The 121,469-nt window shown below is 39.8% G+C and overlaps 6 protein-coding genes across 6 annotated transcripts; 5 read left to right on the top strand and 1 right to left on the bottom strand.

Moving 5' to 3' along the window:
* The first annotated feature begins 1,240 nt into the window (after nucleotides 1-1,240).
* On the top strand, nucleotides 1,241-7,641 carry LOC149283417 (TAF5-like RNA polymerase II p300/CBP-associated factor-associated factor 65 kDa subunit 5L). The gene is made up of 4 exons (XM_089497643.1): nucleotides 1,241-1,382; nucleotides 4,111-4,215; nucleotides 5,431-6,158; nucleotides 6,844-7,641. The coding sequence occupies exons 1-4, from the start codon at nucleotides 1,241-1,243 to the stop codon at nucleotides 7,639-7,641; spliced, it is 1,773 nt and encodes a 590-aa protein (XP_089353769.1).
* A 10,778-nt stretch (nucleotides 7,642-18,419) lies between these two features.
* Nucleotides 18,420-29,659, top strand: LOC149283416 (ATP-binding cassette sub-family B member 10, mitochondrial-like). The gene is made up of 13 exons (XM_089497635.1): nucleotides 18,420-18,867; nucleotides 21,203-21,403; nucleotides 22,949-23,151; nucleotides 23,254-23,388; nucleotides 24,322-24,468; nucleotides 25,131-25,266; nucleotides 25,716-25,811; nucleotides 26,338-26,547; nucleotides 27,095-27,174; nucleotides 27,391-27,571; nucleotides 28,474-28,517; nucleotides 29,220-29,254; nucleotides 29,398-29,659. Exons 1-13 carry the CDS (start codon nucleotides 18,420-18,422, stop codon nucleotides 29,657-29,659), a joined length of 2,178 nt encoding a protein of 725 aa, XP_089353761.1.
* A 5,745-nt stretch (nucleotides 29,660-35,404) lies between these two features.
* On the top strand, nucleotides 35,405-64,761 carry LOC149283415 (nuclear pore complex protein Nup133-like). Its single transcript, XM_089497634.1, has 27 exons — nucleotides 35,405-35,553; nucleotides 36,243-36,265; nucleotides 36,761-36,877; nucleotides 37,202-37,305; nucleotides 37,655-37,756; nucleotides 38,150-38,281; nucleotides 38,696-38,866; nucleotides 40,210-40,362; nucleotides 40,455-40,525; nucleotides 40,903-41,050; nucleotides 42,709-42,856; nucleotides 43,721-43,878; nucleotides 44,549-44,640; nucleotides 47,672-47,835; nucleotides 48,785-48,879; nucleotides 48,972-49,196; nucleotides 51,174-51,296; nucleotides 51,463-51,559; nucleotides 52,030-52,281; nucleotides 52,828-52,961; nucleotides 53,268-53,426; nucleotides 56,971-57,106; nucleotides 60,088-60,206; nucleotides 61,428-61,508; nucleotides 63,291-63,355; nucleotides 63,614-63,702; nucleotides 64,625-64,761. The coding sequence occupies exons 1-27, from the start codon at nucleotides 35,405-35,407 to the stop codon at nucleotides 64,759-64,761; spliced, it is 3,444 nt and encodes a 1,147-aa protein (XP_089353760.1).
* A 10,528-nt stretch (nucleotides 64,762-75,289) lies between these two features.
* LOC149283414 (actin, alpha cardiac muscle 2) lies at nucleotides 75,290-79,804 on the top strand. Its single transcript, XM_089497639.1, has 7 exons — nucleotides 75,290-75,331; nucleotides 76,696-76,836; nucleotides 77,311-77,635; nucleotides 77,940-78,101; nucleotides 78,766-78,957; nucleotides 79,049-79,230; nucleotides 79,427-79,804. Exons 2-7 carry the CDS (start codon nucleotides 76,708-76,710, stop codon nucleotides 79,568-79,570), a joined length of 1,134 nt encoding a protein of 377 aa, XP_089353765.1. The 5' UTR covers nucleotides 75,290-75,331; nucleotides 76,696-76,707; the 3' UTR covers nucleotides 79,571-79,804.
* Nucleotides 79,805-92,907: 13,103 nt separating this feature from the next.
* Nucleotides 92,908-95,299, top strand: LOC149283413 (centriole, cilia and spindle-associated protein-like). The gene is made up of 3 exons (XM_089497633.1): nucleotides 92,908-93,130; nucleotides 94,501-94,733; nucleotides 95,120-95,299. Exons 1-3 carry the CDS (start codon nucleotides 92,908-92,910, stop codon nucleotides 95,297-95,299), a joined length of 636 nt encoding a protein of 211 aa, XP_089353759.1.
* A 9,612-nt stretch (nucleotides 95,300-104,911) lies between these two features.
* On the bottom strand, nucleotides 104,912-107,610 carry LOC149283412 (ras-related protein Rab-4A-like). The gene is made up of 4 exons (XM_089497597.1): nucleotides 107,598-107,610; nucleotides 106,942-107,058; nucleotides 106,461-106,556; nucleotides 104,912-105,027 (listed from the first exon to the last, which is right to left on the bottom strand). Exons 1-4 carry the CDS (start codon nucleotides 107,608-107,610, stop codon nucleotides 104,912-104,914), a joined length of 342 nt encoding a protein of 113 aa, XP_089353723.1.
* Nucleotides 107,611-121,469: the final 13,859 nt, after the last annotated feature.

The raw sequence follows: 121,469 nt of genomic DNA, 5'->3' as shown, positions 1-121,469 counted from the left end.
AGCAATAACGTGGTTACTTTAAAACTAGTGACTCGTTACTAGATGCGAATATATAAGGACTGAACAAGCGAAACACCCCTGAGTTGTTCATAGATCTGCCATCTAAACTAACCTTGTTTTCACAGTAAATCCATACAGCGATGATCACGGTGACAGCACGTGTAACGTGTAGCTGTCTCCACGGACGGCGAAACACAGCCCTCTCTGATTGAAGCGCACACCTATGACGACATCGAAGACCAAGGTGGTGATTGGTCGGAGCGTGCAGGAAGGTGGTGCGTCACCTGCGCGCTCGGTCGCTATGCGCCAGTGTCGTCCTGTTCTGAAGCTCGGCTTTTTTTTTTTTTTTTCTTTTTCTTCTTCCTTCGTTCGTTTGCTGTGAGTCATGAAACCGCAATGGAGTGTACTGGGGGTCGGTTTGTATTACTACGCAAAGAGTAGGATCGAGAGCCGCTAGGTAAACTATTCAAGAAAACCTGATCGGCGCCAAGGCACCGACTGGTCACACCCCAAAGCACCCTGTACTTGCGGGTGGGAAATCCTTGCGATGTGCGGTGAGTCCGTGACCAGTGGATGTAATGTATGGACTGGGGGGGCCACGGTGTCTAGAGCGCCGGGCTCCTTCCTCTGTGTTCCTGTCTGCTGGGGGGACGGGGGGGGGGTAATAATGCGAAGACTCCTATGTGCTGCTGCTGCCCGCCCGCCCTGTCACATAATGGGGGTTTTGTGAAAAGGAGCTTGGCTTTAGACCTGTCATGTGTAAATATCAGCCTATTTCCTGCACTTCATTATAATTTATTATTGGCGCCCAAGCCCTATAGCCCCTTGCCTGTGGTAACACTGGGTCCATATCTATTGTAAAGAAAAATCCTACAAAAATAATTGGCGCTAACGAAAATCTAAAATACAGGATTTCTGTTTACATATTACTAATCAAAAATACTGAAAAAAGTGTAATTTAATGCCCCTGTTCTTGCTTATTACCCTTCTTATGTCTTGTCTGAAGTAATTTGGGCGGGTAAAAGGCACTTCTATGAATTAGTACTTTGTTAAGGCTGTCTATTGCAATGTAAGGCAAAACTGGGTAACAGGTTACTTTACAGAAAAGTAATGTTTTTTTTCTTCTGCAAACTGCGCCGTCCGCAGGTGGTTTTTTAGCATGTGAAAAATCTAAGGTATATATATATATATATATATATATATATGTGTCTAACAATGCACACTGTTCTCGTTAAAGACAATGAAGCGTGTACGCACAGAGCAGATTCAGTTGGCTGTAACTTGCTACCTCAGACGTCGCCACTACATCGATCTAGAAGGGTCCCTGAAGCAAGGACTGCGACTAAGCCAGACCGCAGAGGAAATGGCGGCTAATCTGACAGGTAAGATACTTTAAATTTCCATTGGACAGGAAGATTCACGCTTATTTGTTTCTAACTCTACTTACGATGGAAATAAAGTTTATTTTAGGGTAATGCAGGGAAAAAACTATTGAGTTAAAGTTTCACGGCAATTTAATGTCGTGAGAGAATATCTCTTTCTCCTTGCCTTGCTAAGGCGGTCAGAACTAATGAACTGCTGCCAAAACAGACAATAGCTTTTCAGGCTGTCTTACTGTACCGAGCAAGTGGCAGGTAAGTTGGAAAGCCTCCCAGCAGAAGTGGTAGAGTTTAATACAACGAGGGAATTTAAACTAGTATGGGGTAGACACAAAGCTATACTGAATCTAAGACCAGTCTTTACAGCAGGAATAATGAACCAAATGGGTCTTATCTGCCATCAAATTCCCTGACAGCCCCACTAAAGAAGAATACCAGTACTTCAGTATGCGTTCTTCTAAAATAATATAATCAGGTCTTATCTGAGGTAGAAGCTCCACACCTCTGAGATTTGACAATTCTTGCCACTTGATAAGCTGCCTGAAGTAGCCACTCGGTGGCAGAAAAGCGTTCCCATTGATGGAAGTGGCCATGAGGGTATGAATCCCACCCAAGCATTTCCCGAAGGGACTCAATGGAAAGGGCCCTCTCAACTGTTTTATATGCGCTAAAGTGCATATGATGGCTGGAGTGTCCCTTGAAGTCTATAAACATTTAAGAATAAATTGTAGAGTTCTGAAGTATATAAAATATATTCCCTTAGACACAGCATGGATATGTTCCCACCGATATTTACATTGGTACCTATATTTTTACGACAATATTATGCAGGAAAGCCAGTTGTAACTTAAATAGTTTTTTAGGGCTGAAACAACTAATCGATAAAATCGATAATGAAAATCATTGACAACGATTTTCATTATTGATTAGTCGAATCGATTTTTATCGATTATAAAAAGTTTTTTTTTCAGAGCAAATGCTCTGAAAAACTCCTCTCCTAATATAATCCGACCTCAAACAGAGATCAGATTATAACACTAGAATCCAGATTCCCCTCACTGTCGGCCGGTGGGTGTCCATGCGATGCGCACAGACAACTTCCGTCTCTCCTCTCCACTTCCGCTCCTACGATGCAGTGGCAGCATCACATGATGTGGAAGTAAAGGTGAGTAACGGAGGCTGTCTGTGCACATCGTGCAGACCCCCACCGGCTGACAGAGAATCAAGATCTCCTGCAGAGGATCATCCTCTCTGTCAGCTGGTGGGGGTCTGCACGATGTGCACAGACAGCCTCCGTTACTGCCCTTCACTTACGCTGAGGCTTCTATGAAGCTGCGATGAAAGTGCCTGTCGGCAACGGAGGTTCACAAAACCCCAGGGAGTCGGGAGAGAGGCAGAGCGGTGTATGGGAGGGAGGAGGAGGCAGAGTGGTGTATGGGTGAGTTATAGTGGTGTATGGGGGGTATAATGAATTTCCAGGTAGCAGAGTGGTGTATGGGGGTGTAATGAATTTCAGGGAGGTAGAATGGCATATCTAGGGGTTAGAGTGGTGTATAGGGGAGGTAGAGTGGTGTACGGGGGGTATAATGAATTTCAGAGTGGCATATCTGGGGGAAGCAGAGTGGTGAATATGGCAAGTGACATATTGGAAGTTAAGGCATATCGATATTAGGCATATCAGGGGGTATAAGGCATATCGATATTAGGCATATCGGGGGCATAAGACATATCTGGGGATAAAAGGTATATCAGGGGGCTCAGTTGCATATCACTGGCATATAAGGAGTATAAGGCATATCGGGGGCAGAGTGGAATCTCTGGCATATAGGAGGTAAAAGGCATATATGGGGTCAGATGTGCATAACTGGGGGCAGTTTGGTAAATAAAAGAAAATATAAACAAGGCATTTTTCTCATAGTTTTTATTAAATATGAAAAATAGTTAACATATGAATTAATATTTACTAATAACTTTGTATTAAAACCTAGTTTGAGAAACACTGTGTTTGGGTTCTTGTAGCTTTTTTTATTATGTCAGTAAAATAAGAAGGTGAATAGAGAAATGCCATTGCGATAAAGAGATGAAAGTTTAAATTGTACGGTTTTTATTACATTATTTTAAATTAAAAAAAAAATAGCATTTTTTTTTATCCGAAAAAATTATCGGCCAACTAATCGATTATTAAAATAATCGTTAGTTGCAGCCCTATACTTTTTTTATCATTTAGTATGCATTTAGCAAAATAGATCATCGATGAACACACTTACACATTGACGTAAGTGATGTTATGACGTAACTAGTTAATTATGTTGACTTTCTGGTGGTTTCTTCAGTGGATGCAAATAAATGAAAGCACTTAAGCTTTCTTGGAAGGAAAAGCTACTTCCCTTTTTACCAGTCTTATTACTGAGTGCATATGGAAACGGTTGGCTCTATTTTGCATAATCCCCTAGAATGCCTTCATTTTTAAACATTGATCCACAGAGACTCTGTTTCCAGCCACTTGCTGCACACTTTATGCTACTATATAAGTGTGCATGTATTCATTGCCTTACGTATGTTTGATCAGAATCTGAATGGAAATCCAGTTGACTTGCATACAGTGACTTTTGATTCCCTGTGTGGGATATTGCAGCTGAATGCAGGCACTGATAAATTAGGAAACTTGTCTTTGAGATAATGGAAACTCATTAAAGACAATAATGATTTTTGTTGTGTTTACTTCCACTAGTCCAAACAGAATCCAGCTGTGCCAATGCAGTATCTTCAGCCCCCTGCCAGGTTGAACCTCAGCAATATGAAGTGCAATTTGCCCGGCTACGGAATTTCCTTTTAGGTGAGACCTTTTACGTATATCGTGTTACGGATGGTTAATACAATACGGCATCCTTTAGGAGTAGCTAGAGCTAAAGATGTATTGTAACACAACACAATCATATTTGCATGTGCTGTTTATTTTTGTTTCTGAATGTAAAACTACTAGTGATGGCAGAATCCCACCGTAACTTGTCTGTCAGAGCAGGTCTGTCCGTATGCATGTACGTATATATGTTTTATATGGTCCCTGTAAGTTTTTCCGTATGTTTTTGAATCTTTCTTTTATTAAAGTCTGGTGTGAAATGTTTAAACTCACCAAAGTCAACCCCGTTCCTTCACTGACTTTTTTCTCAAAAGAGAGTTGAGTGAAAGTTTACAAATTCAAGTATGGCCGCTACCAGCTGCTGACGTGATATCAAAACTGCAGCTAATGACACTACGTAAATAGGTATACTGTTTGACTACCTAAGTCTACGTTAATGCCATCATGTAGTGCACTCTGGCAGACTGTTTGGACTGTACCTATAATAAATAGTGTTTGGCTTAAAGCTGTATTGCTCAAACATTGTTTAAGTTAAAAGAAAAAAAATGTAATTATAACATAATGAAACACATAATGAAACACGTCTTTTAAACAGGGCTGGGATACAAGTTTGAGATCTAGCACTTTTTTTGGGTTTTTTTTTTTTTTGTTTTTTTTTTTAAAACACCTAATCAGCTCTGGATTATTTCAGACATGAATATATTGCCTGGTGCTGGTATCTAATTACTGGGGGGAAAAGCAAGATTTCGGAATGATAAATTAACAGCAAATTTAGCATACAAGCTTACATTAGTTTTGGATGTCAAAGCTCTGATACACATGGGTGTCCATGGCTTTAATCTTCAAAACATATTTACAGCATGAAGGATACAGCTACAAGAAATCTCTAACTCATACATATTGTCTCCAGAGTAGTCTTATGTGCTTTGTCTTACTAGCTATTTCAGGTTACTGTCCGTCTCCATAAATAATTCCTAAATTACATTCACCTCTTTTACTACCTCACTGTTTTAAAGGCTATGGAATTATCAGCTTCATGAATACATTATTATTTTACTTTGTCTTTTTTCACTTGATTTGGCAACTCATCGAAGCATCTGCTTCACAGCCAAAGTAATTGTGGCAATAATAAAATAAAAGCAGAGCAGGTAATTTCTAATAAGCATTTCTTTTCCCTTCAAAATCCTGCAGAGGTAGACACAAGTGAGAGCCGTGAAGTAACAAACCTCCTCTACCCTCTGTTTGTCTACCTCCACTTGGACATGGTGCAGAACTGCCTGAAAAGTGCAGTGGACAGCTTCTACAGCCGCTTCCATGGTATGTTCTTGCAGCAGCCAGCCCAGAAGGACATCATCGAGCAGCTTCAGACCACCATGACCATGCAGGACATCCACTCCAACTTCAAATTGAGAGCTTTTCTGGATAATAAGTATGTGGTCCGCCTCCAAGAGGACAGCTACAACTACCTTCTGCGCTACCTCCAAAGCGAAAACAACACTGCCCTGTGCAAAGCCATCACCCAACACATCCAACTGGATGTGCAGCCGGCCAAAAGGACCGAGTACCAACTGTATTCAAGCGGTGGGTCATCGTCACGTGGAGAGAGCAACAGTCTTGATCCACCAGATGTCCCAGCTCCCATTCTGCAAAACGAGGTGGCGCTTGAACAGTTACAGGACTGTATAAAGCGTGTGAAAGATGGCCCACCCTCACTCACCACTATTTGCTTCTATGCCTTCTACAACACTGAGCAGCTGCTGAACACAGCGGAGATCTCTCCAGACAGCAAACTGTTGGCTGGTGGCTTTGACAACTCTTGTGTGAAGCTGTGGAGCCTGCAGTCCAAGAAACTAAAAGCTGAGCCACATAGAGTTGATGTGTCGCGTATTCGGCTGGCCTGTGATATGTTAGAGGAAGAGGTATGATGATATACGGCCTAGAAGTTCAATGTTTACATTGCATTAGAAGGATAACCCAAAAGACGACTCACACCTTAATCAGTCCTTGCTTTAGATTCATGACAGTATGTTTAAATTCCCTCACTGTATTAGCCTCTACCAATTCTGCTGGGGAACTGTTCCTCTTACCTACCACCCTCTCAGTAAAGTAAAACTTCCTGCCATTCCTTCCCAAGCCTTTGACCCTATTTAGGGTTTTAGATTATGGTTATGACTTCTTGAATTAACATTTCTCCTCATTAGAAATAAACATTCATCCTGTACTTCGTGTTTCTATCATATCTCCTCTTTCTCTTTTTTTTTTTTTCTTTCCTCCAAGCTATATTGGTTGATCTCCCTTAGTCTTTCCTGGTCATTTTTATCCTGCAAACCATTCACCGTTTTAACAGCCCTACTAAACGTTATCTAAAATGTTGATTTTTCTTATACAATATATATATATATATATATATATATATATATATATATATATATATTACATATATATATATATATATATATTACATATATATATATATATATATTACATACTGTTACTCCTTGGATGTGTCAGATATTGTTACACAAGCACTTGGCCTTTTGAACATTTAAACTTATGTTAAAGAGTTCCAGGTATGTTACTTTGGTGTGTCTTCTGTTCTTACAGGTTGAGGATGATGACCAGGCAGGAACAGAAATGAAGATACTTAGGGGACACTGTGGGCCGGTGTATAGCACACGCTTTCTCTCGGACAGCTCTGGACTTCTGTCTTGCTCTGAGGATACATCCATTCGCTACTGGGATCTCAGAACCTTCACCAATACTGTACTGTACCAGGGTCATGCATACCCAGTCTGGGACCTGGATGTCAGCCCCTGTAGCCTGTTTTTCGCCAGCGGGTCTCATGATCGAACAGCAAGGCTTTGGTCATTTGACCGGACGTTCCCCCTGAGAATATACGCTGGGCACCTAGCAGATGTGGACTGCATAAAGTTCCATCCTAATTCCAACTACCTTGCCACTGGGTCCGCTGACAAAACTGTGAGGTTGTGGAGCTCTCAGCAGGGGAATTCTGTAAGGCTGTTCACTGGGCATCGTGGCTCAGTAATGGCCCTTGCTTTTTCCCCCAATGGTAAGTACTTGGCCTCAGCTGGTGAAGATCAGCGCTTAAAATTATGGGACTTGGCTTCAGGGACACTTTATAAGGAACTAAGAGGACATACGGACAACATTAACAGCCTCACGTTTAGTCCAGACAGCAGCCTGATTGCTTCTGCGTCCATGGATAACTCTGTTCGCGTGTGGGATATCCGAAATGCCTATTGCAATGCCCCTTCAGATGGCTCATCCAGCGAGCTAGTTGGTGTGTACACGGGGCAAACAAGCAATGTTCTGAGTGTTCAATTTATGGCCTGTAATCTGCTCATGGTGACTGGTATTGCTCAGGAGAATCAGGAACATTAGCACTGACACATAGGAAGCTTAGTGTATTAAGGATTAGTTCAGAAGGGAAATGTAAGGACTACGGATAAGATTTGCGTGAATTTCCTGTGCGAGAATTTTCTTTTTTTTTTTTCTATTTTATTTCCCTTGGCCATTTCAATGATGCACTGAATGCTAAGTGTTTTTCTTTCCATTAGATATTATAATATGTGTCTGCATGCAAGCTTGTTTTTTTGTTTCATTCAGCATAAGCGTGAAGACAACCTTTTCTATGTGGTCAAAGTTTATAATTTAAGGAGGCAACAAATAGTTTGTCCTTGTATTCTAGCTTTGACTTTGTGAAGCTGTTTATACCTCCTTTATTTTGTTTGTTGGTACTTTATTCCTACAAGACGAACTGTAAAAATAACTAGATAAGAGCACATGTACATGATGAATCAAAGTGAGTGAGACAATGCCCATTTATCCTCAAAAGTTGTCCAGCGGTTCTTCTATAGTCCTTTTTCTGAATATTTAAAATCTGTAAGCTGCTGTAAGTTTGGCATCTCAGAACAGAATAAAAATGGTCAAAATATGAACACTTGTCTTTACAACGATATGCAAGTAACATACAATTGCCTCGTGATATTACTCCAGTTGCAGTTACCAAGTCATTTGTCACGACAGACTCGTTTTGTTCTACAAACAATTGATAGTCATCCTAAACCTAGTTTCAGAGTGTTCACTTTATAGCGATGTTCAAAACAATCCAATCCAATCTAGAATACAGTGTTGGCAGCTGGTCACATTATATCGCAGCTATAACCGTGGAGTTTATGTGTAGGAAATGATTCTGTTGCAAAGTGGCCCGATTACCATCGCCCAAAAAAAATGTATTCGTTTGACCGCTGGACATATTCCATTGTTTGTTGCAATTAAAAAGTGTTAAGAAAACCTTTGAATCACTGAATCGCTATTGACACATAACTGCCTTTGAGCCTAAACATTGGAAAGGGTCTATAAAGCCGTCTTTAATGGTATCTTGTTTAAGTAATGAGACTAGCATTATAAGATCTGTGCAGAAAGCCCGATTATAGAGCTAGAAGCAATTTATTACTCTGTTTTACATATTGGAGGAGATACATAGTTAAACAGACATTCCTTTTTATTATTCTCCTCCAGAATGTACTCCAGATCAGATATGCCTCTCAAAGGCACTATTTTATTAGGCTTCTATATACTTATGACACAGTCCTAAAATAAGAGGGAGAACTTTTTCTCTCTGTTATAGGCCAGGTGCTCCTTGGTCCTAAAAGTTTTTTATTTCTACAGGGAAAAATATTTATCCTGTATTTTTTGTTTTAAATATGGTTTTCTGTGTAATTATTTTCTTATCGTATAAAAGGAAGGACTTGAGCCTCCAAAGTCCAATATAATTTAATGCAAAAAGCTATAAAGAATTAATATAAGCGTTTATAAGAGGGTAAAAGAAAATACGGTTCTATAGACTGAAAGCTTTGTGTTGTATATGTGTGATATACTTCATACTTTATTTAGGTAGAGAATACTGCTCAGGTAATGAGTAAGCCTACCGTTGTATTTGGTTTTTAGGATGGATAGGAGATTAATTTTGCATTTAGAATAAAAAAAACAGCATTGTCAAGAACTAACAATGGAGAAAAAGATCCTGTTATACTTACAGCGACTGAAAATGAGACTTTCGGAATAAACTTGCCTATTATCAGCTGCCACATAGTGAGCAACAGTTACTTGTTAACAGTATGTGTCCTTTATATGTATATAGCAGCTAGAATATACCACTAAAGCTGAGAACGTGTTCAAGAACATGCCTAAAGTTTTGCATTACGTGCATAAAAATATACATTTTGATATCACTTTTTTGCCACATCCATGCAGTCTTATAGATCTTTACAAGTGCAATAAAAAAAGAAAAGAGAATCGTACATAAATCTTTAAATGTGTTGCGATTGAACGCTTTCGCTAAATTACGTAGATGTATATTTTTCTTCTTTGTGTTCCGTCAGTGGTCACTAGTTGGTTGTGGAAATATGGAAAACATTAAAGGAATGTTGTCATTTTAGTCTAGTCTAAAATTGGGGGGGGGGTTAATACATGAATGTCTGTTTTGCATAAACTCCAATGCATTTCACAGCTTGGGTGTTTATTTTTTTTATTATTATAGAACAAAATAGGATTTATGCGTTTGTTTTTTGGGTTTTTTTTCCCCCTCTTCCATTGTTGCTCCTACGTAACCAAGAAGCGTGGGCACGTACACTTCTGCCTGCACGTGCTCACTACTGCTTTGATGGGAGCTGGAGTGAGCATGCGCGAGAAGCAAATTGCCATCTGCTTCCTTCCTTCCTTCAGCAGAGGCAGCTGGGGAGCTGTTCAGTTTAATAACTGAAGAATAACTGCAGAGATTTGCATTGAGTAAAATGCACTGAAGTCCAAAATATTAGATGGACAGCTATCTACTTTAACGTGAAAATAGGGCTGGAGCGCTCATTTTTAAAGAGATCTGAAACAAACGTCATGCGTACGTCCCTATAAGTTTAATAATATAGGAGTCAGACACTTCAGTAAACTACCGGTATATATTTTTCATTGTTTTAGTATATAGTAAAGACCTGGGTCCATATATTTTTTTGTTTGTTTGTTTGGGGGGGGGGGGGGGAGTTGTGTTTTTTCATATATAAATTTGGTGCCAAGTGTAAAATCCACGCATTACCCGCTCAAGGTCTGACGGATGCAGGGCCACTACTGATCGCAATGGTGATTTTTATTGTACTCTGTATAGCGTTTGAAGCACTACTGTCTGTACCATTAACTCCCGTGAGCTCACGTATGAACAACATAAACCTACGGCCCATCCTGTGTCAAATTGGTTCTAAGTTTCCCATTCAAAACGTGCTTGATTGGTATGTACTCTGTGCAAGTTGTAAAATAAAACTGGTTGCAGAGTCCCTGGAATAATGTTTGGATGCAGCATTTCCTATATGTGTGTGTGTATATTATATGTATGTATAATATATATATAATTTCCACTAATTAGCAGTGACCATGAACATTTCTCTGCAATAGAACTTTATCGATGCTTAGATTTTGATCTATTACAGTAATGACTAATTGCTGTCACTAAAAGGATAATCATATGTCTTGTATAAATATTAAAGGGCTACAGTCTGACTTTTGAAAACCCTGGAGGCTCGATCGCTACCGTTTACTGTGAGTTTGTTTTTTTGGCACTAATCAGATTCCTGAACAAATGCCAACATTGTTGGAGCGTGTTACAAAATTGTAAGCATTTCTTCAACAGCAAGTAAGAAAATGTCATTAAATGCAGTGCTTTTTTTCCCCTTAGAAGTTTGAAAATCAAGTTATTTCCAATGCGCTTGTTAAAAACGATGTTTTCTCACCTTTTTTTTTTTTGTATTTGTGGTTTCTAACAAAACATTAAGTTTCAAAATAAAACATTGAAATTAAGATGCATTGTATTTTTATTTTTGATTCCTTAAATTGAGTGTTTTAAAGAGAAACCATATCAGCCGTAACGGTACAAAGTGCACAGTAGTATCTATATATTGAGCATGCCACTTTGCTAGCAAATGTATAGGTGAAGAGAAAGGTAGCTGGTGGATTTACTAAACATTTGGGTGTCTAACATGTTTTCTCATATTCACATAGATTACAAAAAATGGTATATTTGTAATCGTACTATGATGCACATTTGTGTTATTTCAATAATATATATACCCTTTTATTTCCCTCTGTTGAGCAGGCTATCCAGAAATATGGGATGCCCTCTACCATACAGGATTGTCTACGGCAATGTAGTCATTAAAATGCTAGCAGAACCCAAAGGCAAATATAAACTTATTCTAAATTATGTTTTGAGATTCGCAATCTGCTGCTTATTAATATTCTATTTTTTAATGTTACAGTTTTGCACCTCCGATTAAATTGAACCAGCAAGTGCTTGATGATTATGGATGCTGTTCTCGTATTTGGTAGTTTGGTTCCTCGGCCACGCCAGTGATACTTTGCTCTACTTACTCTATCTATTAAACTAAGGTATACGATCTTTATGTCTATACAGTTTGTGTACCATACTAGCTGACCAAATTAACCGGCTGCTTAAGGTCCTCACTGATCTATGTGACACCAAAAAAAGATGGGGTACATCCGTGTGATATACTCATGACTTTAAATATATATATATATATATATAATTACATTACTATAAACTATTTTATACAACTAAAAGCACATATTAAATACAACCCTTCATTTATGTATACAGTTCATTTTTACAACGTACGCAGTTTACGGGACTTTAGCTCGCCAACATCTCCAGAAAAATCACGTGTAAATATTTGTGCAACTATTTATTTTTCCCGCAACAAACATGGCAACTAAAGAATGGTTCCGCTCCTGACAACGCGATAAAATCCGCGCTCACTGCTACCTTGAGAGAAGATGTCAGAGTTCTAAACACATGATCAGCAACACAACCCACGTCAAAATCGCCTACTTCGGTCAAACCGCGGACAACAAACGTCACAAAATATTGTTCTCTTGGAGTGTGATAAATGTCTTTTTTTATAATCACGAACGCTCTTATTTTTTTTCATAATTTTTTTGTGTCCGACATGGTCTTCTCTAGTTTGTAGAATTATAGGCGCAAAGCACGCTGGGTGGTTGTAACGTCAACACTTCAGTCAATGAAAATAACTTTATTTAAACCTGCCGCGTTTAAACTGCTTACAAATACACGCTTTGCACTTTTATGTAATTAATTGCAGTTTATGAGTTTACTTATATTTGTATGTTATAAAAAATAAAATGTTTCTATAATGATTTTCAAATCTAGTGGCTCATTGTTGTTATGTTTAGCACATTTAATACAGCAGCTAACTTGGAAAACACAATTGTTATTGATAATATTTATAGTCTTTCATGCCATCCCAGCTTATCTAAAATGTGCCAAATTCTGAGCTGCCATGGTAGCAACACCTACATCGCTTTTAGCTCTGCCCAGTCAGTATGTGCGGTAGCCATTAAGCAACCTGAAATTGAGACAAGATAGCCAAATAACAGGAGAATGTCTTGGCTATCTTGAGTCTAAGACGAGACCATAAACTGATTAAGGTTTATGTCTCTTCCGCAGTCAAATGGGGCAGGCTAATGGTTCTTATCTGCCATCAAATTCTGTGTTGCCAAGACTACTGGCGATGAGCTCCTGCGTAAGCAACAAAAAGCTATTGGTACTTCCAACCGTTGCACACATGCAAATATATATTTTGCATTTTTATGTTCTGTAGGGACCAATGACGCACGGTAGTGTTCTAATGGAGGCACTTTGTCTACCAGTGGTACAAAGCAGGGACACAAAATTATGACACTTGTTATGATTACAAAATTACAGCACATAAGCTCCTGTTCTGGGATTTTGTCCTTACCCCATTATAAATCAAAAAATACTAATATAGTGATTCTGAACACAGAACGTTGCAGATAGTTGGAAAAATATGTCCATGGACTTACTACATAAATCCTGATGTATACTTTAATTTTGTTAAACTGTGTATACTTAACGATTCGCACATGACTCCAGAATAGTTTAACTATATTTTATTAGTATTTTTAGGAAGCGATAGCAGTTGGTTTGGTTTCATCCTGTTGAGCTATATTCATACCCGGAGCCTTCCCTTGCAGGACGCGGCCAGGACTGCACACTGATGTAGGTGGCCGTCGGTGGGCGGTCCCGCTGCCGTCGGGGGATGTTAAAGGGAAAAAGGGGCGGCTTGACCTAGAGGAGCAGCGCTCACCCAGCAATCTCCGGGTTGAACCCGGAAAGTTCCCATGTATGGCTATATTATTGCCTGAGAACTGTCGGGGTTTAAGTCGAGGGCCCGAGTCTCTGGGGTTTTGCCCCAATCTCCGGGTAAAAGTGCAGATCCTCAGGTCTTGAGCTGACTCCTTCCTACTCTACACTGCTATGGTCACCAATACCATTATGTTATGGTTGATATCCCTCTTTGAATGCGTGGCTCAATTAAGTTTATTTTTTAACATGTCAAGGTTTCCGTGAGGACCATTGTTAGAGCCATTTGTATATCACATTTGCCGACTTCCTACATAGAATGACACAATGGGCTGTTAAAGAGTTAATATTTAAAGAATGTCAGGGTCAGCTCATTTGAAAAGGTCCCATGTATGGCTATATGTTGTGCAAGTTAGAACAATGCTAACCTGTTCAGATCTACGAGAAACAATTCTAACTTTGTTGGATCTGAACAAAACAAACCTACTACACATCTGTCAATTTCAGTCCCTGTAGGACATATCTGTACATCCTTTAAACTCACGGCAAGAAGCCCATTAGGACGTACTGGTACACCCTGACTTTGTAGCAGCGGCAGGGAGATGTCCACAGGAGATCAGGATGTCTATTGTCAGCCTGGACTCTCCTCTCTCGGCAGAAGCCAGCATCACCCATACATATTGCAATTGGCAATGCAGGGCTATGGAGCTCTGCTTGGATCAGCACAGACAGGTCAGAAGGAGGAGAGGGAGAATAATAGTTTCTCCCCCTTCCAAAAATGAAAAGAAAAGTGATTTGGACCCTAGTAATGCCACCATGACATCACCGGCATCAAAAATGTATAAGAGATCCCCAAAAGGATAAAATAAAAAATAGCCCTTCCATTATAAGTAGTACATTTAAAAAAAAAAAATCACTACCCCAAACATCTTATGCCAATAGTATTAAACTATGCAATATAAGGTTAAATATAAAGCACTGATACATAAAAAATATGTATGCGAGGTATGTTGCTGAGAATAAATTGGGTCATTGCTCAGCTGTGGCACTTACAGTATAGAAGAAAGTTTAAGCAAGATTGCAAAACATGAGATTTTTCTTTGTTCTATTGTTATTTTATTTGTATGATTTTAAAAGAAGGCTCTACTTCAAACAACAAAAACAAATTTGTGCGGTTTAATGAAATATGGAAAAGGGGTATCAAGGTTTAACAAAAAAAAAGTTTGCTCCTTAGCTTATAAAAACCCCTGGGTGTGAAGGGGTTGGAAGTGAAAACGTTTTGCATATGACAGGGAGTTTTCCACACCCGGATATCTAAGTGGCACATAGTAAGATTGCCTCTTGACATTTAGTCAGCTATGCTGTTTTTATTATCTAGTGCAGCTGTTTAAAACAGATTAACACGAGGCATTTATACCATTATTTAGAGATGCGTTATTCCAACACTACTGAAGCTTTATGGTCATATTTGTAGCATGTGTTTTTTTACAGTTGTTGGACAGGGTATGTCAATATCATGTTATATTAAATCCAAGACGCACAGACAGCTACTTATACTTTTCATAATTTCATTTGCCATACTTCTATAGGTGTGAGTGGTGAGTACTTCCAATGCATTAATTCTGTATAATGATGACCTCTGATATATATATATATATACATATATATATATATAAGAACACACACATATACATCAGAGGTCATCATTATACAGTATTAATAGCATTTATTCATACCTATAGAACTAGTACGTTTGTCCAAGAATACCAGTCAAAAACATTAATGTGTGCAACCAGACAGCTATAGGTGACACCACACACACATACCTCCCAACTTCTACCCGAATTAAGATGCTGGGGGGGGTGGCACTTGGGAGGTAGAATGTCACTCAAACTGGCAGCACTACTGTGCATGCGCACAATTCTGTGCATTCACTGACGCCCCCACTCCTGCCAACCTATAGCTCTGTCTCGAAAAGTGGGACAGAGGGAGAGCTCTGCAAGACAGCGCTATAGGATGACAACATCAGGACTGTCCCACGCAAGGAATCCGCAGATCTCTAGTTCCAGAATTGGGAGCACTGTACGAAAACAGGACAGACAAAAATATCATGGATTATTAAGAAAAAAAGGGATAGCAGTGTAAAGTTAGAAAAGTAGACAAACGGAATGATCTGCCGGCAGGAATGTTGCCATGGTGGTAAAAACTCTTTTCAAACTGTGCACTAGAATTTATTTTTTATAATTTTCTCCCATTGCGCGCAACCTGACACCTGCATATAAAATCTAATGTTATGTAAAGCTGTATATTGCTTTCTTAGAACTTTTTGTACTGTGTTTTATATTAAAGGGCATTATCAGCATTTCCATTGAAGATAAATTCACTGATAAAGATCAAACTGGATCTTTTAAGGAGTTTTTTAAGTGGCTGAGAAAAAAAAACCATGTACTTTATCACCCTCCTCCAAAAGCAAGTCAGCTTTTTGGAAGACAGTTCATTGAACTATATGTTATCTATAGTGTATAGTTGTTTCAAGGAGGAGAGCCCTGTCTTATCTGGTCATTCAAGAAGGCCTGTTTGCTTTGTATATACACGTGGAGCCTAAACTAGGCAGAGCTGCATGTCACTGCGTGACCCTGCAACATTAAGCTAGAGGCTACCCGGTATAGATATCGGGTGTCTGGAGCTCTTTCCCAGGAAAGGACCCAACAACTGTGCTGACAACTTTGTGACTATTGCCAACTAGGTACGCTATAACTATATAATATATGACCAAAAGTATTTGGACACCTAGCCATCACACCTGTATGAGCTTGTTGGACATCCCATTCCAAAACTTTGTGGAAGCTTTTCACAAGATGTTAAGGGGATTTGAGCCTATTCAGTCAGAAGAGCATTTGTGTTGGACGAGAAGGCCAGTTCACAATCAGAGTTCCAATTCACCACAAAGGTCTTCAGTCGGTTTAACGTCAGCGCTCTGTGCAGACCACTCAATTTCCTCCACACCAAACTTGTCAAACCATGTCTTTATGGACCTTGCTTTGTGCACAGGGGCACAGTCGTGTTGGAACAGGAAAGGGCCTTCCCCAAACTGGTGCCACAAAGTTGGACGCATAAAACAATCTGCCCTACAGTAAAATTAAGGGGTCCAGCCCAAACCCTGAAAAACAGCCCCAGACCATTATCTGCCCTCTAAAGCATGATTCATCACTCCAGAGAACACATTTCCACTGCTCTAGAGTCCAGTGGTGGTGTGCTTTACACCACCCCAGCCAATCCTTGGCAATGCGCATAGTGATCTTTGGCTCCTCTTTTGGAGTATGTTGAGGGAATTTGTGCCTATTCACCTAGTAGAGGATTTGTGCACTGGGGCACAGTCATGCTGGAATAGAAAAGGGACTTCCCCAAGCAGTTCACACAAAGTTGGAAGCATGGCATTATCTACAATGTCTTGGTATGGCCCCTTCAGCATACCAAGACATTTTGGACAATGCTATGCTTCCAACTTTGTGGGACCCATCTACTGTCTGGAGTAAAAAGTGGTCTTCATGGACGACTTGCGGCCAAAAAACCCTACCTACAAAGTGGAAGCAAGGCCGAGTGACTAAACTATTCACGAAAACACAGGAACTAGGGTGCAGAAAATGGCAGCAGGGGCTCTGGACTGAGGAGTCAAAATGTAAATGTATGTTTTTATTGCAGAAGGCAGGTTGTTCACTGAAGGCCTTGAGAACAGTACAAGAATGAGTGTTTAGGGGCAACAGTGAAGCATGGTGGGTGTTCCTTGCATCTTGGGGCTGCATGTCTACAAACGAAGTTGGGGATTTTCTCAGAATGAATGGTCTCCTCAAAGCTGAGAAGTACAGGCAGATACTTATCCACCATGTAATAACACCAGGAAGACATCTGATTGCCCCCTAAATTTATTCTGCAGCATGACAGCCACCCCAAACATACGGCCAACGTCATTCAAGGAGTCCTGGAAGTCATGGTATGGCCCCCTGAGCTCAACTTCAAGTCTTTCTGGGATTACATAAGGAGGAATAAGCAAATGAGGTTGCCTAAATCCGCAGCATAAATAGTTGTAGCAATACAGTTATATAGGTGGATGTACATTATCTTTTTCCTAGAGAGCCCTGCATACTCTTCAATACACCGGAGAACTGTTTTGTATAAATAATAATTGTAATAATAATAACAACATAAATGATACTTTTAATGCAAATAATATATTAAATAATATAAGAGATTATTATGACGCAGATCCTCCATGCCTTTCAACCTGCGTTTGAATCTTTTGGGAGAGAAGGTTGGCTCCTCCCACATCATAAAGGGAAATAGGCGTGTTGGGTGATGTGGGTATGCAGGAGGAGGGGTAGGAAAGGGAAGTAGTGGCAGAATGAAAGAGTCCTGGTAAGGGAGAACCTGATCGACCTGAAACCAGACAGGAAAAAAAGTGCATGCGGCCACCTCTCGTGTCTTTTATGATAGGCATCATGACATTGCAAAACATTGCAGCGCACATCCAGCGAAGAGGGGAGGAGTACATGCTTATCAGAGGTCTTCAGCAGCACACAGAAGAGGGCAACTAGGCGGTATCAGTGGGCTATCGGGGGAGAGAGGTGTATAGCCGGTGTTAATCAGTACTAAGCCGGCACAGTCATCATTACCACGATTACTGTCAAGAAGTGACGACCACGAGGTGACCCTAATACCCCTGACCTTCAGATCTGTGAGGGCTTCCCTGGGAGCACTATTCCTAGCTTCTATATCGTATTACGTTTTGGCCCTATGGCGGCTCTTGTTGCTGTGAACGCTAAATGAACTTTTGGCTAGTTGTGTGCTTTGCATCAGGTAGTATTTACACTAAAACTAGCCCTTTCTCATTGACGGTGATTGGGGTCTACAAGACATGCTGAGCACCAGTCTGTGGCTCACACACATGCTAGGTGCCTCAGGGGGCAAACCGCTGCTCATGCATAGACTGACCGTGCACACTGCATGCTGCTCATACAGGACTATCCAAGGCTTCAGAACTCAGCAAAAGATCCCTTTCCCAGCATGGAGAACAGGGGTCTCGTGTTTCATTTCTCAGAGGACACAGTCCTCAAAATACCATTCAGTGCCCTCCAAGCCCACCGCACCTGGATCTCTTCTGCTTGGGAGGCGTTCACCAGGTGCCCCTTGGGAATTTTTTGCAAGTGCCATTCTTCACCGGGATGCTGGTGCCATTCTGCGCAACAGGAACCTCAGGTGTTACAGCACTTCATCCACATCTAAGACCGGGACCCCAGGAGAAAATAAACTCACAGAGAAGAACCTTGAAGAACCTGGTGTACCCAGTTCAAACAAGCAAAACCTGGCCTCCCAGGATATGAAAAGACTGCTTGCGCTAGCTCATTCGGAACGATGGAGACTGTCAGGTATATATTTTGGAATGAAATCCGAAACTTGTAATTAACTGGTGGAGTTCAGTTCATCTATAGTATTCTACAGAACTGAAATCAATGCCAAATACCGGTGAGATGTGTTTACAATAAAGGGACGCAGTTGTAATTATGATGGGGCAGATCAATGAGTTTGAGGTGTACAGATCCAATTACTCCGGCAATTGTGTGGTCGGTAACATGGGTTTTAATTTATGTTTCTACAACTTTTGTCATTGAAGAGACCCCCAGATCAGCCAATATAGCAATGTAACCCAGGGACTTTGTCTATAGGAAAGAAAAAAAAAAAAACAGATTACCCAATTTTAAACCGTTTAAATGGTGCACTCGTTAATCCCAAACTGGGATGTAGGGTTAAACAGTAATGTCATTCAACTTCACTCTCTAACAGACGTTCAACCCTGCATGATCAGGCTGAAAGTCAACAATGTTTTAGTCTAGCCAGCTGGTAAGGACACAGTGGTTTAGAACTGTTGCATTAGTGTTGTGAGAATTCTTGGCGCTTGCCATTATGCGGTGTATTGCAAAACTATAATATATGAACAGTGAAAAAAGATCATTAGGTTCAATTCAAATATTATCCTAATTAATGATATAGCTGCTAATATTACAAGGTGATTGTGAACAGACCCACAAATAGAAAACATTTGGAAAAACAAACCATGTTATGAATTTTTGCTTCCCAAAATCATTGAGGTTGGTTTTGAAAACTGTGTCCTGAGGTTCTTCTAATACCTCTAAATAAGCCGTATTCAGGGTATTAAGGTGGTGAGAAATGCGAGATGAGAAACCCCTCATCGTGTCCCTGTGGACACACCATGCCACCCGTACAGGTATCTCTTCTACATTCAGGTGACCACGTTGGCCAAATATTTTCCCCAGCACATATCATTTTCACATGCTGCTGAAAAGTACTTAAATAATACCTTGCAGTAGGTGAGATGTATGTTTATAAAATAAAATAATTTTAGGTACATATTTAACAAATGTGAAGAAGCTTTATCATTGAAAGCATTTAAACGTTACTGCTCGCAAAATGTTTTATTTTTTGTCCCTAGAAGATGTAATGGGAAGCAATTAACAGAAAATACATTTTTGAGTACTTGTGATGCGTACAGTAATGGAGGAAAAAACATTGCTGTCAGATGAAGCACATATCTTTTTTCTGGGAATGGTTATCCGAGGCTAGCTGATTTATGTGCCACCAGAGTATGTACTTGCATGTGGAAGAGCTGTACGCTATTGTCTGGATACATTTTTTTTGTTCTTGTAAATCATACCATTTGTAAAACATGACAAGTGAGGCGCATTACATCAAAATGCATCCTGCGTCTTTCTATTGCTTTGATTCCAAATAATTGCGTTTTACGTCTGTAGTGTCCTAGTAAAGGTCTGCCTGATGTCGTGGTGCCCCTAGACTTGGATTTAAAAATCATGTGGAAAAGTGGTGGATTAGTGGAATAAGATTTTTTATATTGCTCAGTAGGGAGGTTTATCTTGAAATGGCTGCTTTTTCACAAACAATGAAGGAAAAATAATATGCAAGGACACCAAATAGGTAAGCCTGATTTTCAGAGGGGCCATGCTAAATTGGTAGATAATTAATGTTTATGGATATGTATAATGGCTTTGAAAAGAAAAGAAAAAAACAGCCATAAAACTTATTTTCGGCTAAACATGGGCGCACTAAATGTGTGTATATAGTGACAAAATAATTCAGTCCTCTCTGTAGCAGCGCTGGTCTCCAAGCACTCTGTAGTCTGGATACCTTGGAGCTTTTGGACAAAGGCCCAGCTTAATAAAGCAGTTGAGGGTAATTGTTTCTGTCAATTTCCTGCCTGTATCCTTGGCAACATACAGGTAATATCAGCCCATCAATACACAGTCATCTTACCTTATGAGTAGACACGGCAGACACAAAGCATATCCTAGGAAGTCCACCACAAAACATGGTGGCTTGAGGAAACAATCGACAGAAACGTTGGATATGCGTGAACCTGAGCTCAGGTGGACTCAAAACAATCTTTCCTGTCAAGTTCGGGGCAGAGTCCTTTTGTAAGCTTCTGGGTTCAGCCAGCAATTGCCTTAACTTTACTAGGACTGCTGCACAGTCCACGTAAATGAGGACTTGTCAGGCCTTTAGGCGATATTACATCAAGAGCACACACAATTTATTATTTTGTATTTTCTCCAAAACTCGGTAACCAATATACCATCCTCCCGTTATATAAGCAATGTATTTGGATACGGCATCATTTATTCTTTGGATGATTTGCTCTACCATACTTAAGAGTGTCTATTTTGTTTCCAGCTGCCATAGGGTTTCTCACGGTGTCCAGCGTTATCACTATGTCTGCACCATTTTTTCTGGGTAAAGTTATTGATGTCATATACTCAAACCCAACCGAAGATATTACATCCAGCCTCACATCTATCTGTGCCTTGTTGAGTGGTGTCTTCTTGTGTGGAGCTGCTGCCAATGCTACTCGTGTATACCTCATGCAGATCTCAGGTATGAAGTAAAGGTCTAATATATTTTTTCTTTTGAAAGTGTTACTTGCAGTGGGGGCAAAAAACCAAGGTCTCACTTAAGTCCTTTCAAGACAATTTTGCAACTAAGTACATTTACTTGGTACTTTAATATGACTTTACTTTTTAAAATATAAGCAAATGTAAAAATGTGTTCCACGATTCCTCCGAATTGAATAGAGCCCCATATATCTGGCAACCTACCCCTCAGTTATGTACATCTGCCCCCAGGCTTGCCACTCTGCCCCCAGATATGCCTTGAAACCCCTATATACCACTTTGCCACCTACATATGCCTAATACCCCCTTATATGCCACTCTGTCCACAGAGATGCCTTATATGCCACTCTGCCTGCTAATGTGCCTTATTACCTTCTATATGCCACTCTGCCTCCCTGATATGCCACTCTGCCCCAAGATATGCCTTATAAACCCTATATGCAACTCTGCCCCTCAGACTTACCAGTGCATCCCAAGACTTGTCCCCTGTGCTTCAGACTCCCTGGTGTCTAGTAGGGTAACCAGTGGACGTCTGCGCGATGCACGTAGACAACCCCCCCCCCCGGATGGTCATGTGCTCCATCATAGAAGTGCCGGGCGGAAGTGGAAATTGTCTGCGCGCATAGTGCAGTCATTCACCGGCTGCCGGAGAGGACGATCCAGGTACCCTGCAGTGCTGCGGGGGATCGTCCTCGAATATAAGACGAGGGGTACTTTTCAGAGTATTTGTTCTGAAAAACATTGTCTTATATTCGAGCAAATACGGTAGATAGAGGTGGGTAAAGGGGCAAAAGCATATGGTGTATTCAGCAGAATTCCACTATGTATTTGCAACAGGGTCATTGCAGTTATTTAAAGGGACCTCTCAGCTATCATATGCCTCAATGTGTATGATGACTGGAGTGTGCCTTTAAGACAGAATGTTCTGTTGGAAAGGGAAATAGCGTAACGGGTGGGGATTTCAATTAATAGAGAATGTTTTGTAATGAATGGCTTTTGTAATTGATGCAATTTGCAAGAAAACAGACAGCACTGCAAAACCACTTCCATTTTTGCGCAAAATTGTATCTTCCTTTTTCCCCCCTTTCTTTTTCATTTTTATTATACTGTTTGGTAATGATATCAAATTTTTATGTTCAGCGCAATACCCGTGATTTAGAACTTTTAGACTTTTTTTTCCACTGTGAGATTTGTATTTATGTGAAAGCATTTTGTGAATCATTTTTTTAGATTTTTAATTTAAATAGTCTTAACAAACCTGATAACATTGTGATTTTGTATTACATGCCAGAATACATAGCTACTAACCAAGACATGAAAAGTCACAGGTCTACCTCTGCGTACAGAACAGCAGATTTGTGTGTGGATTAGTTCAAGAACAAAACTTGCTGTTGACCTTTTTTTCATTCAGCTATGCTATGCCTAAACCAAAAACAATATGAACGCTTAAAAGTCCAGAACTCATGCCATTTGCCAATACACTGGTGTCGTTTTCCAACTAAAGATTAATCGCGTTTGTCTTTCTCAGGACAGCGTATTGTACGGAAGCTTCGGTCATCCCTGTTTGCCTCGGTCCTGAAACAGGAGGTCGGATTCTTTGATAAGACACGGACGGGAGAGCTCATAAACCGTTTGTCTTCGGACAGTGCTCTTCTTGGCCGATCTGTCACGGAGAACCTATCTGATGGTCTTCGAGCTGTGGCTCAGGCCTCTGTTGGAGTGGGGATGATGGTAACTTCATGTTGAGATATAACCTGTAGCATATCACAAAGAACGCTGTTTTTTTCTAAATTGTGTTAAAATCTGTTTTGTTTTTGTGTTCTTTTCCCATAGTTTTTTGTCTCGCCTCAACTCGCAGCATTCGTTTTGAGCATTGTGCCTCCACTTGCCATTGTAGCTGTAGTGTATGGAAGATACCTTCGAAAACTTTCTAGACAGACTCAGGATTCACTTGCAGAAACAACTCAGGTGTGTGTTTTATTTGCATTGATTCTATAATTTCTTTTTAAAATCTATACAACTAATAAGAAATCTAGAAGTGGATGAGATAACCATTTTTCATACAAATAAATGTAGTTGGTGCATCATTACTCATGTTAAGGATTTTTAAAGAATATTTTTAAGATTTGTTCTTAGTAGGGTCTATCTGTAGACTGTTTCACTGACGCACAGTGGGGAAATGTGTGGAGACACAGTTGAGTGATAGATGTACCATGAAATAAGGTACAATTTAGAGTGCTATGAAATGGAACATTACTTGAAATAATAATGCTTCACTCAAATTAAATTCTTAACAAAATATAGTGTTTGATTTTTTTCCCCCATGAACAGTAAAACATTACAATCATCATTTATGGCAGTAATTGTCTATTGTGTGCGAGAGGACTGCAAACAATCTCTGCAGTTAAACAAATCTTGACTAATGCTTAATGAGCTGCAAGCCATCATCGTTTAGCAACCCTGCTGGTATTTAGACAGTTTATGCTTATATAATTTTAAGGTTTTTCGAAATACAAAGTCCAATAACCGTTTTAGTATTGATCGAGAACAGATGGTCAATGCTAAAAGGCTAGTGATGAATACACTTTTTTACTACTAAATAACTGCAGATGTTAAGTCAGTGAATATTGTACAGAGAAATGGACGGTGATCTGGACGGTGAGGGTTGGGAGAATACAACATTACATGAAAGGATGCTTTAAAGAAATGATATTAATAAATGTAATGTGTTGGTGATAAAAATAGGCCATAGGTCAATATTGTTATATGTTGGGTTGGGCTCTGCAATTCTATTGTAGCGTTGGTTTTGAAGGCCAGTTGTAATGATTCGCTGTTTCGAACACTTATACAACAGAAAAAGCTAATTAACTAAATGATTACTTCCTTGTCTTTCTCCCTTAGTTAGCTGAAGAGCGCATCGGTAACGTTAGAACGGTCCGAGCCTTTGGGAAGGAGATGCTTGAAATGACAAAATACAACAGTAAAGTGGACTACGTGCTCAGTTTGGCAAACAAAGAAGCTCTTGCTCGTGCAGGGTTCTTTGGAATTGTGAGTAGTGATTGTTAAGCACTCATTTAACACACTTGCCATCTGGTTTCTGCTAAGAGAAACATAACAAATGCAAGAATGATTTTTTTTTTTTAAATGCAGTGAATTGGGGATGTCTCAAGTGGATTCCATTCATGAGACCTTGGCCCCACGTCAGCTATACTAATTTACCTAGAACACCCAAGAATTGCAAATCCCCTGTGCTCTTTTACATAAAAACCCAATTTTCTTACCTAAAAGCTCGTTGTGCAAGAGGGCATTCCCAATTTCTTAGGCTATTAGCAGTGATTTTCTATTGGCCTGAGGTTCTCAGTGCTGTCCCTCACTTAGGGCCATGAGCACAGGTCTGACTCTCATGGATCCACCTGTGCTGATTTTGATGCTATTCTTAAGACAGCGTATGTTACGTTTTTACTACATCTAGCACTTAAGCTATGTCAAGAAAGCCATGGTCTGGTTCTAAATGTCTCTGTAGAAATGCATTGTAAATTGACGCAATCCCCCCCCCCCAAAAAAAGCTACACTAAAGTTCACGCTTAACCTGTTTAAAATGAGAGCGTCATAGAGACAAATAGATTTTAAAGTGATGATAGTTTATAACCATCTAATATGAACATAAAAGCGTCCCTTTAGGAACTCTGATGTTTGTTTTTGTCTTACAGAGTGGCTTATCTGGGAACTTGATTGTACTGGCCGTTCTTTATAAAGGTGGAATCTTGGCAGGAGCTGCACACATGACCGTCGGGGAGCTCTCATCCTTTCTGATGTATGCCTTTTGGGTTGGCATAAGCATTGGAGGTAACTGTTGCTTTCTTGTGGTTGGTGCCACCAGTTAGATTGGTGACTTTGATGCATGCCTCAAGCACATGTAGCAGGGCGCACCGGCCTATCTATTTAAGTTTTTTTTTTGTTCATTTTATTCAGATTTAATTATACAAAAAGAAAAACAAAGATTAAGATACGTATTTTAAGATAAAATATGTATAAGAAGGCTGCAAACAATCTCAGTGATAAGGTGGATATTTCCTGATGCTTAATGAGCTGCAGATGGATTATGGTCAGCTGCTGATATTTACACGGGTTATTGCAGATTCATAGTTATGCTCCTATAATTCAAACCTGCCACTTAACCCTTTGAATCTGTTAGTAATACAAAAAGAAAAATACATGTACACCGTTTAACATAAGGTCATCAATGATCCAGGTAGTGTGATGCATATACAGACCATGCTGTCGTATATTTTAAGGTCTCAGCTCATTCTACTCGGAATTAATGAAGGGCTTTGGTGCTGGTGGACGCCTTTGGGAACTTCTTGATAGGAAACCCTGTATGCCTTTCAACGGTAAGCATTGTATATCTCATTGTTTAATTTATTTTCATTTTTTTTTCACCATGATCTCTAATTTTAATAAAGAGACAATGTTACATGATCTAGCAACTGATAACTACAATCATATCTGCTTGGGCCATCGACATCGTATTTAATCTTTTTATGCCCTTTTCTCTCGCAAGGCCATACATCTGCATCGTATGATAACATGGAAGTATGTGGCCACATGTTTCTTTCATAAGTCAATCGATGTGTCTCCCAATGTAAAGATATGACCAATGGTCTTTTATCTTCTGTAGTAACAGCAATACTTTACCCTTTTCATTAACTAGTTTAGTATTTTGAGGTTATTGCATTTAAGTGCATTATTAAGTTTACGGTTTAGGAATCTTTAATGACTCGTAGCCCATTGCTTCTGGCAGGTGTCTCATTCACAGGGACTTGCCGGCATATGACATCTGTATACTCCTTTTTTTTTTTTATTCTCCTTTTAAGAAAGTTTGGCATTAATCATTTGTTAATTGTTTTTCTATTTAAGAGGGTTTGGTATTGAATCCTGATGTGTTCAAGGGCTCTCTGCAGTTTCGAGATGTGAGCTTCATGTATCCAAGCCGTCCTGATGTTTCCATTTTCTCTGGCCTCAATCTGTCCATCCCGTCGGGGTCAGTGATGGCAGTAGTTGGCCCAAGTGGATCTGGGAAATCAACTCTGGTGTCGCTGCTACTAAGGCTGTATGATCCTGACTCTGGTACATGTTTTGTTTTGGTCCTCAATCCCATAATTAACCATGGGCATTATTTTCATGTTTTCTATGTAGTCTTTTGCATGTGCACACCATAGTTTTATACAGAGATGGGGATATATAACAGACTTTCCACATATAAACTACTGCTGATAAATTTAGATATCTAGGATCCAAAAGTGAGTCTACAGTTATTTAAATGCCTGAGTATTTCTCACTTGTCTTAATAAGAAGCATACTAAGTGCTCCACTTAATTTGATGTTTTTATTTTAACATTTAGATGGTTACGTTAGTCCATGAAAGTCCCAATCTAGTCAAGTACAATCCATATAGTGACACAAAATACAATAAAATAGTATTGTCTCCTTCTATGGGTGTATACATTTCTATAAATTGTTAGCGTTTCATTTAAATTAATAAACATTTTGTAACAGACAAAATATTTAAATGTTGGCCAAAGTAATGAAGTAATAAATTATCAGTAAGAGATATATTCTTAACCAAATTTACATTTGTCATTTCTATTTTTTTTTTTTTTATTTTTTTTTGAAGGATCCATTTATATTGATGGCCATGATGTACGGGAGTTAAATCCCTTGTGGCTCAGATCTAAGATTGGAACCGTAAGCCAGGTAGAGTAATTTTTTTTTTTTTGTTGATGTGCGTCACATGAAGGGAAATCAATTGAGCTAATTCACACTAAATTTAGAAAAGGATGATAATAATAGGAGTCTTGAGAAACTTTACATTCGCTGAAAATTATGATAAAAGGATTGACATTTTTGAATACATGCCTGTTTTATATCAGTTTTTCCAAATACAAGCAATATTGGTTTTTTTCGTGCCAGGAACCTGTGCTGTTCTCTTGTTCTATCTTTGAAAACATTGCTTACGGAGCAGACGATCCCTTAACAGTGACAGAAGAGGAAGTACGCAAGGTTGCTGACATTGCCAATGCCCTGGGTTTCATTGAAGGCTTTCCCAAAGGATTCAACACTATTGTGGGTGAAAAAGGAGTACTGCTTTCTGGTAAGGTTTTTTTTTTATATAATACATAAACGATGATGATCTTTCATGTCTTTATTGAACACGCCCATTAAACAGTCACAATGCTGGTGGAAAAAGTGGACGCTAGGGTTTAATAACTGGTCCAACCCTCATTTGGCAGCAATATCCTAACACAAGCTCTTCTAGAAGATGCAGATCAGACCTACACAACTTGCATTCCTCCTTAAAGAACTGCTTAAGCACAGCCATATTCTTAAGATGTCTGGTGTGCACTGTCATTCCACAGCATTTCTAATGAGTTTTGGTCTGGGCTCTGACTGGGCCACTCTAAAAGGCTTTTTTAAGCCATTCTGTAGTAGATTTACTTTGATGTTAAGGTCATTGTCATGCTGCATCGCCCAACTGACGGAGTGCCACCCTTACCTTATACTGTATGACACCTTGATAAACTTAGGAATCCATTAACCCTCCGATGATGGCAAGCTATGCAGCAAAGCAGCCCCAAAAAATGATGCTCCCTCTGCCATACTTCACTGTTTGGATTATATTTTTATGTTGGCACGAGGTGCCATTTTTAGACCATATGTAGAGTTGCAAGTTTTTCCTGAACAATTCAACCTTAGTTTCATCAGTCTGCAAAACATTTTCCGGGTAGCATTGTGGAGTGTCAAGATGCTCTTTGGCAAACTTCAGGCACACAGCAATGTTTTTTGGAGAGCAGCGGCTTCCTCTGTGGTGTCCTGCCATGGTCTCCGTGCCTGTTCAATGTTTTGCGTATGGTAGATTCATGAACACTTCTCTGACATTGTCAAGATACATTTTTTATTAACCAGAAAATGTTATATTGTTTCACTACTTTTATTTGGCACATGTCTTTATGGTTTTTTTTTTCTTTGTTTTTTTTTTCCTTGTAATAATTGAAGGTGGCCAGAAACAAAGAATTGCTATTGCACGGGCATTGCTTAAGGTAAGATAGTTTCAGACACTTGCACAAGGACAATTGCCAACAAAACTTTAATCAAGCTTCTGTTTCATAATAGCTATAAACTATATGTACTGTTCAACAGGTTTTTGTTCTATTATATGACCGTAAGAGTCACCACCATAGTGAATGCCTGCTAAGTGATAGGTTAGGCACATGTCTGGGCCCTTACAGATGTTAGGGCCCAGATGGCCTATATTCACTGACTGGGGCAGTAGGAGGAGCATGTGGAAGGGAGGCAGGAGGAGTACAGGATGAGGCCACTCAGTGGGTCGCTATCTTGAGGTTTGTATTGGGCCCCAAGATTTCTAATGGCGGCCTTGTAATACCTAGTAACATCAAAGAACTAAGGTGTTCAAATCTCCTCTGGGTCGTTCATTTCAAACGTATGTCATTAAGTCTTTGAGCCACAGACTATAGAGCACAATAAGTAAAATGAAGAGCACGACTGCGAGTTGTTGTCTATAGCACTAAATTCATCTGTGATCCTTCCCTTGCGGCTTGAGCACAAATAATATAAATAAAGCATAAATACTTATATGCATCACAAAAATCAATGCTGATTTGTAAATGTCTCTCATCGCATATCTCTCATTAAGAGGCCAATAGGTGTGTTAAATGTTTCAATGAGAAGCGCTTCTTCTGTTTCATAGAATAATTATGTAATCCTGCATTTCTTTTCTTTAGAACCCCAAAATTCTACTTCTGGATGAGGCAACAAGGTAACATTTAAAATATTACTTTATAAGTTTAAAATATTATTTTGCCATTACGTTACAATTCTTTTTTTTTTTCTTTTGTTTTGTAATTGAGTGGTGTGTTTGTTTTGAAAACCTTGGTACATCTTTATTTTTTTTACCCATAGTGCTCTGGATGCTGAAAACGAATACCTAGTCCAGCAAGCATTAGATCGACTAATGGAAGGGCGGACGGTCCTCATCATTGCTCATAGATTATCTACCATCCAAAATGCCGATTCTGTTGCCGTCCTTGACCAGGGTCAGATTGTCGAGAATGGAAAACACGAAGAACTGCTAAAAAATAGAGATGGTGTTTTTAGCAAACTTATGGAGAAACAAGCATTTAACATGCGAAGTAGGCATCCTATTCACAGAGCCCAGTCATGATAACTTTTATAAAGGAGCCAAAACATATGTTATGGTAAAAAAAATAATAAAAGTATAGTATTTTCTACCATTTTTTTTTATTAATCAGAATTTTTAAGTATTAATAATATACATTGTTATAGCAATAACTACATTTATTTATGATCACCAAGCACAAAATAGGATACTTTTCTGTATGTTGGATATACACGCATTACTGTAATTAATATTGCCTGATTTATGGACTACCATTAAAATAAATGCTAATCAGTACAAAAGGTAGTTATGTACTGTGGAACCTCTGTAATTTCCATATTTTACACCAATTATGTGTATTTATTAGAAATTATATACAAAATGATAATGTTCTTGGTTGTTTTGGAGGAGATCAACCAAATATGGTCAATTGGCAACTTACTTTGCAAGGTTCTCCCAAAACATTATTTGATGTTCTACTATGGTTCTGCTAGTTTCTAGTGATCAGACACAAATATGTTAATAACAGATTGCAGTACACTTAAATTATTTGTTCTGTAGCTCACGTTTTATAAGAAGCCTGTGACTAGGATTCTTTTTTTTGTTATATTTAGTGTTTTCCCAAACACTTGGTATGTGTGGTGCCACTAGTTTTCCCTTGCCCTTAAGTGCTAATAACCAGAAGTTCAGATCAGAGATCTGTTTGTTAAAGACGCCATAGAGGTATAAGGTGAAAGTGTTGTTTTATCAACAGACATATGCTTTTGTTTCAACTTCAGTTTAAAGACTTTCTGAACGGGAGACTAAACTAAGTTGTAGAGTATTTTCTTATTAGTTAAATTTGTACTTTAGAGGTAGTTTGCCTTTTTTGTTTTTCTAAAAATCAAATTAATATTCACTATAATGTGGCGCTGCAATGAAATTGTGTTCCATTGGGTAGATAAAATAATCAAATCAATGTCATGAGCTTCAAGATTTTGCTGGTATAGAGATGAAAACCATCAGATATTTTCCTCGCTGCTTATTTGATATGTTTTATACATTCCCCTGATAATCCAGGACAGTATCCCCGTTTGTCATGTCATTTATATAGATCCAAATTTTTATTTTAAGATTTTTGGTATTTAATAAAATTGGCCATTTACAGTTACAAGCTGTTTTATTAAATGCCAGAAAGAACACCCAATTACGTCTATTTATGTATTTTCTTTGTGTGCAATTTTATATTGGTATTTGTGTTTGCTGCTGGGAATCTCTTACTGCCAGTACAAAATTGTGTTTACATACGTGTTAAACAACGTGTATAGATTGTGAACTATGTAATGTGCCAATTGGAGCTTGAATCATTCTTTACTGCAAGAGTTTGGTAAAACACAAAGGAAAGTATGTATTTCACTATGTTATATATGCTTTGTAATAAATATTTCTATAACATACATCTATTCTATTGAAATACCAAAATAACTAGCGATACTTAAGTTGGAAACATTTTACAAATCACTAATGCAAATTAACAGAAATTTGATATTTATGGAATAGTAGTAATAATTGTGTAAAGAAAAAATACAGTGCTAAATTTTTACTATTCACTCAAATGTGTGTAAAAAAAAAAAAAAAATACTTAACAAAACTTGTGGATACTTTTATAAATGGATTGTCGCACATAAATTAGTATGGGAAGTACATTTTAAAATGTGTACCACTGGGTTATCTTCTGTATTAACAACTTCCTTCTATGTCTTCTTAGTAATTTGCTCTTGGGACACTATATGGCCAAAAGTATTGGGACACGTCTCTTAATTATTGCATTCAGGTGTTTCAGTCAGACCCATTGCCACAGGTGTATAAAATCAAGCACCTAGCCATGCAGTCTGCATTTACAAACATTTGTGGAAAAATTGGTCGTAAAGAACTCTGTAAATACAAGCATGGTACTGTGATGGGATGCCACCGTTGAAATAGGTCAGTGAAATTCCATTCCTGCTAAATGTTCCACGGTCAACTGGTATTATTGGAAAGTGGAACAGCAGAAACTCAGCCACAAAGCGTAAGACCACGTAAAGTCACAGTACAGTTGCCAGCTCTGGAACAGGGGCAATGTTTTCTGTTCTATGTTTGGCAGTCTGATGGGTGAGTCTGGGTTTGATGGATGCCAGGAGAACGTTACCTGCCTGACTGCATTGTGTAAAGTTTGGTGGAGTAGGGATACTGATCTAGGGCTGTTTGTCGGTGGTTGGGCTAGGCCCCTTTCTTCTAATGAAGGGAAATCTTAATGCTTCAGATTACCAAGGCATTTTGGACAATGCTATGCTTACAACTTTGTGGGAACAGTTTGCGGAAGGTCCGTTTTGTTATTTCAGGATGACTGTGTCCCATTGTACAAAGCAAGGGCCATATAGACATGGTTGGATTAGTTTGGTGGGAAAGAACTTGACTGGTCCGCACAGAGCCCTTCGCACATCTTTGGGAAGAACTGGAACGGAGATTGTGAGCCAGGCCTTCTCATCCAACATCAGTGCCTGACCTCACAAATGCTCTACTGGATGAATGGGCAAAAATCCCCACAGAAACACTCCAAAATCTTGTGGAACGCGTTCCAAGAAGAGTGGAAGCTTTTATGGCTGCAAAGGGGGCACTAACTACATATTAATGTCTTAGGTGTTTAGAATGCAATGTCATAAAAGTCTCTGTTGGTGTAATGTTCAGCTGACTTTTGTCCATATATGCTCAGAAAAATATCCCTCCTTTTGTATTCAAGGTTGTCTTATATTCAAACCTCAAATAGAGGTCTGACTACAAGACTAAGATCCCCCGCAGCGCTGCAGGGGCCTGGATCCTCCTCTCTGGGTGCCGGTGGACGTCTGCCCGATGTGCGCAGTCAACCCTCGCTGCTACCCGACAACTCCGCCTGGGCTTCTATGACGAAGCGCCGGCGTGAGATGACCTTCCGGTGCTCTGTCATAGAAGCTCCAGAGTGGCATATAGGGGGGTATGAGGCATATCTGGGGGGCAGAGTGGGCATATAGGGGGTATAAGGCATATCTGGGGGGCAGGCCGAGGGGCAGATGTGCATAACTGGGGGGCAGGTTGGCAAATAAAAGGAAATAAAAACAAGAAATGCATTTTTCTCAATCCTAATTTTTATTAACTATGAAAAAAGTTTACATGTGAATTAATATTTACAAGTAAAACTTTTTTTCCTATAGGGTAGTCATATTCAGGCTTTATTTCGTAAATTAATATTTAAATTTTGGGGGGTCGTCATAATCTATAACGCTAGCAAATATGCTATATTGGGTATAAAATCACGGTACACCCACGACATTGGTTAGATTTTGTTAATGCAAAAGTAACATTAATGCACATTTTCAGTGGGTATTGACCATACAGTACTGAAATGAACCTCATAGTCAAGACTTGTATGCCCCTTGTGGTAAACGGTAATGCGCATGTTCCAATTTAGACCCCATAACATCCCAAAAACATGGTAAATCTATATATGTGAGACTTGGCTATATCAAGTAGATGTTGTTGAATGAAATATTTGATTTTGTTCTGTACTTCTGTTGAAGAAAGCAACTGCAATACTGTGAAAATAAAATGTGTTCCATTTTTTCACTTTCCTGTTTTGCTTTTTTTTTTACACTAAATTATAACATATATATACATGATATACTGTATATAAAATGGTTTTAGAAAAAAACCCCAATATATTTGCTTTGTGTGTGTGTTCAATAAATGAGAAAGTGGGAAATTAAAGTTAAACAGAGACAGCAAAAATGCTAAAAGCTCTTGCATCTGCAAGAGTAAGATAGCGTAAAGGGGTTAATTACATTTGTGATTGCAATGTTTCTGCTGTAAATGCCTCACCCTAAAAATGTATAATGTATTTTTGTATGTTAAGCAAGCTTGTTTTTTAATGTGTTTTGTCCACAAAATTGACAAGCCACCTGGTGGCGTGGCATAGGCTGAGCCAGACCATCAATTCTGCCCTTTGAGCTGTGTAGAAGTGGACCAGACTTGTCTGTGACCATTTGAATGTTTGTATGTACTTAATTAGCTAAATTGCACTCATCATTAATATACAGTGTTTTTTTTAATACCCAAACTGTAATTAAAACAAACAATAATTAGAAGATTGTTTGAGTGTAAAATAATACACTTGGGATGTAAAAAACCCAAGGCATAATATAACATTGGTGGCACTGTACTGTCAGTAACTGCGGAAGAGAGGGACTTCGTTGTAATTATTTTTGAGGTCTTAAAGGTGTGTGGAAAAGCAAGCAGGATGCTGGATTCCATAGGGAGAGGCATTAGTAGCCACTTTGGAGGTTCTGCCACTTTACAGATCTCTGGTCAGGCCTCACCTAGAATATTGTGCACAGTTCTGGAGACCCCATCTCCAGAAGGATATTGACACATTGGAGAGAGTTCAGAGGAGAGCTTAAAAAATGGTAAGCGGTTTGCAGGACAGAAATTATCAGGAAAGGTTTAAAGGATTTTAATATGTACAGCTTGGAGGAAAGAAGAGAGAGGGGGGTGCAATAGCAACATTTAGATAAAGGGATTTAACAAAGTACAACAGGCAAGCTTATTTGAAAGGAGGAGCAATGTTAGAACAAGGGGTTAGAGGTTTAGATGTAATGTAAGGAAGCTCTAATTTACTGAGAGGGTAGTAGATAAATGGAACAGTCTCCCAACAGAAGTGGTAGAGGCCAATATAGTCAGGGAATTTAAACAAGCATATGATAGACATAAATCTATCCTCCATATAGGACGAGTGTCAGGTTGTTTAGTGTGTGTTAGTGCGAGTGTCAGGTTGTTTAGTGTGTGTTAGTGCGAGTGTCAGGTTGGTTAGTGTGTGTTAGTGCGAGTGTCAGGTTGGTTAGTGTGAGTGTCAGGTTGGTTAGTGTGTGTTAGTGCTTGTGTCAGGTTGTTTAGTGTGAGTGTCAGGTTGGTTAGTGTGTGTGTTAGTGAGAGTGTCAGGTTGGTTAGTGTGTGTGTTAGTGAGAGTGTCAGGTTGTTTAGTGTGTGTGTTAGTGAGAGTGTCAGGTTGGTTAGTGTGTGTGTTAGTGCGAGTGTCAGGTTGTTTAGTGTGTGTTAGTGCGAGTGTCAGGTTGTTTAGTGTGTGTTAGAGCGAGTGTCAGGTTGTTTAGTGTGTGTGTTAGCGTGAGTGTCAGGTTGTTTAGTGTGTGTTAGTGCGAGTGTCAGGTTGTTTAGTGTGTGTTAGTGCGAGTGTCAGGTTGGTTAGTGTGTGTTAGGGCGAGTGTCAGGTTGGTTAGTGTGAGTGTCAGGTTGGTTAGTGTGTGTTAGTGCTTGTGTCAGGTTGTTTAGTGTGAGTGTCAGGTTGGTTAGTGTGTGTGTTAGTGAGAGTGTCAGGTTGTTTAGTGTGTGTGTTAGTGAGAGTGTCAGGTTGGTTAGTGTGTATGTTAGTGCGAGTGTCAGGTTGGTTAGTGTGTGTGTTAGTGCGAGTGTCAGGTTGTTTAGTTAGAATTAGTTGCTGTTTATGCGAGTCACTACCAGAAAATTGTTAATAGCAGCAGAGATGATTCGAACGGCCCCAGTGTTCCTCTCTGTATTATTAATAACATGCGGCTAACTGTTCTGTATCACCCCCATCCCACACTGTCCGCGGGAAACGCCAAAGCAGCTGCTGTCCAATGACTCGCCTGTACAGGACGCCTTCTCACTGATGTCATTACCAGCGCGACACGGGGGCGCGTCTACGTCCCACATTTCCTAAAGCGGGAGCGACGTTTGAAACCACATCGCTGGTTTGACGGAATCGTGATGTTTCCGTCGCCCCGTACCCCGGCCGTGGTTACGGCGCGTCGCCCTCTCAACCCCCGTGCACCCAGCGTTAGGAAGAGCCTGGGACCCGGAGCAGTCGCCACTCCGTCGCCCTCGGGGCTCTTCAGTCCCGCGAGTCGCCGAGTCTCGTGCAGCGGCCCCCGGTGAGTGATTGTACTGGGAACCCTGCGCGACTTTTGACTTCCTGATCGCACGGAGGCAACGTCTGTTAGTTATGGATGGTAACTCACATGATGCTCAGCCATTGAAAGGCTGTGAGAGCTCGGGCATTAGTGTGCCTTGCCTGTCCTTGGTGTTATTGTGCATTTGACTGCAGAAGGGGTTAATTAACGAATGAGCATGGAGCAAGAAGCGGTTGGCTATATAATGCATAGTTAAATCCCTGTGTCCTGAAACTTTCCTCACCCCTTAACTTATGCATAGTCAGCTCAGCCCTTTCTCATCCAGTTGAAACCACAATGATAAAGAATAGTCTCTATAGAATATATACAGTATGTTACATATGTATTTGCTAGTGACAACTGTTGCTAAAATATAAGCAGCGCACTAAATGTATAGCAATGGATCTAAATGCCAAGCCCGTATCACAGTACATAGAGGCACTGTAACCATCCCTGCTGGAGGTTGGCGTAGCCCCCTTCTGCTCTGCTCTGTTCTGTACATTAAAAGGAACACTTGCCATCATTTTAATACGTATGATAGTTGAGATGATAATCCCCCCCCATATGCATTTGCCCACATCCCAACTGGATTTCTTGCAGGAGTTATCACTTCCTGTCTTTTTGCTAAGATCAAGTGACTACCCTCTTGGTTTAAGGCTGGGTTGCCTGGCGCCCCGAGGTCCTTACGTGTCCCCAGACCAAGGTCCACGTCTGAGCGCAGTGCGTCCATCCCTCCTGCAGGCCTTTTGGCTGGGGAGGGAAAGGGTTGCAGATCTCTTCGCGGAGTGTGGACCCGAGGGCGAGGGCGAGGGCGAGGGCGAGGGTGGGGGGGGGGGGGAGACCTGGTGTCCACCGTGGCTTCATCGTCCTATTCTTGGCAGTAGGTGCCACTAACCTCGGGGTTTCAAAAAAATAAATATATTTTAAAAAGAGCGTTGTGTGGCTAAACACATCTCCCTACATATGAAATACTTAAGGCCAGTCAGCTCCATCACTGGCTCTGGAAAAAAAAAAAAGTGCGGGCAGGGGTCTGTTGAGACCCCTGGCTGCATCTGTGAAAAGCTGTAGCATGTAAAAGTATTCACAAAGTAAGAGTGTCCCTTTTAAAATAACTTTATTAAACCTTAAGCATTGCATGTTTATTACAATGTACTCCTCTTTGTTTCTATTAGAGCGACTCCTTCACGAGTTCTCCTTCATTCAGCTGCAAGTGACACCGTGAATTACAGTGTTCAACTCTTTGGGTCCTCCCTCCCTGTAAAAGTTATGGAGCCCTTGACAAGTGCTGATCGTAAGTTTTTCTTAAATTATTTCTTGTTCTATGGATTTGAGGTCTGTATCCCTAGAATTTATTTTAGCCATTAAGGGTTTTTTTTTCGTTTCTTTCTTCATGTCTGAAATCCCAGACATGGGATGTAGATTGATGTCATTGACTGCATTTCACAGCTGTCTTCAACTCCTGATTAACTTAAGCTGCATGGGAACTTTATTTTGGTTGTGCTTTTTACCATTGTTTCTTAAGTAGCTTAAAAAGAGCAAAGCAGGGTATTAATTCTGGAAACTTCTGCTAGTTTTGTACTTATTCCCCTTTCTCTCTGACACTTCTCTTCTGCAGCTGACAAACCTCTGTCTGCAAAGATCCATGAGGGAGGATGGGCATGGCTTGTCTGCAGAGATCGCCTTATAATCTGGAAGATTAGTCAGACTTCATCAACCAAGGTCCATTGCAAAATTCTGTCAAATATTTGTGTTTTTCATTTTGTGGAAAAAATACTTTTGTATTACAGAGGATAGTTTATTTCTCGGGGGGGGGAGACACAAAAAACACCCTATATCCTCAACTGTAAATACATGTGCCTTCTATGGCAGATGGTGAATAGTAGCATTGTTATGGAGGTCTTTTATATGGCTAGATCATTCTAACAAATAAATAAGGCATTTGTAAATGATTCTTCTATTACTAAAAACATGTCGCATATTCTGTTATTTTTTTTCCATTTGAAATGTTGTATTGAGTTGATTGCCGTGCTGTTTTTTTTTTTTTTTCTTTCATTTTTTTTTTATACAGCTGATGGTGTGTAAAGAGCTGCAGCTCCCACCTAGTGCCTTCCCATACTCTGCTGATTTAGTAGACATCTCTATCTACCCAGTGGATGGTGCACCTTCACATGTAAGTCACTTTGTCCTTCAAACATAATTACTGGCCTAGGACAGAAGAGTTCTCGTTCTGTAAAAGTTGCTTCCCAACAATTGGTTATATAAATGGGGAAAGAAGGGGAAAAATAGCCTCCTTAATGTATCACAACCCGCAAAGCTTTATTCTACAGTGGCATGGTGGCTTGAGTTCACTTTTACACTTCTAAACTGAAGTGATTTCTTAATACTTCTTATGACAGGCTTCCATTTTCTTTTCTTGTATGGATAGCCATAATAAAAAGGTATTGCTACATACTATAATATATCTTCACATATGTTTATAATTTACATGCAGCCATGCATAGTTTGATGTACCTAGAGCTTATATTTACATTTATGTAATCAATTTCCCATTCTCTGTCTTTAGTGCGTGGCAGTAATGGCCGCTACCAGCGAAGGCTCCATCCGCTACTGGCCGAATCTTATGCATGAAGCTTCTTACATGGAAACGCACACAGACTTCGGAGGTGCTCTTTGTGCATTTTTGACAGCTGTTAAGGTAGGTCTGCCAGAGGTTCAAAACACTGTTTATAGTTTTGGAATGCCACATTTCTTTCACAATGAAAAGAAATTCCACATTTGTATAATGTGGTAAATGTGCCACATGAATGCGCTTATATTGTAATAAAAAAATAACTGTTTCTGAAAAAGTAGCACATTATAGGCAGCATACATGTTTAACAGATCAGACAACCTCATTAAGACAGGAGTGATCTGTAAAATAATTTATTGTAGGTCCGTTCATAGCAATCTTTAAATCCCTTTTAAAGGCATGCCTAGGTAGTCTTGCAATCTATTGCAATTCAAGTAGCTGATTAAGGTATCGTATTCACCAGATTTGCTCCTCGTTAGGGTTTTATCAGACTTCTGATGTCAGGTTTGTTTTAATACAAGTTCTTATTTTTCTTTTTAGGCTGGCAGTTTTATCCTCTCCTCCTCAAAGAATCAGCTGGTACGGCTCATTCCAGAAACATCTGGAAAGATCCATCAGCGGGTCCTGCAGCAGGGTCAAGGAATGTTGTCTGGCATTGGTCGCAGAGTTTCCTCTCTCTTTGGTATATTGTCCCCCGGTGTGGAGTCTGCTGTAAGTTTTTTGAAACATGCTACAATCAAGATTGGGAAGGGCATAAACGGTTTATATGGTTGAATACTTTCCATTAAGTAAATATCTCATTCTATCAGACTATTTATGCAATCTGTAGATACAACATGCACACACACAAATATTATGTGTGAGACTTGTGCATCTAGATTTGTAGAAAATTGCAAATTTAACTGTTTCACAATTCATACAAATTCCCGATAAATAGGAGGGACCACCAATGAAACAAACAAAAACTAAGCAGAAAGCTCTGCATTTTTTATATGATTTTTGGTTTTTTTTTTTTCACTCACACACTTGCCTACACTCTCATTTACTGTCTCATGTTTTCTTGGAATGTCTCCCTACCTTCTCCGCCGACCTTTTCCACGTCCCTGTATCTGTGCCTCGCAACTCTGCTTCTTATCCTTAATCTTCTTGTTCTTCTGCCTTCTTTATTCATCCGCTTCTCCATGGACAATGAGACATGACCTCTTGGTGAACTTTCCCAAAATGGCGGCGCTTCCAGGCACCCTTTCCCGACTGGATGAAGCATCAGGAAGTTCACCAGAAGGCTTCTTTCGGCAGAGCCTCCAGGCACATGCTCTCCCCGATTCCGCCAATTGCAAGGAGAGTGTGTGCCTGAAAGCTATTTTGCGAACGTACACAGAAGGTCATGTCTATAGAGAAGCTGACTAAGAAAGAAGTTGGAAGCACTAGAAGATGGGATGTAATAGAAGAAGCGGCATGCAGAAACGGTCGGAGGAGAAAGTTGGGAGACATCTGAGATGGCGTGAGAGAGTGAATGTAAAAATCCCCCTGATTGTCGTCCAAAACGAATGGACACGAAACGGAATTCGGTGTCGGAAAACGATTAGACAAAATATTGTCCTAATCGTTCTTGGTCCATTTGCACAAGTCTTTTATGAATACATACATAAAACTAAACAGTGAGTCCTGCAGACACTTAAGATGCTAATTGTGTGTTTGCTTATGAATGCAATAAACAGTTTCTCAGTAGCCATAATTAAACCTATTTATATGCAATGTATGTGGATTCTGTGTACCTCTTTATCCACATTATTTTTACACAGTACTTTACAAGCAATGCCAGTATTTTTTCCTCTTAAGTTCTCAAGAGCAAAAAAAATAAAGAAATGAAAATAAAATCTAAAATAAAAAAATGCTTTACCCTATCTGCTAAACTGTTTATCTAGAATGCACTAACAAGCTCACCAGTGTAGTTTAGCTGTCTATTAATGTTTATTATGGTCTGCCACTTTACAGAATAGTTTATACAGTTTAATGTCAGATTGTTACTTACATGAACATGTTATCTGTCGCAGCTATGTAGTGTCTTCTGGGACAAAGGCGATTGCTTCTACACCCTCACTGATTCCAACATTAACAAATGGGAGATGGATGATGCCTCAGAGTATCATGTTCTAAGCTGGGACATGAGTAGAATACTCAGAGAACATATAATTGATGCTATTTGGGTGAGCTTACATTTTTAAACTTTTTAGGTTTTGTTTATTTTTTTTTGTCCACCATATTAAATAAAATTAAAAAAAAATCCTATCGTTTTTAGGGATCAGAAAGCAACTATGAAGCTATTCGAGGTGGAGTGAATATAGAATATTTGGATCTTAATCAAAATTGGTGAGATATAATTTGTATTTTAATGGTTTTGATTAGTGTGTTCAGTTGGATTGCAATGCTTTTAGACTTAAAACTAATACGTGATTGAAAAATCCTTGAAATGTTCACTTTCAAAGCTCTGGCTAGTGTATTTCCACCAAGAACAATTATACTCTAGTCTCGGGCAAGTATCGCCTGAATTCTTGTTAAAATAAACCAAAAGAAAAAAAACAGAACGTTTCCACATTAAAAGTGCATATGTCTTTTTTATATATATATATATATATGAACCCATTTGTTGCATGGTAATTACTGGTTCTGTGATACAAATGTATGAATTGGTGAGTTTGTAAGAATGTGATTAATATTTCTGATCTCTGGTTTCTTTTATCTTTTAGTGATGGTTTAGTCATCTTGGCTGTTGCCTGGCACCATGGAGACAGTCCCTGTCTGGGTTATTACACTCTCATAACAGTGAATGATGAGGGTTACAACATATCTGATGAGGTCATTGTAGAAGTAACTCAGTTTAACCCCCTGTTTCAGGTGAGGTCACTTTTTTTTCCTTTTCAATATTTAGTTTGTAAGGTAGTGTTTTAATTGTCAATGTTTAGTGCCTCTACTTTTAAGGGAATACTTTAGTAATGACTCTCTTACTCTAATCCGTTGCTAATCACTTAGGCAGTTATTGCTTCGGATGCATGAAGAGCTATTGCCGATAGTGGCAAGAAAAAGTAAGTGAACCGTCTGGAATTACCAGCATTTATGTATAAACTTTGTCCTAAAATATGATATGATCTTCATCTAAGTAACAATAATGAACAAATACAATATGTTTTAACTATTAACACAAGTTATAGTATTGTTGTCCATATTTAATAATACATAATTCAAGCATTCAAAGTGTGGGTTGGAAAAAGTAAGTGTAGACCTAGACCAATAACGTCAACAAAACCTAACTGGAGTCAGGAGTTGGAAAACCTAGAGTCCAATCAATGAAACGAGATAGGAGGTGTGTTTTAGAGCTACTTTGCTATTCTCAAGAAGCATCTGCTGATGTGAACCATGCCTTACACAAAAAGGAATCTCAGACAACCTACAATCAAGAATGGTTGATTTGCTTAAAGCTGGATTACAAAGTAATATCGAAGAGTTTACATGTTCAACAGTCATAGAGTCAACGGAGACAATTTAGTACTGTGGCTACTCTACCTATAAGTGAGCACCCAGCCAAGATGACTCCAAGGGCATAACACAGAATGCTCGACGAGGTAAAAAAGAACACCAGTGTAACAGCTAAAGGAAATCATTAGATCTGGTTTATATCTCTGTTCATGAGGCTACCGTATGCAGAACATTGAACAGTCATGGAGTCCATGGCAGGAACCCACGGAGGCAGCACTACTGGGAAAATGCTTTGTGGACTGAAGAAACTAAGGTTGAATTCTTCAGGAAGAACACACTACTCATGGCATAAAAGGGCACCAAAATACCAACGTGAAAACCATCATCAACGGCGGTGGAGTGAGCAGCGTGATTTAGGGCTGCTTCATTGCCTCGTGGCCTGGAAAACGTGCTTTTATCGAGTTTCTGAAGGTATCATCCATTAAAGACCAGTTATAAAACCCAAGGGTCTTCTTACTTTTTCCACCAGCACTGTGAATGTTTAATAAAGATGTGTTCAATAAAGATTGTTATCTTACGCACATTGTGTTTTTCTATACCCTTGACTTAGATGTAGATCAGATCACATTTTACGAACACTTAATGCAGAAAAACGGGTAATTCCGAAGGGTTCATTTCCTTTGTCTTGTATGTCATGTATATGTCAGTCCATATAGAAGAAATGGTTAAAGGTTAATGAGTAGAGTTAACTAGTGTTCTGTTTTAAAAACATTTTAGTCAATGGAGCATTACTTTGATTGATGAAATAAGATTCTGTATGCCAATTCATCCTCTGAGCTGTTTTTTCATTCTGCACATTCTAGCGGTCATTTGTACTTTAATGTATATGATAGATCCCTTTAAATTTCAGTGGTGCCTCCTTTCAAATGCATAGGAATTCTGCAGAACCTCCTCTATGCATGTTCCCAGCATCTTATCTATAACATCCAAAAAAATTACAGCTGTTTTGTACCTCAAGAAAAAAGGATCCCTTATTTTTTATTTTTTTTTCTTCAACATTTAATTTTGGTCTCTTGCAGTCTGAAAACACACTCCTCTGCCAACTTGTCATTCCGAATGTCAACAGCCAAGCCACTTGCCTTTACACAAAGGACGCTATCTTTGCCTGCTCAACAGGGACTGGAAGAGGCTCTTTGCCCCAGGAAAAAATTCCATTTGAAACGCAAGGTAGCTGTACAGTGTAAATTTTTTTTTTTTTTTTTTTTTTTGCTGAGTTTATATTCACTTTGGGAATAAATTTAACAGTAAATCCATTAAAATTTACTCTTCAGCTGCTCGAATATTAGTTTAGCTTATGAAGATCAGATTTAGCTACAAATTCTAATGGCACCTCTTCTAGGTCAAACTTAATTACAGACAGGGCCGGCCCAAGACACAGTGCCACCTGGGGCGAAGTTTGAAATGCCCCCCACCCTCCGACGCCACTGCTCATTATCTAGCCTTCTTCTCATTATCTACCCCCCCCTTTGTACTTCACTTACCTTCCAGCAGTCCTGCGGCGAGAGTCTCCCTGCTCTGCCACGGTGCGCGCTGCTTCACTGCTGAGCGCCGGGAATGACGACGTCATATTCCGGTGCTCAGCTTTACAAGCCGGCACAGAGACCGAGCTAGAAGGCTTGCAGAGGAGAGAGAGGGGCGCCGAGCGGGTACTGACAACTTGATAAGCGAAAACCACCCGGTGCCCCTCTCTCTCCTCCGCTTCAAAAAGAAAAAAAGGCGCTTGGGGCAGCAAAGTGCCGCCTCTTCAAAAGTGCCGCCTGGGGCAATTGCCCCACTCTGCTCCATGGCAGGCCCGGCCCTGATTACAGATGCATGTATGGATACTTTTAAAAATGCAAATTATATATAAGAAAACAAATGTTATTTTAACAGAGGTTTTACCATGGAAAATACGGAACAGGGAAACGGGCCTCATTTTTTAAAATGATTTTTAAAAGGTTCACGGGACTTCGAACACATCTATTGCAAATTAAAAGAACGAGAATATATCTGTAGCTCTTTATGGTACACTAAGATACAATTTATTTGCAGGAGATTACATTTTAGGAGCAGGGTCGTGTTCAGGCTTGCCAGTATTTTTTGCTAAAAAGAGTGGTTTGCTAGCTGTTTCTCCCCGTGAGTGTGTGTCCGTGCTGCCGGAAGACCTGGAAGAATCAATTTCATCATCTTTAATTAAACCCAGCAATCAGGTAAGCCACCATACATTACAGAAGCAATGCTTACGAGGGAATTTTAGCAAAGATAGTAGCGTTGGTGTTGGTGTGTGAAATTTTGACGGTGCCAGCACATAATGTTTAATGCCAGAGAAAATGTATTGTCATTTAAGCAATATAATACAAAAATATTTTAAATTACATTCTGCACTGACCTCAAAAGACTGGTCTGTGAGGACAGCATCAGATGTCCTAAGTTTCCACTGTTGAGCTTAGACTCTCTGTTGACAGATTATGCTCCCTTTGTCAGCAGTTGTACTAATTTGTTCATATTTCTTTTTTGCCTTAATCAGGTCACAGTGCAAGCAAACATAGGAAATAAAGCAGATGTTATTTTTTACCAAATTTGATTCTTTGCACTAGATCAAATTATGCAGCTATGATTCCAGATTAGTATAAAATGTTTATTGCCACCTACTTTCTTTCTTATCGGGCTCTGTGATTATTTATCTGTGTTAGGTTATTTTACACTGCTGTGGTTGATTGGTCCAAGCAGTGTTTACAAGGGTCTGGTGAAGGGATGGTTTAAATAAATAATTTAGATAGGACATTGATTAAATATGTTAGTGTTGCTGCATATAGTGGCTAAGCGTAGAATTCACATAGTGATGGTAATATTGTTTTCCTATATTTCTTCTCATCATAGGCCTCTTTCATGGACACTTCATTGAGAACAGAGACCATTGCACATGATGATAAAACTAAATTGCTAAAAGCAGCCTTCTTGCAGTATTGCAGGTATGTATAATGTGGGTTTCTGATTGTGCGGGGTTTATCTGAAGAACAGGTTACCATGCTGAAGGTAGCCACCTCCTAAGCACAAATAGTGTTGCTGAAATACCTCAATATCGATGCATTCAGCAACACCGAAAACCCATCTCAGGATGCACTGTGACCACTTTGGAGAGTGACCACAAGCGCAATAGCAATAGTTGCCTCTCTCAAGATGGCAGAGCCCACTAAAAATTAAACAAGTTCCCAAAAGGGTCCGTCCAGGGTCTGCAGGTTGAATACAGTTAATGCATTCCATTCCACCATGCATGTCAATGGAGCTTAGCTTACTATTCACAACGTGATTAATAAAACAAAAAAATTATAAAATAAGAATGTGGTGACATGTAAAAATTATTCTCCAGTGATATCGCCATCAGGGAAACCATCCATGTAAAGTTAAAAAAGATAAAAGTCCAAAAATGTAAAAAGGTTTACTGTATTTTTCGGTGTATAACACGCACTTATTTCCCGAAAAGTCGGGGCTGCAATCATAACTGCATGTTATACGCCGGTATGCGCAGTCCGGCACTAAGTGTATCAGAACAAAGCACTGGCGCTTTGCTCTGACTCATTACTACACACCAGACTGCACGGGTGATGCCACTGAAGTACCGCAAGCGTTCCAGCATGTAGTAATGAGTCAGAGCAAAGTGGCGGCACTTTTCCCTGACACACTGAGTGCCCGACCACAGAGGAGGCAAGATAGAGGTGCGTGTTATACACCGATGCGTTTAATATGCTGATAAATACGGTATTAAAAAGGTGTATATATATAACTAGTGCTGTAGCTTCACAAAAATCCTGACATTTGAAAATGCCTAAATTAAAAAAATGTACGGTTTGGTGGGGTAAATTGAATAGGACACGGACCCAGACTGACCAGATGTGAGTATAAAAAAAAAAAAAAAGTGCCTTTTAGCCTCCAAACAACCAGACAAACCTATGTATGGGTGGTATCACTGTACTTAGATGTTGCTCTCTCACCTGTCTCTTTAGCTCTCCCCTTACGCTTTCTGTTTCTCTCCTCCTCCTTCTTTTTCTATTGGGTGAGGGAACGACACGTAATCACCCACCACAGATTTACTTACTTCGGCATCAACAGAAGCCTTTAAACTGGGGGTCAGTTGGGAAGGTCAGCTTTGGAATCGTGCAGGAAAGAGTATTGCCCATAGGTACGCCTTTTTAATAAAACTCGGTTCTAGTTTTAAGCCTAGCAGGTACTATGTATCCACAAGCATCTAACTAGTAATACAGTTGGATGCCTGGGTTTGGAAAAGGGTTAGAGCAACTGTCAGAATTTAATGCTACTTTAGTATGTTTCATTTATTTTAATTACTGTGTGAAGCAATTTGGGGTTTGTTGCTTCACACTGAATTACAAAAATTGTTGTGGTTTTGTATGAACAAGAGCTTGTCCTCTACACCATCATGCCTTGTGGTAACAAATGGTGTTGGTTAAGAAAATAAGTGTATGGGCATCTGTCTCTACTGCTGGAGTCTTTTGGATTATTCTCCGGTACGTTTTCTGACTCATCGCAGGCAGGTATAATATAAAGATTTACAACTTTGTTAATTGACTTTTCTTATGGAGGTTGATCATAAATAATGAAAACTGTGTAATACATGAAGTAAATAAGCCAGCGTAATGATGTTTTGCTTGGTGGAATTTGCAGTTCACAATATTAATAGTTTTAATGCACACACAAATGCTCGTAATACTAGTCTCAGCAGTGACAGTAGTGGCATTAGCACTTATAATGCCAAGTGAATTTTAGGAACGCAGACTCTCCCACCTGGCCGTGGTTTTCCTTGCTGTCATTCATTCCGGAGCACTAGCCCCCTCCCGTCTAATGATATTAATACTCCATGTACTATGTCCCTGTAGGGCTTCCTCTCTAGGCACTGGCCCACACTGGAAAAGAGCAGACCTGCATTCTCCGAGCGGTTTCTGCAACCAGATCTTGTTGGACTGTCGGCGGTGTACAGTGTGTCGGTTGCTCTATGCTTTATATCAAGGGGAAGTGAAGACTATATTTGGGTTTTTATAGTGCGTGTCTTAAAAGATCAACCAGCGTGGGTTGTGATGCCAAACACTAAAAAGAAAAAGCAAAGCACTAAATATCTTCAGTTTTGTATTATTTAATACAGATGGTTGAAAGCCGGATGTAATGGTGGTAATTAGGTGGGATGAAGGAGAGGGTTGAATCAAAAATTACTTGTGAAACTTTATACAAAGATGAAATAACCCTTCTATGTCCATATAGAACACAAATGAGACCCAAACACTGTGATTTTAAAGATGCGTGCTTTGACCAGTCTCCCCCCCCCCCCCTCCGAATTCACTATGCACTGTAAAGGGTATTCCATGACAAATGTATCTGCAAGAAAACTGAGCTAGCATTAATGCATACTTTGATCAAGTGACTTTCAAGAAATGTAATTATGCTCTTTTTGATATTACTAATACTAAGTTAAGGCGTAAAAGCAAAATAAATATTTAGTGAGGGACTTTGCAGTATTTTCAATGTCTGGGATATGTTAAAATAGGCACAGTAGCGAATAGACACTACATTTTGTTGCCTTAACATTGCTCAGTGACTGTAGAAGGGTTTCTGCTATTTGTTCCTGTCCCCTGTCAAAGTCTCATTCCCTCCACTAGTGTGGTGGTGTTTTTCTCTCTTGTCAATACAAAAATATTAGTTACTAGTATATAAATTTCAGTGATTTAAAAATAAGGATTAAGTTGATTCAGCAAAGGAGTTAAAATCTGCATAGAAAAAGCATGTGGCTATTCTGAATCTAAGATCAGACCAAGGACTGATTTAGGGTTGTGTCTTTACAGCAAGAATAACGGGCAGATGAATGGGCTCAATCATTCTTCGCTGCTATCCTATGTTTCATTGATTTTTTTTTAAGCTACTTTCTATGGAAATAAAGTTGTATGAGTTGTAAATGTTTAGCACTACATGTTTATGTTCCTATCTTTCTATTTGTAGGAAGGATCTACTGGGTGCTCAGAGTGTGGTTGACGGCCTCTTTCCATCAGATGCTGAGCTGGAACCTGATAATGAATTAGATGAGGCAGTTGCTCAGATTAGTGTGGACTTGATAGATGATTATCCTGCATCTGACCCTCGGTGGGCTGAGTCAGTACCAGACGGTAAAGTCACCAAGAAGACTTATGCTTACCAAGAGATCTTTACATCTTAGTCTGTTAAATCTCGTTTTCTCCCATCCCTTTGAATGTATGTATTGAAAAAGTAAGAAGTGCCGATAATTAAAAAGTCAATTTCCGTGTACGTTTTAAATTATACTTCATTTCTAATTTGGCAAGTGTAAGGCTAGAATATTTTAAGCAGTAATTTTACACAGTAGATGTTTGCTTAGCTGAGCCTATTTACAACTTAAGGGAGCTGAAGCACAGTATGTGTTCCACAGGCAAAATACAGGGGCATATGTTGGCAAAGCAAGCCTCTTTTGGCATATTATCTAAATATAATATCATAGTTTTTTTGAACGACTTGTGCCCTTTTTACAGTGCTGTGGAAGATGGCTCCATATGAACTAATAGTAATAAGTCTGTTCAAGATTGTATGGGAACTCCAGTGCCTATTTTCCAAACCCATTTATCATAGTAATCATTTCTACGAATTAACACAAATTATTGTTCAATTAACTTTTCTGACAAACAATATAAACGTGGACTATGGAACCATGTAAATATATTCCATTTATTTCCTCTGATGCTCAGGTCAGACATGTACTGATCGTGTTATTTTGGCATTTTTTATTTTTTTTTTAAATGGTCTCTTTTGCACTTGACAAAACCAATTGTTATGCCACTTATACCTCTTACCTATTCAGAAAATGTGAAGATGATGATAAAAATTATTGCTTGTAAACCAAGAAAAATTGGGGTGGCTATGGTAAAGATAGTTGTACCCAATGGAGCAGACCAGGGACTGCCTTAACCCTGTATGACCACAGAAGGTGCCAAGGTCCATCACAGCTGCAGTCTAATCTAAATATGACTATTTTTCGTACAAGTTACCAATGTGGCATACTCATTTTTCTTCCAATAACCTTACTTTCTTCCCCCACACACACAGAGGCAGGTGGCTTCAGTAATACTTCCCTCATCCTTTTGCATCAGCTAGAAGACAAGATGAAGGCTCACTCATTCTTTCTGGATTTTCTTCACGAGGTCAGGGATTTGGAATCAACACTACTGCAACTAACACCTTTTTTAGGTTTTGTTTTTTGTATGTTTAAAGTATGCTCCTGCTTCTCATCTAGGTTGGGCTGTTCAGTCGTTTAAGCGTCTCTCAAGTGAGAGGAATTCCTACGGCAACAAGGTTGCTTCTGTGTGAACATGCCGAGAAACTGTCAGCTGCCATTGTTCTGAAGAACCACCATACCAAAGTCCCTGCGCTGGTCAACTCCACCATACAGCTGGCATTGAACAAAAGGATGTGCTCCATTCCTCCAAACCTCACTGCTGCAGATGTGTACTTTAGAGAGGTACTCAAATTTTCATGTTTCTTATTTACCGTGGATGTATGGATACTGGCAAATACAAAGCTCTGGTTTTGTGTAGCTTTTCCACTCTTTATCTTAAAAAACACGAAATGCAGTGCTGCTTTTCATTTTCTGGTCAGGACAGGGTCGTTGTATTAAAGGATTATAGTTCAAACCTTGAAGAGTATTTTTATATATTCATATTATTATGAAATAGCTCTCCTGCACAAATAATTGTCTTCCAACTTTGCACACATAACACCAAATGTGTATCTCGGGGACTATTGTAATCAACCACAGGATATTTACATGACCATTTAAAAACAACACCATGGCATCCCTCTAGATCAGGGGTGGGCAATTAATTTTCCCATGGGGCCACATGAGAAATTGGAATGGTTTTAGAGGGCCAGACCTCTACAAACTCCGAAGCCTTGTCCATTTTGTTAACTTATGTGCTGTTTAATAAAGTTATTCAAGCCTACGTCATTGGTAGAGGTGCTTGAATAAGTAAGGCCTGAATAACTATTAGCACAGCACAGAAGTGAACAAAATGAACAAGGCTTCGGAGTGCATACCGTATTTTTCGCTCTATAAGACGCACCTGCTGATAAGACGCACCTAGATTTTAGAGGAGAAAAAAAAGGAAAAAATATTTTGAGCTAAAAAATGGGCTAAAATATTTATTACAATAACTGAATAAGCTATGAACACAGTAAGACACACGCAGTAAGACACACACAGACACAGTAAGACACACACAGACACAGTGAGACACACTAAGACACACACAGACACAGTGAGACACACACAGACACAGTAAGACACACACAGACACAGTGAGACACACACAGACACAGTGAGACACACACAGACACAGTAAGACACACACAGACACAGTGAGACACACACAGACACAGTAAGACACACACAGACACAGTGAGACACACACAGACACAGTAAGACACACACAGACACAGTGAGACACACACAGACACAGTGAGACACACACAGACACAGTAAGATACACAGACACAGTGAGACACACACAGACACAGTGAGACACACACAGACACAGTAAGACACACACAGACACAGTGAGACACACACAGACACAGTAAGACACACACAGACACAGTGAGACACACACAGACACAGTAAGACACACACAGACACAGTGAGACACACACAGACACAGTGAGACACACACAGACACAGTAAGATACACAGACACAGTGAGACACACACAGACACAGTGAGACACACACAGACACAGTGAGACACACACAGACACAGTGAGACACACACAGACACAGTAAGACACACACAGACACAGTAAGACACACACAGACACAGTGAGACACACACAGACACAGTAAGATACACACACACACAAACACAGTAAGACACACACACACAGTAAGACCTCCCTCCCTAACCCCCCTTCTCAGTATCTCCCCTCTAACTCCCTAACCCCCCCTTCTCAGTATCTCCCCTCTAACTCCCTAACCCCCCCTTCTCAGGATCTCCCCCCCCGCCCCGGTCACTTACCTTAAACTCCTGTGTTGGAAGCGTGAGGCGTTTGTCTCGGGTGCCGGCGCTTCACTGCTGATCGCCGGCGTCTGACGTCATATGCCGGCGCCCAGCGTAAAGCGCCGGCACCCGAGACAAACGCTTCCAACACAGGAGTTTAAGGTAAGTGACTGGGGCGGGGGGGGACACCGGACTCATTGGTGAGTCACCAGGACACTCTTTGCGGGCCGGTCCGAGCTATTCAGCGGGCCGGATGTGGCCCGCGGGCCGTGCTTTGCCCAGGTCTGCTCTAGATGCTTCGCCTACATGCTTGCTTGCTTGCTTACTTACTAATTGAGTAAACAGATCAACCATAACCTATAGCATAACAAAGGTTTTTCTATATCTACATACTTCTAATCCATATGCAGGCTAAATGTGGATAAATATGTATTTTCTCCAATGCAGGTGTCACAGATGGATATAATCTTTGAATGCTTCGTAGACAAAGAAGAAGCAGACTTGGAAAACACATCTATCGACTCTGTTGAATGGGCACATATTGTTGTCAATATAAATGCAATAATGAAGGTATTTTTTCTCCCGTTTTCTTTCTCACAGTCCTTTCCCACAGAACAGTCTAAGGATTTTTTCCTCTCTGTTGACAATAATATAGCTTTGTTCATCATATATTCATTGCTGCTTTTCTGTGTTTTTTAGCTATTTATGTATACTGATAAATCATTTCTGCTCCTAGGATATGCTGCACGCCGCTTGTCAGTATAGACAAAGTAAAAGTTCCCTCTATAAGAGTGAAGAGCAAGAAAAAGAACCTGAGCATATTCCGTGGACTGGTTAGTATTGTACCTCGCTGGAACAGTACTGAAGCATGGTTCTGTAGAATCAGCTTAAGGTCCTTTTCATGTATGTCATAGGGCTGCATTCGCTGATGTGTGCAAGTACAGCATAAAGTGATATCTGGGCAGAAACCTCCAGGAGGGGAGCGCTCTGGTGATTCTTTCTGCTGTGTGTTAATAGCATGTAGCCTTACAAAGATCATTCCTATTACTGTTGAATGCCAAAACCTTTACTAGTAATAATTATTTTTGTAAATTATATGAAACTAAATGGATTTTTGTAGTAACTTTGTCCAGTGTTCTTTGTTTCAAATGGTTAATGTTAGGAGCCAGCATTAACATTATTTAGGAGGTAGGTCTCCCTGGCTCATGGAATTCTCAAGCCTTTCACTTTAATTGCCTGAATTGAACTTTGGATGGACACGGTTTTAATAACAGGATGTTGTATGCTTTTCTCCCATCAACAGCTTCTAGTGGGCCTGCTGGTATCCGCACTGTGATTGCTCGTCAACACACGATAATCCTGAAGAAAGTCTATCCGCAGGCAGATAACAATCTTCGCAATACCCTCATTGAGCAGCTGGTCGGTCTGCTGAATTATTATCTCGATGACTATGTCATACAGCTGAAATCTGTGGATAGACCAACAGACCAAGAGCGATACAGCCTTCTGGAAATGGAATATACGCAAAAGAGATCAGAACTTCTGTCTCCTTTGTGTAAGTGTCTATTCAGTTGTGTCTGAACGGAGTTTTTGAAGTAGTACGTTACACATTGCTTTTATTTTGTTTCCTATCTAGCGTTTTCTTTAGACCATATTAAGCAATGTTCCTGTGATAAGGCTAATGGAATTGGTGAAATACCGTAAATCTTAGTTAGTACCTTTCTTGCCTAATGTTTAGGATGGCCTGAAGCTTTTTCCATGCTTGTTTAAGTTCCACCATATCAGCTGAGAGGTGATTCCATAAATCTACCTCCTTCTTGGTTGAGGAATACTTGCTAACATTACATCTAGGATTGGGACTGTAAGCTTATGACCACTTCTCATTTGACCTCTTTTAGGATCTTATCTGCACTTGGTTTAACACCATAATATGATATAAGGTAATATCATGTTTTAGGATGCTGTGCACGATTTATTTGGGGTAGAATGCTGTAAGTCGATTTCACTATTTCTCAGGTGGTTTAGTTGGTTCTTAACAGCAAGCATGGCATCATAGAGCTAATTCTGGTAAACTTGATCTAACATGCTGCTTTATTTGCAGTAACTCTGGGACAATATGCATGGGCTTCTAGCCTTGCTGAGAAGTTCTGCGACTTTGATATCCTGGTGCAAATATGTGAACTGACTGATAACCAGACCAGATTACAGCGATACATGACTCAGTTCTCAGATCAGGTGATTATGAGCCTTGGACCTACGACTCGTGCGTAGGGGGTTAGATTTTAAAAATGTGAAATGTTCATGAAAAATGTCAAAATGAATAGCATCGCTGTGGGGCAGATCGCCAATGCGGCCATTGTGCAGTTTAATTGAAACCATCAAGAAATATACTGGTAAAACACCATTTGTGAACCATCTGAACTTTTGAAGTGTAATTGCGCAGTGATAAATTTCATGTGTTGCTGTTTATACAAAAAGTGTTGCACAGATTAATGCCCCTAGGCTAATTTTTTTTTCTTTCTCCAAAAAAAAAAAAAAAAGAACTTTTCAGATTTCCTGTTTCGGTGGTATTTGGAAAAAGGAAAACGTGGAAAGCTTCTGTCTCAGCCGGTTTCCCAGCACGGACAGTTGGCTGCGTTCCTGCAAGCTCACGATCATCTTAGCTGGCTGCATGAGATCAATAGCCAAGATTTTGGAAAGGTAAACCCATATTCCTGTTTTCAGTTTCTCCATTGTACAGTCAGTGTTTGCTCCTCTTTTTTAAAATAGATCTCTCGTTTTCCCCAAATCTGCGTTTTGTTGTTTAGAACACAACATTTCATGACGTAAACCAATTTAAAACAAACAATATATGTGTTATAACTTCTTCTGTATGACTAGTCCTACCTCTTCTTTATTTATTTATTTGTACTGGTAATTCTCAGTCTCTACTATTGTAACATAAAAACGTTGTGCTTTTCGAACCACTTTACACCATTGCTTTCCTTATTATAATAGGAACATCCAGTCCATACAGTAACCGTTGCAATAGTAGTCCTTATAGGAAACATATTTGAAACATTTTAGGGTGCTGGGAGCTATAAAGAGCTAATTTTAAAATATCAGTGGCAGTGGAGCCCCTTGGAAAGTAGGTTCCAAATTAGTGCTCACAGAAACTTAAATATAGGTAAATTCATGTATAAGTGAGAAGGTGCTAAATAATAATTAAAAATAAATTCTGTGAATAGGTTAAATGCTGCTCACTTAGATACAAAGTTCAAAAGACTCGTACTTAAAAATTCATATGACATGTCTGTTGATTTTGCTTGAAGATCATGTAGATGCATACCCAAAAAATAACAGCAGTGTTCTCTGTTGAAGTGAAATGTAACACACAGCGATTATCTCGCGTACACTTCGTAAGAGCTGTTCTAGTGTTGGTACGGTTTAGTATATACGGGTCTTGTGACGGCAATTTGTGACTTTTGCAGGGCGGCTCAAATGGCAAGCAATGTGTCCAAAAGCAGATCATCGTGTGTAAAGTTAAGACAGCTCTAGTTTATGAAATATTTTTTGTGCTGATATTCATGCCAGTGGAAATGTGGAACTTTTTATCTATGGAGTCAGCGACCCCGCTCTGTGACTACGGGGACTTCCATTTTGTGGGACTTCCATTTTGTGAGTTTCTGCTGTTCCTAAACGCTTCCACTTTCCAATAATACCACTTGCAGTTGATGGTGGAATATCTAGCAGGGATGTAATTTCACAAACTGACTCATTGAAAAGGTGGCATCCTATCACAGTACCACTCTTTAATTGGACGTCCCCTCCAATCTCCTGCGAACATCCGCTGTATTCTTCACATAAATTGGGTGTTAACGTTACTCAACATTATGGCTTACTTTGTAAGTAAGACCACCAATCCCCAATGCTATTGGGTCTCCAGGTGGATGTAACATACTTCTATGGAGCTTTGGCAAAATGTAAAAAGCAGGCACAACTGGGTTGTGCTCATTGTATTCCTTCTCATTTATCGAACCATTCCTCTAGGCTTCACTCGGTACCTGGATTTTTATTTAGTACTTCAGGACTCTCTTACCCTTAGTCTAAATTTAAAATGATGATAAGCCAAGAGTACCACGTTGTCACCCTTGTCAGACTGTTTTGAAGAAGACTCCGGACATCTGTTGTAGCTCCTTGAGCACCCTTCGATGTTCTATTGACAAATTTAATTTTATCTTTGACCTCTTCCGCAAAGTGTCCGAGATGTCCTCAACCAGGCTAACAACTCTAGCAATGTTTTATTTCCTCCTGGTAAGTTGCACTACCCTCACCTTAGGGGCATAAGTGGAAACCACAGGGCCCTGGTGTGAGAATTTTCCCTGGGGTCCCCAAACTTCACCAAGCAACATATTCTATGTTTGCCCCAAACAGCTTATGAGTGCCTTTCCCCCAAATCAGCTTCTCAGTGCCATCCATCCATGCCTTTTTGTATCATCTTTGCTCCCAGGTCTGCACCATTATTGCCCTCAAACAGCTTATCTGTGCCATTATTTCCCCCAAACAACTTGTCTGTGCCTTATTAGCCCCTTGCCCCCCTCCCTTCCAACATACACTCTAGCACACGTATATATAAACATATACACAAATTACACATGCTTACTCATACTCACTAATACACACACTATCTCACCCCACTTATACATGCATTCTTACACACAAACACCTACACGTCTATGCTCTCACACACGCATTTACACATCCAAGCGCGCTCTCTCTCCCCCACACACAATTACACATCCATGCTCTCTCTCGCAATTACACATCCATGCTCTCTCTCGCAATTACACATCCATGCTCTCACTCTCGCAATTACACATCCATGCTCACACACACAATTGCACCGCTCCTGCAGCTTTCTGTCCTGCTGCTCGCACACTGTGGGGGCACGTGACATAATGTGACCACAATACATGTGCCAGTTGAAAATAGTTTAGAAAGAGCCCTTCCGACCTGGATCGTGGAGAGCCCTTTCTAAACAATTTTGAACTGGAACAAGTGGTCTCAGGGGTCACCCTGGTGCCCCCTAGAGGGACAAGCTCTGTCGCAGCTGAGACTGCTGCGACACCTTAATTTATACCACTGCCTCACCTTGAAGGTCTTGAAGCATATCTACCAAAACCTCGTGAGTGAATTGTGGGTCTGTATTCACAGTGCGCATATTTTGACTCTGTGGGGGCTATGAGAAGGTCCCGGAGACCTACTGTAAGCGATGTAAAAGACACCCGAATGGATGAACTAGCATACATATATCACACACACAGACAAAACAGATGTTCCTGTTTCGAGACTTAATTGGATCATTTCATAAGTATACTTTTGTATGGCAATAGCGCTATATTTGTATTTATTAATGCTCTAACCATTATGTCTTTGTGGTGATTCTTTTAAATTATTTTCGTTAGTGGTGATTCACACTGATGCTGTTCTCATGAATTCTAGTATTTAGTACATTTATGTATGAATCTACCTTTTAAGTTTCTGAGAGTGCTAATTTGGCACCTACTTTACAAGGTTCTCTATTGTCTCTGGTATTTTCATTTTAATACTTCCTCCCTGACAAGTTTTTTTTTATGCATAAGCATATTAATAAATTAATTGGCTTAATGTACTCTTCTCTATATCATATTTCTTTACTCTTGGCAAGTATAAACAAAGAGAAGATTGATTGCCAAGATGGCAAGTAGTAAATTCTGCGCACTGTTGCTTTTTGTTACAATATGGCCTTCCAGGTATACTGTATTTTTGGGAGAGCAATTTATGTTAGTAGGGTTTATATTTATATTTTATAAAAAAAAAAGTTTTTGCCAAAATGGCTTTGGCCTTGGAACGAAATCTTTTATGAGCTTTCAGTGTCATCTTCACGTGCAATTTGGTAATTGTGTTTTGGTAATTTTTTTTGTAATTTTTTTGTATTATTGATATCAGATTAAACTTCAAAACATGTAATTGAAGGGCTATCATGCATTAGCGTGTTAAATAAGCAGCGTTTCTATCGGACATTCACACCATATGCATGCCAAAGCATTGAGAACACACGTTCAGATTTTTTCAAGCTCTTTACTAATAAAACTTGGTAAGTGTTTGTTTTAAAAAAACAAAAACCCACAACATTGGTTTTTTTTCTTTGAAGACTTTTTTTTTTATTGATTACAGTTTATTTTAAGCGTGCTCCTGGTTTTTATACTTATTTCCATTGTTTCAGGCTCACAGGACACTGCAGACTCTGGCCAATATGGAAACACGATATTTCTGTAAGAAAAAAACCCTGCTGGGACTGAGCAAATTGGCTGCTTTAGCTGCTGATTTCCGGGAAGACGTTTTAAATGAAAAGATAGAAGGTATGATGTTGTTCCACACCAAACCCATCCAACTATGTGTTTCTGGACCTTGCTTTGTGCACTGGGGTATAGTCATGCAGAAATAGAAAAGGGCCTTCCCTAAACTGTTCCCACAAAGTTGGAAGCATAGCATTGTCCAAAGTGTCTTGGCATGTCTCCTTCAGCATATCAAGACATCTTGGACAATGCTATGCTACCAACCCCATCGAACACTTTTGGGATGAACTGGGCCAAGTTCAAAGATATCCAAAATAGGACATGGGGGCAGTATGAGCCCATTTGAAAGAAATGGTTTTAAAACAGGTACAAAAGAATAAAAAAACAGCTCTGTCCCTAAGGGATTAATAACTGGTCAATAATGGAAGATAATTAACCCCTTAAGGACCAGGCTGTTTTTTACCTTTTGTACCATTGGGACCGAGGCTGTTTCAACACTTTTGCGGTGTTCGTGTTTAGATGTAATTTTCTCCTCACTCATTTAGTGAACCCACACAAATTATATGTTGTTTTTTTCAGGACAAGAAGGGCTTTCTTCAGATACCATTGTTTTGATCATATTATCTAATTTCCCATAAAAAAAAAATAATAAAATATGATGAAAAATTAAAAAAAAAAACACATTTTCTGACTTTTACCCCAAAAATATTTTACTCATCCAAAAAAGCTAATGAGAAAACCTACTAAATATATTCTACTATTTGTCCTGAGTTTAGAAATACCCAAAGTTTTTGGTTTTTTTGCTTTTTTTGTCTGCACGTTATGGAGCATTAAGTACAAGTAGCGTTTTGCTATTTCAAAACAATTTTTTCCAAATCTGGTAATTCTTCCCCCCATGTGCCATTTCGGGTATCGTTGAAGTTGGCCAACACAATTTACCCCATCAAATCATATATTTTTGAAAACTAGACACCCCAAGGTATTTCAAATACTAGAATTTTAACTCTTTCCATGCACTAATTCTACCACCAGTCTTTGTCAAACTTTGTGGTAGTAATTTTATTTTGTGTTTTTTATCGCTAAAATTGCTCTTCAGGTATGGATTTACAGCTCCTGGTATACAACACTTTCAAACACCCCAATATGTGTTCAACATCTCCCGAGTACAGTCATACACCCCATGCATGGGTTTGTCGGGTTGTTTGGGAGGTAAAACGCCACATTTAGGAAGTGCACATTTTTTTACTTTTACATCTGGTCATTCTGCCCCCATGCCCTAATAGGACCATCTTTGAAGCCGGCTAATTCAATTTACCCCATCATACCATATATTCTTGAAAACTAGACACCCCAAGGTATTTCAAATGCTAGTATTTTAACCCTTTCCATGCATGAGATTCTACCACCAGCCTTTGCCACACTTTGTGGTAGTATTTTTTTGGTATTTTTTTTTTTACACAAGTTGTACTTTGGGTATAAATTTATAGCTCCAGGTATACGTCACTATCAAACACCCTAATATGTGTTCAACAACATCTCTCGAGTACAGTGATACCACCCATGCATGGGTTTGACTGCTGTTTGGGGTTAAAAGGCCACATTTGGGAAGTGTGCTTTTTTTCCCCTATTTTGGTCAGTCTGTGCCTATGCCCTATCTTTGAGCCCGGCCACTACAATTTACCCCATCAAACCATATATTTTTGAAAACTAGACACCCCAAGGTACTTAAAATGGTAGTATTTAACCCTTTCCATGCATCAGATTCTAGCACCAGCCTTTGCCACACTTTGTGGTAGTATTTTTTTTTGGTATTTTTTTCACACAAATTGTACTTTAGGTATAAATTTATAGCTCCAGGTATACATCTCTATCAAACAACACCCTAATGTGTGTTCAGGAACATCTCCCGAGTGCAGTCATACCCCACATGTATGGGTTTGTCTGGTGTTTGGGGTTAAAATGCCACATTTTGGAAGTGCGCTTTTTTTTCCCCCATTTCGGTCAGTCTGTGCCTATGCCCTATCTTTGAGCCCGGCCACTCCAATTTACCCCATCAAACCATTATTTTTTTTAAATTAGACACCCCTTGGGTATTTGAAATGCTTTTATTTAAATTCTTCCATGTCAGGATTTTGGGGAAGATACAGCGCTAATTTTAGCATTTGCTCATAATAATAAACTTTATTTTTTTATTTTATTCTTTTTGGACTTTTTTTTTTTTAAATTTTGCTAGAACTGGATAGTTTCTCTGATGCATAATAATTTTTAAATGTTACCATGTTTTTTTTCCCCCCTTTTTTTTTTTTTTTTTTTTTTTCTTCATTTTTTTTTTATATTTTACTAATCACATAGTGATTAGAAAGCTGGGCTCCATTGACTTGTATGGTTGAATGCAGTACCTGTATTCAACCTGCAAGTGGAGCCAGAGTTCTCTAGAGGGTCTGGAGACCATCTAGCAAACTTTTTCAACTTTATTATTTTTTTTCCCGGGCGGCGGCCATCTTGCGGATGGCGAAGATCACAGCCCGTCTTGGGGTAAGTGTTTGGTGTCGCTGAATGCCTCCTGATCGAGCCATTCCAGCGACACCATTGAAGTTTAGGAGGTGATCGTTGATCGCCTCCTAAACGCTTTTAAAACGGGCGTCCACCGCCATACAATGTATGGCGGTTGTTGATGCCCCGGGGAGGGGCCAGACATGGCCCATGATGCCGATCTCGGTGTTGCTGAATGCCTCGACATCGAGGCATTACAGCAACACCGTTTAAGCTTAGAAAGTGATCGTTGATCACTTTCTAAGCTTGTTTAAGTCTCATGACGTGTCAGGCACGTCATAGGTCGTTAAGTGACCGTTTTGCATGACGTGCCTGACCCGGCAATGGACGTTAAGGGGTTAATACATTTGTGCTGCTTAGCTGCTGTAATACTCATCAAACATTCATATTTATATGACACAGAACACGTTAACCTCTCAGGTTATATTTGTTGAAACAATTACTATATAAAAAAATGGCGTGGTCATTTTTTTTTTTATTTTTTTTTTCAGAAATATCGCAGGAGGAACATTTTCTGCTCCATCAAGACACACTGCCCAAGCAGCTTTTGGAGGAAAAGCAGTTGGATTTAAATATGATGCCAGTGCTGTCTCCTGTGGAGCTCATAAAAGTACGTGCTCGACACTGAATGATGCAGACTTTTCTGGGGGGTTTTTGACGCTACATCTCGTACAGTGGGACAATTCAACACCCATTTGAATGCCCTAGCGCCATACAGCACATGGCATATTATATATCGCCTTCATTTAGGTTATAATATATTCTTTGATGTAAGGATACCCTGAGCTGTTTTACAAATGTAAATGCCAACAATGTATCTATCGCAACCACGTGTCTCAAATTGACTGACTGATATGGGTGGTATGGTCTATAATAGCTACCAAGGCTATTAACCACAATGATCCAGGAATACAAATACACAAATGTATATAAGGGATTTTGTAGTGAATGCTATGGGTACTGACCTTGGGAATAATGTAAATACTTGATTAACCCATTCTTCCCAGCCCTTTACTGTGATTTTCCTGTTTGAGCATCCTACTCTTTAAAATATGATCACATGGGTAGTGAAGATTCCCAGTCAAAGAAATAGATACACACCGTAAAGCTAGCCACTGCTGGGCGTTCAAACAGACGTATGTTTTGCTGACTTATTGTTGGCCAAAATAACCTTGGTTGCTACAGAAATACAGCTCATAATACCCATATCTGTAAATTTGAGAGATACAGTTGATCTGGATGCATCAATAACATTTACATTTGGCAAACCGCCCAGGATAGTTCTCTTGTTTCCCTCCAGTCATTTATTTGAGCCTAAAGTAAATGATAAAGGTTAAAGGGACAGTATAATGCCCCAAATGAAGAATTCCATATTAACCCCTTAAGCACCAGATATTGTTTAGGATACAGGAACAAAGCTATGTCTTTAATTCCTTTTTTTCTTGAAACACAAACGTGGGACCTCTTTACCGATGACATACCTGCTAGGGACATCTTTTCATGATCTGACTCGGCATATAATGGCTGGAGGGTCCTTTTTTTAAGTTTGAACTTTATCCGATCCTCTATATACCCCCAAATTCTTAATTTTTTAGTATCCATAGAGGAAAGGGCGTGTAGTTTTTGTTTTGTGAGAGTAGTTTACTATTTGTTGGATTATATGACACTACTCTGTCAAAGTACCAGCATAAAGGAGGAAAGCTAGTATACGCAGAACGTTACCTATAGATACCATGTCAAACTATGAAACGTGGCACGTGATTATATCAATTGCAAGCTTTGGGCATTAAAAATAACACAGAATTTTTTGTTTTTTCTTTTTATGTAACAGCTATACATAAGTGAAGAAAACCGAAGGGCAAATGAATATGACTTCAAGAAAGCTCTTGACCTTCTAGACTATATTAATGAGGTATGAACATGTGACTATAACCAAGTCTTGTGGTTCTTGACCATTCTTAACTATACTGACTTTGTTATTGTTATTATTAATGTGTGCAGCGCTTCTTACAGTGCCTATATTCAAGGGGAATGACGAGACTAGAATATTTATTCAGCCTCCATTGAGGCAAACGCATGTTGACCACTCTTCGCCACACTGGCCATGTTGATGTACACTCCCTTACACGTGCCACACTTATCCAAACTAAGGCCCACTGTAGAATCAACGAGATTACACTCACATCTCTTTGAGATAAATTCAAGTACATGACACCAATCATGCCTTGATTCTGTCCCTCAATAATTATATTGGCTTATTTTATCCAATAATTACTTTGATACAATAGTAATTGCACAGTGCGTTGTTTTTGTCCCCACATTAATTTGTTTGGCGCTCCTGCTGATGCACCCATGTTTCAATGTATAGAAAAGAAGAGGCTCACAGTCTCCGTTCCAGTTCATCCCAAGAGTGTTTGTTTGAAGGGATTGAGGCCAGTCAAGTTATTCCATATCAGACTCATCCAACCATGTCTTTATGGACCTTGCTTTGTTCACTTCCCAATAATCAAAGCATTGTCTTGGGATGGCACAGTGGAACCCAGATAGAGTAGAGCCATGTTAACGTACTTCCAGGGCATTCATTGCAGTGAAGTTCCTCGTTGAACTCCATGGAATCATGATAACAAACTTGGACTCCAATTCTAGTATCCTCTGGGACACAACATGTAGTTACATGGCATTCATAGGCATGTTTTCTCATTGTCTTACAGTGTATACTGCTTTAAATCTTCATAGTGAGTTATGAATACCTAAGAACTACAACCTGCAACCCTTCTGTGCCTCCAAGTGTAGTAAGCTAAGAATATTAACAGCAGTAAATTCTAAATATAAACGGATCTATTACATGGGCCACTTTATATTTAGGAAAGCTAGGTCTGTGGGTTTTGTTTTTTTTGCCCCCCCCCCCCCCCAGTATTATTACGCGGTTACAATGTGGACATGTGGCATTTCCCTGGTGAACCTACTAGGAAGAATAAGTGCATGTTTAACATAAGTGGACACTATTGTGCTTATCCTGTTACATTTAGGTCCAATGTTTTCAGTACCATTTCTTAGAACTTTTTTTTTCCACGAGTCTGCTATATGTAGCTTTCCCTTCCCATTGACATAAATTCGTCTACATGGGAGAAATTCACAAAATGTGTCTTGAATGGGGATCTTATGGTAGTTTAGGCAAGCAAACAAAAGTTATTCTTTAATGGATGTGTCCTTATACTTCCTGGTACAGTCTTTAGGAAGTGTGTAGAAAGGACAGGATTAGGAACAGTGGATGAACTGCAGTGACTGGCATTGAAAGATGTTTTTGCATTATTCAGGGATGAGGAATCTTCCAAGAGGGGGAACGGGATGATATATTTCTCAACTTGCATTGGGAGTTGGTTTTAGAAGAATGGAACAATAAAACTAACAGTAAAGTCAAGTAAATGGTCAACTTAAATCTATCATTTGCTTTGGGCTCTGTAAACCGCATTATAGATTGTTCTTTTGTTCTCCCAAGGATTTCTTGTTCTACATTTTAGTTTATACTGGTGATGCTCTAATTTGGTAAGTTTAGCATCCTGAACAGTAGTTAGAAGAGTGTGGTCACACTGCATTCATATTCTAAGTCAATATTCGGCATATGTTGTTCACTACCGCACCTACCACTTTGCTTTTTTACCTGTTGACGTTTTTATTTATATTTGTATGAAAGGACGAAGATGTTGACAAGGAAGATCTGAAGCTGGAAATATTGTGCAAAGCAGTAAAGAGAGACGTGTAAGTAATTCAATTTGTAGTACAAATGTTTGTGGGCATGTGTGATCCCTTTTGCGTTATTCTCGTTTTGCACATGCAAATTATGATTAAATGCGTTTTTAAACAAAAATATCACTAGAGATGTAAATCCATTATAAAGCTTTTATATGTCTTATGTTGCAAGCCATTATCACATTATAGAAAGCAGATAAAGCAACATTTTGCTTTTAGCAATTACATTATACCAACTTCATTATGATATATACCTTTGTTGTACAGATGGTCGGCTTCTGATGGGAGGGATGACCCAATAGAAGGAACAAAAGAAACCATATTTGTGAAAGTGCTTCAGAAGATGCTTAATGAAGGTACTTGTTTTGTAATTGTGTGTATGTATATACACTATAGACACTTTATTTCCTATTTTTTTGCATTTATTTCTAATATACAGGTGATTAACCAATGCGAAACAATATTGGTTTAGTCCGCCTGTGTATCTCACGTTTGAGATGTATAGTTTGTATGTGTGACATTTTAGTCCCAAAGCTAGATTTGAAGCCCTGATGCACCTGGTAGGCTGAAAGTGTTTATAGTCCTGAATACAATTTGATGGATTTATTTTAATTAATTGCTAAATAAATTAATCCATTGTACAGCACTACGGAATTTGATATAAAACAATAAATAACAATTAACAAAATGCATACCTCATGTCTGTTACAATTTTGTTCTCAAAACCATTAATGAAGGACTTATATAGTGTTGCCGCTTGTTCGCCACGAACCCCCGAGACCATTGGTCACTATTCCTGAATGTTAAACTGAACACACGTGTGGAGCATTTTACATGTGCGTGAAATATACCATTTAAAGGTGCTCTTCTATCTGCATTTCTCATGTGCCTCAAAAGCTGAAAAGACTTGTTCTGAAAGCAAACTGAGGATGGTTTATTTGCTTAAGAAAATAAACATAACCGCTACATAATTGCCCCTGTAATTGTGCTGCTATTTTTTAGACATCCTTTCAGTTTTCTGGTTGCCATTTAGAAGTACCAATAAATTGGTAAATCTTGAATCCATTAAAACATTAAATAATAATTCAAATTTAAAGGGACATTTCTAGAATATTGCAATATACATTGTGGTAAAATTGACACATGATCATTTTATTTAACCCTTTTATTAGTTGAATCTAATTGATGTACAGGTGCCTCTATGTGGGTACTCCATGTGGGTGGTCTGTGTATCTGCATGTTCATAGTGTATGTGTTAACACCTTTTCTGTGTTATAGGCACTGAACTTGCAAGCTACTTACCAGATGTGGAGACCCTGCTTCAGTCAGATGAGCTTAGCAGCTTGAGGTCCAATTCATACTTTGAATTTGTTCTGAAAGCAAACTATGAGTACTACATGAAAGAACACCCTTGACCCCTTAACATGTTAACAACATACATTCTCTTTTTCATTGCTGTTGAATAATAAAAAAGTATTTAAATGTTGATTTGTGCTTCTTTACATACATACATTCATGCATGCATGCATACATAACACTCATGCACACTTTAACATATTTAATGCAAAGCGCTAAACAGAAAGCCCCTTTAACAGTATTTGCTTGTCTCCCTCTTTAAAGGAAAGCAATACAAGCATAACCTTACCAGAGACGCAAATTGTTTTAAACTCTTAGGAGGCGACAGTATCTCCGACCGATGTCCCATCGGATAGATGAATGCTCAGTTGCACAGTCTTTTGCTTTTGTCTTGGCCATTTGCCTGACAAAACAACTTGATCCAACAGCTGAGAAGGTCAGAAGTTAAATAAGTTGACATGAATCCAGTTTCTAGTTTAAAAAGTCCACATATTCCTAGGATGCCCTCCACCCCTTTCGGTTCTCTTGTACAACTCACCACGTTGAACATGTTTGGAAGAATAGATGTATCAAACGTATTAAGGGAAGATAATTCTGCAACCTTGGAAAAAGGCAGCCGAGCGTCCATGCTGCAGCTGTCGTTACAGGCAATCGTTCCGTTATTATTACCGCTACAGTTTTCCGACTAATTTCAAATTTCTGCCATATGGTTTGATTGGCTATGAGACATTTTCAGCTGTCATGCCTCAATTTGTTGCAGAATGTGTTCACAATACAGCTTTAACCTTATAAATACATGAGTTGCTGTCAGATGTGACTTTTAGTACCCAAAATGGAATTCATGTTTGGTCTACAATCAGGTTTCTTGATTTCACAGATTGGCCCCACGACTAAGCCTTAGAAGCCAAGAGGTTGTTCGCTCCTCTCTAGTGCTCACCCACTAAGCTGCGAATACCCAGTTTCCACTCTGGAGCGACCGGCAAGTTTTACATTATTTAAGATTTGTACATTTCCTAATTTGTTAACCAAGATTTAATAATTTAATAAACTAAGCTAATCATATGAACAGGCGGATTTGGACTGATACCATTAACAGTCCTAAGATGATGCTAAGCTGACACTATGCAGGAGGAATAGATTTCAGGCTGGCATTATATGAAATATTAGATTTCCATTTACATTCTTAAGCGTTTGCACACTTCAAGATGAAGTCTTCTGTGAGCTTCTCCTGCTGTTTAATGAAAATATATGATAACCATTTTAATGCGCAACAAATAGTGCCCATCTGCTGTGAAATCTGGAAAACACTCGTGAAATGTAACTGTTAGCTTTTCCAACCTAATAAGATGGAAGATTTATAACCAGGACAAACTCTTAAAGAGGAAAAAATAAAAATACCATACGGTATCTGTTAAAAGAAGCATGTCCTCTAAGAAAAGATCTCTTCTACCTAATACATCTGTATGCGTATATATATATTAGTGTTAGCATTTTAATATACTGGTCAGGGATTGGACGGTGGTATATATAACATGAAAAGCCATGATATAATATATATATATATATTTTAGGGATTGGATTCTCTTACTGCAAAATTACACTGATTTTTCTCAATAGTTGTTTAATTCAGCCTTCAGTCCTGACCAGTTTAACAGTCCCTGTTGGTAAAAAGCACGCAACATTATTCTTTATCGTCTGCATGGTGTTCTCGGGTTGGTGGGTAAGATTGGTTCTCTCATACATGTTTGTTGTGCTCCTGGTGTGCCTTGGCCAAATTAGAAAATTAGTTTTATTTTTTAAGTAATCCACTCCTGATTTTCCTTATTTTGGTTAATATTTGTTTTGATATTTTTTCTCTCTCTCCTTGGTGAGGTCTACTCAATACAACAGGATTTTGCAGTAGTTAATGCATTGTGACATCATGGAGTTTATCAAGGGAGATATGAAATGGGCAACGCTTCTACAAACTCACTCTCTAGTAAATTGACCCCAAAGTAATGCTGTTTGCTTATGCTTTCTAACAAACTCTGAGACCTGCCAGTAAACGATGAATTCATGTGACACTTTTACTGCGCACACCTGGACTCCGTTCAACTAATTTATTAAGCTTATTAAATGCATATGCAATCAAAGCTTTTTTTTTTTTCTTCTTTGCACTCATCTAGATAACATATAGATTCTTTACCAAATAAAGAATATAACAAAATAAAAAATGTAATACTATTTCAAAACGAGGCAGCTCCAGAGTTATGACATACTGCCAACGCTGATTTTTGTGTAAAGCAGCCAATTGCTGGTAGACGCTCAACAGGAGCACATGCTGGGTGTGTGCATGATGGGATCTCATCAGATGCATTGAGCTGGGAGTGAGTATATCTCATAAACACATCTCTTGCAGGCCAACAGTGCAAATGTGTTGAGGGATTCTATTGAAATCCCTGTATGTGCAGTGGAAAAGACCATTCATTTAAAAGGGGCACAGCTTTTAAATGTGTGAAAGTGCCTATGAGAGCTGCAGTGTCCCTTTAAACCATGTATATTCAATACATTATAGTTTTAGGCATTCATGATGTTGCATTGCAACACAATGTATGAAGCAAACTTTGGTTGTTATGGGAATTTCGGTGTGCAAACTGTGTTGTGAAAGACATCCTCAAACACCACTCTGATTTGATTTTTATGGCAATGCTATTAGTCAGTGTGTGGCTGGATCTGTGAAACTGAGCCATTCGGCTGTTAACCTAAGGCAGTATGACAAGGAGTCAGCCTTCTCTAGTAGATTGGGCTCAGATAACAGAGCTAAAACCAGCGTCTCCAGCTTTCGTATGTAGAGGGGGGGGACCATGGGCGGACGGGGACCAAAGTAAGGGGGGCAATTATAAAACGCTACATATATATATCTCATCTGCATTAGGCAAGCATTTTTAACTAAATAATATGTACTTATCTCTTTGAAGTAAAGACTGTGATTAAAATATGATTTCAAAATAGCTGAACTGGCAGTTAGTTTTCATTCTTTAACATTAGACCCTGCTGTTGATATTTATTAATATTAGCCCCTGCTGCCAATATATTTTACAGTATCTCACAAAAGTGTGTACACCCTCACATTTTTATAAATATTTTATATCTTTTCATGTGACAACACTGAAGAAATGACACTACAATGTAAAGTAGTGTGTCAATATTTTGTGTGGCCACCATTGGCCACTCCTCCATGACGACATCACAGAGCTGGTGGATGTTAGAGACCTTGCGCTCCCCCACCTTCTGTCTGAGGATGCCATTAGATGCCCCTTCAACCTCTGCAGCAATGCTGGCAGCACGCGTACGTCTACTTCCCAAAGACAACCTCTGGATAAGATGCTGAGCATGTGCACTCTGCAACGTGCATTTTCTTTGGTCCACCATTGCGAGGCCTGTTCTGAGTGGAACCTGTCCTGTGAAACCGCTGTATGGTCTTGCCCACCATGCTGCAGCTCAGTTTCAGGGTCTTGGCAATCTTCTTATAGCCTAGACCATCTTTATGTAGAGGAACAATTCTTTTTTTCAGATCCTCAGAGAGTTCTTTGCCATGAGGTGCCATGTTGAACTTCCAGCAACCTGTATGAGAGAGTGTGAGAGCGATAACACCAAATTTAACACACCTGCTCCCCATTCACACCTAAGACCTTGTAACACTAACGAGTCACATGACACCGGGGAGAGGAAATGGCTAATTGGGCCCAATTTGGACATTGCCACTTATGGGTGTACTCACTTTTGTTGCCAAGGTTTAGACATTAATGAGGGGGCAGCAAACTTACACTGTTATACAGGCTGTACAGTCACTCTTTTACATTGTAGCACAGTGTCATTTCTTCAGTGTTGTCACATGAAAAGATATAATAAAATATTTACGCAAATGTGAGGGGTGTACTTACTTTTGTGAGATACTGTATATTGAAAAAATTGGATCTGCTGCGGTGCGTGCTTCTTCACTGCTGAGTGCGGGTATATGATGTCATATTCCGGCGCTCAGCATGAAATGCCGGTACCGCGACCAAGACAGAGGCCTCACGGAGGACAGTGAGGGGCGCCGTGCGGTTGCTGAAAACATATTCAAGAGAGTCCGCTTGGCGCCCCTCTCCTCCATGTGAATCAGTGCTTACTCGTGGCTGCAAAAAAAAAAGGATGGTGTTTCAATGGAGGGGCAGAGCATGCTGTAGGGGGGCCATGGCCCCCTCTGGCCTCCCCTGCCGACGCCACTTAGCTAGAACACAAACTCATTGCTTAAATACACCTTTCTAAAACGTATTATGCTAAAACTGTTTTTTTCTTAACAAAATAAATAAGCTCAATTCGTTTTTTTTATTTTAATTATTATTATTGTTTAAGATATATCAGATTCCGGAGAGCTGTACAAAGGGTAGACGCGACAGAACAATTAGGAGATAACATAATAAGATGGTATACAGAAACAACAGGTGAGGACAGTTTACAATATATTTGATGGGAGTTCCCTTTAAATCGCATCCTGAAATAGTTCAAATGTACTAATGTTGGATTGAGCCAGATGACTTTATAAAGACTGTACTAATTGCATTTGTTGGTATGTATTTTATAACTGGGCTTGCAAGAGAGTGGCATTTGCCGTTCAGTTTGTTCAGAGGCCACTAGTGGTTTTCATCTCCGAAGCACATTGGAGCAGCTGCCGCACTGCATCTTCAGTAGAATTTGGCACTGTGCCAACTGTACTTCCACCCACTTCCATCCCGACCATCCCAAAAACCAATAAAGTTCTACCTCACCATAAGTAGTGTCAAGCCATTTTAGAAATGCGAGAGAAAAAAAACCTTTCTTGGTATATCTATGTATAAATAGATTAAACCCTGGCCAGCTCGTGGGTCCAGTCCAATTTGACCTGGCAGCAGGCCTCACTTTGCAAATTTATCATACTCTATATTTAACACTGTTTTTGCATAGCAAGTTTGTGTTATAAAAGTGACATGTTCTGCTTCTGTTACACAAATCCTTTTTTTTCTTCCAAAAAAACCATACATACTCTGATGCTTTTTTTCAAGTGATTGGTTTTATTTCAGTAAAACACCTGTATTAAGCTTACTTTGTATCACTTAAGCTGTATAAACTATTTGGCAGAAACTATTCATTGCTGAGATCAACAGGCCTCCAGCATTCAAAATATTTAGGTATTAGTGCAATTTGGGCATTAATAACTGAAACAGGACTGGATTCTCAAAAATGGACAATAGGCGGGTATCAATATTTTAGAGGCCTAGTTGGAGGCTTGCGCTCACATTCACTAGACATCACTATACATGGCTCCAGAAGGATTCCAGCTTCCAGAATAATTTGATAATTCGATTAAATAAAATAGTATCTATTTAGTCATTTTTTACCTATCTTAGTGTTGAGGGTGTTGCATTGTGGGGGTCTCCCCCCACAAAATGCTAAGCTCAGTAGGTGTTGTTCTCATATCTTGTGCAAAAAATCTATAGTGATGTTGCCAAGTAGACCTGTGTATTCGGATTCGTACAAACTTTCTTTTTAACCAAATTTGCCATTGTTGTGTGTCTATACAAATCTCCGATAACAGAGGGTCCTGAAGAACAAACAACAAATAGCAACATCTCTGAAATTCTGTTTTGTTCATTTGTTTTGCCTTGTTTCGGCGCTCTTTTGTGGGGTAAAGAGAGAAGTAGACTGTGTCATATCAATGACTGATAGGTAGAAGTAGCCAAAAGGTGGTGGTCTCATTGATGGTTATGGCTGTGATTGATGGGTCCAACAACCTGCTGAGTTTTTTTCCTTACTTTTTCTTTTAACTCTGACCAATCAGCATTTACGAGGGAAAGAGACAAGCATTTGATATATGTGTGCTAATACAATTTTAACTTGTCAGTAGCGGCCACAGACTGATGGGAGTTGGGGTGTGAAACAGTCAGTAACAGAGTTGAGCCTGAGAATGAGGCTCATCTGCCATGCACAAGTGTCAATATTTAGAGCACACAGTGTGTTTCAGTTATTGAAATATTGTACCTGAATTGCATTTAAGATGCACATTTACACTACAGAGCAAAACTTATTAATGGACAACACAAACTATTAAATAAGGCAGGGCGGTGGACTTTTTCCCCAATTTTACAGGTGACTACAGTCAATTTAGAAATGTCCGCAAGCAGGGCCGGCCGAAGACTTAACGCCGCCTGGGGCGAAGTTTAAAATGCCGCCCCCCGCCGACGCCGGCGGCATTATCTACCCCCCCCCGGTACTTACCCTTAAACAGTCCTGCGGCGAGTCTCCCTGTGCTGCCACGGTGCCGGCTTGTAATGCTGAGCGCCGGAAATTCACGTCACTTCCGGCGCTCTGCATTACAAGCCGGCACAGAGACTTCAGAAAGTGCCGCCCCTTCTGAAGTGCCGCCTGGGGCAATTGCCCCAGTCGGCTCCATTGTAGGGCCGGCCCTGTCCGCAAGACAGAATGATTCCAGATTTTGTGGGTTGGACAGGCCCTGTATGAAAAAGTCAGATATCCCCCGGTATACAGGTCACAAAGTATTAAATATTTCCTTCGTTAATTCACACACATATTCCCTCCATGTCCATTAGCACAACCTCTCACGCATACACACAGATTTAGACCATATCCCCATACCTCTGAACTTCTCAGGGCAGGCGACTTGGAGCCAATTGAAGGCGTGATTGGGGGGGACGGATATGTTTAAAAGGGCAGGCAACAGCAAAACAGCAATTTCCAATATTGATGACTACTGAGTCTACTGCATGTGTGCTGAGAGTATATCTCTCTGAGCAACAGGATTGTGGAGCAAACCCTGGCAGCATATGTTCAGGACAATCGCATGCAAGCCTGCTAAACAAAATGCAAATGTAAAGGGCAAAACATAAAGAGGCTGCAGCACTAATGTAATGAAATAATAGTATCAGTTAAAAAGAAAATCATAAATTATTTTGCATTAAATGAGCAGTCATGGTAAAGATATGAGATATGAGTGTTCTTGTAAACTTCTGGTGAGCCTGATGTGTAGAGTTTTAATCTGTGTTCTGCAACTAATTTGCTCCATCATTGCAATAGCACAACCCGTGTAAAGCAATTAAGTGTACCGAAACTGGCACTCGGCACCATCCCCTTTTAACATAACATCTAGTCACTCATGCTTACTGCACAGTCTGCTCTAAATAACTGTAATGTATGTATTTTCTTCTGAATATTTATTTTAAAGTGGACGTTAACCAGTGCTTCAAATTAAACTATATAATAATAATAGTACTTTAATTTATTAATCAAATGTGCTGTAATGCCAACATGCTCAGTCATGCTGTCCTGAATTTCATATTATATGTAGTGGAAAAAACATGAGGCGTACCAACCCTTGTTTTGAGAGCCAAGCAACTGATCTTTTATGGAATTTTATAATGTATTTATTATCTTGAATGTTATTTTGCACTTCTGTTTTGACTTTTATTACGAGTTGAAATGGTGGTAATCAGCATACCTGGGAACTCCTTGGTTTCCCGGAGACCCCCCCCTTGTAAGATGAAGGTAGGAGGCCCCGCCAATGTCTGTGGGCAGTCCCACTGTGTTAGTGGATGTTCCTGCGGTGTTGCAGGATACACCCCATTTTTGGGGTGTGAGCAGGGAGTGTGGTGTGCCACAACTCCGATCCAGCGACTAGGTACTCATGTTTTGTTAGAAAAAAAAAATACCCATACATGTACATACACACCCTCTCTCTGAACCATGCATGTATGAAACTCCAAGTAAAATATTTAAAAGCAATCCAGGCCTTGCCTGTTTCACACTATGAAAGCTATGTGAAATATATCTCACGATCAGCACAGTTTGAGGGATGCCAATGGATTTATGTCATTTTCCAACCTTACGATATAACTACAGTGCTAGGAAAAAGTATTTGCCACCTTCCCAATGTCTTCCATATTTGCTTATTTGTCACATTGAAACGTTTCAGGTCATTTCGGTTGTCTCATATGCTCTTGTTGCACTCTTGGAAGGATTTAGGTATTCCAGCCACTCCTGGGAAGGTTCAGCACTGTTACAAGATTTCTCCATTTGTAGATAATAGCTCTCTCTGTGGTTCACTGGAATACCAGAGCCTTAAAAATGGCTGTGATTACTTTGTTTCTCATCTGTTCTTGAATTTCTTTTTAGATCATAGCATAACGTGCTGCTTGTATGAGACCTTTTAGCCTACTTCACTTTGCAATACGAGTTCTATTTAATTCATGTTTAGATTCAACATGGCTGATTAGGTCTAGTGATAATCGGTTGATTAAGTAACTAAGGGGGATAACTTTTTCAGACAGGGCTAGGTAGAGTTGGATAGCTTTTTTTTTCATTCTGTACATGAAAGCATCAGGTAAAACTACATGTTTTTGTGTTTACTCGGGTTATCTTTGTCTAATATTAAAGTAACTTTCATCTGCTCTGACAAATATGCAAAAATAGAAGAAATTGGGAAGGGGCAATTGTTGGTGGGATCCATACACTATGGCACAGGTTTCCGCACAGGGAAAGAGGTACTTCCAAGTTGATTTTAGCCGATTACTTGCAAGGTGGCTTTAGCCAAGTCTCTTCAACAACTCTGTGGATGTGATTGGCTATCCAAGTTGTCCCAGATATAGGGCTGCAATGACAATTCTGTTGTGGTTTTTTTTATGTAACGTGTATAGTGTTTTTTATGTAAATTTATCAAGATAGGAGCGTGATATTATCTGCGGTTCTTCCTGCTCTTTCGTCTGACTGGGTCCTAGCTGTGATTTCCTGGAACTGTTTGGCGGCTGGGCCCCACAGGGATACCCACTGATCTTTAAGTACCGTCGCTACAGCTGCCTGTTACCCAATCCGAGCGCCCTTTTGGGGTTATATAATCTTTCCAAAGCATACTGTACCTTATCCACCACTTCATATTAACCTTAGACAGGACAAGTTCCTAACAAAGTTTACAAAGTGGTAATACACCTATATAAATTGCTGTGATATGCACACACATTTATTTTGCCAATTCCTTTTTTCTCTCTATATACGTGTTGATGTAGTTTAATATGCCTTTGGAGCAACAATGGAGCCGTTCACTATCTGCTGCCTTAATACCGAGGCACTAGATGACTAAAATGGCTGTGAGAGAAATGGCAGATACCGAAGTCTAGTACAGTGCTAATAAAAATGTAAAATGACTATGACTAGAAGCAGGACGAGATATTACCAGGAAGGGAACTCCTCTGGAGTTTTACCAGCCACAGCTATTTTTAGATAAATTACATTCTAATGATGTTCTGTGGTTGACATTAAGTCTTGAATCATTCAATGTTTCAAAGCAAATTTCACAATCACTAGATGTTCACAAGCGTTACGTTTCCGTGTAAGTAAAAATAAGATCTGAAATAGAAATTAAAGCCCAAACTTATATACTTATAGAAATTAAAGCTCAAAGTTATATACTTACAGAAATTAAAGCTCAAAGTTATATACTTACAGAAATTAAAGCTCAAATGTTATATTTTACTACTTTCATGAAACCACAAATTAACTGATAAAAGCCACATTTTCGGAATCACTCAAGCTTTTGTTGGTCTCCTGGATTGGCTTTCCCTAAATGATGTATTCCATTAATCAGGCATAGGCAAAGTGTCCATACAAGGACATCAGTGTCCGTGGCAAGGGATGTGAAGGTCCATAGAACATCATCCAATTGTCCACAACAGTAAATGTCCACCATGAGCTGCCATTAACACTATGGATTTGTGAACTAACAATAACAATTGCTTCTTTTATTTGTTTTCATTTTTTTATGTACTGAGAACTTGGTCTCATAATAGGGCTATTTTATTAATGTATTTGGTGTGGTAGTCATGTACATGCGATGTGATCTCCTGGTCTCCTTGCATAACATGGTATCATCTAGCCACCATGGATGGATCCAGAAGAATTATGCCATGTACATGGGGTTAATGTCCATTGATCCCACGCTGAGTCCCTAATGATTCAACATATACTGTATATTAAAATTATAGTAGTGGATAATCTGGCACTGTCTCAATCTGCTCTCACAACGATGCTTACTGATAGTCATAGAGACCATAGGGTTTAATAACAGGACAATGAAACATATAGCCACTTGCTATAGTGATTGTAACAGTATTACTCGTGGACTGGCACCGAGTAAGCAGGCGGCACCGGCAGCCAGTTGTTCCACCTAAATCTTCCTCCCAGATCCCCTCGTGTGTGGCGGGATTATCGGGACACGCTAAACATGCCTCGTTCCCGCCCCTTTCCCTGCTCTCTCCCCTCCGTGGGGCTGGCGGGAGGGACGGCCGCTCCACGGATCCCAAGTCACTCCTTTTACGGTTCCGGCCTCTTTTTACCTGGTGCCCGGCCAGACTGGCCATTTATGGGCACTCCGCGGCCAGTCAGAGAGCCCTAGGGGGGCAAGGTCAGTGCCCAAGGGCCTAATATGGCGAGAGAAGGGGAGAGATCAGCCGGTGGACGTCAGGGGGCACAATTATATATAAATACCCCCTGGACAGGGCTACATCCTGAGCGAGCTGGTGAGCTAGCAACCCCTGCACTGCCTGAGACAGACCGGAGCCCAAGGTAAGAGCTGCACTGGGGCCATAGTGGGACAGCTACTAGGGAGGAATCAATGGAAGAGACTTTTTAATACAACAGAAGTGAGAAGATTTTATTACATTTATTCATTTATTAAAAGTAATCATAAAGGGGAATTCATTCAAACCCAGAGCACCTTAGGCAGCATTCCCAGTGTCTAACTAACATTAAGACGATTTAATAAGAGCCATTACATTGCATAAACCTATTATTATTATTATTATTATTTTGTATTATTATTATATTATTTGTATTATCTGTATCTTTATTATTATTTATTTTTATTATTATATATATTTTTTTATTGTATTATTATTTTTTATTATTATCTGTATTATTATTATTATTATTATTTGTATTTAATATAGCAAGCAAACAATACAAAACATATTCAGAATAAACGTGTACAATACGCACCAGAAATAGGACATTAGTAATACATATTTGATTAAAGAAGAGAAGGTTGAAGATTAGAACTCATAGTAGTTTCTGCTTTAAAAGTTTTATTTTTTTTTATTTTTTATACCCCATAAAATAGCTTTTTTTCTGGGTAAATGCAAAGCTTGTATAATATAGTTATTTTTTTGTTGTCTGCCTGAATAATTAATGTAGAGAAATAAAATCAATTTTATTTAATAGAAGTGACACCAGCACAGTAATATCTACTGTAGTGGAAGGGTGAGAGTAGCTTTTGGAACATGTGGGTGGACAGGATTATACATTATTAGCAGTAGAGACAGGGAGGTATTAGGGGAAACTTTTTATAAACAATACTATATAAAAAGGGTAGTGGGTGCATGGAATTACCTTCCAGCTGAGAGTGCAGATAAAGACATGCAGGATAACTGTTAGACTAGATGCATGATTGATTTATAGGTGGCAAAATAAAGGCTGAAATAATATAAAATGGATTATATTCATTAAAAAAGATCTAAATGTGGAGCTCTCACTAGAAAACAGTAGAATGGCACCGGTGATTTCTCAGCACCCAGATTGCGCTTTAGAAATATGTTTTAATATATAAATATATATATATATATATATATATATATATATCTAATATGTAAATATTAGATTTCTGAGATATTTGCTGTGGATTAATGTCCTCATTGTCGAGGTGCAGAGCTTTCAAAACCCCATAGTCTCTTACTGAAGCAGCCCACAAGTGGAATACATGGTATTTAATATAATTTAGTATATTTAAAACCATAATGCTGCTTTACCAGCTGAACGACCACAGCCGGTACGCTTCAGCTACTTGACACATAAGAGGAGGAGTGTTTTAATTTTAGAATGTAATACATATGTTAAAAAGTTTTCCTTCTGTCAATTTGTTTGTTAACGTTTAGAAAGCTACCATCATGTGTGACGATGAAGAGACTACCGCACTTGTGTGCGACAACGGCTCCGGGCTTGTGAAAGCTGGATTTGCTGGGGATGATGCCCCAAGAGCAGTGTTTCCATCCATTGTTGGGCGTCCCCGCCACCAGGTGTGCAAGAAAACGAATTACAAAACATAAATACACATATTATATATTAATAATGTTAATAAGATATTAATTTATTAACAGTTAATGTTTTTAACCGCATGACAAATAGAATATACACGACATGCCTTTCTGTAACTTTGTGTACATCACAAACTATGAAAGGCTTAATATTTCACCATACAGAACATTTTTCTAGTTATATACAGGATGTAATCATTCTTTCTGCCATTGAAGTGGGTTAGTAATATTTGCTCATAAATTATTAATCTCAGAAAGCAGGTCATTTTTATGGCACGTCATCAAAATACTACATTTAAGTCTAGCCCAGCATAAGCATATGAATCAATGAGTCTCTGATTAACTTGTGACTCAGTTGTTCCTAGATATTAATATTATTTGATTTTGACTTAAGCATTCAAGATTCTGTATGAATAAAGGGATTGCTACAGTTATCATTTTTTTTTTATACTTTAGGGTGTCATGGTTGGTATGGGTCAAAAAGATTCCTACGTAGGTGATGAAGCCCAGAGCAAGAGAGGTATCCTTACTCTGAAGTACCCAATTGAACATGGTATTATCACCAACTGGGATGATATGGAAAAGATCTGGCATCACACCTTCTACAATGAGTTGCGTGTTGCCCCAGAGGAGCACCCCACCCTGCTTACTGAGGCCCCACTGAACCCCAAAGCCAATCGTGAAAAGATGACCCAAATCATGTTTGAGACCTTCAACGTCCCAGCTATGTACGTGGCGATCCAGGCAGTGCTCTCTCTGTACGCCTCTGGTCGTACCACTGGTGAGTGATATATTAATGTGTTTGTATATTTTAAACTGAGAAGTATGAAATCAACAAACTAGAATAGTTACAATGTTTAACCTAACACATAGACATCTATATAGACTATCAAGCAATCAATCCAGTACTTTAGTTATATTAACAAGCAATTAATTCAGTAGCCTACATGGCACAAACTTCTAGACTCATTTAACTGTACAATGGAATAGTGATTTCAAAACCTTGATGTTCACACTTTAGGAAGGTATGATTTCATTTGAGGATAGTATGTTCCATATATTTCATAATATATTCTCTTCCTCAGGTATTGTTCTGGACTCTGGTGATGGTGTAACACACAATGTACCAATCTATGAAGGTTATGCCTTGCCCCATGCCATCATGCGTCTTGACTTGGCCGGTCGTGACCTGACTGACTACCTGATGAAGATCCTGACAGAGCGTGGCTACTCTTTTGTCACTACAGGTGAGCTGGTGCTTGTACACTAATATGAACACAATGCAGTCTACTACAGAGCTATTTTATCCAGTTTCTTACCATTTAAATTCAGTTACTTTCTCCCATCCATTGCTTTCTTATTGCAGTCTCTAACATAGAAGTGTTAAATACCATAGTTTATGGTTTATCTGGTGTTATCTACTTTAATGGCCTAAGTGGTCCAATGAAATCAGCATAACCTTTCATCTAATTATCCTCAAATCACAGCATTTACTCCGAGGTACAGAACCCAATTGGCCCACTTACAGAACTATGTGTTATTCGTTGTCATGGCTGGCAAAACAACCGCTGTACTATTTTAGCATTATCATTCTGGCATGTCTTGTAACGTGTTCTCTTACAAGAGAAGATATCACACTCAAACTGCCTTCAGGTCCAGCATAGTGTCTGGAGATATTATGCAGTTCACCATATAATTAGGCCAGCGTATTAATAGGGTAATCGTTTCGGAAATGCCTTTAGCGCAGTTTTGACATTAAACAGACTATCCCCAAATGACCGCCAGTGTACTTAGCAAGTTTACAGTAATTCATTTTTTTCCTACCAGTTCCATTCTTATTGTGTTTTGTGTGGCGCTGTGAATATAAACATATGCACATGTATCATTAAAAAAAAATTCTGCTCCTTACAGCTGAACGTGAAATTGTCCGTGACATCAAGGAAAAGTTGTGCTATGTAGCTCTGGACTTTGAGAATGAAATGGCCACTGCTGCTTCTTCCTCCTCCCTGGAAAAGAGCTATGAGTTGCCTGATGGACAGGTTATCACCATTGGCAATGAACGTTTCCGTTGCCCAGAGACTCTCTTCCAACCATCTTTCATTGGTAAATGATTTGTGTCTAAAAGTAATACTCTCTCGTAGGGCTTTGCACGCTTGTCTGGCCACACTAACGCTATATCTTGTGACTATACCAGGTATGGAGTCTGCTGGTATTCATGAGACAACCTACAACAGTATCATGAAGTGCGATATTGACATCAGAAAGGACCTGTATGCCAACAATGTCATGTCTGGTGGTACCACCATGTACCCAGGTATTGCTGACCGTATGCAGAAGGAAATCACTGCTCTGGCTCCCAGCACAATGAAAATCAAGGTATGTTAGCAACTTTCTTTTTTAGGCTTTAAATAAATGCAATACATTATAATGACTGGGATTAAAACATAGTTTGGATGGGTATTGAAGGTTTATGGCTAATATATCAATACAGATTACAGTTATTAATAGTAATATTCTAATAATATGCTATTGATGAAGATATTTATATATTTTTTTCTCTGTATTCTTCCAGATCATTGCTCCACCTGAGCGTAAGTACTCTGTCTGGATCGGTGGTTCCATCTTGGCCTCCCTCTCCACCTTCCAGCAGATGTGGATCACAAAACAGGAATACGATGAAGCTGGTCCATCTATTGTCCACCGCAAATGCTTCTAAATATGTTCACTTGATCCCTACACTAGCAACCACTCTCAGGTTGATAATGGTCTTTGCCATGGGTGGATCAGAATGTCCCAACACCCATGTAACACCACACATAACAATGTTTGTTATTGTAGCCTCATAAAGAATGTGACTCCGAGATTATATAAAATGTACATAAAGTGTAATTTATTGTAACATGTTTTCTAAGTTCTAAAGCACTGACTGAACAGAAGCAACATGGAAATTTCAAGAAACAATAAATGAGTCATTTCATGCCCCTCTTAATGTTGTCTGTTTTTATTCATTTAGCCTCGGCTTGTCAGTTTAATTTTTCTTACAGTAACTTATTCTTAAATACATTATTAGGGTTTTCATGGGTTTTCTTACACATCACAGTGCTTTCATTGATATGTAACACCCAAACAGGGTATGTTTTTAGCTGGTTAAAGCACATTTTACAATCAGGGTTTACCACAACAACCAAATGCTGATCACCATATAATAATTTTAAGCAGATATGAATTATTATGCAGTGAACACACTAATCAGGCATCAACATGGATCTGCTTTCAATCTCATAATTGCAGTTTACGCAGAAATTTGGGGTAAGGTATTTATAGCCCCATGATATGGGTGGATCATTCTGAATTATTCTTGGAAATCTGAACTTCATTCTTGAATACCAGTACCCACCAGATGACACATAATGTAAAGTAGGGAAGACTAGCGACCTTAAGCGAGTCTTAAAATACTGCATGAGATGAAATCACAATATATTTAAGTGTTCTCATTTACAGTTAAAAAGAAACAAACACATCAAACTCCATCTGTTTTAAACAACAGCCACACAGGTTAATATATGTGGTAACTCTGTGATCTTTCCATAAAAGAAAAAAAAGTTTTTTAGCAATTTCCTAACACTGTTTATTTCTGTATATTTAGTAGGGGTTTTTAACCCCTTAATGACAAAGCCCGTACATGTACGGGCTCAAAATGCAATGTTTTCAATGGGTTTTGGGACCGCCCATTGTCCTTAAGGGGTTAAAGTCTGGCTTCAAAGATTATACATACTTACTAATTACTTCTAGCATTCTGCTAAGACCTAGGGTTTCACAACCCAATGGCTTCTTACACGCTTTCACTGGATCACTGGTGTAATGTGATATCAGCTCCCTATCTCTCAGTGTCTCCTTCTTTGGTATAAGACGTCTGCAATGATTACATATAGGGACAAACATTTCTTTCTACCTGCACTGCCACTCCTTCTTTAATATTATCTTCGCCCTAGAGAATCTACGTATGTGCTTTATGACATAATCTACGCTAATTAAATACACTATCCATTCACCATGTAAAAATAAAGCTTACATTGCACCCTGTAATATGTGCTACCATAATAAGCATTGCATCTTGACAGCTTCTTGCTGCAATCCAGGAGGTAAGCTGCAAGTATATGCCCTTTGGCTATTAATAAGCATGCTGTTTCTGTCATTTATGGCAGAATGGTTCTTAGATATCTAAAATGCACAGCAAACTATTTCAATTTCAAACACTAAAGATATTGGAGCATGGGTTATTTTCGTATATATATATAAAATATACATTACATTTATTTATAAAGCGCCAGCAGATTCTGTAGCTCTGTTACAATCAGTGGAATAATTTAAAATCACAATAACAAATGGGTACAAATAAAGTATCATTAAAAGGAAGCTACAATGTATATATTTGTAAGCAACATTGTATATAATCATACACTTAAAAACTGAATATCAGTGAATCATAAAATGTATATGTATTGTGTATTAGGACTGGTTCAGCAGATTATATATATATATATATATATACCGGTATATATAGTATATACATATGGCGATGCAAAGAAATTTCATTTTTATTTCTACGTGATATGAAAAAATGTTCATAACAGTATGCACCTTATATCTTGATTCCAATACACATTTATGCCTTATTTAGAACTACATTTTCAGAAAAACTTTACAGAGAAGTCGTGCTATTTTATATATATGGAAAAAGTACGATACATGAGATTTTACTGTAGTTTTATCAATTATCGTAGTACAGAAATCTGCGATTTAGAAATGTCTTGAATAAAAGGTTGATTTGAGTTCAGAGCCTGTCCGGCTGCTAAATGCTGAACTTGGTGCTAATCTGAAACAATTAAATGAAATTGGAATTTATTAGCGCCTTCTGGAAAAGAACTCTGCAACTGAAATTAAAGGAATATTCAAATACGATGCTATCATATGCAAGTCCAATGTTCTTAATATTGTAACACGGTAGTTACATTAAAACCTAATTACTTAAAATATATTTGCTGGAACAAGGAACATGTTATGCAAACTCGTGTCCACATTCTTTAGTTATTGGAACTTGCGACATCAGATACCCGACCCTGTGTGGTGGCTAACATGAGCTGCACTAAAGACAGGGCTCCACACAAGGGAAGAAGGAGGAGAATGAAAGTGAAGGAGAGCTGTGTAAGCAGCATGCTTGATAGGAGAGGGAGATTGGAACAGAGGGAGGGAGGGTAAGAGAGTGTATGTGTTTTAATGTATGGTGTTGGAGAGTTTGTAGATGCATGTGCGAGTGTGTAGTTTTAGAGTGAGTGTGTGTGTTTTGGCATATGGCACTGGGGAGGGCGCATGTGTATGTACAGTATCTCACAAAAGTTAGTACACCCCTCACATTTTTTGTAAATATTATTTTCATGTGACAACACTGAAGAAATGACACTCTGCTATAACGTAGTACTAGTGAGTTTACAGCCTTTATAACAGTGTAAATCTGCTGTTCCCTTAAAAATAACTCAATACACAACCATTAATGTCTAAACCTTGGCAACAAAAGTGAGTACACCCCTATGTGGAAATGTCTACATTGGGCCCAATTAGCCATTTCCTCTCCCCAGTGTCATGTGACTCGTTAGTGTTATAAGGTCTCAGGTGTGAATGGGGAGCAGGTGTGTTAAATTTGGCGTTATCGCTCTCAGGCTCTCTCATACTGGTCACTGGAAGTTCAGCATGGCACCTCATGGCAAAGAACTCTCTGAGGATCGGAAAAAAGAATTGTTGCTCTACATAAAGATGGCCTCGGCTATAAGAAGATTGCCAAGACCCTGAAACTGAGCTGCAGCACGGTGGTCAAGACCATACAGCGGTTTCACAGGACAGGTTTCACTCAGAACAGGCCTCGCAATGGTGGGCCAAAGAAGTTGAGTGCACGTGCTCAGCGTCATATCCAGATGTTGTCTTTGGGAAATAGACATATGAGTGCTGCCAGCATTGCTGCAGAGGTTGAAGGGGTGGGGGGGGTCAGCCTATCAGTGCTCGGACCATACGCCGTACACTGCATCAAATTGGTCTGCATGGCTGTCGTCCCAGAAGGAAGCCTCTTCTAAAGATGATGCACAAGAAAGAACGCAGTTTGCTGCAGACAAGCAGACTAAGGTCATGGATTGCTGAAACCATGTCCTGTGGTCGGATGAGACCAAGATAAACTTATTTGGTTCAGATGGTGTCAAGCGTGTGTGGCGGCAACCAAGTGAAGAGTACAAGTGTCCTGCCTATAGTCAAGCATGGTGGTGGGAGTGTGATGGTCTGGGCCTCCATGAGTGTTGCCCGCACTGGGTAGCTACAGTTCATTGAGGGAACCATGAATGCCAACATGTACTGTGACATGTACTGAAGGAGAGTATGATCCTCTCCCTTTGGACACTGGGCCGCAGGCAGTATTCCAACATGATAACGACCCCAAACACACCTCAAAGACGACCACTGTCTTGCTAAAGAAGCTGAGGGTAAAGGTGATGGACTGGTCAATCATGTCTCCAGACCTAAACCCCAGGGCCGGCCCGACAATGGAGCCGAGTGGGGCAACCGCTCCAGGCGGCACTTTTTTTATTTTTTATTTTTAAACTTCTTTATTACACGGAGAAGACAGAGCATACAGCATAAGAACAAAGGTACAAATAGACATGGTGACAGACTAGATGTGTACAGGTACAAGTAATGCACAATTCCAATAATACATACAGTGTAGGTAATATCACCTCCTCAATCACAGAACACTGGATCACAACACAGATACGTCCTGTCCCGCAACGAGCTCAGAACCCCGGTATGGGGCGAATACCTTTTAGGACCTGAAGACAATACCACTCTGTGGTATTGAACGTTTGAAACAGTGACAATCTGGTAGTGCTATCTAGTGTTGCGATAAATGGGGACCAGCGATTGAAAAGATATTTGTCCTTGCTTCCAGGCGGCACTTTTGAAGGGGCGGCACTTTGCCGCCCCAAGCCCTTTTTTTTTTTTTTAAAGCGAAAGAGAGAGAAAGGGGCGCCGAGTGGTTTTCACTTACCAAGCTGTCAGTACCCGCTCGGCGCCCCTCTCTCTCTCCTCTGCGGCGAGTCTCCCTGTTTGGTCTCGGTGCCGCCTTGTAATGCTGAGTGCCGGAAGATTACCTCATTTCCGGCGCTCAGCATTACAAGCCGGCACCGAGACCGAACAGGGAGACTCGCCGCAGGACTGCTGAAAGCTAAGTACAAGGGGGTGGCGGGGCGGCAGGGACGGAGGGAGAGAAAGGGTAGATAAGGGGGGGGCGCGGCATTTTAAAATTCGCCCCAGGTGGCATTTTGCCTTGGGATGGCCCTGCTAAACCCTATTGAGCATCTGTGGGGCATCCTCAAACAGAAGGTGGGGGAGGGCAAGGTCTCTAACATCCATCAGCTCCGTGATGTCATCATTGAGGAGTGGACGAGGACTCCAGTGTCAACCTGTGAAGCTCTGGTAAACTCCATGCCCAAGAAGGTTAAGGCAGTGCTGATGGTCACACAAAATATTGACACTTTGGGCCCAATTTGGACATTTCCACTTAGGGGTGTACTCACTTTTGTTGCCAAGGTTTAGACATTAATGGCTGTGTGTTGAGTTATTTTTAAGGGGACAGCAAATTTCCACCGTTATAGAGGCTGTACACTCGCTACTTTACATTGTAACAGAGTGTCATTTCTTCAGTGTTGTCACATGAAAATATATAATAAAATATTTACAGAAATGTGAGGGGTGTACTTACTTTTGTGAGATACTGCGTTAGTGCATGGTGGTAGTATTTGTGTGAGGATATGGTGTTTAGATTGCGTGCGTGTATTTGGGTCACTATATAGATATCCTGTTACAGTCTATAGCGCTAACTACACAATATACAAACAGAGAGTCAGAAAAATGTATGAAAGTAAGGACGGCAAGCAACTTTTACAAATAGGACTGAGTCTAGCTGAGATTGGTGAGAAGAGTCAATTTCCCTTGATCACAGACTAGCCAACAAATGTACATCTGCCATAAAAGTTACATTACTCTAAGCAGTATCTCAGTGTATTTTTAATTCATAAATAACCATACATACATGCAGGGGACAATCCTAATTAATATATATATATTAATATATGTATAATTTTTTTTCCACACTCCTTAAGATCCCTCTTTATAATCAGATTAGTTTAATTAGTTTTTTCTTTATGTTACGTGAACATTATTTTCTTCTTTTGTAAGCATTATTTCTGGCTAGCAGCCAGGGAAAGGTTATATTTCTTCTCCACTTCATTTGTGCAGCTGCTCCACTGTAAATACTTCATCCTACCCTAACATATCAGATGGAACATAATCTGTGTTTGTGATATACGAGTAGCCTGAATGTATAATATAAATGTAAAACATGTGACCAGGACAGTTCATACACAAGTCTCTTGCTAGGATACAAAGAAAAGGTCCTACAACTGCAAACCCATGCAAGGTTCTCCCAAAAGGGACCACTTACTGTGCTACTTACTGTACATGTAGTTAGAAATACTGAATCAGGTTGTTGACGAGAACCTATTGTCCAATGCAGTGAACACCAAGATTTGCCTAGGGGCCAACCTGATCAAATGATATGAGTGACATCTTTATTTCTCATATATTTCTTGAAACTGTTTCTTTCTGGATCATTATTTTCATGTAGTCGTGATACATACTGGAGATCTACAGCAGTTAAGAGCACTTAATACTTGCCTTTAGGGGAAGCACTGTCACCCCCATATTCTGTACTTTACTTTTGTCTGTATAAATCAGCCAATCATTTACAGGAAAGAGCTCTCACTGAAATCAATGGTGTTGCAGCCTGTGCATGCAGAGGGTCTCATTAGCTTTCTGCTTAGTGCTAACCAGTGTTGAAGAATAAATAATGACTGGGAAAAGGGTGCAACCACAACGCATTGCCAGGATGAAGAAGGAGGATTCGATGCATACACATGTGTGAGTAACGTGGGTGATGTGAGCACTGTGCCTGTCATAAGTCATTTGTAAGGTAAACAAACACCACTTTGTTCCTGATACAAAAATCAATACAATACAAAAATCATGCCCAGTATTAATTTGTTTTCACATTTTTGAGCATTTCTCCACCCAGATTTATCCTGTTTCATTGAAAACATGTAACTGAATTAAGAATGAAATTAAGCCGGTGGGGGGTTGTCTGTGGTATAAAAGGTTGTGGTAGGCTAGGTTGGCCAGGGCTGGCACAAGACATGGTGCTGCCTTGGTCCAAGGATGAAGTGACCCCCCCACACACACAAAACCACATCTATTATGTTATCATGATAAATTCACTCTCTCGCTCTCTAACTCACACTCTCTCCTACAGGGCCACCATTTAAGGGGTACGACGATTACAGTTATAAGGAGCCAGTCTGTCCTAATGAGGCCTGCCCAGGTAGGCAAAGTCTTTCTCCGAAAAAATGTCTACACTGGACCACTAAATACAAGGGGCTGGAGGAGGTCTCAGCAAATCAGGAGAAACTTCATGAACCTCCTGACTGGAGAAGAGTTCAGAAGCCTCTCCTGATTGGCTTCCACACAAGGCTTAGTGTAAGCTGCACTCAGCACTAGGTAAGAAACCCACTGTGTGTGTAATGTCTGGTTATGGAGGGGGTTTAACCCCTTCGCGACCTTTGCCAGTTCAGGACCGTCATGACAAGAAGGTCACTAAATGACCTTTGACGGTCCTGAACCGTCAAAAAATTAAATAAGCTTAGAAAGTGATCAACGATCACTTTCTTCGCTTAAACAGCGTTACTGTAATGCCTCGATGTCGAGGCATTCAGTAATGCCTCGATCGGCATCGGGGGCCATGTCCGGCCCCTCCCAGGGGCGTCAACAGCCGCCATACATTGTATGGCGGCGGACGCCCGTTTTAAAAGCGTTTAGGAGGCGATCAACGATCGCCTCCTAAACTTAAATGGTGTCGCTCAGGGCCGGCCGAAGACTTAACGCCGCCTGGGGCGAAGTTTAAAATGCCGCCCCCCACCGACGCCGGGGGGTGGGGGCGGCATTATCTACCCCCCCCGGTACTTACCCTTAAACAGTCCTGCGGCGAGTCTCCCTGTGCTGCCACGGTGCCGGCTTGTAATGCTGAGCGCCGGAAATTCACGTCACTTCCGGCGCTCTGCATTACAAGACGGCACAGAGACCGAACAGGGAAACCCGCCGCAGAGGAGAGAGAGAGGGGCGCCGAGCGGGTAAGCGAAAACCACTCGGTGCCCCTCTCTCTCTCTCCTCCGCTTCAAAAAAAACAAAAAAAAAACGCTTGGAGCGGCAAAGTGTCGCCCCTTCTGAAGTGCCGCCTGGGGCAATTGCCCCAGTCGGCTCCATTGTAGGGCCGGCCCTGGTGTCGCTGGAATGCCTCGATCAGGAGGCATCCAGCGACACCAAACACTTACCTCTTGGTGGACTGTGACCGCTCCGGAGAGCCGCAGCTGCCGGTGATCTTCGCCATCAGCAAGATGGCGGCGGCTCGGGAAAAAAACCAATAAAGAAGAAAGAGTTCGCTAGATGGTCTCCAGACCCTCTAGAGAACTCTGGCTCCACTTGCAGGTTGAATACAGGTACTGCATTCAACCAAGCAAGTCAATGGAACCCAGCTTTCTAATCACTATGTGATTAGTAAAATTGAAAAAAAAAAAAAATAATTTGAAAAAAAAATAAAAAAAAATGTGCTAACATTTAAAAATAATTATGCAGTGATGTCACTTGATGAACCATCCAGTACCAGCAAAATGTGTAAAAAAAATATTAAAAAAATAAAATAAAAAAATAAAGTTTATTATTTTGACCAAGTGCTAAAATTTCTCAAAAATCTCAACAAAGAGTTAAAATAAAAGCACTTCAAATACCCAAGGGGTGTCTAATATATATAAAAAAATGGCCGATGGGGTAAATTGGAGTGGCCGAGCTCAAAGATAGGGCATAGGTACAGACTGACCAAAATGGAGAAAAAAAGCGCACTTCCCAAATGTGGCATTTTAAATCTCAAACAACCCGACAAACCCATGCATGTCGGGTATCACTGCACTCAGGAGATGTTCCTGAACACACATTGGGGTGTTGTTTGACAGTGACATATACCAGAACCTGTATATCTATAACTAAAGTACAATTTGTGTGAAAAAAAAATTACTATTACAAAGTTTGACAAAGTGTAGTTCTATAATTGGTGCATGGAAAGGGTTAAAATAACAGCATTTGGAATACCCTGGGGTGTCTAGTTTTCAAAAATATATGGTTTGAATGGGTTAAATTGAGTTAACCCGCTTCAAAGATATTCCAAAGAGGAGATGGAGGCAGATTTGGAAATCATAAAACGCTGCTTGTACTTATTGCCCTATAACTTACAAAAAACAGCAAAAAAACATAAAACATTGGGTATTTCTAAACTCAGGACAAGTAGTAGAATCTATTTAGCTAGTTTTTTACTTGCTTTTTTAGGTGAGTAAAAGATTTTTCAAATAAAAGTCATAAAATGTGTTTTTTTCAATTTTTCACCATGTTTTTTTTATTTTTTTTATAGTAAATAAGATGATACGATCAAAATAATGGTATCTGAAGAAAGCCCATCTTGTCCTGAAAAACACAATATATAACTTATGTGGGTACACTAAATGGGTGAGGAGAAAATTACAGCGGAACACAAGCACCACAAAAGTGTCTAAACAGCCTCGGTCCCACAGGGTACAAAACGAAAATTGAGCCCGGTCCTTAAGGGGTTAATTGAAACTGCTTATGTCTGGCAATGAAGGTGGTTAATTGAAACTGCTAATGTCTGCTAATGGAGGGGGTTAATTGTCTGAAATTGCTCTTGTCTGGTAATGGAAGGTGTTAATTGTCTAACATTGATCATATCTGGTAATGAAGGGGGTTAATTGTCTGAGACTGCTTATGCCTGGTAATGGAGGGGTTTGTTGTCTGAAACTGCTCATGTCTGGTAATGGAGGGGTTTGTTGTCTGAAACTGCTCATGTCTGGTAATGGAGGGGTTTATTGTCTGAGACTGCTCATGTCTGATAATGGAGGCGGTTAATTGACTGACTCCTGATGGCGGCCCTGCACTCTCACACGCTCATTCATGCTCTCAATGTCTTCCTGCCTTCTATGCTGACTGCTTCAGTGTCCCTGTCTCACACAACCGTTAGCTGCCTCTCTCAAAGTGCCACCTGGATACCATGGACCCTGGTAAGGGCCGGCTCTAAGGTTAGTAGTGCCGGAGGTGAGGTTATCTAACATTAGTGGGTTTGTGGCTGTAGTTTTTGGAGGGGATTAGGGTATATATTAAGAAATGTATAAGTGAAAAGTTAACCTCAACAAAGTGCAGGTTTTATTCTGCCACTTTTAATTCATTCACATAGGATAATCACACACCCAGTCAGTCCCTTAAAACATGCTTCCAGCAGTGTTCCTGTTACAGTTTACACACACTCTCGGAACTAGATAATGCACCAAAAAACAAGTAGGCAATTTGGATACCACGGCTTGCAATAGACACCTAGTGGTCATCATGCAAAATGCAGATTTATGTTGGTAACTATTACTTCACGTGGAAAACAAGGGAAATAATGAACATTTCCTTAAATTTGTTGAAATGTAGCATGAAAAAAAATGTTGTAAAGTCAGTTAAAATTCTTAATATTAAAAGCACATTTTCTACACTTGATCTTAACATCTTCCCACCACCAGAGCCGGCCTTAGGCGTTGTGGCGCCCTGTGCGGACTACTCCTCTGGCGCCCCCCCCTCTCTGCCCCTTCAAACTACCCCTTCAAACTACCTCTCCCCTCTGCCCCTTCAAACTACCCCCCCCTCTGCCCCTTCAAACTACACCCCCCCTCTGCCCCGTCAAACTACACCCCCCCTCTGCCCCTCCAAACTACACCCCCCCCTCTGCCCCTCCAAACTACACCCCCCCCCCACTTACCTTGTTGTCGGAGTCCTGCGGTGAGAGTGGGAGGCAACCGTCTTCTCGCTCTGCCGGCATTTCATGTTGAGCTCCGGAATAGTCTGGCGCTTAACATGAGATGCCGGCACCGTGACGGAGAGTAAGGGGCGCCGAGCGGTTGCTGAGAACTTCACGAGCAACCGCTCGGCGCCCCTGACCGGGACTTAGATTAAAGCATCGATTTTTTTTTTTTTTACTTTATTTAACATGAATGATGTTAAATAAAGTTTAAAAACAAAAAACGATGCTTTAATCTAAGTCCCGGTCAGGCGCCCCTGCAACCATGGCGCCCCCTGTGTGGTCGCACACCCCTAAGGCCGGCCTTGCCCAACACCCTTACCAAAAAGCCAGATCTTTGGGGGCTAGCCCCACTGGACTTTTCAGCGCACCCAAAATATGGATTAATCCCTGTATAAACCAAAGCAAATTAATGATACCTCGGCCCGACTGCCAATGACATAGTGTGCAGGTGGGCATATCCAGCCGCTGGTCGCACGCTTCAACACCCGGTCTACTGCTGGAGCGCCAGATTGGCATTCACACACAATTAAAACCCATAGGGCCATGAGTTTTATAGCTTATCTAGAGTGCTGAAATTCCTCTAGTTCAGCCTTGAACCAAATATGTTCTTGACTTCCCTTGGTCACATATAGAATCCTACAGCGACCCAAAAAAAATATATTTTAATGTGGTACATACATAAATACTAAATGTATACCACACTCTCACTTCAGTATACACCATCCATCACTATTTAACTCTTTCGCTTGCAGTGCAGTAAACAAATTCCTTGGGCCGAGAAATTGTGTTTCTCTGCCATCCAACTTGTGTTTCACTAGCAAGCGGCACAAGTACTTCACCCTGTGGCTGCCTCCCGATGCCCTGCAGCCTGGCCTACTAATGAACCAAAGGTGCCCGAGAGGCTGGGGCTTCATTTTTGTTGCTAAATATATATATAATCATTATACACCAGATACACACCACCTGTCTCTCCTCTCATGTTTTTGCTATGGACCTGTCTATACAACAATACAGAATCTGCTGACAATATACTTAATACAGTGAGGGAATTTAAACATGCATGGGGGGGGGGAAACTATCACTATCTTGACTGGATAACGTCTGAGTCTTCTTATCAGCTGTTAAATTCTGTTATATAAATAAGACATATACATGCGTGACATTTGTATATGTGTTTTGTGTCTGTGTGTATATGTATATGTATATATAATATATATATATATATATATAATATATATATATATTACACTTATTGTAATATTTAGCCAAATATCTATATTGTCCAGGTGAATAAGAACCTACAGAATTCTCCCGGTCAGGCAGGAAGAGGAGGAGTGGGGGTGGCGCTCTTGGGGGGATTTATATTCATGTGTATTTTTTTAGCCATCCTCCTGCTGCATGTACTTTATGTTTATTAAATAGCGCGACGGGTGACGCGCAGAGTAAACACTGCAGCTCTCCGCCCGGAGGACATGTTGTCGGTAGAGCGAGTGCTGGAAGGAGGATTAAATGCGTGCACGTGTATGTAGACTCTCGTGACCGTTGGTTTTGCAGAAAGAACATCCCGGGATCGCGCAGGAAACGACTGGCTGCCGCAGGAATAAACGTCCTCGCAAGCAGGTATTTGTGACAGGAGCCTGTGCTTCCCCCGTAGTGTGGCTACCGATGGTGATGAGCGCCGTTCTCGTGTGGTTGTGCTTTGAGCCCAGAACCTGTCATACAGGTGGCGACGCTGACCAATTCTGTGTGAAAATCAAACTGGTCCATGGCTGGCATTGAGCTTCCTGCTGTAGAGGACACCCAACTAGTAAAGATACGGGGTAATAGCTCCTGAAATAGGTTTCTGGAGGGTGAGAACACTTGTTCTTTCCCATCCACCAATGCCTGCCATCTGATTGCATATTCCTACTCACATACATGTTTACATATTATATGGAACATGAAATCTTCCAATATACCTTTGGAATAATAAAAAGCGGTGAGTGTTAAGCATGAGGAATGCTTGCTTGGCGTTTTACGTGTGACAGATGGTAATGGTGATTTTTGTTTATGTGTGACAGATGGTAATGGTGATTTTTTGGTAATCTGTGGGTAGCAGTGCTAGAGCATCCGCTGATCCTCCCCGCATACTATTAAGCAGCAGGGAGATCAGTTCACAGCAGTCTGGATGTTCTGTTAAATGCAAAAAATATAATCAAGGTAGAAATCTAGAAATCATTTTCTATATGCGGATGTAACGGATTGGTCTGATTACTGTCGGATAAATACGTAGGAAGTAGGACTGGCGCAACACTGGGATCAGGAGTTATCTAAGGAGATTGAGAATTGGTTTATTTTAAAATCTAATTTCAAATTCATTATATTAATATAGTTAATATTTTTAATACCGTTATGCACAATGTCCGTGCGACCATCCTAAGCACTTTGATAGCAGTCTTATCTTATCATTGATGGCTTTTTTAACCTTAACTTTTTGCCTCACATGATGAATGTCACCCGGGCGTAATGCCCCGCCTCAACCCCCTTTACGTACACTGCTGCACGGGAGACACGCTTTAGTTCATCATAATATCCCTGTCTATATGTAGAGTCAATAACGTTTTTATAATCTAATTCTGTTGCATTCGATATCTAGTATCTACCCGACAATTCGGTAACCATTGCCTGAGAACTCGACGTCTGTCATTGGTGAGGAATTATCGCGTCACATGCAAGCTCGCTTTCAGTTCTCCGATTGGCCACCGATCTGTTTAGGTTTAAATATCCAGACAGGAGGCGGGGCGGTGCTGATTGCTGGGGCGATTTCGGATTGGCCTGAATATTATTTACCTGGGTTTTATGCTTATGATTGCGCTTACCTGCCAAGAACGGTGAAGCCACGCTGTGTGTTGCTTTGCCAACGGCGTCCAACAAGAGTAATTAAGCTTGGTGTGTCCTATTTTTCAGAGTTTTGTATTGGAAGAGCCTACTTCCGCTAGTGATCGGATAAATCTGTACCGAGGACAATGCACTGCAAGAAACTTAGGAGTGAATATATGAAGCGATTCAAAGACCCCCAGTGGGATGCCTGCTGCAAGTGCTATGAAGACATGCTGAAGTACAGGGTGACCGGAGGCTGCTGGAGCATGCACACAACCCCTGGCTTTGGGAAGGCTGGGATGAGGCTTCTGACTCCAGCAGCGGCCAATCAACCCCACCGAAGCCCTCAGATCCGGCGCCTGCTCCCCGGTCTGCGCCCCACAAACCCTTAGACCCCAGCACTGCTTCCAGTAAGCTGCAAGAAACAGAGGCGGATGCCCTGCGGCAGCCTGACGTGAATAACCGACCAAGACAGACAGAAGGACAGAACAGTACAAACAGCAACCAAAAACACATTCAGGGAGGAGGTATATTCTTGTTTTATGGTCCCCCCCCCATACATTAAAGGGGAAATCCCTTATTCACATTTGACAGTATATTGGACATGTGACATCAGCACTATGTTATAATGGTTTAGCATTTATTGCATATGTACCAATGTGTCCAACTAGATTCTGAGGGTACAGATGTGGATAATAAAGGTTTGCCCTCAGTTTCCAGTTTACTTTAAATAACCTAATTGTACCTCCCATGTGCCCCCTGCAGGAGTCGCAGTCCCCTTTTTAGCCCCCGAATTCTTTTTTTATTTTTACCCTGATGTCCATCAGAACATTTGGTGGGTATAAGTGTATAACTATGTTCTAAATTTACAATAATTTAATGCTGGGAAGGACGGGGCACTCCCCTAAACTAGGACTGCGCTCCAGCCGCTCCCGTGATTCAGCTACGTGCCTGCTGTTCTCGTAGAAGGGCAACTGGTGCCAAGTACAGCACACTATGGAGGCTGTGTAACTGGACCAGTGAATCAACAGGGAGCCAGATCATCCAACATAGGGTGAGCGGCCCCCAGTTTTGTGGCAGAAGGGCTGCCACCCCCTAATCTCTTGCACCAAAAGCTGGTCTGCCTGGGCTAGAATACGCTGCAGAGTAAAACACTATAAACTGCCATCACTGGTCACAATTCTACCTAAAAATCTAGATGAAGCCCTGCTTATCAAAACATTTGATAATATGCTGGCCCATTGCTTAGGATCGGGTTTTCAGACATAGAGGGGCTCCCAAAAGATTTGTTGTAGCCATTTGGGAGACAATGTGATGACCCCATATACCTTTGGGCAGCTGTTGCTCCTCTTATTTCTGCTTTGGGCAGGCAAGAGTGCTGTGTGCATTTCTCCCTACAAATACGTCACATGGATTAAACATGTTTCAAATGCTGGTATTTAAAAGGATGAAGGTATATGTTTCCACTGGCCAGTGTGAGGGTTAAAAGTTGACCCATGAGAAGTGTCCCCTAACGAGATTAGGACAGGATTACCTTGGACTCCAACATTGCCACTGTGGCCAATGAGCCAACAGTTTCCTCTCTCGCTGATTTTAGGCAAAAACATCCAGGTTTACTATTCAAATGGTGTGCGTGTGGTTCGCACATTCACCTTGCTTATGGATTAAAATTGGCTTGGCTATTAGATTTATTGCCAAATGGGCTAGCGTTCTCACGAACATCCCTTGTATTGTTACAGAAGGTGAAACTGTAACTGAAGAAAAGCCTATCGAGAAAGAAAAATCTTCCAGAGAGCAGCACAACCAGAGTGCTTCATCTAGATGGGATGGACAGAAATCAAACAGAAGTCCACAAAGAAAAGTGACCAAAGAAAACAGGCATCCGTTTGCTCTATATGCATGCGGCGAGAAGAAAAAGGACACTGGGAGCCAGAAAACCCATAATGTGTTTGCACCCACACAGGAAAATGAGGTTTGTAGTAGAATCTACATTTTTATTTATATAGTGTCAATAGGTGTACAATAGGAGACATTACTATTCCTATTTGCCTGCCCAACTCACTGCAATACTGCATTGATAGGGGGGGGGGGGATTTTGTTAAGGCTTTCTCTATCAATATAGCCTATTGATAGGACCCCGCTACTGAAGCAAGCAGGCCAATGCTAGTCGCCCAGAGAAAGCAGCTGGCAACACCAAAAATAGTGCATTGGGAAAAGATGGCTTATTCATAAGAAACAAATTAATTTAAAGCTTTGGCGCTTTATTACACACGTATATAATATTACATACACACGTTTTTTTTAAATGTTGCACAAACTTTGGTTGTACTGCTAAAACAACCGTTCTTTTTCTTCAAGATTCATGAATCTGCTTTGCGAGCCAGAAACAGGCGGCAAAAAGAAAGAAGGAAGCAAATTCTCCAGAAACAGAGAGCACGTTCTGCTGATGCAGAAACACTTTTAAGAAGAAAAAATTCCCCTGTAGATAATCCTTGGATGACAGAATACATGAGATGCTTCTCGGCAAGAGGCCGTTGATACTGGAGGCTTGTGCAACCCTTCGAATGGCTCCGGGTTTCACAAATGCTCTGATCTGGATAGAATTGGTATTGCTTATATTGCTGTTTGAACTGTGACCGGTAATAGACGTGATTTAAGAGTTTGCGTGTGTTTGATACATTTATTTATATTTCACATATCAATATTTATAAATGATTGTATTTTTTTGTATGAAGAATGCATATTGATGATCATGGTTTGTATTTTTTGGGGAAATACTGGGTTGCATTGGACAAATAACTGCTGATAACTTTTTTAAATGTTTAACATACATTTATGGAACCATTTTTTAGAACTCCACTAAGCATGTCCTCTCCTAAGGAAGCCGCATTTTTATTATAGAGACTGGAAGATGAGCACTAATAGTAAGTTATTTAATGGAGATGTAAACTAATGAACATACTTTCGTATAACGATGCTTCTAATGTTCTGGGTTTGTAATCTTAACAATGAACTCTCCAGGGTAGGCTCTTAATCCATAGTAAGGTAAACTGGTTTATTGCATCAATTCTTACCTACAACTGGGGGAAGGGTAAAAAAATAAAAATAAAATGTACTGACAGCTGATGTATCGGGACAAAGCATGGCAACTCTTGCAGTTGCAATTCAACGTGCCAGTTTCACATTAATTTATATAAAGGTTTTATGAACAGTATGGTCATTTTATTTCATGTAAATGGTCTTGGCAGTATTGAAGATACATTAATTATGGCCACAAGCATATGCAACTTTGCTCCCTAAATCTTATATGATCGTATTCAATTGAAATGAAAAGTCAAAATGGTGCCAGTTTTGTAGGTGTTATACGTTAACCCCTTAACGACAAAGCCCATACATGTACGGGCTCAAAATGCATTGTTTTCAATGGGTTTAGGGACTGCCTGTTGTCATTAAGGGGTTAACACAGTCAAGGTCAATGTGTTTATTTTTATATATTTATATAACTTTGTATTATTATTCCCTTGAGTAGATAAAGAATCCAGAAGTCAGACATTTTCTTTGTAACCTTACATTTATTGTAAATCAGCCCTTGTGGAATTGTTGTAATAAGAGTGGTATTTGTACAAAAATTGTATTGTAGAAAAAGGTTTGTATTAAACTAGATTAATGTAATTAATTTTACCAGGTTCTATAAGAGTAAAACATGCCACCATTACCTGAGTGTCCATATCTAAAATAACAGATTGCTCACCTGACAATCCCCTTCATTTTCACTTTGTTTACTGCATGCCAAAAAAGTTTATAGTTTATTATATATGTAGCTGTTAAATCTTTTCTGTCAAGAAAACGGTAAGGTTTGCAGAATTGTTTCATAAAGTGTTGAGAAAAAAAAAAAAAAGTACATTAAACGATGAGGAGCTGAGCATGCTTTTTGGACTCGGCTTCTGCGGTGAAGACCAGGGAAAAGATGACAGGTGAGCCAAAGGCTTCTTTCTTCTACATTCTAAAGCAAGCCATTCTCCAAATCTTATTTTTAATGCAAGTAAATAATCATTTTTTGAGTAACAAATAAAAAAGTAATGCCGGTTTCAGTACCAGAAGTAGACGCTTCACACACAACTCAGACCTTCAAAGCTAAATATGACATTCTTCAAAACATGTGCAGGGATTTCCTCAGTTAGGTCACAGGCAATAATTGTTGATCTTCTGGCCTCCATGACCACACATATGTGTTTAATTTATCTTCAAATATACATTTCTATAAATGTTTCTTAAAAATTGTACAACAGTTAAAGGCACATGGCTTGAGATTTGTAGTTCACTATAAGCTTGCCTGCAAATTAGGTAGGTGAATGTAAAAACGATCGATCAAGTACACGTTGGAATGCAGTAACAGATTCCGAAGCCATTCGTTTCTTTCTGAATACCTGCCTGCTTGACAATAGATAACTAACAAAACACAAGAGCTGGTTTGGTAAACCTTACGCCACCAAAAAAAACCAAAAAACCATCTGCCTAATTCTGATAAACAAAAATAAAGAAGAAGAATCTTTTCAACGGCCAACAATGGTTGTCTACGTGCAAAGGTGGTAAAATTTAAGAAAAGTGGTAGTTAACGTTACCTTTTTGGCTACTGCTGCGTATGGCACGTTTTTTATCCAACCTGTGCCAAACACTCGCTGAGGATTGTGGAAAAATTTCACTATCTGTTTTAATTACATGTATATCTTGTATTTTCTAGGATTTTAATATCCTGTCAGCAGAGCCATGTTTGAGTGCCTGTTTGCACTCATTTTACCAGCCTGTATTTCACGTTCCAGCATAATCTGTTTATATATGAAATATGTATTTTTACAAAAAATTTGTGCAATGCATCACGGTCACGGTATAACTCGGAAATTAAAGATTTCTCCGAAACTTTGGAAAGCACTCTCGGTTGGTGGTGTATATAACTTCTGAGGGTGACTGTTACAATAATTTCCAGCGCTGGCAAGTATTTTTAATTTCAAATATTTAAAGTCTGTGTTACTGGGCTCACAGAGCAATCTGAGGAGGATCTTGTTGAGATACGGATTACATGGGGAAACAGTCACTGAACTGAGTGTGGAAAAAGTGCATCCTTTTGAGAAAGGCCGACCCGGCACTCCAATACTGCACTGGAAAGGAGTCTGGATTTTCCCTGGAGTTTGCGGATGCTTTTTATGTATATATACATTTATATTTGTGTGTGTATATATGTATAGAATTTTGCCAGTGTGGAATAAAGTTATTTGGCAATAAAATCTCTGCTTACTTTACATCTAATATTTATTCATTTATTTAAATAGAACTATTCGTGAAAATGAAAGTTCTGTGGGAGTGATTGACATCTGTGTTAACTGATTATAAACTGAATCATCCAGGTTTCATACCTATTTACATTGAGAGTACCAGATTATTTATATATACACACCTATATATATATATATATATAACCTGATATCCTTGAAAAATTGTAAATCTGGAACTGTTGAGCAGTACTTCAGCTCTAGTGACAATTGCAAGTACAACCCTTTAGGCAAACAAATACAGTAAGAGCCTTTTAATTATATATGTATATATATTTTCTTTACAGACAGTTTGTGACAACTTGTCGGTCAGGTAATATGCATGCTGTTTATTAGTTTATTTGCTAAACTGTTGTTTGCTTGTTCAGCACTTGTGCATTCTCTGCCTTATTAGATCATCTCTACTGTTTGGTGAACAGGGTGGTGATTTTCATGAATACTATGGCTTAGTTATGGACATTACAAAACTGTTTGTAGCACAATATGTTTTTGGACCTTTTTATTGTGGCACAGAAACACTTTTCCTAATCTGCCCCGACGACGTGGTTGTAGGCTGGGGGAGAGGACTTTCTCAACACTCATCACCCTAAGCGTTGGCACCCATTTGTTGAGGCGAGTCTTTCCGGGTCCAGATCAAGAGCGCAAGGCCTGGCTATACAGTAAATCCACCATAGGCTATTCTGCCCCTATCTATGTGCTTTACACCTTCATTTTAACTCATTTAATTAAAGAGTTGAACCATAAACTAGATTCTAAAGAAAAAAAAAAAACAGTGATTCCAACATGAAATTGGAATTAAAGAATTAAAGGCTGCCAATGACCATTTAATACAAGCCATCTGCTTTTAACCATGTGAACAAGCATGATGATAATCCTAGCTGAGTTTAGTCTGTAAGCCATTTAAGCGATAAAAGTATTTCTATAGTCACAAGCAAGAGCAGTGTAAATACTCAAGACTGAACAATATGCAGTACTTATAGGTTTGTTCCAAAAATACTATAAACAAATATGGGACAAGTTGGCAAACACAACTAGGATTATCATCATGCGTGTTCATATGGTTAAAAGCAGATGGCTTGTATTAAATGGTCATTGGCAGCCTTTAATTCTCTCTCTCCACAGTCAACCGAAGTGGTGTTGCCATGTTTCAGAGTATAAGAATTGTGTAGGACAGTCACATTTTTGTATTAAGATTGGTAGGAAACAAGTGACTAGTAAAAATTTGCACTAGTGATATAGATTATTGTAAAGGAAAATGTAAACACTCAACATGGATTGCGCAATAGTAAAAAATGGAAAATCAACAGGAAAAAAGAAAAGTTGGGCTAAAAAACCATTTAGCGTTTCAGGTCAGTGTCTGGATCAATTTATTTTCCACAGCAACATGATACTGCTCCTCTTTATCATCCTAGGTCAGGGGCGTCCAACCTGCAGCCCTCCAGCTGCTGCAGGACTACATCTCCCATCCTCCTCAGCCAGCCCCTTACCTGAAAGAGCATTATGGGAGATGTAGTCCTGCAGCAGCAGGTTGGACGCCCCTGTCCTAGGTGGTTTCTCTAAAACATTTCTTACTTTCTTTCTAGCCTATGACTGCCCCTTTTGAACAGGATACTTTGCTATATACACTATATGCAGACAGGAAAGACTCTGCATTAGGCTTTATTCACCAAATGGTGTTGGCAGGAGAGTTGTGGTTTTAATTCTGCCAAACTTTCGAACGAGTGCACATCCAGAGGAAGCGGAAATCGGTGCTGCGAGAAAAAGTAAAATCAAAAACCTATTCCTGTCCTTGGACAGCAGCAATCGAAAACCTCAGCTTTCAAGGTCAAATTGTTTTGATTTTACTATTTTTCTGCCGTATTGATTTCCGCCTCCTCTGGATGTGCACGCGCTCGTTTGAGAGTTTGGCTGTGGAATAAGGACATGGGGCAAGTCCGAAGGTGTTGTGGCACCCGGAGGAGCACTGTATTGGTGCTTTAGCCCCCCCAATAGGGCAATCTTCCTGGATACCCCTGGGACTGCTGCACTAGGCGACAATATCATTTTTGCAGGTGGAAAAGAACCAAAGAGGGCACCATAACCATGCTGGCAGGTGGATGTCTCACAAGGTTTTCTGTCCTTGTTACGTATTCTGTAGATTCATGGCACTTTTCTTTTTTTCGTGAAAACGTCTTTCATACAACCGCTACTGAAACACTTCCTTCACCAACACCAGTGACATTTGAAAACACATGTACCGTAAGTGTAGCGATTTTATGTGTTACGGATTATTTAAATAAATAATAAAAAATATATATATATATATATATATATTATTTTTTTTTAAAGCAGCTGGCAGTGCGCTTCCAAACAAAACTAAAAATAACATTCCAACACATTCATTGTCCTCACAATGCAGACTAAATCTAGAACACCGCTATGCATTAAATATTCAATTAGCCTTAAAAGGCTTTTGTATCGATCACCAATATAGCAGTACTTTAAAAAGGTATTGAGTGGCTCCTAAGTAGATCCAAATGCCTTATTAGCCTAAGATTGAGTGTAAATATATGGTAACGTGCATTGATTTTCTATATAGTGTCAAATATCTTGTCTTTTTATGCCACTTTACAGGACTCTGGCCAGATATTGGGTGCATTTCTGGGGACCTTGTAACAGGGCACAGTCCTGTTAATGTGTGGTTATTGTTACTATACATATTTTCATTCTGTTAATATATTGTTTCAAGCATATTTGAAATGCATTCTTGGAGCTTGATTGTAAACCTACGGGTCAGACGCTTAGATGTAATGTAAGGTAGTTTTATTTTACCAAGAGGGTGGTAGATGAGAACAGCCATCAAGCAGAAGTGGCAAAGATTAATATTGTGGGGGAATTTACACACGTATAGGGTAAGCATTAGGCTATCCTGAATATAACACAAGGCAAAGGACCAAATTAGGTTAAGGTTTTTACAGCAAACAAGTTAGATTTGACGAATGCGTCATTACCTGGTTCCAGTTATGGTTACCTGCCATAAAATTCAACATTTTGCTTTTAGTCTGCTTTACTCATTGACGATATGAGATTGTGTTTAATCTGGTTTAATCTGGTTCATTTACACCACATTTCAACAGTTTTCCAGGCTTTGCTATTACCCAGTTTTAATCTTGACCAGACATGACATTTCAAAGCCTTTCCTAGGATTTATTAAAGGGAAAGCCCCATTAAATATATATATATTTTTTTTTTTATTTTTTTTTTTTTTTTTTTTTCTTTACATAAAATAGTGAAAAGAATTTTAAACAGTTAGAAAATGGCACAATAATTTAAGAAATATTTAAGCCCATACTGATAATAAAGACCAAAGAGAAACTGTTGCTGAAACACCCAGGAAGTTCGATAACAATTGCGAGGCACCACAGTGCTAATATTAATAATATTATTAATAATAATAAAGGTGCTCTATGGAGAACAGAGTGAGTGTTTAAACAATCTTATAAGTAAAAAAAAAAAAGTGGTTATGATTAATACTAATCCAAAGCAGAGAACTATTTTTGATGTATCTTTTACTATTACAACCCTTCGTTGTGTTAAAATACTTGGAGCATGCAGGCAATTAGTTACATTTGAAAATTTTCTTTATTAAAACAGTAGTTATATACTTTATTAAATAGTAGTTTAAAGTTATTTTAAGTGTTTTCATACACCGCAAGAAATGGACATCACCCGTTTTTTTTTTCTCCTTATGAAAACATAGCAATAGAGACGACGGCAGCCTAGCAAGCGTTGCATAAAATCGGAACAGGTATTTAGCATGCAGAAAACAAAACGAGAAGAGATGGTAGCAACAGTTAAATATAACTTTGAAAACCCCTGGCAAATGTTTGACGTATACCATCTCCCCAGTTACCTTTATTAAAGAAGGCCTGACACCTTAAACCGCTTTATATAAATCATAAAAAACAGTTTTTTAATTTCAAATACCAATTGATGTTATAAGCTCCAGCAAACACTTGTTCATGTCATATCTTGCTTGCTAAATATGACACAGAACTCAGGAGACTTGGATACACACAGCAGGCCGGTTGAAATGTGTCATGTTTGAGAACCTGCAGATTGTTTTTGGTCAATGGCCAACTTTAAAAAAGGTGTTAATCGCTATATTACTTACAGGACGACGTAACATATTTTTGGTATCATGCCATACTATTTAGAGAGTAGAAAAACTATTAACAGTCTGATCACAAGTACTGAGGAAACAAGAAATAATTAGTGTTAGCTATAAAGGGTGGTTTATTTTAAGATTCAATTTTGCCGTTTTGTTTTGCATTGCTGGAGGCATCTGCTCTGACGGAGGTAACCATTAGCCCTTTTCATGCTCCAAACCCTTTTAGACCTGGCACCTAATGCATCAGAAATTTCACTAGCGCAATAAGGGGCAGGCGATATGATATGCCCATCTCTCTTTGATACAAAGTTGTCCCTTTAATTAAATTCACCCACAGCATTTGCGCCTGTTGTAGCCTGGCATATAAATGTAACTTTGTCCCCAAACAGACCCACTTTCACAAGCTCAGAGGACAACACACAATATCATGCCCCCTGTAGAATAACTGCAGGTATCTCAAGCAATGCAATCTCATTCAGCGTGAACATAAATACACTGAGCTTGAAGGAGATGATTTCAGGGTATTATTGCAAAGCATACAAACAGTTAACATTTGTAAACAATCAAAAGAAATGTTTCATTAACAGGTTAAAAATATATATATATATATATATATATACTTTATTGATGTATATTGTCTATGTTTGTGCTATCACCTTAAAGGAACAGAATTAGGAAAAGTTGGAATGAATCTTCATTCACTACAATGTTACATGTTGGAGGAAATAAGGCTGCTCTGATATGGCAAGATTATTTCACCTATAATAAACCCGATCATATTATATGGCAAGATTATTTCACCTATAATAAACCCGATCATATTATATGGCCCTTTTCTGTTAGATCATCCTCCCAGAAGAATTGGAAAAGTCAACATCACATGGGGTAAAACAAAACAAAAAAAAGAATAGAAATTGACTAAACTAGAGAGAATATTAATCCACCAAACTAAGATTTTCACAGTTATATCTAATTGGCATCTTCAGTAATCGCTAGTTTCTGTAAGGGAAAATCTGCAATCTCTGCATTTTGAAGATTTTTTTTTCTTGGTTCTATGTCTTTTAGGAGCTAAAGCTCTGATGTCTTATTACTAGTTACAGTTATATGTAACAGGTTCCAGTTGTTGGCACGTGCCTGGTATTTTATTTGCAGGTACGTCACGTGTTTTATGTAAGTAGTTCCATATTCCCAATGAGTTAGAGCAGGTGGCTATGCTTCCTTCCCATTGGTCATAAGGTGGGCTACTTATTAGAATCTAAAGACCACAGGCACAATTCTGCTTGAAAAGGCTTCTTCTTCTGCACATTAATGAATGAGAGCAAGGAGCATGGTATTCCTCTGGCCACCTGGGTTCATTGACTCGTGCTACTTTAAAATATACTTAAATAATGGTACAACAGAATTCTAAAAAATAAACACATTGCAGCAAAGCAGAGCTCCTTGAATTAATCAAAAGACCATACTCCTGGAGGATTTCGGTTGAAAATCCAGAGGTGGTTCAATGCCTACCAGGATGCATCTGCAAATGCATTTCAAATAATGTACAAAAGAGTATGTTGCTTCATTATAACGCTTAAAAAAATAAAAATGAAACTTAAAACAAAGCACAGGACATGTGATTTCATAAACGTGTGCCCTTGCAATTGCAAGTCTGAAAGCATTTAACAGCTTGACCATACTTGCAAATACCACATTGATGTGATAAGCCATAGTGAAATGACGAGAGCTAACAGAGCGTTCGAGGCAATGAAGAGCTCTACCCTGCCTTTGTTGTGCAACATGCTCAAGGATGAAAGAATAAACGGCAGTTAACAAATGGCTCGTTTTTCCTTTAAGACACCAAATCCTACAGTACAGAGGACCCAATTCCTACAGGACATGTTAATGCTGAATGAAACCAACTCTAAATGCAAAAGGATTCTACTGTACATCAGATAGTGGGAGGATGATCAAGAATTGGTACACATTCCATATATACCTTGGTGAACCCGGCCATGCTCATACAGTTAATTTCCAAGTAGTACAAGTCTTAATAATTAGGTGCCAAATGATCAAAATGTTGTAATAGAAAATGTATACATACAGTACATGTATCAATCAGTAAATTAATCAGTGAATAGCTGACAGTTTTGCTGCACTACGCTGTGCAATGGCGCACAGTTCTCCATACGTCTCTGCTTCCCGCGTGCCGCACTTCAAGTCTTCAGCAGCCAGAAAGTGTAGTTTAGAGAACTGTATGAAGCAGTTTGGTTTGCTCCCACCCCCCACGATTCAAATATACTCCTAAAAAAGGGGCAGAAAACAAAAAGTGTATTTTTCCCCCCACAAACCATCATTTACTTAATTACAGTCACAGTGTCAATGTTAAACATGCTTAAGCAAAGTTACATTATATAGAGAACAAAGTCAAACAACTAGCAGGATCAGATTATCATGGTTCCACTACGACTAGGGGATCAAGTGTCACTGAGCCAGCCCCGTATGATAAATACATGTACAATTACAATCGCTTCTGATCTCAACAAGAAGTAGGGAAGATGATGATCATGCTTCCTGCTTATTTATAGCAAAAAGCAGGAACGATGTTTTTCTGACCATTCCAAAGTGACAGAAAAAGAGACGTTGAAACAATATTCAAATGTATATTTCACCTTAGGGTTTATGAATACGATCTTAACAGCCACATTCCTGAGCACTTTGGGCCTGTGCTCGACGTGGTGATCTCAACTGTCTCAAGGCAGCGTCTCCATACTGAATGCCTGAGCCCATCCTTTCTGGGTCTAGTTCACCTGAAAGAAAAATAAAAGCATAAATAAATTCCTTGTACTAACACCCATGCAGGAAAGTTTAATGAAGGGATATATTAAAAGTTTATAGTACAGAAAAATGTATTCAGCCTCTCAATTAGTAGTGAAACGTTAAGTTCCTTAATCACTTAAAAGTTATGGTTAAATGTGTTATTTCTGGTCCATTTACATATTGAAAATTGCATTATCAGTCAGCATCTGCATTTCTGTTGTGCTTGTGTTAAGCTGTTCCTTTCTCATTTACTGTACCCACGCAAATTATTTATTTCTTTAGATACCATTATTTTGATCGTATCATATGATTTACTACAAAAAAATAAAATATGGCGAAAAATTGAAAAACAAACTTTTTAAACAATATTTTACTCATCTACAAAAGCTAATTAAGAAAAAAAAGCTGCTAAATAGATTCTAATATGTGTCCTGAATTTGAATTTCAGGAATTTGTCCTGGAATACCCAATGTTTTTATGGTTTTTTTGTAAGATATGGGACAATAAGCAGAAGTGGTGTATTGCTACTTTATAAGAGCATAAAATGCCCTCTTGCATTCTACACTATTTTCTTTTCTTATTTTCTACTTATGTATATTTCTAGCGGGGGGGGTTCAAAAGGTGTTTGGACACCCATTTTTTTAATGTTTATATACTAATATATATATATATATATATTTTCCTTGGAACTGGATGTCATGGTGACATAACTGGAGTCTCATGCGGATATGCTGAATTATATCGCTTCAGCATGACAATTGTCGTTAACTGTATGATTTTCAGTGATGTGTCTTGCAGGTCATTTGTCACAAAGGGGTTAACATGCCATATGTTTAATGGTAAACAAAATAGTAAACCAAAACTACTAATAAAAAGTTATTTCATGGTTCAGATTTCATGAATTTACAGTTGTGTTAAATATTCTCACCCCGTTTGATTTTGTGCCTTTTTAGTATTATTGGCATTGAAGATTATTAGATCTGACAATTATTACACCCAATGCCCCTGTGTGAAATAGTAATCAGTCACCTCCTTAGACTAAAAACCTGGTTACAGTGTTATTATGCTGCATTAGACGATTCATGGTCTTTTTAACATCAATGTTTGTTAAGATGGTGGAGCCGTGAACCATAAAAGAGATGCCTGCAAATTCCTACTCCTTTCTGACTTCAGGGCTGATTTTGTATGTTGCTGTTTGAGAGATTTTGCCAGGATGATCGCTATTGGGGATGTTCACTTCTATCCTAAACCTTGGACCATTTGGTCAATATGGCTCTGATGGTGGTCTGCTAGAGCCCAAGAAATGGCTTAATGTTTTCATCGATGCTTCCTCTATATATTACAACCCACAAAATGATCAGAAAATTATTAATTCATTGTGACAATAATGCAATGCAGAAAGTTCTAACTTTCTCTCTATTACCTGATTCAATTTTATTTAATATTTTTCTTGCACACTGTACAAATGCTTCCTCCACATTTTCTCCTGTTAGTGCGCTGGTTTCCAAAAACATTAGTTCTGAAGAAACATGAGAAGATGAGAATGAATAAAATTGCTGCAACCTTCACAACTTTTAACATAATAAAACACTACTAATTAATACTATCTGTATCTTGAGCTTTTGTTTGCTTTGTGCAATTCTTTTTAATATATTTCGTTAAAAAAAAAAAAAAAACGACTTAAGCAGAGATCTGGGTCTCTTATGGACAATATCTCCCAGGGCCTTCAGCCACAATGATGATGAGGGTGCATAAACATACACATTAATACAAAAGGTAACCTAAATAAAACTACAAACACTGGCCTTGATTCTCCAAAAAATATGTCCGGATGCTCAAAGCATTAAATTATGTACCTGTAGGACACCATAATTAATTAATTAAGGAGATTCGTTATAACTCACCGTTTTCTTGTGCAAATCGAGAAGCTTCTAAAAATGTGACTTCTCGGTCAGCATCTAAATCTTTTTTGTTCCCACACAGAATAATTACAATATTTTGGCTAGCCAGCATTCGTGCATCTGTCAGCCAGTTGGTAAGAGCATTATAGGTTTCTCGGCTGGGAAAAAAAAAAGTATAAATATAATAAAAAATAATGATTACTATATACAGCAGAATAAAAGCAGTCTGTCGCTCTAGAGTTTAGTTTTTTTCCCCCATACACGTACCAACACTGGAGTTACTAATAGACCCCTCAGGACAAGGTATGTGATGTGTGTGATGTGTGATGGCAGGGTGATGGTGTTATGTGTATGTGCGAGTGTGCATGTGTAGGTGTTTATATGTGCTAGTGTGTGAGTGTACATTGGCCTAGTGTGTATTTGTAACTCGAGTGTGCATTAGCGTAAGTGTAAGTGTGTTTATATTACTGGGTCCAGCCCACCAACTTGGCCCCACAAAAACGGTCCCTCCATACCAACAAAGTTTGACTGGCATAAGTGAACAGGCATACTTGGCAGAATAACCAATGAAAAACAAGGACATTATGTCAAAAGAAAAAATATAGAAGATGCCATTATTAGTAATCAAAAACAAATTACAAATGCATATAAGAATTTACCTGGTGATATCATAAACAAGTAAAGCTCCAGCAGCACCTCTATAATAACTTCTTGTAACAGACCTAGAAAAAAGAAACGATAGCAAGCAATTCAAGATTATTTGTCAAAATGTTTGTATTGAAAACGGCAAAAAAAAAACCAACAGAATTTAGGTATACGGTCAAGGTACAACAGTAACACGGCTCTTATTTTTTTTTTTTTTAGTTTATAAACTAAAAATATGCATTCCATTGTTATCAGCTCAGGTTAATGAAATCCAGAAAGCCCAGCACCTACACTGATTATGTTAAAAAGTATTTTTACTGGGTTTTTTCATGGTTCTTTTGCTACCATGTATATGGGAATGATGAAAACGACATAAATTTACTTACCTGAATCTCTCTTGCCCAGCAGTATCCCATATTTGCAACTTTACATATTTTCCACCAACATTTATGATTTTTGATCCAAATTCTACCCCTATCGTGTGATTTGAGTCTTCTTTAACTGCAGAAATGAAAACGCGAGTAGTAAATATTAATACACAATGTGCCTTTAATGCCTACCGTATTGGAGGAAATAAGAACTAATGCTAAATGTTCTACAGAGGCAGTGGAGAAAGTTTTTAGAAGAATTAATGTAAAACAGAACAAAAGAAAATCTTAAAAAACAGATTTGTGGTCCACATGCCAATGGACAATAAATGATTAACAATCTGGGTCTTATGACCAGCTATATAATAGTATAGGCTAAAGAGAGTGGCAACTGCCCAACAATATGGTCACTTATGGACCTAATATACAGTAAGTTCCATCAAGAAGGCCCTATTGAAATAAATGTTTCTTTTGTGGATTTATAGTCTGACCTCTCCGTCATCCAACTCCCACCAATCCCCATGAAAACCTTAGGCCCTTCATTTTCCATTGAGAGAATAGCAAAAGTGCAAAAAGCCCTTTAGTCATTAGGGGTTTTAAGAGTTACTTGAAAACGTTTTGGCATTTAACAATACTATAAATATATAAAATATATAGTATAGTATAGGTTCTATATATAAATATTTGAAAAAGAAATAATCACGCTGCTCTGAAACGCAGCGTATGTAATAATGGACACTGAATGGCATTTTACTCAGACCGGTTGAGCACTAAATAAATTCTACTTACATTTCTTTTCAATAAACTGATGGAGAAGGCATGATTTGCCCGTTCCAGCATTTCCAATGACCAAGAACTTGAAAAGGAAATCTGAAATAAAGAACAACCAAAGTAAAAGGACGAAGGCATTCGCTAAAGGAAAAGTATTACCTACAAAAGGCACAAATTGTGGTTATTTTCTTTGCTGCAGGATTGCCTTTCACACATAACCATACCTGGGAACTTCTGGGCCTTCCCTTGCGGGACGCGGCCAGGACTGCCCACTGACGTCGGCGGAAAAATGGGCGGGGAGCGGGGCGTGTCAAGACCCCACTCCCGCGACCCAGAAGATTCGGGTCTTAACCCGGAGAAGCCGTGCTCACCCGGCAATCCCCGGAGAGCTCCCAGGTACGCACATAACCCTTGCTGTACAGTAAAGTTACATTCATGCTAGTTTTTCATTGTCATATTGGTTTATTTTACATACAAATTAAAATTCCCCTCCCCCGCAGTGGGTTTCTACGATCAGCACACTAGTCTTTGAGTGTGCAACCTGTCCTCTCAAAGAATAGTTTATGCAATTGCATCTGTTGATTTATATAGCGCCATCATATTCTCAAGAGATGTACAAAGGGTACACAGGACATGGCAAGTAGTGTATTCAATAACAATCTGGACTTGCAGGAAGGCAAGGAAAGGGTTCTTATTCACACAAACGTACAATCCAGAAGAGGCTAACAAATTTGGTTCAAGTACTAGGCTGCTGTGAATAAATTCAGGTGTTGGAGGCAATCGGTGGGGGTGCCCTGTATAGCGAAGTCCTGTCCCGAACTAGAAAGGATGCAAAAGGGTGTGGACCAATGGCCTGGTACCTGGTCCTATCTTATATCTAGTACAGCCTGCACTGTATTAACCTCTACCAATTATGCTGGAAGGCTATTCCATGCACCCACTACACGCTCAATAAAGAAATTCTTCCCGATATTACTTTTAAACATTTCCCCCCTTTACTTTAAGAGACTCCTTAGTCCTCTTGTTTTATACTTTTTTGTATAGTAAACGATATAATACAGCCAAATCATAATGACACCTAAAGAAAATCTCTCTTGTCCTGAAATAATATATGACCTTTGTGGGTTCAGTAAATTACAGCGCAAAAATGTTAAAACAGCCATTGTCACGAAGGTTACAAAAAATAAAATCAGCTATTGTCATGAAGGGGTTACTCATTCTTACTTCTAAGTATTACAGTAGTTTGAACACATACTGCATACTTCACATAGCACTGAAGTTATACTTTGATATGTGTCCATATTGCATTTCATTTTTAGAGCAGGTTAAACGAGCTACAGTTGCAGAGGTCACAAAGAGTTTTTCTTTTAAGAGACCTTTGCAACTTGAATTAGCCAAGCATGAAGTACGATGTCAATATAATTACATTTTTGCTACAATATTAATAGGTGCAAATTTTGTATTCTCCTGCCTTATCATGGTATTCAGAATGCTTGTGTGAAATTAAGTTGCAAAACAACTTATGTCCTCCCCGGCTGAAAGCATGACGGAGCTCCTCTGACCTTAATCCTGAACCCAGCTGTCATGATTGACTCATGGAATATAGTGAATGCATGGAAGGGTAACCCAGCAGAGGTGGTTAGTTTCTTCGTTTAGGCATTCAATTAGTTAATCTGAGGTTGATTTAATGTGTTTCTTTGTGAATGCCCTCTGTATCTGTTCTGGCTAGAGGTGTCATCTTCCCGAAGGACCCCTGTGGTGATTCATGGCCTAACAGATAAGGATCCTTAGTTATAGGAATTCCATTCCTATCTTAAGTGGAGGGGTTTCCATCACCTTTACCCCACCATAACTTATTGGCACATCAAAGATGGGACCCGATTCCTGGGGATGGTGTCATATAATCAGTCATGTGGTCAGAGGGGCGTTTGCTTGCAAAAGTCTGATTTAGGGACAATGCAGCGACCTCAAAGCAGAACTCCATGATATACTCTGATCGGAACACCATCGTAAGAATCCATCTGGACTTAAGGAGTTCCCACAGGCCGGCTTATTGGAGAAACTCGTGAGTGAGGGTCCTGTGTTTAAGAGAGAGTGAGTGATATATATATATATTCTATATATATATTCTATATATATTCTAATTCGGATTTCTCACAAATCCGGTATCAAAATCGAGAGTGGTGGCAGACTACCTGGGGGGATACAGGCAGGATTTGGGGGTTAATTTGGTATAACAGATGCCTTGTTCAGGGGTAAAGTTAGTAAATCCAGAGGCCTGGTGCTATTAACCCCTTCATGCCCACGCCCTCCACACGGTCACGGCTCGGCAAGTAGTCCTGACCGTGACACCAGCTGCCAAGGAAGAATGTTCTACGCCATTACCTGTACCAGGGCAGTATTGGGCGCTTGCCTGTATAAGCATTACATACAAAAGGCTATGTTTCCATCAGAGATGCTCACAGCACACAATACCGAAGCAGGGTACATCCTCTACTTTATGTCCGAATTAGAATCCAAAATTCATTTTAAATACCAAATTCAAGCTTTATGGGAATATTTTAGCCAAAAGAATTATCACAATTATGCCAGAACTGAAAGAGAATAACCACATGGGTTTACATCTGGGTGACAACCATTATAGACACCACATACATTGACACTAATGAAAAACTCTTTGTCTTTGGATACCATAAAGGCATTCGACTTACATGATGATACATTTGTACTCCCCACCAATTATATAAAAGCAATCCTAGCAAGGGCAGGACAGGCACCTTCTGGTAACACACACATATGCAGTCATGCTAACACATACACAATCCTGCAAACACACACAAACACTTGCAAATAAGCACTCTCTTACTCTTTCTGACACTCCCTTACCCTCTCTCTCACTCCTTTCCTCCCCTCACCCCTTTACCTTACTGGAGCCATCTTTTTAGCACCCCCCGGCTTTTACTGATGGGTCACGTAACTTTATTGTTATCAGACCCTGATTCTTGGAGATGAAAAATAACACAACTGACCCAGAAGTTGCAGTCCTGTTCCTGCAGGTGCCTCCTACACGGTGAAACATTTCTTGCCACTGATTAGCTGCTTGAAGCATCCAATCAGAAGCATGAAAATGCGGCCATTGAAAAAACTCCATGTATCCTAAACAACTCAGAGCCCAGGGGAGAGGGTGCTGCTGAATCAAAGGTTATAAGAAGGATGAAGTGTCCATTTAAAGATTTTTAGTATATTTATTTTTCCCATTTGAAAAGGATAAGTTACCATTTATGAAATCTGGTACTATCTCTTTAATAATTCCTGTGCGCTCTCTGGAGACACCAATTATGACATAGGGCAGTTGTTGTGACATCACTGACCGTTGATTGTATAACGCCTGTGCTACTGGCTAGAAGCTCACACTAGCACTCAGCTTGGCAGAAGACAATGTCTCCTGTTCATCTGCGCTTGTTGTTTTTGGTTCTGCTGGCTTCAAATGTCTTGGCTATGCCACTTCACATGAGGCACAGTAAAGGGCATAACACCACCCCAAAAGAAGAGGGAGCACAAGGTAAAGTGACAGAAACCCGCTCTATAAAGGACACCCTTAAAAAAGTGGCAATATACTGTGGTATAGGTGCGGGATTGCTGCTTGTGCTCATATGTGGCTGCTTCTGCCTTCTACGTCGCTGTTTTTACAAACACAGAGACAAAATCCAGCAGATCATGGAAGGCTATGGCCAACAGAAAGAGGAGGAGGAGGATGATGACAGTGATGATGATACTGACAGTGATGATGGTGACAGCAATGGTGATAAGTAATAGCAACAATGTTGAGATCCCAGTCTTCAATAATTAAAACTGCTACTCTTCCACCAAAAAACTCCATTCCTCCTCAACTGCTTTTGCCGCAAGGAAAACAAGGCAGCGGTACACCTTGGCTCTGAAACATCTTCCTTCCAACCATCATCACAACAGAAGACCACCCCACAGTCAACTAAAATCTTGGCTCTTCTACAAGGCATCCGCAAGTGCATAGAAGCGACCATTACCCTGTTTATGCACTCATAGATAGATAACTGATGTTAGAATTAGGTGCAGAATATGCACATTTTCTTGTATTTCTTGTTGCATATAATACATTGTTCAAAATATTTGACGAGTCAGTGGTTCATTTTATTTACTGTTTGTGTGAATAACTATTACAGAAGAAATTATCTTCAAAAGGAAAACCAATATTATGTATATGATTTAAAAAGATTTAGATTCAGCATCCAAACACATGGGGGTAGGTTTGAATTTGCCTGCCTGTCCAGTCCCCTCTTATGTCTAAGTCACCCCATGCTCATTGGGTGGCACAGGGTACCCTAAACAGTTTCCAATTAACTAGCTGGCTATGGGGGCGCTATATTGCACTATACTACCTATACTACCTATACTACCTAGACCTGTATGGCGGCTAGGAACCATGGCGATGACTGTCGACAATTGGAACTGTGTCGTTACAGACATCTGTGGTTCTACTGCGTCGCTCTTTTGGTATTAGACTACGCTCATGGTAGGGAACACTCGGTGGTGGTTACGGAGAGGGAGCTCATTACCGATCTTTAGGACCGGGGTTTACCTAGCCGTGTCTATGGAACTCTGGCTCGGTTACTGTGCAGACTATTCCCGGGCCGTTTCCGACACGGTCGCTCAGGGTCCTGATATTGGATTGCATCGCTTTTTAGAACATAACATCCTTGGACCCCAAGCTCTCCACCGGTACCCTGGGATTGACACTGCTCCCTCGGGATCATCCCGAAATAGTGAACCTTTGTAAGGTGGGAATTGCTGGCCATAGATCTGTATGGATGCGCCGGACTGTCTGGTAGTTAACAGGACCTCTAACCATTTTTTTTAAAAATATATAAAAAAATACATCTCCTGCCCCCGTTTACAACCCCCAAACCCATTGAGCCATAAGCATAAGTGCTGGGAAAGTATGGAAAATCTACATAATTTAGGTTTTTTGAAATCAGGACAGTTGAATTGATAAACTTGGAGGGGATTTTCCATCACTTTACCTAATTTTGTGAGTCAGAGGGAAAATTTTCAACAAAAAAAAATAATCATGTATTTTTTCCAAATTTTTGCTAGTTTTTACTAAATTTCTCATTCTAAATTTTCAGCTAATCATCTAACTATGGCATCAAAAGAAAGCTCTATCTCTCCTTGAAAAAACAATATATAGTTTACATGGTTACATTATTCACAGAAAACCAGAATAAATCGCTGAACCGACATTGCTCCGGGACTTGAGGTACCAAAAACCCCAGGGATGTGATTTGTATCTGTGTTACTCCCAATAAACTCAGCTCTTGTTTTCACCTAAATATTAGTTCTGTCTGATGTTTGGGGTGGGCTGCTATGATGACTTATTGTCCTTTTTAGGACAGTATTAGCACTGTGTAGCTAAGCTCCGACTAGCCACAGTGCCAGCTCAGCTCCATTGAATTGCGTCCCTGTTTTGTCTCACAAGCACTAGTCTCTTGAAGCACTGAAGGGGTTTACTGAAAAGTCTTGGACTTCAGGAAACATGATTTGGCGGGTGTACCCAGTTGGGGCACAGGTCGTCCCATTACATCTGGTGGCAGCAGTGGGATGTTGCAGAGACTGGGACCTCATCACAGTGAATGGAGCAGAGATACAGTGGTCTAAAGAGGAACACCTTAAAGGATTTACTGAAGGCTAGAGGACAAACTACCAGCAACAAATCCAAAATGACCTTTATCTCTCAGCTAATGAATGGAGATCGGGGTAGACTTGCCCCATCTGAAGGCCCAGAACATCGCCCAGATGCTTAGTGATGCCACTCAGCTAAAGGTTGCGGACTTACAACAGGACAAAGCGAGAGCGCACACAGTGGATGAGCTGTCTCCGGTAAGAAACAGTATTTGCAAATCTTTGAGTGCGGTCTACAAAGACTCGAGGAGGCCAGCTGGGTGACGCTTGGGGAGGGCCTTGCAAGCATACAAGGCCATCTCCGACGAGGACAGTGCAGACTACGGAAGGGTGAAGATAAGCCATTACACCGGAGGTGCACAACCACTCACGGAGGCTGTATTATAGCTCATCTTGTTGGAGCAGTTTTAAGATCGGGTCTCTGCAGCAGTATGACACCCGTAGGCAATCTCCTTGACAAACATCCATGCGGAGACTACGACCAATGCCCTTCTATGGATCTTGGCCAGGGTAGGCTTTCCCTGGGAAATGATCTCAGATCAGGGGATGCAGTTTACAGTTGAGAAGGTACAGTAGTTTTGGAAGCTGTGCGGCATAAAACCTTTGCACAGCGCTCCTTGTCATGCCCAGGCGAACGGACTGCGTGAGGGGTTTAACAGGACCCTAAAGCAACTTCTTTGGACGTTCACTACCACTCACAGGGACTGGGAGAAATATTTACCCCATCTCTTATTTGCATACTGCGAGTCAACTAGGTTCCCTTCTTTCGAATTGTGTACAGGAGGCTGGTACGGAGCTAAGAGCCACTGGGAAGGGGCGGTGGGGTCCGAAGGGACCCCAGTAGTAGAGTACGGGAGACCGCGCAGAGACAACAGAAGCGGTGGTACGATTGTACAGCCAGTGACCGCACTCTGCAGTTCTTGTCCTAGACCCCACCAAAACATACAAGCTGCAGGCCGCTTGGCACTGGCCTTATCGGGTAGTAAAGCAGCTTTGCAATACTACCTACCTAGAATCCAAATATTCTGACGAAGGAAGGTTAGTAGTACTCTATATGAACATTCTCAAGGCTTACCAGGAGAGGGTAGGGGAGGTAGCTGCCATCTGTGCCCCTGCAGAGGAAAGGGCAGGCAGGTGTAGAGGCTGTTCACCTTATTGACCAGCTAGAGGTGACTCAAACAACAAAGTTAGACAGGCGCTATTACAGCGCCAGGAAATGTTCTCCGCCGCCTCTGGGGATACTGCTGTCACAGTAGGCCAGAGGCAGCCACCCATGTGGCAAGCTACCTATCGGGTCCCCAAGGCAATTAGGGAGGGCGTGCGGAGTGAGATCAGCAAGATGCTCGAGGTGGGAGTCATCCAGCCATCCAACAGCCCCTGGGCTTCCACAGTAGTACTAGTCTCAAAGCGGGACAGAACAACCCTGCTTCTGCATGGACTACCGTAAACTGATAGCTCGAACCACGACCGATGCTAACTTAATATCCCAGGTGGATGAGCTACTGGACAGCTTCACCAGTGTGGAAAAATTCTTCACCATCCTTGACCTGTGTGAACGGTACTGGCAAATTCTGCTGGCCCCAGAAGCAATTCTGAAGTAAGCATTCATCCCCCTTTTGGCCTGTTCCAGTTTAAAGTCATGCTATTCTGGATGAAGAATGCCCCGGCGACATTTCAGTGAATGAGAGAGCGGCTCCTCGATGGTCTCCAGGACTATGCCTGTGCATACCTGGATGACAATGCAATCTACAGCAACACTTTGCATTCCGGTATGAAGCATTCTTCTGACTTTGGCCAAACCCAGATTCGTCTATCAGACTTCCAGTGAAGCGTGATGTATCACGTCAGAGAACAGGTTTCCACTACTCCAGAGCCCTTTGGTGGCATGATTTACCCCACTCTAGCCGATGTTTGGCATTGTGCATAGTGACCTTCGGCTTCTGTGCAGTTGCTCAGCCATGGAATACTCTACGAAGCTCTTAAAGCACAGTGTTTGTACTGATGTTGCTTCCAGAGGCAGTTTGGAAATCTGTGGTAAGTGATCCTACCAAGAACAAATGATTTTTATTTGCTACGTGCTTCAGCAGTGAGTGTGCCTGGTCTAACACTTCATGCCTGGGCTGTTGTTACTCCTACACACTGCCACATCCAGTGGACTGGAGCAGATCTAGAGGGCACAATGTCACAAACTGACCTGTGGCAATATGTCTATACCCTCCATCAGCAAACCTTACATACACTCTGATCAGCAATTTGTTCCATGCAGTTTCTTTTTAATTTTATTACACTGCCCTTTACCCCTTCAGTCTCCTATGGATGTACCGGTACGTCCATAAAATGCATCTCAAGAATCCCTTATAGATGTACCGGTACGTCCTTCCTGCAGCGGCAAGGACACATCGTTTGACAGCCTGGGCTCCCCCCTAATCACCTACAACAGCTGCTGCTCGAGTTCCAGAAATCTGCTAAAGTTTTAAATGCCCAATCGCACGATCAGGCATTCCCTTCCGGGTCGCGTCACTTCTGACGTCACCTGAAAGATTATCGAAGGACACGATATCCCCTGCAGGGTCTGCATCGCTCCGATGAGGCACTAATCACAAACACTGTGATCTCTATGCAAGTCTATGTAGGGGGAATCGCAGGGAGGAGTGAGAAACCATGTTTCTCACATGCTGAAACACAAATACATTTTTTTTTTGTGATTGTTTTTAACAATAAAAAAGTCTCTAAAATAATACAATAAATAATCATAATAAAAAAACAAAAAACAAAGTGAGCTAAGCGTTGTAGGTGAAAAAAAAGTGCAGGAAAACATTTTTGCAGCTAACTTTCAGCGATTGGAGGTCAAATAGCTGCATGAAGAATGCCCAAATACCCCTGATAAGATCACATGCAGGCAGTGGTTTCGCTACAGGGGGGCAAGGGGGGCAATTGCCCCCCCCAGGTTATTCCTTGCCCCCCCTGTTGCCCCCCCCGCCGAATTTGTAACCACCCAGAACAGTCCTTGACTGCTAACGACGGCATGGTGCCGTCGCTAGCAGTCCCAGTCAGGTGCTAACGGCGGCACCATGCCGTCGCTAGCACTATCTTACCTTGATGGAGGTCTGTGGAACTCCATCACCACCTACCCCGGCGATCTGCCCCTCACACTGAAGGGCATCACCGGGGCCACCCGATCTCCACGATGATGTCACCGCGCAACTTTATTAACAACTGACAATTGTCAGTTAAAGAGGTATGGGGGCATGCTGCTTAGATGCCTGTATCTCAGGCATCTAAGCAGCTACATACCCCCAACATATACCATTGGAAAGGTAATCGCCTCACCTTTCCAACGGTATATAGATTGTAAAAAAAGAATAAAAAATATTAAGTTAAAAAAAATAAAAATGTAAAAAAAATGATTTGGGGTCTCTTAAGGCAGATAAAAAAAAAAAGATAAAAATTGCCTAGAGACCCCCAAATTAAATTATTTAAACATAAAGTAGTTTAACTTAAAAAAAAAAAAGTTTAAGTATTCTAGCTAAATGATCACTGTGGTAGCCAATGTTACCACAGCGATCATATAGCTATAAAAAGTCACATTCCCTTTTTAAAAATGGCCGATACTAATTTTTAATCCTATGATCCCTTTGATCATGGGGTTAAATTTAGCCAACGGTAGAGGGAGGCAATTTTTGAAATCCTGATGAACTGCAAATATTATTAAAATCAGCCATTTAGCCTGTGCGGTACATTAATAACCATCTCATCCCTGCAGCGCCATGCATTTTTACTGCAAAACTTATTTTTGCTGTAAAAGTGATTTTTTCTTCTCCCTTTACCATCATTTCTTTGGGATTGTAAGGGGAAAGAATGGTGTGTGTGCTTCTGTGAGTAAATGTATGGAAAGAATGTCGTGTGCTTCTGTGAGTGAATGGAGATATGAAAGGCGTGTGTATGATCAGTAATTAGGGTTGAAGCCTTGACATGGCATTACTGCTCACGTATGAAGTTAAATTATGGCACAAAAAGTACACATTTGCAAAAACGACATCCCTTGGCGCATCAAATGAGGGGCTGCATGTGTTTCTAGTACAAACCTGGAGTGTGCAAGACACAAATGAACATGTCGTTATGGTTAGAAAAAACATATTTTCAAGCCAAAGCGACATATTCCATCATTATTTGTGCACTCAACTTTTGTCCTAGAAATACATGTAGCCCCTCATTTGAAGCTCCAAGGGGTGTAGTTTCTTAAAATGGATGAATTGTCTGAAGGAGGGAGAGCATGAGTTAATGTGATTGTGTGTATCATAGATGTATAATTGTGTAAGGGCAAAGATGGCACTAGCAGGATGTTTGAGCCTTGGGGAACAGGATGGCACAGGTAGGGTGTATATGGGACAAAGATGGCAAATCTTATGTGTGTTATCTGGGTGCTGGCCAGGTTCTATGTGGGCAGCATGGTTGGGGTGTGCAACCTGTGATCTATCCCTGTAATTTAGGGGGTTTTAAATATACCTTTAATGCCGTGTTTTTATGTGAATTCCAATTGATCTGTACCTGCAAAGCTTGGTTTGTGTGTTCTTCTGTAGATCCATATCTGCTATACTATGTTTCCATACATTATTTATGTATACCTGCAAATACAGGATTTGTATGTCTGATTCTGTTTAATTGATATATACCTTCAGTGCTGAGATCACAAGTGAATTTCAATTGATCTATACATGCAAAGCTGGGTTTGTGTGTTGATCTATACCTGCTATCGGCAGCAGGGTCGAGAGAGAGACAGAGAGAGAGAGAGAGAGAGAGAGAGATACATTATATATATATATATATGTATCGGCAGCAGGGACTAATATTAGGCCCTGAAATCATTTAGTGGAAAAGTTAAGGTATTGTGTTTAAAGGATTTCAAGGATTAGTCGTACTAAATTGTGGCTTCAGGCTTCCCATGTTGAATGATCAAGTATTGTATTGTCCAATAACAAAAGTATCATTCCATAGCACATTACTTTTGGCTATATATATATATATATATATATATATATATATATATATATATATATATATATATGTATGTGTGTGCATTTTTTCAGCGGTATGCTTTAATGGTGGAAATTATTAATGCCCCCCCAGTTTGACTGTGGTATCTTGTGTGCCCCCCCTATATATTGTTTCTAGAGTCGCCACTGCATGCAGGGAGGTATATTCAGTCAAAAAAATCTCCTGAATCCAAAACAATTTAGAGGCTGGGGAAGGGGGCGCTGCAGAATTAATGGGCATAAGAAGGATGAAGTGTCCATTTAAAGATTTTCAATATATTTATATTTCCCATTTGAAAAAAATAAGTTACCAATTAAGTAACCTGGTTTTAACATTTCAGGTTTCTGCTCAAGGGAGAATAATATTTATAAAACATAGAATCTGTGTTTATTTTTGTTATTTAATGTTTCCCTAAAGAACTCAGCTCACTGGAAAGATAAATGTCCTATCTGTCTACCCTCCAGACATAAGGTCAGCGACATTAAACGAATCCAGCTAGATCCATTACAGATAAAAAAAAGGCTTTTAAAACAATGTTTAGCGGTAAAATCAGCATTAATAATTTAGCATCCAACACAACAATTAGAAAAATCAATAAATTACAAATAAAAAAAAAAAATTACTGCCACTCTCACCACACTTAGATTATTTCTGACATCCATAGCAAATTTCTTGTATTTTTTATATAATGCTAAAACTCTGTACTTACCTATATCCCAAAAAGTGGCACTCTTGTAAACACAACCTTATTATGAGAGCACACCTAATCACACTAACCTTCTACCGGAAGGACACACAGTACCTGGTTTGTATGCTCTACCTGCATTTGTTTTTTACTTTTCTAGAAAAGGCCTCTCTTCACATTGACAGCAAGGACAATGCTATCGAGTTACAAAAACCGTGCAATAAAGAAACATATGAGACAAATCAAAATGACATTGCAACTACTGCTCAGAATTCAGTAACACAATGTACAGATTGAAAGGGTGATAGGAAAGCACATATGTTTATTCTTCTTGTAATGAACTGAACAAGATTTTATATTCAACAGATAAGACATTGCCTGAATTTCACTTATGAACATTAAATCATGTAAGCCATGGCCTATTATGTGTTCAAGGTATTGAAATTAACTATGTTTACTTCACCGTCCCTCCTCTTAAAATCCAAGTAGGGGTTTCACAAGTGGTGCCTGCAATTTGTCTGAACACGGTCAGTGTGTATGTACGTGTGCCTGCAGGGGCGCGTGAAGAGGGTGCATACGTTACTTAAGTGCAGGGTCACATAAGTTGCATTACTTGACCCCAATTAGCCTCGATTAGCACGGCAGCCGATTAAGTGCGCCCTGCAGGAAAGTGTAGGGTGCTGGATTCAAAATGGCAGAAGCAACGTGGCAGGTCTCTACAAGGTGGGGGGTAGTGTATGTAGGTGGGTACGAATATGGACTGTAGTGTCAGAGTATATGTAATGAATTCTACTACAAAAAACTGAACCAGGACCCCACCAGGGAATATACAGAAGATCTTATTAAACTAATCAGATCCTTCACAAAACACATGCAACAAGAATTATCCTGAAATAGGGACCTTCTACACGCTGCCCAAAATCCACAAGTCAAGCAACCCAGGAAGACCGATTATTACAGGTATGGGAACTCTTATTGAACTAATTTCTGGCCTCATAGAAAACATTCTTAAGCCCCTAGTTAGCTTTATACAGGACACCACAGATTTTATTAATAAACCGAGCCAAGTCACCAACCTACCTGCCAATACTATACTTGGACAAATATGACAGTGAATCTATCACCAAGCTCATAGAATTTATACTTACACACAACTATTTCAATTTCAACAACACTAACTACAAATGACACCATATGGGCACCAAGATGTCACCGCAATAGGGCTGCAACTAACGATTATTTTAATAATCGATTAGTTGGCCGATTATTTTTTCGATTAATCGATTAATCAGATAAAAAAAAAAAACATATGC

Source organism: Sceloporus occidentalis, unplaced genomic scaffold (assembly GCF_023333645.1).
Source record: "Sceloporus occidentalis isolate IW3139 unplaced genomic scaffold, rSceOcc1.0.p SCAF_105, whole genome shotgun sequence".
NCBI classification, from domain to species: domain Eukaryota; kingdom Metazoa; phylum Chordata; class Lepidosauria; order Squamata; family Phrynosomatidae; genus Sceloporus; species Sceloporus occidentalis.
Note: the sequence above shows the minus strand (reverse complement) of the source record. Positions and strands in the feature narration are given on the sequence as shown.

What these genes read in the sequence shown, in the direction of transcription:
- LOC149283417 (XM_089497643.1), top strand. Translation starts at nt 1,241, where the DNA reads ATGAAGCGTGTACGCACAGAGCAGATTCAGTTGGCTGTAACTTGCTAC. An exon ending in GCTACGGAATTTCCTTTTAG is followed by an intron (nt 4,216 to 5,430) that starts GTGAGACCTTTT and finishes AAAATCCTGCAG; the next exon opens with AGGTAGACACAAGTGAGAGC. An exon ending in GTGATATGTTAGAGGAAGAG is followed by an intron (nt 6,159 to 6,843) that starts GTATGATGATAT and finishes CTGTTCTTACAG; the next exon opens with GTTGAGGATGATGACCAGGC.
- LOC149283416 (XM_089497635.1), top strand. Translation starts at nt 18,420, where the DNA reads ATGCATAGACTGACCGTGCACACTGCATGCTGCTCATACAGGACTATC. An exon ending in ACCCTGTATGCCTTTCAACG is followed by an intron (nt 25,812 to 26,337) that starts GTAAGCATTGTA and finishes TTTCTATTTAAG; the next exon opens with AGGGTTTGGTATTGAATCCT. An exon ending in TTGCACGGGCATTGCTTAAG is followed by an intron (nt 28,518 to 29,219) that starts GTAAGATAGTTT and finishes TCTTTTCTTTAG; the next exon opens with AACCCCAAAATTCTACTTCT.
- LOC149283415 (XM_089497634.1), top strand. Translation starts at nt 35,405, where the DNA reads ATGTTTCCGTCGCCCCGTACCCCGGCCGTGGTTACGGCGCGTCGCCCT. An exon ending in GCCTTCTTGCAGTATTGCAG is followed by an intron (nt 44,641 to 47,671) that starts GTATGTATAATG and finishes TTCTATTTGTAG; the next exon opens with GAAGGATCTACTGGGTGCTC. An exon ending in ATATAAATGCAATAATGAAG is followed by an intron (nt 51,297 to 51,462) that starts GTATTTTTTCTC and finishes TTCTGCTCCTAG; the next exon opens with GATATGCTGCACGCCGCTTG.
- LOC149283414 (XM_089497639.1), top strand. Translation starts at nt 76,708, where the DNA reads ATGTGTGACGATGAAGAGACTACCGCACTTGTGTGCGACAACGGCTCC. An exon ending in CTACTCTTTTGTCACTACAG is followed by an intron (nt 78,102 to 78,765) that starts GTGAGCTGGTGC and finishes TGCTCCTTACAG; the next exon opens with CTGAACGTGAAATTGTCCGT. An exon ending in CTTCCAACCATCTTTCATTG is followed by an intron (nt 78,958 to 79,048) that starts GTAAATGATTTG and finishes TGACTATACCAG; the next exon opens with GTATGGAGTCTGCTGGTATT.
- LOC149283413 (XM_089497633.1), top strand. Translation starts at nt 92,908, where the DNA reads ATGCACTGCAAGAAACTTAGGAGTGAATATATGAAGCGATTCAAAGAC. An exon ending in GATCCGGCGCCTGCTCCCCG is followed by an intron (nt 93,131 to 94,500) that starts GTCTGCGCCCCA and finishes GTATTGTTACAG; the next exon opens with AAGGTGAAACTGTAACTGAA. An exon ending in CACCCACACAGGAAAATGAG is followed by an intron (nt 94,734 to 95,119) that starts GTTTGTAGTAGA and finishes TTTTTCTTCAAG; the next exon opens with ATTCATGAATCTGCTTTGCG.
- LOC149283412 (XM_089497597.1), bottom strand. An exon ending in TCGATTTGCACAAGAAAACG is followed by an intron (nt 106,557 to 106,941) that starts GTGAGTTATAAC and finishes ATGTTTCTTCAG; the next exon opens with AACTAATGTTTTTGGAAACC. An exon ending in ATTAAATAAAATTGAATCAG is followed by an intron (nt 105,028 to 106,460) that starts GTAATAGAGAGA and finishes TTTTTCTTTCAG; the next exon opens with GTGAACTAGACCCAGAAAGG.